This window comes from Physcomitrium patens, chromosome 10 (genome assembly GCF_059467195.1).
Source record: "Physcomitrium patens ecotype Gransden chromosome 10, ASM5946719v1, whole genome shotgun sequence".
NCBI classification, from domain to species: Eukaryota; Viridiplantae; Streptophyta; class Bryopsida; order Funariales; family Funariaceae; genus Physcomitrium; species Physcomitrium patens.
Window position 1 is genome coordinate 2358706 of NC_143419.1, and position 141577 is coordinate 2500282.

Genomic DNA, 141577 nt, shown 5'->3' on the forward strand with positions numbered 1-141577 from the left:
TCGACGTTTTGCGTGCAGGACTTGTTTAGGGTATATTTTGGAGAGGTTTTGGGGATGTTATTGGGGGAAGAGAGGGTCGCAGAGCTTCTGAAGGTGAGGTGGGGTTGCTGAGAAGAATTGATAGGATTGTTGTGGACGTCCATGGCCGGCCTCGGTGATGTCGACTTTGATAACCTGTTTAAGATCCTCCTGATTGGCAATTCTGGCGTGGGGAAGAGTAGTTTGCTCCTTCGATTCACAGCTGGCAAATTCGATGATCTCTCGCCGACAATTGGAGTGGATTTCAAGGTGAAGATGCTCAACCTCCAAGGGAAGCGTCTGAAGCTCACCATCTGGGACACGGCGGGCCAGGAGAGGTTCCGAACATTAACAAGTTCCTACTACAGAGGCGCTCAGGGTATAATCCTCGTCTACGACGTCACAAGACGGGCGACCTTCACGGATTTGTCGGACGTATGGTTGAAAGAAGTAGATCGCTACTCCACGAACAAAGATTGCATTATGATGTTGGTAGGCAGCAAAGTGGATCTGGAGGAGAGCGGGCGCGTGGTGACGAAGAAAGAAGGGATCGCGTTTGCGAGGCAGCATGGGTGCTTGTTTCTGGAGGCAAGTGCGAAGACGAGCATCAATGTCCAACGCTGCTTCGATGAACTCGTGCATAAGATTATAGACACTCCCAGTTTGACAGCCGACACCGGCAAATTGAAGCCGACCAATCTCTTGAGACCCGACAAGGCTTCGGATCAAGGCACTTCCACACCGGGCGGCATTTGCAGCTGTTGACAGAACTGGGGAGAGGTGGTTCCCGAGGGTGTGCTTCGACTGCCCTCTCCCCCAAATTAAATTTGCAGTTGTTCTTTGATTCTTGCGTAGCTCAAATGTTCATACTTTAGGTCACAACTTAGAGATAGTTCCTTAATCAACTAACTGCAGCATTAGCTTGATCCTTAACACCTCGTAGATTCATTCAACATCGAAAGCACTCTATCGAGATCTGTTGTTGAATCATGGCTTAGGGTTGTGGCCTCTCAAACTGAAAACAGAATGTAAAAAGAGGCAACAACGGCATCCTATTTTCGGAACTTAATTAATTCGATTGTACATATCTCGATTACCTTGCACTGAGCTTGCGTCTCCTCCATGTCACTCACTGTGGTTCACTGCAAATAGTAGGCCAAGTAATCTCTCTCTCTCCCACAATTGCTCAATCCCCTTGCATTGTTTCATGAACCAACAGGATCTCTTTGCAGTGTGAACGGGATTATGGAACCTTTCGATAGCAACGTGGCGGTCGTGGATCTGTTTGGTGGATTGTGTGTTAAAAGAAGCAAAGAAAGACACTTCAATTTAATTGAATAAATTGTTGTCAAAAAACTATTGGGTTGATGAGTGTACTTTGATGTTAATAGGTATGCAGAAATATATGTACATATATGAATGAATGAGATTTGTAGAATTATTGTTTACTTAACATGATTTGCACAAATGCAAAGTAAGTCCTTGAATTCTATTTTCAAAAGTTCAAAAATCTTAAGGTTACAAATTTTTTTATTAAAGGAATAAAAATTAGGGTAATATTTTTGAACTATATTTTAAAAATTTAAATAATGTTTAAAATGCAAGGGGATTGGCTGAAATTTTTAAAAGTAGATTTAAATTTTTAAAACCATTTTTTGAACTATATTTTTTAAAAAAATTAGCCAAACATATATAAGAGTTGCAAATATTTTTTTTTATAATTTTTGTTACTTAATTTCCTTATTAATATATATAATATATGATTTAAAATTAATAAATATATACGTATTATTAAAAACAACATTTTACTTATATACCAGTTGCACCATATATTTATGTTATTTTTTTCTAATATATTATCTTGCATATTGAAAACAATGGTGTTTGTTTGTTTAAGTGCAACCACTCCAAGGACATTACATCTCTTCATGCTTCCATCCATCTATAATTTCATCTAAAATTGATAGCTAATTTGTGCCTCATTTAAGTGTCTTAATAAATAAGAGAGGTAGGGAAAGGCTCAACATCCACGGTTGATACCAAGAGCCACACCTGATTGCTTTTAATTATATTGTAGGTTGTCCTTTTTTCAAGGAACATAAAATATTTTTGTTTTAATTTTCTTTTAATGTTGTAGTATAATTTTAAAGAACAAATTTCTATAAAAATTGATTCTTACCTTCTCTATAAGAATTTAGAATTCCATAGTTTTAACATGTTATTCTTAAAATAAAGCAAGGAGCTCAATTGCTAATTAAAAACTGTTGTTATAAGTCATCACAATTTATTTATTTATTTATGATTTAATTTGAATTAAGCCACTCTCAAATCAAACCAAATCTGTAACATATTGTCTGAACCAAAATCATACTAAACCACGAATTTTCAAATTCAATGATTCAAATTTAATTTTTATTATATAAATTGATAAATGCACTTTTAATTCCAACCCATGTTATGATTCATGTCAGTATTTGTCTTCTCATGTCAAACTAATGTGGAAAAAATGATAACATAGCTATTTACAATAGAAGAACATATGATACTCAAATGTCATCTTTAAATGATATTTAAATGTGTAGACTCATTATTATAAATGAATTTATTCAACAATTAATAGTCAACAAAGATACAAGTTCTTGATGAAGTTAATGGTTTGATTTATGTTGTTGTAAAGCCATTATTGTTGAAGATATCAATCAAATTATTGTACAAACTAAATGATTGTATTGGCTTTACTAAAATTGCATCTAAACATGCACTAATTCTAACACCAAATAGATGTCCTTATCACAATAGGATACTAAATAAGATGTTTATTAATAAGATTATGCTTAATAAAATACAAGAATAATCCTAATTTTTAAAATTAAACTTTTTATTTAATATTAAACTTCTTAATATGCTTAATATTATTGTTTAATTACAATAGATATAATCCATCTTGACATTGTTTGTTTGAGTCTACTATTTCATTTATTATTATTTTAATAAGTGCTACAAATACTAATACTTAAATTTTTATTACAAAAGCCATTATATTATATTAGAAAAAATTAAAAATAAATTTAATATATGTTAATATAAATTAGATAGCTAAAAAATATTATATATATATATATATATTTATATATATATATATATATATATATATATATTATTAATGCTACTATAATTTTTGCTATTACCACGGTAATTTTTTGTCCACTATATGCTACCACTATTTTTGCAATTATGATCAATTATTTTATAACTTTTTTATAAAATATCTTATTATTATTTCTAATATTTTTTTTAAATTATATAGATAGTAAAATTTATTTTAATAAAAATAATTATTAAAAATAAATTATAGACGTAGTAGCAAAAACTTTGGTGGCATTAGCAATATCAATTATATATATATATATATATAAATTTAAAATAATATATTATTATTATTATTTTAAAATAAATTTAAAATTTAAAATTCATATTATCAATAATATGATATCTTTCTTTTAATAATTTGAATATAGAACTTCTAATAAATTACTATAATAAATTAAAGAAAGTTTTAAAAATTTATAAATTATAATAGTATTTAATAAATTAATATAGAAATAAGTTTAGGCTTTTGATGCAAAGAAAATAGTCTAGATCAATTAGAATAAATTTAAAAAGTTGCTTAAAAAAATAAGAAAATTTTATCTAAAATAATTATTGTTATAAAAATAATTGAATTTTATAATTACTCAAATAAAAATAATTGAGATAAAAATAAGTAAAAGTAGGTAAATTAGATAATATCTAATGGACGAGCTTTTTAGAAGCTTCATAGATGCAAAATTGATCATATATGTATTTGCAAGTGATTTAGAGATTGAAAACTTGGCCAACAAAGTTGGCCATATGTTACATGTGTTGATATGTACTTCTTAGATTTTGGCACAGTATTTGTTAAGATTTTTTTTTTATTTTTTTTTTACTAGATGTGTAAGTTAAAAGGATTACAAAGCTATCTTGATACTAGAATATTGTTATAGATTAAAAAAATTGGTTAAATAAAAATTAAAAGTTGTGTTATTTATATTTAAATTTTTAGTTCAAATTATGTAATTAGGCTTAAACAATGTAATGTACTATTAAGAATTATCTTGATAAAAGTATTTGGTTATTTTTCAGAGAAGGATTTTAGTATTATTTTAGTTTGGTGTTTCAATTAGTTTAGATAGTAATTAGTAGAAAAGTAGACATTAGGAACCAAGCTAAAGATGTGAAGATGAAGAGAAGACAAGGCCATAGTTACAAACAAGTAAATACTAGTTTGTATTGATGCACAAATGTTTACAAATGAAGTAGAAGATTTTTTCATGGTGAATGTTAAGGAATCACAAGAAAATAATAGAGAAAAAAGATCTTTGGGCCAAATTCAAAAAATATCAATTTAAATACTGAGCAAAGAACATAGATATAATTTAAATAGATATGTTAGCATAATTATGTATTGAGCAAAGAACATATCTATTTAAAATGTCAATTTAAATACTGAGCAAAGAACAATCTATTAAAATTTGCTTGTTTATGATCAACTGTAAGTGTAAGCTTAAAACCATTTTTTAGTATTTTAAAAAAAAACCATGGAAACTTGAATGGATGTGTAGGAAAGGCCCTAAATTTGTATTTTTATTTGACCAAGAAGCCAATATGCTTGTGAAAGTTATTTTGGCATATTTGATAAAAAAATATACCATATAAATAAAAATAGATTGCCATGAGAAGTATTAGTGACATCTTAGTTAAAAGCATATTGAATTTCTATATTGAATCGAAAATTTGCTTGAATATGTACATGGTATATTTTTTGGTTGAAAAATACATCATTTTTTAATTATTTTTATTTAAAAAATTGTGTGGAAGTGAAGGATTCACTTTAATCTCTTAGGAAAAAAAGGTGAAGCTTAAGAAACCATTAAGAATTTTTTTATGTAGTTTGGAGCCTTTATTTTGATCTTAAGCATTTAAATGGAATTGTTTTGATGAAAATAAAGAATTTTCAACTTAGATTGTTTGTTGTCTTAGTACTTTTTGTTTAAAAATTGACAACTTGTGATATGAGTTGACTATGTGGCTTACATATAAGAATCTTATCTTATAAGTTATACATGTGTCTTGCAAGTTGAACATATGTTGAAGGTCTCATAGAACATCACCATATAGTTCCTATTTAGATAGTATATATGAAGGCAAGAAAGAGGTCTTTTTTATTATTAGTCTTGTTTTAAGAGTTTATTTATTTTATTTTATTTTATTTTATTTTTGATAATAGTCATTTTTACTTTAATATTATACTATTTTAAAAAATAGATATTCATTTCTAGTAATACAAGAATGTATTGATTTTTTGATTGCTTATGATTCATATCTTTAATAATTTGACAAGACTAATATTTTACTAATTTATTTTTTAAAAAAAATAGATAAATTATTTTATTTTTTTATTTTAATTTAAAGGTTGCATACTATCTACCTTTAAATTCACATTTTTTTTTTCTAACATTGTACTTTCTTTGAAGACAATTCACTATCTTTGTTGTAAAAATTTTAATTTAATACTAAAAGTTACAAATTATTTTCTTTTAATTTTACTTATAGATTTGTTAAATTTATTTGGTATAAAATTAGAATAAATAATTATTAATGCTACATTTAGCAAAAGTGAAATTAGAATTGTAACTATTGCAAATCTTTATAAGCTTATAAACACTTATAATCCTTTATAAAGCTTAAAAGCTTTATAAGGTTGCAATTTCATATATTAATAACATTGACCATAGATGTACTATTCATGCGCTTATAGAAGAAGTCAATAAAAGATTAAAGTTTAATCTTTATACTAAGAAATTGTGCAATTTAGAAAAACAAGTAAATCAAGTTCATAACTGAATTCAAGAATTTTTGCTATTATAAATATAAGGGATTTAAGGATTAATATGTTGGTAAAGTTTGATGGACCAAATCAAAATTTTGAAGATTTTTACATCAAGTCAAGTTCTATCTAAGCTTATATCTTTCATAATACTATGATGGATTTACTCAAGTTGGATGCCTTGGTACACTCTTAACTAAAAGTGCTTTCTTTTGGTTTATATCTTAGAAAAAAAAAAGATTCACGACTTACATATGATCTAGATATATTTAAAAAAGAATATATGGCTACATTTTAAGAAATAATTATAAAAGATGGAAAAGACAAAAATCTTATTTTTACAATAAAGATCACAATCAATTATTATCTATTTTGCTAAAATCTAAAATCTTGCTTGTGATGTGAATTGAAATGATAGAGCCTTTATCAATTAATTTTAATATGGATTTAAAGATAATATCAAAGAATTATTATTGGAAATATCAAAAATAGATTTATTCAAATAATTTATTATTTAAGCTATTACATGTAGTAATTGACTTTTTAAAAGATGCCACAAGCAAAGATTTGGTTATAGAAAAATTATTAAGTTATAACAAAAATTTCTAAGTCTATAAAAATTTACTCATTAAGGCATAAATCTATGCAAATTGATACAATATGTTTTAAATCACTTACTGAGAAAAAAAAGATTCAAAAAAGTCAATAAAAATTATGATTATATTTTGGAGGATCTAAACTTACTATTCAATATTATTCAAAGGATTAACACAATTACAAAATGATATACATAGTTGTTAAAAAAAGATAATATATCAAAAAATAAATTTGTGTAATTATAATATAGATTATGTAGTTGAAATTTTGTGTAATACCTAATAAAGGTCATATTATCTTTTTAGATCTATCATCTTATTTTATAATAGATATTTTTTTACTATCAACAAATTACAAAGCCTCTATTTTATTAAATTGAAGAACCTCAACTTGTTTTTAGAAAAAAAAAAAAAAAAAAAAAATTATTAAAAAAACATAAAATACTTTTATTTTAAGAAACTAAGTCTATGCATGAAAAGTCATAAATGATCATTTGATGAATTTTGGAGATAATACATGTGAAACTATTCCTTTAAATTATGCAATTATTGATCATAATAGTTTAGAAATAATTAATATTATTAAATCTTCTTTTAATCTAATTATTTTAGATTTATTGTGATTAGAGAAGTATAATATATAAATAGCTTTAATTTCTTGTAATTATAATTTTTTCTATAGTATAATCTAGATTTTTATTATTTAAATAAAAATTCATAAATCTAAACTAATCAAATTTTTATTAAAAAGTGTAGGAACTTTTATGCATGTTACAAAATAAATGCTATTTTTTTCTATTTATACTAAATTTATTTGTAATGGTGGAAAGACTTCAAATAATATTGTAAGCTATTATAAGAATTATAAAGATATTTTTGAGAAGAAAAAAAATTTTGCTATTTTTCTAAAGAATCTTTTTTATGATTATTCAATTTATCTTTAAGAAAGAATTCAACTATCATTTGGACCAGTTTATAGCTTATTACAAAATAAATTAGTTGTAATCAAAGATTATATTGATAAAAATTTAGCAAAGAACTTTATATATTATTCAAAATCTCTAGCAATAGTTCTTATCTTATTTGTAAAGAAAAAAGATGGATCACTATAGATGCACGTAGACTATCAAAGACTTAATAAGATTACTATCAAGAACATGAATCTTCTACCTTTAATATTAAAATTTCTTTATCAATTAAATCAAACAAAAATCTATATAAAAATAGATCTATAAAGAGCAAACAACCTAATATACTTTTAAAAAAATAAAAATAGAAGGCAACATTTTGAACTAAATATGGATATTTTAAATATAATATCATGCCTTTTGGACTTACAAATGCACCAATTTTTTTTCAACATCTAATAAATGATGTTTATTGAAATTTTTTAGATAATTTTATTTTTAATTATCTAAATAATTTTTTAATCTATTCTAAGAACATAAAAATACATATACTTCATATTTATTATGTATTACAAAAACTTGGAGATATAAGACTATATACTAAAATAAAAAAGTATGTATTTCACACAAATTAAGTTGATTTTTTGAGATATATTATTTCAAATAATGGCCTTATGATGGATTCTAAGAAAGTTCAAACTATCATAGATTGGAAGATTTCAATAATAATAACAGATGTCTAATATTTTTTGAAATTTATTAATTATTATTAAATATTTATCAAAAAAATTCTCAAGTTGCAAATTCATTTATACTTATAAAGGAAAATTTGAATAAAATAAAGAAACTAAAGAAACATTCAAAGCTTTAAAGATATCTTTTATAACAGCTCCAATTTTATATTATGTTGATTTTTTTAAATCATTTTTTATAGAAATAGATGCATCAAATTTTGATTTAAGCACAATTTTGTTTCTAATAGAAGCAAATGATAAACTTCACTTAGTAGCTTTTTATTTTAAAAAATTGCTACCAATCAAGATTAATTATAAGATTTATAATAAAGAAATCCGTACAATTGTGGATTCATTTCAAGAATAATATCATTATCAAGAAATTACATTTAGTCTAATAATTTTTCATACAAACAATAAGAACCTTAATTATTTTTATATCAACATGTATTTTAAATTATTGTCAAATTCTTTGGAGCTTGTATTTGTTAATATTTAAATTAAGATCACTTATAGAGTACAAAAATAATAAGATTGATTATACATTCTTTTAGGATGTTCTTATCTTATGCCAAAAGAAGGAGGTGACGTTTTTGATCAATAATAATCTATTTTTTTGAAGCTATAAAATTTTTATCTTTAAGTAATAAAATCAACATTAACTATTAATTCAATATTTTTTAATCAAATCCAATCAAATATATCTTCAGATCTTCTTATTCATGATATAAAGACTAATCTATCAAAATTTCATAATAATATTAAATTTGAATTCAAGATCAATCTTTTCTATTTAAAAAGATACTTATATATTTAAAAATATAAAGTATAATTATGTGCTCTTCTAGCTCATTACAATTTTTTTTAGGAGTGTGATGTTTTAGATATAACAAGATGTTGGAATTAATATTAAGAGATTTTTTGTAGCCTCAAATGTTAAAGATAATTAAAGACTCTGTACAATCATATGACATTTGTTGAAGATCAAAAACTCTTCATTATCAACCTTATGAAATTTTCAACCAATATATATATTAGAACAACCATAGTCTTTTATTTCTATAGATTTTACTATAGATCTTTGAATCTCAAATTTATATGAATCTATATTTTTAATAGTATAACAATTTATTAAAATAATATATTTTGTACCATGTACAAAAACTATCATAGGTGAAAAAACAACTTAACTTTTTTTTGACATTATTTATTGTTATTGTGGATTGACAAAAGACAGTATATCTAATATAAGGATTAAATTTATATCAAGGTTTTTGAAAAGTTCTTTTTAAAATATTAAAGATGGAGATAAAACTATCTATCATTAAATTAAAAGATAAATGAAATAAATAAATTAAATTTTAAAATAATATTTCAGATGTACCATCAAGTACATTAGTAGAGTTTATCTATATTAATATAATACATTCTTCTATGCAAAAAATGTCTTTTTATGTCAATTAAAGTTATCATCCATAACTTAATATTTTTAACTTTGCAAAAATTAATAATCTTATGACAAAAGATTTGAATTTTTTATTTATTTGAGCTACATGCAATAATATAAGCAAAATTAAAGAAAGTTAAAAAATAAAAAATAGTACAAATATCTATTATAATAAATAACCTCAATTCTATCTTTGCAATAAGGCATGATTACTTTGTTGTAATATCAAGACTATTTGCTTTTGTAATAAGTTGGATTATTTTAAATTGGAACCATTATGTACTTGTGAATTGATTAATCCAATTGCTTATAAATTACATCTATTGGCGTCTATAAAATTCCATCTGATATTCTATTATTATATTGCGTGAAGTCTACTTGAGAATGTAGTAGATACTTAGTTGTAGAAGGAAAAATAGAACTTGCAAAAAGATGACCTTAACAATTTTAATAAAATCTCAAATAAATTCCAATTAAATTATAACAATGCTAAACAATCTTTAATTAAACTCAAAAGAATTCTCAAGAACTTATATAAGAAATAAGAAAAAACTTTAAAAAATATAAAAAAATTGAAATCTTAATTAAATCTTAGAATAAATCCTAATCAAATTTGAGACAAATTTTAATAAAATCTTTAAAAAATTTCAATCAAATCCTAATCAAATTCTAAATCATAATCAAATCTTAATTAAATTCTAAATTCTAATTAAATCTTAAATCTAATCCTAATCAAATCTTAATAAAATCTTAAATCTAATCCTAATCAAACCTTAATAAAATCTTAAATCTAATCCAAATCAAACCTTAATAAAATCTTAAATCCTAATCCTAAACCAAACTTTAATAAAATATTATTCAGATTTGAGACAAATTTTAATCAAATCTTAGGCAAATCCTAATAAAATCTTAATCAAATCCTAGATAAATCCTAATCATATCTTAGATTCTAAATCAATTCTAATTAATTTTAAAATCAAATTCTAAATCTTAAATAAATTCTTAATGAATCCTATAATAAATTAATTATTCAACAATTAATTATTAAACTATTGATTTAGACTAAAACTTCATTTATATTGTAATCAACAAGTAACTAAAAAGCACACAAAAATTGAAAAGAATAAAACTTACCAATTGTAAGAAAAGCTTCCAAAACCTCTCGATCATTGGCCACCCTCTTTCTTAGACTTGAATGTTGATCTTTCAACAAAGATTTCTCCTTGCTAAACTATTAAATTACTCTAAAATTTGGATTATATATAAATATTTAAGTCTAAATTTCTTTCATTAATTTTTTTTTCAATCAAACTAGCAAATATTGAAAGATCTTAGAATCACTTATTGACCCTAAATCTCAAATTTTCAAGACCATAATCCACAAAAACTCTTGTATTGAGCAATCTAATCACTTGTTTGACTTCAAATTTTTCACATACATTTACACCAAGTATAACAATAAATTACCAAAATTTCATCTATAAATATACTACAAAACTTAAAAAATCCTTAAATTTATAAACTTATTTTCATTCCTCAAAATTTAAACCCATTAAATACATCACTAATTTTTAAAGTCCCTCAAACCTCAATATGAATTCAAATGACATGCAATTAACTTGCAAAATTTTTTTTTCAAGTTTTCTTTCAAATTTCTTTCTTTATTTGATAAAAGAACCTTAACGTTGCTACAAGTATATGGTTTTGTACCTTGAAATTTGATTTCAATCTTGATTGGCAACATGTTCTATTTGAATATCATTTATTATTTTTTCAAAGTAATTTTTGCTAAAATCAACTCCTAATTCTCTCCTATATATGTTGATATTTTTTATTTTTTTTAATCTACCTTTTTTTGCTTTATTGATAGATAAAGTAAGTAGAATCTATTTTTATAAAAATAAATTCTAATACAATAAGATTTTATTACTTGCCTATCTTTTATCAATATTCTTTTATTATATATTTTTAATTAGGATCTTCTATAATAAATACTTTATTTCTTCTTTCATCTAATGGCCATGTTATTACATGACACCTTGTATCTCTTCTTGAGCCATATAAGACAATGGATATAGCAAAAAAAAGTCAAATGTCACTTCTTTTATAGAAGTAGACAATAATAAAAAATTTGAGGTTGAAGAAGTCTTAAATTTAAGGCAACGCCAAAATAATTTAGTATGTCTTGTATTTTGGCATAGATAAGATATTAATAAATACACATGGAAGCTAGCTAATTTTTTTATAAATTTAACAAGTAGGTTGATATTTTTATTAATAATATCTATCAAAATCAAGATAAAGAGTCAAGTAATTTTTTGCTATAAAAAATAAGGTTTGGCAAAGATTGTATTCTATTTTTTATCCTTGTTTGTGATTGCTATGTATTTGTGATGTTAAAGAGATAGAGAATCAATAACTAGTAAATTTAAATTAAAAGCTATCATTTGTTGAATTATCAAATAAGGTATTATGATTATCACAATTTTCAAGATTATATAAAAAAGATATAGATCCTTAAGAATATGAAGTTTTATTTTAAATAGATGACAAGATACAATGTATTTATTATGGCAACATTAGATAAGATGTCTAATATTTGGTGATATTATTAGAGGTAGGAACCACCTCTAATGGTATTCTACATAATTTATTTGAAAGAAGTTATGAAGGCCTAAATAATGATCAAATAATAAGATAGTCTTCTTATCTAGATATAAAATACTATTAATAATTTTAAAAAAATCAATTATTTTTAAAGAAAAGAAAGATTAGAATATGTAATAAATATAATTTATTGCATCTTAGAAGTTCTATAAAGTAATATTTAGAACTTTTTTTTAAATAAAAAAAAGATAGTATCATAGATATAATCAACATTAAAAATTACTTTAATAAGAAGAATTAGGTAGAAGTAAGTAAAAGTAGATAAATTAGATAATCTCTTATAAACGAGCTTTTAAGAATAATTATAGATGCAAAATTAATCATATATGTATTTGTAGGTAATTAATAGGTTGAAAACTTGGCCAAAAAATTAGTCATATTTTGAATATGTTGGAAAATTATAGTATGAGTTGGCTATGTGGTGAAGATATAGGAAGCTTGTCTTACTAGGTATAAATGTGTCCTATAAATTGAATATATGTTCAAGGCCATGTAAAACATTGCTGTAGAATTTCTACTTAGATAGTATATGTAGAGGCAAGAATAATTCCTCTCCAGTCTTGTAAATGCCTTTTTTTATTCTTAATCTTGTTTTAAGAGAGTCTAATCTTTTTAAATTTAATAAAAACTATTCTAATTTTAATATTATACTATCTTTAAAATAATATCTACTCGTTTCTAATAATGCTAAAATATATTGATTTTTTGGTTACATATGATTCATATTCTTGATAATTACATAAGTAATGATTTTAAAAATAATATAAAATAAATAAAGAATCAACTATATAAAATATTATACAAAAAGAGATAATTTTAAGTCATATTGTAAGACTTGTACATAATGGCTCAATCTATAAGTTTGATATTTATAGATTGTTCCATAAAATTGTTCAACATTAATATTATACAAGTCTATTATCTTAGGACATTCCAAAAATAAATACGAGTAATAAAGTGAAGCTTTTAAATCATTATTTTTTGATAAGTTCTATTAATTATTTTTAAAAATATTATATAATTAAGGCGACTTTAGATAATTTGAATATGAATTTAGTCCTTCTATGTGTAATAATTATTTAAATTGTAATACATACTTTTATAAGCTTTATATTTCAAAAAAAAACTATTAATCATATTAAAAATTTATATATACTACATATATTTATTATTATTTATATATATTTTTAATAATATTTAATGCTTTAATTATTATTTATATTTTTAGTTTTTATATTTTATCTTATTTTTTAAATATTTTTTATAGTGTTATTTTTTATATATAATTAATAATTTTTATATACATTAAGATATCTATATCAATTTTAAGAATTTATGTGCTTTAACTTTAATTATTAAAATATTTTAAAAATAAAAATAAAAATAAAAAACTATATATATATACATACATACATACAAAGTTAGAATTTATAAAATAAAATAAAAAACTTTGAACTATTATATTAATATTTATAATTCAATAATTTATATTTTAAAAATAAAAATTTAAGAATGGCATATTAATATATACATATATTGATACATTTGTAGAAAAAATATATATATATTTTAATTATCATTTTCATTATCAATGTATTACTTCCAACAATATTGTGCCCTCATTTTATACCTATCTAATTTCTATCAAGTCAATAAAGAAATGTTCATTCTATTTTATAATTGACTTTATATACGAGACAAAAAAAATTTAAATACCAATAATCCACATTATTTTTATGAAAAGCTTCAATATAACATCCATTATTGTAGTTATTTTTTTTGCAGAAGAAAGAAAGAAAGAAAATATATATATATATATATATATATATATTATTCAAAGATCTTAGAATACTTGGCATAGCTTTTTTCTTGTTAGAAACTAATCAAGGTAATAATAGATTGCATATTTGTTTTAATGTATTTGCTTCTAAGATTTATTTTTTAACTTGCAATTATTCCTTTGTTTTTAACACATTAATAAAAATATGTTGAAAAATTATAAAAAGTACTTAGGCTCCAAAAAATATTGGAAAGAATTTTAAAATAATTGGTAGAACAATGACTACTCCTACACCATGAATGTATTTGAAATGTTATGGAATTAATTAAAGGTTAAGTACCAAATTATATTAGCATTTATTAATTATCTTAATAAGACTTTGGTTAAATGATAAGTTTGAATGATATGTTGTTGCATGGATAAATTAATACTCCTACTTTAGGAATGTAAAGTCATTGTGTGTAAAAAAAAAACTTACTCCATATTTAAAATATATATAAAAAGATTGATCCAAGATTTGCTTTAGATTTAGATCAATTTGTTGTAAGCATTTGTAAATTGATTTAATATAATTAGAACTTAAGTTATAAGAAAGTACATATGAGTTTATCTAATCATTGTAAATTCTTATATAAAAATATAATCTAAAAGGTCTTTATATTTTCTCTTTAATAAATTTATAATTAATTTCTTAAGATGTGCAAAATAGACAATATTTGTTGTAAGATTTTTACTTTAATAATAAGATTTCTTTGTGTATGCATGATCATAGAAAAGCTTTGAAAATACCTAATCTTAAAATGGATGATATTCATCTATTCTAGTATTTCACAAAAATCCCATAATCATTACTATATAAGGTTGTTCTAAAAAAACAAGATTATTAAGTTGAAAACCTTAGAGTAATAAACATGTCATAAAATTCTTAAGGTGTTTATGAAATGACACTACAAATACTTTAATCTCTTCTTCCCATTGTGAACAATACTTACCAAATATTCATGCTCTATTAATTAAAGGATGTCCAAAGTCATTTGGTTGAATTAATACATTTATCACTTAGGTTGAAAAAACCTCCATTATAAGAAAACTATGACCAACCAAGTAGAACTTTAGGAAGACAATGGCTAAATCAATCTTTTGATTGATTTGAAGAATAAACATGCTAAGAACCTTTGTGGTATAAAATAATAGAATCCTTATTGTTAATCCTCAGTAATATTGGAGCTTTCATCTTTAAAAAATATTGGATTTGTTGGTTGTGTTAGTATAATTTTTAGATACATTTTCAATGCTTAGAATATATTATGTGGAATTCTTATAGATAGAATTGCAATACAAGTCATGTGATGGATTGATTTCAGATTTATATAAATCAAATTAATATACTTTGAACTTTATTATATTAGCAAAAATCTTCTTATATCATTGTAAGAAAAATTCTTGTATATATTTATATCATACGATCATGTTTACTTTTAATAATTCATAATTTATAATTTTTATAAATACAATCTAAAATATATTTGTTATAATTTTATTTTGTATGTATAAATTTGTTCATATATAAAATAATTATTTTATCATCTTTAAATATTATTTCAACTAATTTAGTTCTTTTCTAATATAATATTTTATAAAATGCTAAAATTTGATATTTTGTACATTAAGTTCGACATTATCATGGTTTTCATCTTTTTTTGAATGATAAAATTTAATACTAGATAATTTGGAGGCTTTTTTGGCAGAGTTTTGATCTATGTATAGAAAATATAATGAAATTTGTATTATAATCAATAAGATTTGTATCTTATGACAAAGAAATCGATCAATGACATTATACGCTTTATAATTTTGACAACTAGCGATTGATGTCAAGTGGGATGATACTGCTTTTATCAACCAATTTTTCTACAAATTATAATATGAAGTAAAGAAAGTGATGCTCAACTTACTTGATCCTCAAACATTGAGTCAAGCAATTGACTTTGCTAAGATGTGTGATAATCGACTTTTTGAATTTCAATCTGAGAATCATATAAAAAAGCATCTATATTATTACAATTCAATGACAATACCAATGACTTGTCAATCTAAACATTTGAAATTAAAAGACATGCAAATTGATGCAATATGTTTTAAACCTCTTACTAAACAAGAAAAGACTTGTCATTGTCAGAAAGGATTGTGTTTATACTATGGAGAAACTAAGCACATTGCTCAAGATTATCAAAAGAAATAATGTAATTATAAAATGAAGAGTATAACTGTCAAAAATTAAAAAAAATGTCAAAATAAAAATTTATCTACTTATAATAGAAATTGTATGGCTAGAAGCTTATACAAATGAAAGTCTCATTATCACAAAGCCTCTACCTTGATAGATTCAAAAGTCTTAACTTGTTTCTTACATGAAGAGTTTGTTAAAAGCTATAGAATACCATTAGTATACAAAACTAAACTTGTACATGTAGAAGTCATAGATGACCATCTATTATCTTCTAGAGATATTATTTATAAAATACTTCCTATAGATGTAGAAATAAATGGTTATAATAGTTACATAATTTTTAATATTATTAGATCTCTTTCTAATCTGGTCATTTTAGGTTTATTGTGGCTAAAAAAATATAATCCTTTGAAAGATTGAATTTCTTGTGAATTTGACTTCCCTCAAAGTATTATTAAGAATTTTGTAGAAAGCCATGAATCTAATATAGCCAAATCCATACTTTTAGGTGCAAAAACTTTTTTGCATGTTATAAAAGAAAGATCATCTTTTGTTATTTATGTCACACCTATTTTTAATAATAGAAAGACTTCAAGTAGCATTCTAAGTCAATATGAAGATTTATAAGATATTTTTGAAAAGAAAAATGTAAATATTCTCTTAGAGCATCGTCCATATGATTGTTCAATTGACCTTAAAGAAAGAAGTCATCCATAATTTAGTCCAATCTATAATTTATTATAAAATGAGTTGGTTGAACTTAAAAAGTACATTAATAAGAACTTAGCCAAGAATTTCATACTTTATTCAAAATCTCCTATAGGAGCTCCTATTTTATTTGTAAAGAAAAAAGATAGGTCATTATGAATGTGCATAAATTATTGAAGATTCATCAAGATTACCATTAAGAATAGATACGCTTTATCTTTGATATTTGGACTTCTTGATCAATTAAATCAAGCTAAGATTTATACAAAAATAGATCTAAAAGGAGTGTATAACTTGATCGACATTAAAAATAAATAAAATGAATGGAAGACTATTTTTTGAAAAAGATATACATACTTTAAATATAATGTCATGCCTTTTGGACTCATGAATGCACCAACTACTTTTTGAAATCTTATGAATGATGTTTTTTGTGAATTTTTAGATGATTTTTTTGTTTATTATTTAGATGATATTTTAATCTTATTTAAGAATAGAGAAGAGCACGAACTTTATACTTGTCATATGTTACAAAAACTTAGACATGCAAGATTATATGCCAAGTTGAAAAAATATATATTCCATACTACTCAAATTGACTTTCTAGGCTATATCATTTCCAACAAAAGACTTATGATAGATCCAAAGAAGTTTCAAACTATTATAGATTGGAAGATTCTAAAAATAATAAGAAATGTGCAATACTTTTGGGCTTTGTCAATTACTATCAAATTTTCAATAAGAATTTTTTTCAAGTTTCAGTTGGTCTTACACGTGTTACATTCAAATTTAAACTTCATTGGAACAAAGAAATTGAAGCATCTTTTGAAGCCTTAAAGTCAACATTTATTTTTGTACCGATCTTGTACCGCATCGACTTTTTTAAGGTATTTTTTATGAAAAAAGATGCATCAAATTTTACTATGGATGTTATTTTGTTACAAATAGAAGAAGCTGATAAGTTCTATCCAATAGCTTTTGATTTGAGAAAATTCTTAGCAACCAAATTTTAATTTGCAGATCCACAATAAAGAACTTCTTGCAATTATAGATTCTTTTTAAGAATTACATTATTATCTAGAAGGCGCTTCCAATTTAGTCATCATATATACGGATCACAAGAACCTTGAGTATTTCATGTTAACAAGTATTTTGAATCATCACTAGGCTTGTTGGAATATGTCTTTGTCAAGATTCGAGTTTGATATCACTTATTGGCCAAGAAAATAAGAAGATTTGTTTGATTTCCTTTCTAGACATTTTTATCTTGTACTAAAAGAAGGAAATGTAGATTTTGATTAATAAACAATAATTTTATTGAAGCCAAAACAATTTCATCTTTGAGTAGTGAAATCAACATTGATTATTGATTCAACTTTTTTCAAGCAAATTCAATCAAGTATGTCATCTAATTCTCTTATTTATAGTATAAAGAATACTTCTTTTAAGTCTTGTCATACTTCCAAGTTTGAGTTTAAGAACAACCTATTATATTTTGAAGGATGCTTATATGTTCCAGAAGGAAAAGCACATTTATGTGTTCTTTAAGTATGTCACAACTTTCTAGCTATAGGACATTTTTAATACAACATGACTTTAAATCTAATATCTAAAGATTTTTGGTGGCTGCAAATGAAGAAGGTTATAAAAATACTTTGTTGAATCATGTGACATTTATTTAAGGTCAAAAACTCCTCATCATTAATCTTATAGACCTCTTCAGCCATTACCTATTTCAAAACAACATTGATCTTTTGTTTCTATAGATTTTAATATAAATCTTTTAATCTTAGCTTTGTGTGATTTTATATTTGTGATAGTAGATCATTTTACCAAAATGGCACTTTTTATACTAAGCACAAAGTCTATCATAGGTGAAGAAACTGCCAAGCTTTTCTTTGAAAATATCTATCAATATCATAGATTGTTGAAAGATATTATATCAAATATACAGACTTAATTTATATCAAGATTTTAAAAAACCTTTTTTAAGATTCTAAAAGTGGACATAAAGCTTTTTTTGACCTTTCATCCTCAAATTGATGGATAGACAAAATGCATAAACCAAGTTTTAGAATAATACTTAAAATATACCATCAATTATCAATAAGATAATTGAACAACCTTCTTGCCATTGGTAGAATTTGCTCATAATAATACAATGCATTCTTCTATGTAAAAAACACCTTTCTTTGCAAATTATGGTTATCATCCACAATTCGATACTTTTGACTTTTCAAAAGTTGATAATCCTACAGTGAAAGATTTGGCAAATTGTTTGTCAGAGCCACATGCAACAATGAAGGTGTAATTAAAGGAAGCTCAAGAACGACAAAAGATCAATATAGATGCCTCTTAAAAAGAACAACCACAATTCAAAATAGGTGACAAGTTATGGTTACTTTGTCATAATATGAAGACTACTTATCCTTATAATAAATTAGACTATCACAAACTTAGATCATTTTCTATTTGTGAAAAAATAAATCTAATTGCTTATCAATTACATCTATTGGAGTCAATGAAGATCCATCTTCTATTCCACATATCTCTTTTTGAATTATACAAGGTTGTGAACATATCAAAAAAAAAGACAAGTTCTACATTCTTTTATAGAAGCGGATAATAATGAAGAGTTTGAAGTGGAAGAAGTTCTAGACTCAAGGCGGCACCAAAATAAGTTGGAATATCTTGTCCATTTGTATGGATATGATATTAGTGAATGTACATGGAAGTCAACAAAAAATCTTGCAAATGCAGCAAAGAAGGTGGAGGCTTTTCATCAACAACATCCATCAAAAGCAAGATAAAGGATACAAATCTTTGATATAAAAGAAATATAATTTAAAAAAGATTGCATTCTATGTTCTATCTTTATTTGTAGTTTTTATATAATTATGGCATTAAAAAGATGGCCAATGAATTCAACTCAATAGCTATCATTTGTTTATTTATTGGACAAGACATTACAATTATCACAACCTTCAAAATGACGTAATATGAATAAAGACCTTCAAGAATAACATATTCTTCTTTGAATAGATGGCGAAATACAATGCATTTGGTATCATAACTTAAGAAAAGACTTTCAATATTTAGTGATTTTATTGGAAGTAGGCTTAACTCTTGATGGTGTTACAAATGTTTTGTTTAAATGAATTACGGAGGTTTCAAGAATGATCAAATCATAAAGTGGTCTTCCTACCTTGAAATAGAACATTACCGATGATTGAGAGGACCTATCAACTACCTTCAAAGGAAACAAAGATTAGAGTACATGGCAAATATAATTTGCCGCATCTTGAACTTCTTCAAAGTGTGATTATTGCTCCTCGTGGAACTCATTCCTAAAAGGGGGGGATAATGTCACAAATATATATATATATATATATATATATAATAATTGTTACTTTGATAATATGAATATATAGAAATATGTAAAAGTAGATTAATTTCATTTAAATTCAATAATTCAAGAGAATGGACAAGGTTGGAAAAAGAAACAACAAACAAGAGATGTAAAGAACTAAGAACATAGAGAATGAGTGCTAGAAATGTGAAAGAGGTTTGGATGGGAGATAGGGTTGAGAATGGGATTATAAAAGTTGGGAATGGGAATAGAGGATAAGGGGTGTAATGATGGTTTAGATAGGTGGATTGATTTAGTAAAAACCTAGGTCACTTTAACATTCTCTTATATATATATATATATATATATATTATTGAAATAAAAAAAATTAAAAAAATATCTTGAATGGGTAATGGATTTTAGTGGAGACATCAAAAAATTGTGGTGACATAAGCATCACCTTTTTCTTTCTTCTCTCTCTCTCTCTCTCTCTCTCTATATATATATATATATTTACATACATACATACATGTGTGTGCATGACCTAAGAACTGTGAAAATTACTGGCACTGGCCTTGTGCTCACAAGTTCCATGTGTGAAATTGAGGGCGGATTACCGCACACGATTGTTTCCAATCTGTTGCTAGATTCAGCCACTTTAAAAGAGTGCTAAGGCGACACACTATGATGCCTCAATGAGTAGCTCTCGAGAGTTGTCCAGCAAGTGTGCTCCGAGTGTGCAGAGCTGATGTTTTTCGGCTCTTTCGGCTCTTTCGGCAGCAGATAAGGCCATAACTTTTAATCCCTCTGGTGAGCTTAGCTTGCGCCAAGCATGCCAACTATCAAACAATAGTGAAGGCCGTCTCCTCCAACCACCGTCCCCTGCGCTTTTCTTCCGATTGTGGCAAAAGGAGGGGTCATCCTCAAACCTTAGCTTTAGCAACACGACAATTAATTGTTTTTTGCCACTAAAGTTGTGCTTCGCCGAGGCGTTCATGCTGTTGCTGTGGGTCCACGAACCTGCCCACCCGGTGTTGTAATTAGTAGTATAGTTTTATTAAATTAGTTGTCAAGCGCTGTACGATGCTTGTGGTGGTATGGATGATGCTGTAGAAGACACCGAGGAATGGTTCTGGTAGTTTTGAAATATTTCATTCATGATCATGTTATCAGGCTGCTGACTCGCATTAAAATAAAATCAATTAAGGAGATTATTGTATAATTAAAAATGAGATCCGTCTTGTTCTCTCTCACCGCCAACAGTGGATGACAATGCCACGACTACTGCACGATGTAAAGTCAATTTTGTGAGCTGCTCGTAATTTGCAATGGTGTGCTTATACCGCGTTGAGCATCGTCGAGCAGCCTCGCCTTGGCAAGAGAATCCTCGTGAGCCTTCGAAATTACAGTCTCCTATAAAACAGTGCGGAGATACTGTGTTATTCCACGTGCCATTCAGTTCCCTGCTGCAGTAGCTCTTAAGCCACTGGGATTTACCCATTTTCCGACTGTTCACAGAAAGCATGTCTTTTTATGGCACTAGACAGGATTAGAGTAGTTTATGGAACCCCCTTCTGAACATTCCTTTAGCAGGTCGATTCGTTTTCAAATCGAGCTTTCGTTTGAAAATAGTAGTGCCTATCAGACGATCACGTGTTACAGAGGAGACATCGCTATTCTTTGCCAACTATATTGACAGCTTCGAACCACATGTGCACACGGAATCGGGACAGCATTGTAACCATGAACCCAGACTCGGAAATCGTCGTTTCTGTCACAAGCCTGTGTGATAGCGAGTTTCGAAATCATTATCATAATGCTGTGTTCTTAGTGGCTGAGACCAGACTGGTAGCAAGCAACTTGCAGTCTGTCGATCTTTTTTTTAAAAAAAATCAATGAACGAAAATAAAAATGGAAATGAAGTCGACTGCGTTGAAAATGCCAGCAGCCGCCGTGAGCACAGGACATCATCGACGCACCTATGGCTCTGCAAGCAATGGCCCCTTATCCTCTCGAGACCGCAGAAGAAAATCAACGGACACTTTCTTATGCTTCAGGTCCAAAATGCTGCGACAATTAGCTCAGCGGATACGGACCAAAACTCCTGCGTCCTCGCTGATTCGATCAGACATTGTCTATTCCTGTGGTTTGAGTGGCGGGTGGAGTTTGCACGAGTGTGCGAAACTCGAAACGGGATGCCGCTAAGGCTTTAGTACATTCGTGTTCGACAGGGGGATGAGCCACTCTGCTATTGAACAGGAAGCAATAAAAACGTCCTGAAGTAGTGGACAAAGATACACTGCTCTTGTTCCTCCAACTCTCCAGTCCCGCGTCGCCGAAATAACCCAGGTAATGGGCAACGTGGAAGCTCGATGCTGTGGTTCTGAGATAAAACTTGAAGTGATCAGAGTGAAAAGTGTGCCTAAAGATTGATTGCCAGGTTGTGCCGGCTCTAGAGGTTAAATGTTCCAACTGGAGTTGGGGAGAGATGAGGACAGTAAAGGATGCCCCTGGAGGGGCTCGAAAATTCTGGGCAAGCCTGACTACGCTTCGGTAAAGTCGCATATCCTAGTATAACGTTTTGACATGTCATTCTTTCGCCAGGGAGGGGGAACTTGCAAGTTAAAAGCCATCGAAATCTTACGCATTCCATCATGAATGTGCAGCTCACTGCTTTGTCTCGATTACTGCCTTGTATTTTACCACGCATGAATGTTTGAAATGTGTGTTGTTCGTTTATTCGGCAATACATTCAATGTTGAATCGGTAATTTAGCTCCGCCGATTTCACAGTAACTTCCGGTTCTCCCCGTTCCAGCTGCAGAAAAGTGCGATAATCAACTGGATCGCCGACGTCGATCGCAAGGTTCACCAAACCCATCACCACGCGTACATTCTCTACTCATGGCTTTATCCGTCTGGATCGAATCAGCAGGCTAGTTACGCTTCATTATATGAGGTCTACAGGATAGTGGAATCATCAAGCGCCAGGCCTTCATGCTATTCTTGCACAAGGTTCTCCGTACACAACGTCTTTCATTTACTGGAATTCATCGACGCCCGGATCTTTTCGCTGACTCCGACTCCGCTTGCTTCACCAACCTTCGATAGCCTATTAGATTTTTATCGCGCTAAACTCTAAGGTGCTCGTTTCAGAGACCAAGGGAAAGTGAGCGATGAGTATTGAGAGACAGACTGATGGTCATCGATTACTCAATCCTGTAGCCTGCAAGTTCTTTCTCTGAATCCTAGGCTGCTCCAGGAAGTTGTCGAACACGAGTTGAATAGAAGAAGCTCCAAAAGTCTGAATTTTGGATGCACGTATCAGTTCGATATTGGAAATCTCGACGGTCGCATTGACGGGGCGACGGACATATGTGGTGGAGGCATTGTTTCTAGGATCCTTCGGGTATGATGGATCCGCCTCTAGTTGAAACGTGGAAGAGAGCAGTGGTAGAAGAGCAACACAAGTGTGCTGCACACTGTGGAACGGATGGGAAGCAGAGATGGTGAAGTTAGTGAGAACACCAGGACGGAGTTTCGACTAGGCGTTCTCTCGCGATGGGATTTTATTCTGGTTCGGTGTTGCTGCTGGTTTGGACGTCATGGGCATTGCTCGCAAACTCTATGACGATGGAGGAATTTTCCATCAAGGAGAAGAATGTGCGTCGTCTTGGCGACGATGCTCTTCACCTTGCAATGGATACCGAAGAATGTGGTAAGGTGCTCCACGTCTATAAACCTTCCTGGCATTTGTATAGAGCTAGTTGCCAATCGTTCTATGAACTTTAGAAGTCATATTGAGGGGAGAGAGCGAGAGGGATCACTGAAAAGAGCTAATCCCCCCGTGTGTTCTTTCAGGACTATCGCTGTGTGTGGATAATTGCGCCCGTCATGCCTGCTCCGCATCTCACAACGACAATTTCTTGTGCGCCAATACGTTTAGATCTGTGGCGGACTGCGAAGCGCTTAACCCTAATAAAACATGCCTGCAGTTGCAGCTCAACTTTGGCAAGAACGGCTTTGTGCGGTAAGTGGCCTGAATGAGGTTGTCGGTGTCGGAGACAATTTTACATTTTTTTTCTGGATGTGAAGCATCACGTTTTTCGACCCCTATGTGACCGATTTGAGATAATTGAATTTGCACCTAATGTAGGATACCGCCTCCATTTCGCAACTATTCAAACGCAAATTTGAGGCCAGAAATCAAACGAGCTATATGCTCTCATTCAAATCTTCAGTTTACGGCGAGCAGCAAAATAAACCTCACATTCTGGAACTACTTTGGTTCCGCAGAAGGTGTTTGGCGAAGCTATCCTGGACGTGTAATCTCTCACGACGATTTTTTCTGCAGAAATTCAAAATATTTATTCTTTATCTTCGTTTATTTTCCTTTCCCTCGTTTATGAATTCGAAGTCACACGAGGAGTGTGTTTGGTTTATGGAAAGAAAATTAAGATGTGTGGTTGCACCCGTGATTGGCAAACAACAGGTAGCCGAGCCTGACAAAGGCTGCATAAGCTATGATCCTCGTAAACGCCCTTGGTATATATTGGCAACGGCGGTGGTGAAGGACCTGATATTGCTTCTTGACATAGGGCAGGAAAGGGACACAACCCTCAAATTAGCGGTAAACGTCGTTTCGGAGCTTTTTGACACATTGAGAATCAACGATACCGTCAACATGGTTACATTTGATTCAGTGGCTGCAACTCCAATCAGTCCAAATTCGGTAAGCTTCTCTACCTTGAACTTACATCGAGTCGATAGTCATCTCTGCATCAAATCTCCATTCAGTCATAAAACGACAGTTGTGCAGCTAGTTGTATGAGTTTGTTTGACGATCCCATGCCTTCTTGTGACGCGTCGCCCCCGATTGGAACTATCTGCAGATACTTGTAAATGAGAAGAACAGTAAAGTGTTACGCACAGTTTTTAAGGTCTCCAAATTGAGTAAAAGCGGCAACCCGGCCGTCTCGAACCTCACTCTTGGATTTGACAAAGCAAGGGCAATGTTTAACCCAAAAAGCAAATTGAAGGTGATTTCATAACTTTTTGCCTCACAATAATGTGAGTTTGCTATCTTCGCTGTTCAGAAATGCTTTTTGACATAATTCATCGAGGCTTTCCTTGTGATGTTGCCAAGTACCTCTTGTCCTCAAAACCTGCCGTGTCTATGGTTCATAGATTATACTCGTCTTCACCGACGGCCACTTCTCCAAAAACCCCGTTTTCATCAACGAACCATCGCTCCAGCGTGCAGTTGCGAATCTGAATGCGGACAACGTGATCGTATTTTTTTTCAGTATTGGTCCGGGCGAATCTGACAATCCCCCTGACACTCTTCAAGAGCTTCGCACCCTGTCCTGCCAGATGAATAGCTCAGTAGTTTACGTTAGCGAAGCAGATGCGTTTTGGAATCCACTTTGGGCCATTCGGCCATACTTCGATTACCAAGCTAAAATGCGGTTCAGAGAGAATGTCACATTCTGGACCGACACGTACATTGACTTCGATGGCTTGGGAGAGGTCTCCACTGTTACGTATCCCGGTATACATAGTCGTCTCCTTGCCTCTTAACCCTGAATTTTAAGCCTTAATTAGCAACAATTGCATTGCACAAGTGGTAATGAAACTGACCAACATGGCTATCTTTCGTCTGCAGTATTCCAGGATGGCACCTTGTATGGAGTTGCAGGCATTGATGTATTTGTGAATGCAAGCGACAATGCTATCATCCAGCAGAAGGCTGTTAATCCGAATGTACCTGCCATCGAGCTGGAATGTGAAGAAGAAAACGTGAGTACTACATCACAGCTCTAGCTCAAGTGTTCGTCGGGGAAATTTGAATACTTGTTTTTCAAATATTCGTGTACAAGATGGTTGCGCTAAATTCGGCGATTGTTTTTTTTTCTGCAGGTCAATCTTAGCCATTGCACTAAAGCTGTTGACCCAGGGCTACAGCCGCTCTGTGAACAAGACGTCTATCTCAACGAGGACCCTAAGGAAGTCTATAAGAAGCTGCTGTGTTGTGATACTTGTGCTGTTCAAGATGTCCAGAAGCGAAACCTTCTGCCAGTGTATCTTGCTGTTGCTGGGACCAGTGTTTTTGCCATCATTCTGATGCTAATTATTGCAGTCCTGGGTTCTAAATATAGAATAGCTCGGAAGTTCGTTCGAGAGATTCAAGAAGGTCAGTCTATGCCTTTATTCTGTCCCATTAGCCCACGTCCTTCAACAAGGATGCTTGAATCGTCGAAGGAAGCAGTTATTCAGGTTGGATGATGTTTTCCTTTTTGCAGATTTTGCGAGAGCATCTATATCCACTAACTTATATACGTACAAAGAGTTGAAGAAAGCGACTCGAAATTTTCACAATGACAATAAGCTGGGCGAGGGTGGATTTGGGGAAGTTTTTCTGGTGAGCACTGCTTTTCTTAGATACATGCATACGATGCTAGCGGTGCCGCAATGTCTTGTGTGCATGCTCGATGAAATCCAGTATTTTATATGTTGACTTGTTGGTGTCTATACCGACCAGGGGAAAATTAGGGATGGCTCACAAGTTGCTGTGAAGAAGCTTGCTGATGACTCCAAGCAAGGGAAGCCCCAATTTTTGGCGGAAGTGATGATCATCAGCAAGGTGCAGCATAGGAACCTTGTGAAGCTGCGGGGTTGCTGCGTTGAAGGTCGTCACAGACTGCTTGTATACGAATATTTGGAGAACAAGAGTCTTCGTGAAACATTATTAGGTATTGCTTTTACACCGAAGCTCTGATGTGAAATCTCCGACTAAGCGGAGATTGACATAGAAAAGTAATGCTTGGAACCCAAACTGAACATGAGCAACATTGCGTCTTCAACTCACGTCGGTAGCTACTTAATTAGGTCTTGGTTTGCACTGCAGGAACCACTGAGGAGCTGATTCATATTGATTGGCCAACTCGCTTCAACATTGCAACTGGAACTGCTCGAGGTCTCGCGTATTTGCACGACGAAATCAATCCTCGCATCATACATAGGGACATAAAAGCTAGCAACATCCTTCTCGACGGCCACCTCGAAGCCAAGATTTCTGACTTCGGACTTGCCAAGCTCTGTCCAGATGAACGAACGCATTTGACAACGGCCATAGCAGGCACTCTGTAAGTTTCTTTGGCGATTAAGGATTTCATTTGTTGCAGACACCCAACCCCTGGGCAACGCTTAGAAGACAGGAACTAACCTTTGTCACTTGTTGAAATGGGTTTGAAGAGGTTACATGGCACCAGAGATTACACGCGGACAGCTCTCTGAGAAGGTGGATGTATTTAGCTATGGCGTTCTGCTGATGGAGATTGTGACCGGCAAAGTGACAATGAGTGTAACTAATTTTGGAACTCCGTTCTGTCTTGTCGATGAGGTAAGTCTATGATCGTGTGTGACTGAGTTCGGAAAGTCTACCTTGTCATACCGACATCATGTCTTGAAGTTGTGTTGAATTGCGACACTGATAAGTTACCGTCGCATCTGGATGCAGGTTAGGGACCTCTACAGAAAATCTCAGGAGACGGGAAGGGACGACTATCTGCTCCGTCTTGTGGATCGAAACCTTCACGGTGTCTTCAACAAAGAAGAAGTCATAAGGGTGTTGAAGATAGCTCTCATATGCGCGAATGATAATCCAGCTTCCCGACCTTCCATCACGCAAGTCATCTCTATGCTTTTAGGTACCCAGACCATTCCGGAGCACCACTTAAAGTACATCCTTCAGAGTTTCCAGTCGTCTCAATCGTTTCCGTCTTTAACCAATCCTTGTATGTGGCATGACTACAATTTCTCCAGTATTTCGCCTGCTAATGCTGGACAAACTTTATCTCATACATCGGGCGCCTCGAGCGTCAGTAGAGCAGAGAAGCGTACCATTACGCCTGCTGATCTAGAAGGAAGATAGGCTAGGGTTTGCTGCAAGGAATTTTCGTACATTGCCACAGGATCCAATAGTTCTGTAGAATTTTTTTCCAAAAAAACATGTACGTTTAGCTCAGAAGTGATGCTCTGCTGCGTTGCAAGAACAGGTCGCGAAGCTCCGGAGTACTGAACTACTGCCAGAGGTTCCACAATCAATTAAGTAGACGTCTCAAGCAAGACAGATCCAATGTCGTGCCTTGACACAGATCCAATGTACCATGTCCATGATTGCTGAGCTGCCAACGTTATTAAACTTGTTGCTAGTGCTGTGAAATTGTAACCACTCTTCCATTATGTTCGGAATTATTGCTTTATTAAAACATAGATTCGTGGTCAATTATGCGTTGATGTCGCCTCTCAGTACAGCTCGTGTCCTTGCGCAGAGCATCCCAATGATTTTTCGTCATAAGTCGTCATTTCTGTACTGAAGTATGTACAGCGGACAGCTTCACATTTGCAGCTCCACGACGTGGGTGTCTCTGTTGGAAAACTAAGGTGAAATCCAGGAAAAGAAAGAAAAAAAAAAGAAAAAAAAGAGAAAAAAGAATAAAAGAAAAAAAAGGCGCTGAGATTTCCACTATAATGAACTTAACTCCCTATCCTCCCGAGGGAGTGCTTTAAGCACTGCTTTCCTCGCAACCTGGCCCATTCTATCATTGGATGCGCACACATGCTGTTCCTGCGTTTAGCAGCTAATGTCATACGTTTAGTCCATTATTTTCTCTCTAAACGCTATTAATGGCCTCGGGATGGGCTCTAGAGTTGTTCAGTTATCTAAAAATTCTCTCACCAGAATCCGTCAAAGCAGCAGTACAACCGTATAATAATTGAGAGGCTGAGGCCGGTACAAGAAGCAGATTTTCTGAGCGGAAAGCATGCGCTTTCCATCACGAGACAACGAATCCACGGTTCCTGAAGTAAGTTCTTGGACTGCTCCGCATTCTCTGGATTTTAACGCCATGGTGCCATTCATGGAGGCCAATGGGTCATTTCAAGGTAAAGGTGTTAGATGACAAGCAAAGAGGACAGCTTCACCTCCTTGAATGAGTTGACTGTGGGTTTTCAGCTCATCCTGTGGAGATACAGAGCAACAAATTACACACATTTAGACAAATTCAGTCACATGGCGGGTATCCAAAAGATCTCCAACTCGAATTTACGGGTTCTTTTACGGGTTCTTTTACCCGTAAAAAAGGGAACTTGGATGAGTAGGGTGAAAGAGCAGTTCCGTGAATAACCTTTTGCGAGCAGGATCCTATCTTAAAGACCATTTTGCGACTACTTTTGGTGCGGTGACCTAAAAATTATCTGCGTAAAATGTATTGCTCGATTCAGGTACATCTTTTAGTGCATGTTTCTCTCATTCCACGGTATGTAGTTTGCCCTAAATATTCATTTGGTGGGATGATTTTTTTGTTTGTTAGTGGTTTTTCTTCCTTATTCCTTAGCCTTTGTTGACAAGGTGTCCATCCCACTGCGCGAGAGAGCGGCAGCAAATTGGTAAAGAAATGGTAGGCAAATTGAGTGCCTACAGCCCGGGAGGAAAAGCTGCCAACAGTGTCGGGGTCCAGCTAGATCGAGTCCTTCTCTTACGCAAGCCTCTTCCTCCGCGAGCCTCTATCTTTAGAATTAGATTTGTTTCTGAATAGTGTATGTGTTCGAGGCTGCTGCACCTGCAAGCGATTCTCAGGAGACGCATGCACTGTCGCGTGCTCGGTGTTGCCCCTCATTCACTTGACAGCCCCCGGTACTGTTTCTGATTATTCTGTCCAAGCTGGATCGGTCCGCGAAGTCGGTGGCGACAGACTGTGTTAAATATATTATTCTTCGTTTGATTGATTGGTAGATATGGAGCAGGCCGAATGCCGCGACTGCAGGAAGTGGAGGCAGTGAGGTCGAGCTTTGCACATGTTTAGGTTGCTCAGACACGATGTGCGATGATCGAGGTTATGGACAAGTTGTGGTTAGGCCTGGTGTTGCAATCTCTATTGCTACTGAGTGTCGCATGGAGAGGTCGCGCCGCTGTAGATTCGTCGTTGATAGAAGAACAGTATTTGATGCACAAGGAGGATGAAGTGCGGCTTCTGGCTACTGACGCCCTTCGGCTAGCTCTTGACAGACAAGATTGCGGTCGTGCTCCTCCTTCTACTCTCAGAAACAGATTTAAAAAAAAAAAAATTCCTTGTCCTCATTCTATTGCAGCTCAATGCCACAACTAGGCAAAAGTAAATCTTTTTTTAAAGATATTAACTGCGGATATGATGATCGGCTACGTGAAATGAATCTTTGTATCTCGCAAAGAAGCGGGTGCGTGTGCCTACGCTAATGCGCTTGGCTGATAATGGAGCAGTCCAAAACTCAAGTTCTGATTTAGTTTCTTATGTGTGCCATGATTCAGGTCTGTCGCAGTGTGCACGCAGATGCTCCAGACATGCGTGTTCCCCAGTCACAACTGATAATTTGACCTGTGTTTCTGCTGTAACACCAATTCCGGATTGCGGTAACTCATGCGACAGGTATAAGCTAGATTTTGGAAGAAGGGATGGATTTGTAAGGTATGTGTGGTTACCGTCCATGGTAGAGTGCTCTTATATTTTGTTTAGATTACTTTAGTTTTGTTTGTTTATGTTAAGTATTTTAATTTTCAGCTTAGTTTATTTTTGTTTTTTTTGTTTTGTTTTTCTTTTTTCACTTTCGTTGGGTACATGTCAACATTGTAGAAGTGTGCTCATTTCTCCATAAACGTGAGTGTCCATCATGAGAGGCCGCCACATTTCTGACTAGTCCTTTGGGTATAGACTCCCTCCATTTTTCAGAGACTTTTCAAATCCAAATTTGTCTCCAGAGATCAAGAGATCCATCTGTGCTCACTCAAGCCTCCAATTTCCTGTTAGCAATGATGCTGAACGTCTGTTGCGGTATGTCTTCGGATCTGCAGAAGGCGTATCTAGAGCTTATCCAGGCCGAGTAAGCTTCTTCTGTTCTTGCAACTACTTAATTCTGGTTACCTTATAGAAGCTAGCACATGCATACTAGCCTCAAATGCTGAAGTATGTCTTATCCTCCGTTGATTCTGAGAGTGCAGGCAGCGAATCCAGATAAGGACTGCATCAATTTTGATCCTCGAAAACAACCCGGGTGAGCGTCCGACCTTTTTTTTGATCGAGTAGGTCAACCAATTAGAATGTTATGCTTTTATTATATTGTATTGAATCGTGATATCTCTTCTTGCAGATACATTTTATCAACATCCGTTGTAAAAGACTTAGTGGTTCTGCTCGATATCGGTCAGCAAAATGGTACAACTTTCATGCCAGCGAAGAATATTATCACTGAGCTATTTGACACTTTCGGTATTGGAGATTCTGTCAATGTAGTCACATTTGACTCCACGAACGCGACTCTACTGCAACCGTCTTCGGTACCTTCTTCCTATCTAATCACTTCACTCAATTAATGCAAAGCCCTAAATCTACAGTTCTAATTTTTCGATTGTTAGCGATTTATTTGTCCAGTGCGAAAGAATAAATCGACGTCAGTGCTTTCGTTACCCTTCACCTGTCCGCATTCATGACGCCTTCAATTTGCAGGTTTCAGTGGGAAGCAATGCAAACGTACATTCCGCATTTGATGTAGCCTCTTTGGTAAATAATCCCAACGGCTTCTCGAATCTCAGTCGGGGATTTGAGAAAGCAATGAGTACTTTCAACTCAGCAAGTAAACTTAAGGTTCCTCTTCAAACTTTGAGAGCTCCTTCATCATAGTGTCCTGTCGAAAAGACACGTGTAGATTATCTGCTCGTGTTTACCTGATAAATTGCATGTTCGACACGACCCTAAACCCTAACCACTCCGGATGTTTTTCTTTGATAGATCATGGTGGTAGTAACCGACGGCTACTTCTCTCAGGCAGTAAATTTCCACAACACTCCACCTCTTGAGCAAGCGGTATCGCTTCTGAACGCAGGGGGCGTGGTTGTGTTCTTTTTCAGCTTAGGTCCAGGTGATGGGGATAGCCCCCCTAATCCATTGATGGATCTTCGAAGATTCTCGTGTCGTCTGAATAGCTCTGTTACATATGTAAGCATTGAGTATGCGGTTCGAAATCCACTTTGGGCCATCCGCCCCTACTTTGATTATCAGGCTAAGTTGCGATTCAAGAAAAACCTCACATTCTGGACGAATGTTTATGAGGATGTGAATGGCCAGGGAAATGTGTCCACCGTGAGTTATCCTGGTACGTGATTTACCCTAGAAATAAGATAAATATGCTTATCTCTTATTGCACAGTCACTCAGCGATTTGTAGCCTTGCAAATTTTCTCTACGTTGTGTCCGCTTCCGCTCACATCACCGAAATTTGAGCATCTTGACTGGTATTCGTGTGCAGTATTTGAGAACGGAACCTTGTTTGGTGTAGCATCCATTGATGTACCAGTGAGTTCCACTGACCTGGACATCATCAAGAAAAAATACGTTGATCCAAATGTTCTTCCCATGAGATTGGCTTGTCAAATGCAACAGGCAAGGTCATTTTCCTGCAACTCTACGTAAATGTGATCATACCTGTTGGTTTTGCGAGTCTTGTGATTTACCTTGACATACTGCACCCTTTGCGAGTGCAAAGCAGTTTCAATGAGCAGGAATCTGAATTCAAATCTGCTGAAGGGATGCCAATTATGTTTTGAACCTAAGATCTAAGATGTCTAAAAACCATAGTTAACCTCTCTAGTTTTGTCTTAAGCTATCCACAGGGGCATTTCACTTAGCAGTTTGTTCCCAGAGCATGGAATTTGAAACACAATACTTACAGGAGTTTGTCCATCAGGTCAAGCTCAACCAGTGCACCAAGCTTTTGGATCCAGCGACACGATCTCTTTGTGCACAGAGCTCGTACATTGGTGAGTCTCCTGCGTCAACGTATAAGAAGACATTATGCTGCGATTCTTGTGGTGCTTTCGCAAACAAGGATGGAAAGGCCAAACAGTTGCGGTTATATCTGGGCTTGGGAGCAGCGGGGACGTTTCTCATTGTTCTTGTCTACGTGGTGGCGATCCTTGTATGCAAATATGTGGTTGCCCAATCACCAGTGAAAAAGATGAAAGAAGGTCATTTGATGAACACCTTGATTTATATATGTTCCTCATCTATCTTTTTGATTAGTAGTTGCTGAATTATGTGAAATGTAATTGTTGTTATATTTATTGCCTCACGCTTATTAGTTTTAAGCTTTTTATAATACTACTTGGACAGATTTCGCGAAAGCATCCGTATCAACCTGTTTGTACACGTACAAAGAACTCAAACGCGCAACTCGCAATTTTCGTGAAGACAAAAAGCTTGGAGAGGGCGGGCTTGGAGAAGTTTATCTGGTAAGGGTTGTCAACAAAAAATCAAACCGAAGTTTGAGAAAAGCACATTTTTGAATGGAGCATGTTTAGACAATTCAGACGTGTTTATATTTTTGTTGATTGCACAGGGAAGACTCAAAGACGGTCTACAAGTTGCGGTGAAGAGACTTGCTCCTAATCATTCGAAAGAGGGGAAGCGTGAGTTCCTTGCAGACGTCATCAATATTAGTAAGGCACAGCACAGGAACCTTGTGAAGTTACGGGGCTTCTGTGTGGAGAGAAGCCATAGGCTCCTGGTCTACGAGTATCTGGAGAAGAGAAGCCTTCGTCAAACCCTGCTTGGTAATCTTCGATTGCGTAGGTTTGATCTTATGAAAGATTAAACGAATATGGTTTATCGTATAAGTTATTCGAAACTCTAATAGCTAAATATATTATTGTTGTCAATACGCAGGTAAACTATCTGATTCTGAACACATCGATTGGCCAACGCGCTTCAAAATTGCCACCGGTACTGCTCGAGGCTTGCAATATCTGCACAACGAATTCAAACCGCAGATTTTACACGGAGACATAAAAGCCAGCAACATTCTGCTAGATTCAAACCTTGATGCCAAGATAGCTGATTTTGGACTGGTCAAGCTGTGTCCTGATGATAAGACTAATTTCACGAAAAATCTTGCTGGCACTATGTAAGTACTGTACGATGCCTGAAAACAAAATTGCGATACGGATATGATATCTTCTTAGGCTTTGGCAGTTACGTGTCTTGTGTTGGAGAATTAATTTGCATTTGAGTTGTAATATCAATCATAAATTGCAGCTCAAGTTGTACTTTGGGACTCAAAGTCATGTGGTGTCTTGTTTTAAGGGGTTACATGGCGCCGGAATATATCATGCGTGGTCAGCTTACTGAAAAGGTGGACGTATTCAGCTTTGGTGTTCTTTTAATGGAAATTGTGACCGGCAAGCTTACCACAAGTCGCAGTCGCTCTGGAACTATGTTTTTCCTCTTGGACGAGGTAAGCATCCCCATTCAGCCTTATTTGAATATGTATAACTGCAATGTTGTTATCAGCACCATTGTTTCAATCTAGCCATTAGTCTATATTTTGAAAATATAATTGTAATTAAACTGCGACTTTGTCAGTTCACACCAATAGCTCGTATTACTTTCGCAGGTAAGGAATGCATACATTAAAGCTCTTGAGACAAGCAACGAAGAGCACCTGTTGCGCCTCGTGGATGCTAGACTGGTTGGCAAATATGACAGAGACGAGGTTCTCAGGGTATTGAAGGTTGCACTCTTGTCCACAATGGACAGCCCGACAACTAGGGCATCAATCTCAGAAGTGATTCTTATGCTCGTTGGGAGCCAGGAAATTCCTGAGCACATACAAGAAGTCGGAACGAGAGGTGACCATTCCCGAAGCACGTCAGTGCAATCCTCTCCAGATTTATCCTGTTTGCAGTGGTGGGAGGATGATTTGTCAGATCCCCCTCTTCTTGTAGAACGTCCACCTGAACGAGCAGGACCTGTATCAGCACCAGTGGTTTAAATCATCTGGGAACGTGAGCAGCTGTTGTCACTCTGCAGAGGTAGCCAATCTTAAGCAAGCTCTCAGAATTATACCATGCAGACAACATTGCTGTACTCTATTGCCCTTCAGGATTCATTGTAGTGATAGTATTCTGCAGGTTTAGATGCTTAGATAGGACTCCTATTCAAAACCCACTATTTGCCCTTAAAAACTGCATTCATAGGGTGGCTCAATAGATGGTAGGCACAATGCCTGTCTACAAATCTGTACAGTAAGTTTACAGAACGTTGTGAACATTTACCCTTTGAAGGTTAGTTTGTCAGTTCAGCAGTTGCCATTCTGTAAGTTTGGAGATAAAATCTCGTTGTAACAGCACTGTCTGAGAGTAATTTGTTGGTGCGTTGTCATGCTTGCATACAGGACGGATTTTATCAAAATTGTGCAAGTGATGCGATGATTGTTGGTACAAGTCTACAGGTCAAGACCACCATCTACGTACCATCTTACTAAAAGATGAGCAGAGGTTGTCATGTACCAATCTAATCACAACCAATCGTTATCAACGTATTCAAGCTCAGGAGGAATGTTTGTTTGCCGGACAACCAGGATTATGCCCCTCAGTTCTTGGTGTTCCTTTAAAATTCCTTAGACCTAGATTCCCCAGGGTCATCTAATCCCTGTCACTTTCCAGACATGTCATTCGATATTTCTCCAATATTCTGCGCGAGGGTAGCCAGCAACGGAAAATGTACTAGAGCCCACAAGTCTTCGAGTGGACCATCCTTTCATTGCTCTTATTAAACACAACCTCCCCCCCCTCTTAACCCGGTCTGTGCTCCGCCCAAAACAGGTCTTGTCTGTAATCGACGATGGCGAGTACCCAACTGATTCGTGGAGATACAACCACAACGAAATCACCATGGGGTCGTGGAGTACACTCTAGTATCAACTCCAACTTGAATCTCAGAACCAGGTTCAGCGCGAGTGGTATAGCTCGACAAGGGAACAATTCCTTGAGTGTTGCCGATTGGGAGAACGCTTGACAATATGGCTCTTGGAATTTATCTCATTGAAAGAGCTTCTGTCCAGCAGAGCGAAACGGAAGGAGCAGTCTCTTCTTCATTCGAGTGACTGTGGTTGCGTTACCCGAGTGTCAAGCACACTTCAATCACGGTCAGATAGCTGTAGTGACAGACAGAAATCTGTCGTCGGGTTTTCAAAGCCAGAATCATTCACTCAGAATTGAGGTCTAGCCTCCTTGCAGGCTTGGAGTAAGACTGGTGACGTTGTTCCAGTGTATCCGCCAATTGCTACGTCAACGAAGCGGGTGATTGATAGAGATGGAGCAGCAGAAAGGATTCAAGTCTCCGGCCAACGTGAACGGTTGGGGCTCTCGCCTCGTTGGACATGAATGACACCTTCAAATTACCAGCAGTGCTATTGAAAACTGGTGGTACAATCGTGCTCTAGTTACTGCAGGAAATAAATTGCGAGGTAACGATGGGTCCTTGTGGATGGTGTGGCTTGTGAGATAAAAGTTGGAGTTTTGGGTTGCAATTTGGCCTTCGGCAGGAACACAATCTCTACCCAGCCAACACAGACTGTGTGCAGGAAAGGAGAAATGGAAGAGTGTAGACTTGAGTGTTGGTGGCTGAAATTGCTTGAGCTGCAGAAACTGGGTAGCAAGGCAAACTCTGGCTATACTGTTTCTCAAGTGCCCAGCTTTTGCTGTCATGTGTAATTGGAGTGAAAAAAGTAGCACCACTAGTCACCATACTCCACGGTCATTAAGGTAGAAGAAGCCAAAAAATTAAAATGAACTGAAATAAAGCATTGCCTACCTGTTATTACACATTTTGCTACAGTAGCTAACATATGGTCATCCAAAAGTGGTGCACAATAGATTTTATCAAACTCACATATGTGCAAATTTAGTTTAAACAAATATTAGCATAGAAATTGATATATATATATATATATATATATATATATATATATTATTGTTTTTTTATTGACCTTTGTATTATATACACCTATACTTGAAGTTTGTTAAGTCAATATTATGGTCATATGTTTACATAGAGGTTATTTGTAAGAAATATAAATTATTTCCAAACATTTGTTTGGATATTTAAAAGTAGAAATCTATAAATTAATATAATTTTAAAAAGAAATAAATATATCATTTGTAAGTGTATTGGAAAATTAAGTAATAATTCTAGAAGCATACTTAGATTCATATAAAATTTAAAAATCTAGGAATAATAATAATTTAAAGTATAATATAAGGTAAATAAAAAATGATTAAAATGCTATAAAACTATAAAGTTGAGAAAAAAAATTACATAAAATATTAGAAATTACAAAATCAAAAAATAAATACTAGCCATTTTATTTCAAATAATAAATAAAATAAAAAATAAGTTGTTATTATGTGGCTAGCTAAAAATATTATCTCTATTTTAACAATTATTTTTTATATTTTAGTTTTCCTTAGAATAATCTATAATAAAAAAATATTATATAATCACATGTATAACTAATAAGCAAGTTCTTTCTTACATGTGCCTTGGTTGGATGAAGATGGTCAAAAAATTGTTGGAAGATAAGTATCTTTGTGAAAAAAACATTATTCTAAAGCTTTTAATATTTGAAAGCAAAATATATTTTTTTGCAATTTTTTTCAACTTCTTGCTAATGAGTTTTAATTTTCTAATAAGTTTATTTTTATTCTTCTATTTGTTCATAAATATTAAATTTGGCATTAATATAAAAAATTATAAAAAAAGAAATAAATTCTAATAAAATATTATAGGCTTATATTTATTTCTTATATTGATGCCCAATTAGTATTATGATAATTCTTCTTCTTCATCCATCAATGGATTTCAAAAAATTTAAACAAATATTCAATGTATATGCTTATGCCTTCTTTCTAAGATTGGAACTTAGGACCAAAGAAAGCATAGGCTAAAGAAGGTGTTGCCGAAGGAATGTCATGAACATATATAATTACTTAAATAAGAAATATTAAGTAAAAGATTAGCTTCTTAGAAGCTTTATAGATACGGATTTGAATTTATACATGTTTGTAGTTGATTGATAGGTTCATAATTTGACCATGTATTGCACATATTGGTAATTTGTGATGCAAGTTCGCTATGTGGCACACATACAAGAAATTTGTCTTTTAAATTAGAGATATGTTGTTTAAGTTGAATAGGTATTGAAGGTCTTATAGAATGTTTCCATATAGCTTCTATTTAGATAGTATAAATAGATGCAAGAATGAAGCCTTATTTATTCTTGGTAATATCTCTCTTGTTTTTAGTCTTGTTTCAAGAGTCTTTAGTCTTGTTTCAAGAGTCTTTAGTCTTTTTGTCTTTAGCAATAGCCATTCTAGTATAAATATAAAATTATGTTCAAATGAATATCTTTTTTTTTATTATTATTCATACAAAATATATTGATTATTTTATTTTTTATGATTTATGTATCATAAACATACATATTTCCTCATATAATTATCTAAATAATAATAATAAGTAAAGGTAAATATAAATAAATAAATTTAATAATATCTGATAAAAAAAAGCTTTTTATAAGCTTCATAGATGCAACTTTTCCTTTATATGTGTTTATAGGTGATTGGTAGATTAAAAATTAGTTACTTATAATATAAGTTGGATATAAGAAGCTTATGCTGTAAATTTGACATGTGTTGTGAGTTAGATATGTAGTGGAGGTTCTATAGAATATTCTCAAGTAACTTCTAGTTAGATAGTATATATAGAAGCAAGAGTAAGACCTTTTTTTGATGTTGTCAACTTATTTTTTCTTCTAATTTAATTTCAAGAGTCTTTAGTCATTTTAATCTTTAAAAATAGCAATTCTAATTTATTCTTGAATATATATTTTTTATTTCTATTTTTATCTTCTTTTAATATACATCTTACTTATTTATATATCTCCTTTAAAGTTCTTATCTTCAAGTATTGGCTAACATATACTTATATTATTAAAACTTTGTCTTTTTTCATTAAAAGCAAATTATCTCTTTTTCTTGATAAGACATATGCATATTAGAAGTTGTGGATTATCCACTTTTAAATTGATATTTCTCTTAGAATTTCTTTTGTTCTTAAGTCCTTTCTTCTAATTATCTAAAGTGATATTAGACTTTCTTTTTTTTTGTGTTATTATGGCCAAGCTTATTAAAATAAAGACTACAATGGTACAAAAGTAAGATCAAATGAAAGAGTTAATGCTTGTGATGCATCAACTCAATTTACCACCACAAAGAGCTATAAGATTGGCAAAAAATGAAGATATTGAAATAATTAGAGTTACTTCAATATCTATATCAAATCATATTAGTTCTCGTATGGAGAAACATTTTTTAAGTATTAGAGAACCAAGAGTTGTCTAACTTGAGAAATTTGATGTCAAAAGATTAAAATTTCAAAGATTTATCAATCAAGTTCAAATGGTGATTGAACTTTAATTTCAAAGCTATCCAATTTAAGGATCACAAATCAAATCTATTGTAATACTATTTTCATATTTTGTTCTATCAAGGTTTTTATCTTTTTATTGAATGATGTGATCCAATATTAGATATTTTTGAGGTTTTTTCTAATAAAGTTTCAATCCATGTATCAGGAATATAATGTAATTTGTATTGCAACCTATAAGATTTATATTTTGCAACAAAAAAATTAATCAATAATATTATATGCTTTATAATTTTGACAACTCATAACTAATATCAAGTAAAATGATGCTACTTTCATTAGCCAATTTTTCTATGGATTATAATGTGAGATAAAACAATTGATGATGAACTTACTTGATCCTCAAACATTCAGTTAAGTAATTCAATTTATTATGAAATGTGACAATTGGCTTTTTGAATTTTAATTTGAAAATTATAGAAGTAAGCTTCTATATTTTTATAATTTAATAAAAATTCAAACATCTTATTAATACATTCAATCAAAAGTAAATTACATGAAAATTGATAGAATATATTTTAAATTTCTTTTTAATCAAAAAAAACTTATTATTATCAATGAAGATTGTGCTTATATTATAAAAAATCTAAGCACACTACTCAACATTTTCCAAAGAAGCAATACAATTATAGAAGAATGATTATGGCTATCAAAAAAGACTATATTTTAAAAAATAAATTTGTTCAAGTATAATAAGAATATATATCTAAAATCTTATATAATATTCCATAAAAATCTTATTTTCTCTTCAAAACATTCTTTACATTTTATAATAGATACTTATTTAGGATCTAAAAATTACAAAGCCTCTACCTTGCTAAATTTAAGAGCCTTAGCTAATTTCTTAAATAAAGTATTTATGAAAAGATATAACATACTCCCAGTAAAGAAAGTTAAAAACTTGTACATGTAGAACTTATAGGTGGTTGTCTATTATCTTCTAAAGATGTTATTCATAAAATCCTTCTTATAGAAGTAATATCAAATAGTCATAATAGCTTTATGATATTCAATATAATTAGATCTTTTTTAAATCTAATCATCTTAGGTTTATTGTAGCTAAAAAATAATATCACTTAAATCGAATAAATTTCTTATAGTCTTGACTTTATTTAAAGTAGAAACAAGAATTTAATTAATTAAGTCAAAAGTTATAAGTCAAATGCAATCAAATCCTTATTTGTAGGTACAAAAGCTTTTATATATGTTGCAAAAAAAATAGCTATCTTTAATTATTTATGCCACATCTATTTTTAATGATAAAAAAACTTCAAATAACATTCTAAACTAATATTTAGTTTTATGAAGATATTTTTTAGAAGAAGAATGCAAATATTCTTCTAGAGCATTATACATGTAATTGCTTAATTAACCTCCAAAAAAGATATTAATTAGCATTTGGACCAATCTATAGTTTATCACAAAATGAGTTAACTGAACTCCAAAAATATATTGATGAGAATTTGGCCAAGAATTTTATATGCCATTTAAAATCTTTAACAAGAGATTTTTTTTTTCTTTTTGAAAAAAAAAGACAGATTATTATAGATGTATATGGATTATTAAAGGCTCAATAAGATTGTTATAAAAAATATTTATCTTTTATATTTAATTTTAAGAATTTTTAATCAAATGAATTAAGCCAAGATTTATATTTTAAAAATAGAAAAATAAAAAAATAAAAAAATAAAATTTAGAAGAGAATATAATTTAGTATACATCAAAATAAAAGATGAATAAAAGACCATATTTTAATTAGGTATGGATATTTTGAAAATAATATCATGCCTTTTGAACTTATAAATGTACTAGTTACTTTTTAATATCTAATAAATAATATCTTTGAAGAATTTTTGGATGATTTTTTTGTTTATTATTTTAGATAATATTTTAATCTATTCTAAAAACATTGAACAGCATGAATTTCATATTTATCATGTATTAAAAAAACTTAGAGATGCAAGATTCTATGTCAAGATAAAAAATAAAAAATAAATATATATTTTACGCTATTCAAGTTGATTTTTTATAAAACATCATTTCAAATTATTATCTTATAATAGATCCTTCAAAAATTCAAAATTTCATAAATTAAAAGATTTCAAAAATAATAAGAAATATAAAATATTTTTTGTGATTTATCAATTATTATTAGATCTTCATAAATAATTCTTTTAATGTTGTAGCTCTATTTATATGTTAGACTTGTAAAGACAAGTTTAAATAGAGTAAAGAAGTAAAAGCATCATTTGAAGTCTTAAAGACAACTTTTATTTCTACACCAATCTTATATTATGTTAACTTTTGTAAGGCATTAATTATTGAATCAAATGCATCAAAATTTTCTTTAAATGTAATATTGTCAAAAATCAAAGCAAAAACTTTACCATATTATTATTTATTCAAGTAAATTTACAACAATAAAGATTTTTTATATTTATGTATTTACAATAATAAAAACTTTTAGACTTTCTTACCTTACACCAAAAGTATGAGATGTAGATTTTTATCAACAACAAATAACTCTTTTAATGTCAAAAAAAATTAATCTTTGAATAATCAAATTAACATTGACTATTGATTCAATCTTTTTTAAATAAGTTCAATTAAGTATGTCCTTTAATCTTTTTGTTCATGACATTAAAAATAATCTATTAAAACTTCATGATACTTATAAGTTTAAATTCAAGGATAATCTACCCTTTTTAAAGAGATACTTGTATATTTTAAAAGCTGAAGCACAATTACAAGCTCTTCACGTTGTTAAAATTTTTGAGCTATTGGATATTTTTTACACAGCAAAATATTGTAATTAATTTAAAAAGATTTTGGTCGCTTCAAATATGATTTATACAATCATGTGATATTTTTTTAAGATCATAAATTTTTCATTATTTATCTTATAGACTTTTATAACCACTATCTGTATCAAAATAACCTTGGTCTTTTGTTTCTATGGATTTTATTACAAATCTTCCAACCTCAAGTTCATAAGACTTCATATTTGTCATAGTAAATTGTTTCACAAAAATAACACATTTTGTTTCATATACAAAATCTATTATAGATAAAAAAAAAAAATAACTAAATTTTTTCTTTATAATATTTATTACAATCATGGATTATAAAAAGATATTATATTTAATAAAAGAATCTAATTTATATTAAGATTTTTGAGATATTTTTTAAAGTTTTTAAAGATATATATATATATAATTATCTTTGGCTTTTTATTCTCAAATTGATAAATAAAAAAATAGATAAATCAAATTTTGGAGCAATATTTGAAATATACCATTATGATGATTGGTCAACTTTTCTTCCATTGACAAAGTTTTTTTTATAATAATACAATATATATTTCTATTCAATAAATATTTTTTCATATTAATTATAATTATCATCCACAACTTGATATATTTGACTTTTCAAAAGTTAATAATCTTATATCAAAAGATTTAACAAATCATTTATTAAAGTTACATCTAATAATAAAAATATAATTTAAAAATATTAATAAATATTAATAAATATCAATAAATAGATAAATAAATAAATAAATAAAAATTAATGCTAATATTAATGCTAATGCTTATTATAAAGAACAACTTTAATTTCACATTAACAACAAAATATAGTCACTTTGATGTAATTTCAAAACTAGATGCCTTTTTGATAAGTTGGATTATTATAGACTTGAACCATTTCTTATTTGTGAACATATTAATTTACTTTCAAATCAATTATTATAAAGTTTATTTATATAAATTTTATAATATTATTTATATAAACTAGAATCTATGAAGATCCTTTCTATATTCTACACGTCTCTTTTTAAATCATATAAGATACTAAATATTCTAAGAAGAAGATAAATGCCACATCTCTTTATAAAAGTAGATAATATTCAAGAATTTGAAGTTGAAGAAGTCTTAGACTCCATGTAGAGCCAATTTAGGTTGAAATATCTTACTTATTGGCCCAGATATATTATTAGTGAACACTTATAGAAGCTAACTAAGAATATTATAAATACAATAATTAAAATAATAAAATTCTATCAATATTATTTATCAAAATAAAGATAAAGAGTCAAATAATTCATTGCTATAAAAAAAAATGAAAATCAATGAAGATTGCATTTCATATTCTATTATTGATTTTTTATATTTGTGGTGCTATGAAAATAGAGAATCAACAACAAATATATTCAACTAAAGAGCTATTGTTTGTTGAGTTACTAGATGAAATATTCTAATTATTGCAGCCTTCAAGACAATCTAATAGAGATGAAGACGTTCAAAAACAACATGTTCTTCTTAGAATAGTTAGTAAAATATAACGCATTTGGTATCACAATCTTAAAAGAGACTCCTAATGTTTAGTAATATTATTAGAGATAGAAATTAGTCATGATAGATGTACAAATATTTTATTAAAAATAAAATAAAAATTTCAATAATGATCATATATTTGGGTGGTGTTTATGCTTTAATATAGGATACTATCAATAGTTAAGAGAACCTATCAACTACCTTTGAAGGAAAAAAAAATCTTAGCATGTGGAAAATCCAATTTATTGCATCTTAGACTTTTTTAACATGTGATCATTGCTTCTTATGCAACTTGTCTCAAAAAAGACAAATAATGTTATGGACATACATATTTATTCATATAAATATCTAAATATTATTAATAAATAGAAATAAATATAAACAAATAAATTTAATAATATCTTATAGAAAATCTTTTAAAAGCTTCATAGATGCAACTTGGATTTTATATGTATCTATAAGTCATTGGTAGGTTAAAAACTCGGCCAATAAGTTGGCCACATGTCACATATGTTGGCTATTTGTAATATAAGTTGATTGTGTGGCATACATATAAAAAGCTTATATTGCAAGTTAGACATATGTTGCAAGTTGGACATGCATTGGAGGTCCTATAGAATGTTGCCACATAGCTTTTAATTAGATAGTATATATAGAAGTAAGAGTTAGACCTTTTTTATTATTATCACCTTGTTTTTTGCTTTTAATCTAATTTCAATAGTCTCTAGTTTTTCTAATCTTTGAAAATAGATATTCCAATTTTTTCTTGAATATACATATTTTCTTATTTCTATTTTTTCATCTTTCTTTAATATACATCTTACTTCTTTATGTATCTTCTTTAAATTTTTTGTCCTTGATATCATGTCATTAAGAAGGAGGACTAACGTAAGGCCTAGGGAGAAACAAAGTACAAAGAAGAACAAACTTGGTTCACAAAAAATAAATCCTTTTTTAATCAATCAAATTTAATTCCTCCAACCATTGAATTCTTGATGTCATTGATTGCTTCCCTAACCTACTATTAGTAGTACAAGTTCTTTAAGCCAATGACTTTGAAAAAAAAAAACAAATTTTTAAAATGAATCTATATATTTTTTTACTCGCTTGCTCTTAATGAATAGCAAGCAAGGCAACAAAAAATTGATATCTCTCATCTTGCAACTTGTATTAGATAGTCTTATTTACTCTCAAAGCTTTTATGCAACAATTTAAGTAATAGCTAAGTAAAACCAATAAGATTACATAAGTATACATATAAACATTATAAATTTTGTATTAAATATATTTTTATTAAAAAATTTAATAAGAATAAATATAATATAAATTTTAATTATTTCATCTTATTTCATAATATATTATCTATGTATTTCTATCCTAATTTTTTAAATTTATCTTATTAAATATAAAATCTAAACATGAATATGATAAGATAGTTATTTGTATATCAATTTCAAAAATAAATAAAATCATGATAAAAATTTATAAATGTTATCTCATAAGTAGTAGTCATTATTAAAGAAGTTTTAGGATTTGATACTAATAATAATATTTTATTAAATCTAAATTTTTCATGCCATTAAATATAAAAAAAATTAAGAAATAAAAATAATTTAAATTATACATAAATATATAAAATATAATATAATATATAATTATATATTTATTATTTTTTAGCTATTGATTATAAAATAAATATATTTTTTACTTTATTAATATATAAATAAAATAAATTAAAAAAATTATATAATATTAATTGAAATAAGTATAGGATAAGATTATTTATTATAGGAATTGTTATTGCAAACAGTTTTATTAACATTTTCTAAAAACAATGTACCTATATAGAATAATGAGCAATCAAAACTAAAGAAAGACTATAAAGAGTGGAGATGTGGATAACCATAATATCTCATTATTAGAGATTCTAAACTTTTGAAGTCTTACAATATTAAAAAAAAAAAAAAAAAAAAAAAAAAAAAAATCTTATTAGATCCTAAATCTTCATATACAAGTTCAAAGTCTTTGCTAAAAAGGAGATAAATAAAATTAATTAAAAAAATGTAGAATAAAAATCATAAATTAATTAAAATAAAATAAATATATTACTCTAATAAGTATTAAATTTAAAATAGAAGTTGTTAGCCTCATAACTAATAAAAAAAAAGAATATAGAAAGTTTCTTGTAAATTTAATAAAAACAATTTTTTAGTAGAAATAAAAATTAAAAACCACAAAAACAAAAAAAAACAAAAATATGAACAAAAAAAACTTAGAAGTAAATGAAATTTATAAAGAAGTATATGTAACACCCAAGAATATTATAATGAGTTTTTTAGCCAATTTGTATTGCTTTGCATACCTATTAGATATCAAAAAAAAAATAAAAAAATAAAAAAATAAAAATAGTCTAGATATAGTTTTTAAATAGAAATTATATCAAAATACTTCTAGAAGGCTTTGCATAGGCATGTGGTCTATAGCCAACATCATGTACAACTTAGTATAAAAAAAAAAAAAATTTATGTAAATAAGATATGTAATTATATAAGGGTTGGATTAGATTTAACTAGCTATAATAGTAGCTAGTATTATATATAGTATATAATAGTTATTATATAGCTAATCTAGTATTATTTAGTATTATATATAGTATATAATAGCTAATCTAGTATTTTAAAAAAAAACTTTATTTCTAAAAATATACTATTTAATAATTCCTCTAAATTATTAAAAAAATACATAAAAATATTTTTTAAATATCCATTATTTATGTTAAAGTTTGTAAATAAATTTATTTACAATAGATTCTAAATATACTATTAGAATACATAGAATTATTATAAAATTCTTCAAATGGAACTTAAAGACTTTTTATAATGATAAATTAATGATTGTATCTTCAATATTAAAACAATAGAATTTTTTAAATTATTATTAGAAAAAACATCATTCTACTACAAAGATACGGTAATAAAATAGCCAAGGAGAATCAAAGATAAATCACTTTATTAAATTTTCTTTATAAAAGCTATGCTAAAGAACTTTAATTTACTATCAAAAATATATTTTTGGAGGCAATTCTATAAGAAACACTTTTTTTTCTTCAAATTTATTTTAAAATATATTTTAGTGTTTTATAAATTTTTATATTTGGCCAAAAAAATAGAATAATTATAGATTTTAAAAGCATGGAAAGCATTTTACTACTTTTATTTTTATTTTTTTGATAATAGACAAGTTGAAATTCCATCATATATTAAGAGAAATAATAAAGCGACCCAAAGATTTATTGAAGTGATCCACTCTAACTTAACTATCATTACACCCTTGAAGCTTCTACCCTTGTTCTTATCTATTTTTTATTCTCAGCTATTCCTTGTTCTCAACTATTGCTAAAGACAAGGGCATGGGACTAGGAATAGAGAAACACCTAGGTATGGGGATAGGATGGAAAGGATACAATAATGGTTTAAACATGTGGATTGATTTAGTAAGAATTTGGATTGCTTTATCATTTTCCTATATTAATGTATATAATCAAAATATTATTAATTAAATTAGAAGTAACTTTTAACACTATTAAAAACTTAATAAGTAAGTTTTTTTAAAATAAAGTATTGAACAAGGATACTTTTTTGCTACTTATCTATTTTATCATATTAAGAGAAATTTTAAACTTGATACTTTCAAAAAAAACACAAAGTGAAAGAATAAAAGACATTAAACTTTTCCTAATGAAATTTAATAGACTATTAATCAATACATCAATAATCCTATATTTATTATTGGAAGTAATAAATAATATATAATCTAAATAATATGTATCCTAAATTAATTCTAAATAATTTTTTGGTTAGAAACAAATTAGATTAGATCTAAAAAATATTAATAAGACAATGAAGTTCTTAAACTCCTCTAGAAAAATTGATTTATATTAAGAGAAGATAAATAAGAAGATGTAAGTTGATTCTTTGATAAACTACTTGATCTATCTATAAAAATACATAATAGAGATGACTTTTCTATAATTTAATAAGATATCTATAAAGATTAAAGATCATTATAAGAAACTTTTATTAAGATTGTTGTCAATCCAATGTCCTAACCAAAGTAACTTAGAATGTATATCCAATATCTAAAAAGAGTAAAGATTCAAAAAAATTGCTATCTAAGAATCAACAACCAAAAATAACAAAAATATAATTTTAGTTTTATTTATTTTTTGAGCTTTATAGAACAATTAGAGTTCAATCCTTTCACATGTACATACAAATCAAGACTAAAGCTAATAAACAATGTAGAACCATGCAAAATACTATTTTATTTAGTAAAACTAGATTAGGATTTGGCTCAATTACATGATTAGGTATATTTTTTCTATAACAATATTTTATTTAATACAATTTTCGGTTTGAATACACACAATTAAAAATTTATATAAACCTAGTATATTTGGTATTAGAGCATACTAATAAACAAGTAGAAGCTTGAAGTTCAAGTCATTTAGAATTGTCAAATACATCACCAATCAACATCAAAAAGAATGTTATATAGTTGCTAAGAAATTAATTTATGCAAAAAGAATTTGGAATTAGATTTATTTTTTTATTTTTTTATTTTTTTTATATATAATAAGTTTGTCTTATGCATTAAGAATTGGAAACTATAAAACCTACCAAGTAAGCTCAAGGAATTTTAATTGGAAAACATCTTTCCATATATATATATGGTTTAATATTATTTGGTTTTTGATTTGCAACACCTATTTGTAAATTATATAAGCTCAACACAATCCAAAATCTTTTGATGATAAGATATGTTGGAACAATATGATGCAAAAACTCCTATGAACTTAATTTATTAGCCATAAAAAAATTATGTCAAAAAAATTATCAACAAAAAATAAAAATATATAACAATATATTAAAATTCTATACATAGATTTTCACACAAAGAAATAATTAATAAATGACTAATAAAACTATATAGTACACAAAACATATTTTAAAGAGATAAAACACCAACATCTTTTTTAATAATCTAATAATTCATGCACTACCTAAGCTATAATAACATAATTGAATAAGTAAGACCATAATGCAGTTGTTTCTTCTCTCTCTCTTTATCTTCTAATTCATTCATGTCTAAATAATTATGATTCCCTTGGATTAGAAGCAAACCATGGCACTCATCCACAATGTCATAACATCCATTACATACTTTCATCCCATATTTTCATCCCATACTTTCATCCCATGTTTTCATCCCATACTTTCATCCGAAGAGTCACAACATCCATCCTGTATTTTCATCTATAAGTCATACCATCCATTCCATACTTACATCCCCCAAGCAAATGTACGCAACAAAAGTGGACGAGAAAACGACAAAGGAGCGGGACCTGAAGACGAAGGGAAACAGTTCTTCGGCGAGTTCAACATGAATGAATGAATGAATGAATGAATGCGCCGTTTCTTTCTTCGAGGCCCTGCGGCGATCGTCAGAAGGGAGCCCTCGGAGATGTCCACAATGGCGGCTGCTGCTGCTGTTGCTGCTGTGTCGAGCTTTTGCATGTTGTCCATGTGCATGTGCGCTTGCGGCAGCCTAAAAGCTCACCCTGAATTCGTAGTTGGAGTCGTCATGCCAAGGCCAGTTGCGATCATGGGACGTGCTGAATGCGCCGTCGTGATGAGCGTGCGAAACTCCCTTACCACAGCGATTGAAGTGGAATCGCCCGAGTGTGCGTCGATTTGTCAGAGCCAGGAGACATGGCAGGGGGAATCCAAACAGAGGAGCGTATCTGGAGCATCAGAGAGGTGAGCTACCGAGGAATCGTGGGTTCGAGACTAGGACGTGACCCTCTGAGTGTGGAATTTTAGAGAATGTTTGGGGACGACGACGAAAAATTAGTTGGCCGAAGCACGCAGCTCACAAAAGTCGCCTCCCGCACATGCGGCTTTCTCCGTCGGCACGAACACCGACAACCGAGTTACTGTTGTTGTGAAGTAATGGCTCACAGAACACCATTTATTGATTACAGAGTGGGGCGGTCGCAGCGAAGAAGGCGCTCATGCTTACAATGTGTCATGCGAACCCTCAACATCATCACCATCCACTTCCACAACCAAAAGTACTCGCCAATTCAATCATCACACATTCCTGATAGCTTGCATTAATCTAACAAGTAGATAGCACAAATAAGAGCTATCGGCACACCATACAGGCAAGAAGCAGGTGGCATTTGAATGCAGTTCACATCAATCCATGGAGTCTTTATTCATTTTCATCATCGGAAGAAACAATCTAATTGCCGCGAGGATTTTGCAGAGTCCCCGGAGATCTTCGCAATAAACCTCTGCAATGCACTGTGCTGCAGCTCTCCGACAAACAGTGCGTATTGTGGCGATTCCGCACACAGTAGGATGTTCACACTAGAACATAGATTCAGATACATTAGTTGCATTGCCCACTCCCGATGTCACAAAGTCTCAAGAATCTGAAGGCGTAGCCAAACACGAAATGCTACTTGGAACATGCTGCAGGTTTCCGTGGCAGCCAAAGCGATTTATTCGCCGCTCACAGCTGAGCAACTGGTGGCCATGGACGGGGAGAACTGCCAGATTGTGCAAAATGAGCGGAACAAAATATCCAAGTGACCAATTCAGTACTGATGACCACGTCGTCAGTTGAAGCAGTTTTTAGCGGCAGGTCGACGCCCTTACACGCATTCTACTAAGCTTTACCTGCAATCACATTGTCTATTCATTGTGGAATTTGTCCAGAATTGTGAGCAGTTGGAGTGCGCTGGGTCGATTAAGTGAGAGTGACGGGCAGATCAATGCAGCTCTAGGACAAGATCTTCAACATTTCCAATCGTCTATGCACGATTTGGGGGTGAGGCTGAGGAATTTGTTGACAATAAGAGAAGCCTTACTCAAAACTTTGTCTGGAGAGACGTGATGCTTTGCGCACGTTGGTTAAGAAATCAAACTCTTCCGCCGAAGCGCTCAACAAGGGGGGCGGTCACGCAGCCCAAGAAATATCCCCACAGCAACCATTCACAACTGAGTTTAATAATCAAACAGTTACACTCATGCCATCAATTCTCTCAAGCTTGTGTAGATACTCGTCTTGTTGAATACTAGAAAAGATCTGTAAGGGAGTAGTACTTGGACTGTATCAGGACAACGTAGATCAAGGTCCTAGGCTCATAACATTCGATCCAGCTTTTTCTACACATCAATTTGAGAGGATAGTTCCTACATGTCATGTGAGTCATGCTCTGAAAAATTCACGTCAGGGCTAGGGTTTCGACACGTATAATGATTCTGGTTATTATTTGGACTAAAACCTCGGCATACATCCTATATTAGATTATAATATAATAGATCGTTTGGTAAACTTACAAAACATTATCAAGACTTAAGCTGGCTATCCACCCTGACAAATGACTAGACATCCACATACAGTAAATCAACATGATTACAATAGAATCTGGCTGCTGAATCACAAATTTAGCTCTAAAAGTCTTCCTAGAATTAAATGTTTCTAGATTATTTCTACTAGAAATCCATAAACAATGTCATATCTTGTTTTAAACTGGCTCATTTCGCTCTTGAAATACCGTGCAGCTTACAGCTCATGCAGTACAAGCACTTTTGAGTACAAGTGCATTGAATCAAGAAGACCTAAAGGTATTTTGAGATCAACAAAACAAATCGTACATCGGACTTTAGCGACAAAACCAACAAGATCCATGCCTACAAACGGGATAAAGCTAGAAAGTTTAGATACGTGTTCTTCTATGAAAGATCGAAAGCCTCTCAGCGAATAACTTCCAGTACATTGTACGAAACTACAGAAATCTATAATGGGAATGCATCTTAATTAAACTACGCACATGTTAAAATGCCAAATTAGTCAGTAGTAAAAGATCATCAACCAACAGCAGATGCCTTGCCAGATCTAAAGAAACTGGAAAGGCTGTAACCCGCCTAAGGATCAGAAGTTTCGCAGTAAAAAAAACCTGCACTAAAATAGATGATTCTTCAACAGATGCACAAGATACCCCGCTCCTCCTACAATTCCATTGCCAGGGAGCGCTCGCCAGGTACCACGCAGAAATCAAGGAAATCGAGGGGAGCAACGAAACGTTCTTCAGCCTGTGCATCCTTCTCCAATAAGATTCTGCATGCTTTCTTATGAAAACACTTAAATTCCGCATGTTTTCTAATACAAAGGCCTTCAGCTGAAACCCACCCACTTCCACCTTATTGTTATTATCTAGGGGTTGGGGCAGAACTGAAAATTTCACCATTTGACTAACCGAACGACAAAACTGCCTCTCCATGAGGACCAGATTTAGACCCTCTTGGCCATTGAGCATACGGAGCTATTGATGAATTTGTCTGTGAGTTTTCTTGTTCTGCCAGCTCCAGGCTGTGACGATGAACTTCGCTTTTACCCGACTCACTCAGATGGGACAGCCCAACCAGAACTTTCTAACTCCTGAACTAACTCATTTTTAAGGAAGAAATCATCAAGGCAGGGATTAAGGAACCTACACCGGGACTTGATGCTGAACGTACTGGAAAACGATGTCATTGAGAAGGCCCAAAGCCAAACCCTGTGGAAACTTTGCACTTCACCATAAAGTTCGAGTCCAGTATTCTGATTTCGCTGTTTCTTTAGTATTTTGCCCTATTCTGTTGTGTTCTATTAAACAGAATAATTCAGAGGGCTTATGTCGTGCGAACGGAAGCCAGGCACTTGGATTATAAAACAGAATGAACAAGAGAGCCGAAATGTTTTGAATCAGCAAATCGAAATGGTACCTATGATACACTCAATGTCGTAAGGATTTCAAGACTGCAGCACCCAGGCAGCTAAATGAATGTACATCTGCCAGGGTGTAATATGAAAGCTTTCAACATACGTCTTGTGGGCTGCACATACACTTGCTGCGCATGCACCACTTGCAGCTCGCATGGACTGTTGCGAACTGGGCTCTGCGATGCTACCTACTTACTAAGATTTAGTTTCTAGAAAAGTAGACTCGTGCATTCAAACCCTCTATAGGTAATTTGTATGTGTGTATCCATTCTGATGGTTCAGACTCGGACCTTGCGAGTGGAAATTCCGGCCCCCAAAAGGATCTGAGGTATGGCTATCAAAACCCTTGGCTTGATAGTTTTTGACACCAATTAAAGCTTCACCATCATACTCCACCACATTCTCCCAGTTTTCGTATGCTACTTTTACCAATTTGTCAACATAAACCTGCAAATCCGAAGTAAGAAACAAACATTAGGACTCAAATCAAAGCAACTCTACATTTAATTTTAAAACTAGCAGAGAAACATCGCATACAGCAGTCTTGGGCATCAAAATCAGTGCAAGGATATTCTCAAGCCCACCGATAACATGCAAATTTGAACACAATTTGAGTGCGACAGTTTACCTTCTCACTGTCAGAAAGAGAATCAACGGACATGTAAGAACCATCAGCAATAAGCCCCATTAGCTGAAAAATGTTGTTGAATATGACGCCGATATTCTGCTTCTCATCAGCGTAATACACATGCAACTTTCCGCTCAACACACACGTTTTGGCATGCTCCACGGTGCCCTCCCACATTTTATTTGACATTCCGTTTCCTAAAATCTGAATTCATAAACCACCACACTTAATAAGGTTCCAGAAATAGAAGTACAAAAACTGCAAGATATTTAGTATAGATAACTGCAGTTACACCGAAGAATACAAGATATAAATTGAAGTCAAAGCACGATGAGTGATGTTGACAAAAACGTCTATAATTGATTTCAACACAATATAGAAGAAAAAATAAATATCAGCTTTCGAAAAAGAAAAAAGAAAAAAGAAAAAAGAAAAAAAAAAAAAAAAAAAAAAAAAAAAAACCTTACTCCTCACAAGTTTACAATAACCAATTGCTTACATTCCGTAGCCTCTGAGGGTCCATGACTACTAGACGTAGAAAATCCTCCACTGTCACGACATTGGCTTGATTAAGACGCTTGTGGAAAGCACCATCTTTCCCAATCTTGTCCAAGCGCCACACCTCGTCATTCAAGGCAGGTGGGTAGTGCTTTTTGTACACTGCACGAAAGTTTCAGCACAAAGAAAACTGTAAGTGGTTGCATCCAATCAAGTACCATGCTGCCTGATTCTTTTTTTCAAAAACTTTGGCACCGAACAAATCATACACAAACCGAAAGAGCACAGCTACGGAAAATAAATAAATAAATAATAAAAATAAAAGGAATTGTAGCAACTCCTAGAGATATCACATGGGAGAACCATTAAAACAAAGAACGTACGTTCTCCACGATGATCTTTGACGGTGAAGGCTTCAGTCTTGGCTTCTCGAATTCTCATGCCTTCACATTGACCAGACGCAAGTCTCACACCTAACCGGAACTTGCGACTGCGAATCCAACTGGAATTATCGGTAAATGTTAATTCTCCTAGGGTCCCGACTCCATCCTTCAGGGTGACACTCAGCTCCCCTGTAAGAAGGGGTCTCTTCCCATCTCGCTCCCTAACCATATAATTCTCAAATTCTTCCTGAGTCCAATTCTCTTCATCGTCAGCAGTGAAGTCACCTTCCAGCACAACTATGTCCAGCTTGGCTGATGCTTCGGGACCAGATGTAACAACATGCCCGGTATTGGTATTCTGTAAAACCACATGGATCGCAGAGCCTTGCTCTCCCTCCACTTTACTTCCAGTGAAAAGGGGAAGAGCCAATTTGTTTCTGAATTGTAAACGTAGATTCTGCTGATCAGGGCCCTGAATCTTTCTTGGTGAAGACCTGCATACGACAAAATTCATCGCCAATAATTTAGAATACAAACATGCAACCATCACTGTCGACGACGACACTCTATCGCACATGTAAACCATTCTATCTTCGAAAACATGTCTGAACTTCACATGTGTGAGCAATCATGGAAAGTTCATGAGGACTGAAATAATAGCAGCCTATATGTATTCTGTAGAAATTGGTTCAGGTAATTCGGTCTAATTGATTAAGAAGACTATTGTTAATCTTTTAACTAACTCGTGCTCTCCATGCGAAAGAACCGTAACAATTAGTGACTGAAAAAAAAAAAAAAAAAAAAAAAAAAAAAAAAAAAAAAACTTAGACGGTTTAACGACATCATACCGTATTCCACCAACTTTCGGAGGAGCAAATTTGGTAAGCGCACGCTCCACCTCCTCTCCTACCTGCCACCAAGTGCATTCAACAAATCAAATTCCACTATGAAAACATATTATCCTGATGCTCTCAAAAAGAAAAGTACCAACAGCTACACAGCACATCCCTTGAGATCCCAAAGGAGGAGTGGTAATATGAACGATCCAGGTTTGTGAGATTAAAACCGCCAATCCTAGTCTATCTACGGTATTCATAAGCGACGTAGTACGTGCAACCTACTGCTTACAAACAGTGATCAACAAAAGGCACCGACCATTTTCCGAAGAAGCGGCTCTAGAGTTGAACACAATTTCTGCATACAGTCCATTTTCACAGCTTCAACAATGACACTGCACATAGAAAGGTCAATCATGAGACAGAAGCCTGTGGCAATGTGGAATCTTACTTCGCTAACAAGAACAAGAAATACAAGAAGCTTCTAAAATTTTGAGAAAAGCCTGCCGGCACGATAGTAAACCATCTTTCTACGACTTGACGGCGACGATAGGTTCAAGAACAAGCACCCAAAGAACAGAAAAAAACCTTGGAACAGGATTCGGCTCTCCTTTAGTTCTATTAAAAGACTAGGAGGAAGAAGCCTGGGACATGAAAGAGGGTGTCCAAACCTGGCAAGCTGTGGGCGCGGCCGCTTTTCTTCCGGCATACCATCCTTGGAGCCATCTCTTTCACGCTTCTCTCTCGACATTCCGACACCAATACTTGAGCTGTGTGCCGAGTAAGCCAGATTGACGACAGAAATACTATGAATTCTCGCTTCTCTTCCGACGATACCTGGAATAAGTCAAATCCGTCTCTTTCCTCTTGGATCCGATTTCTTCTAAGAAACCTCCACAAATCTATAACACCACATTCAGACACACATCCAACTAAAACGGAAAGCACTCGAAAAGGCAGCTTGTGCGTAAGAAACCTTTTCCGGTAAAACCAACAAGAAAATTCTATAATAGTTCCCTCTTCGCCACCACACTACCGCACAATCTATACTGCTCTATACCGTACCACAATCTAACGACAACGAAGTCGGCCCACTATCAGAAGTAAGAAGACCGTCCAGAAATAACATCTTCAACCCCAAGACCAAACCAAAATCAGCCGGAAATTTCCGACCGCCAACCCAGCAGCCCCCGCTCTCCTTCCTTTCCCTGCACTCTCGCACATAAAACTACCTGGTACGAAACTAGCACGAACCCACAGAGCCAAAGCAAAGCCCGGAAAGATGCCAGACCACGAAACCCCACGGCAGCTTCTCTGCCACCAAGTTCCTCCTGGAAACACCCCAGTCAGTGTGCCCAAGGGGATGTGAGTAAGATCCGTATGGGCAAGACAGGTCAATACAAGGACAAGTAAACTTATGGGGGCTCGAGTACGCTTAGCGCTTCATCATTCTCGCAACGACGTAGCGGACGACTAAACGGACATCGCACGCAACCTTCGGTTCTCGATTCTTCTTCCTCTCCTCCTCTCATGTAAAGGAATAAGAGCAGGCTGTCGACACTAGTGTGAGCGTATGTGTCTCTGGCGATGCAGCGAAGGAATGCTAACAAGCGGCAAAAGATGGTGGGAACGAATAAGGGCAACACCTTGGAACGTTTGGAACCTCTAGAACTCTGCAACGCATCATTCGTCAACATACGGCAAGGCTGGCCACTCTGGTTGTGGCGAGACGGGTCACCGCTACGGCTATGGCCAGGCCTCCGCAGACGAAAGATGGGTGTGCGAGAAAAGATAAAGAAAAGTGAGATAGATACTAAAAAGAGGCCCCGCGCGCGCAGGCGGCTATGGATTGTTCTCATCCGTTGGCGTCGTCACTTGCCTTAAGATTCTGGAAGACGAGGAGGGCAGCCTGGCGACCACGCGGGTTCATCCGTGGCCGCCGTGAAGGTGCCCATGGGCGTGGGCACCCATCTGTCGGGAAATCTCTCTCATGAGTGCTTCGCTCGCTGCAAATGTGGGAGCTCCTCTTGCCCTTCGACGCGGATTCTCTGCGCTCCATGCCTCCGCTTGCCCCCCCCCCCCCCCCCCCCATTGGTGCCGTTCCGGCCACGGTAATCCCAAGTCACTCCTTTCTTTCTTTTCTTTTTTTTTGTTGCTGTAATTGCGCTGTTGATGATTTGGTAAATATCTTTTGGTGCATGCCGCTCCCAGGCCGGAAAGCTGAACAGCTCTCGTCGTCCTGAGCCTTCCTCCGTAAATGTTTTACTTCGCAAATAGTCTTTCTGTTGGCTGACAAAAGTGCGTTGCTGTTGTCATGCCAGGAGCCCTAAACTTATATATGCATATAATATATATATACACAAGCTGATTCTTGTAAAATCCTGGTGGGTAGGTTGTCAGGAGCAGTCATTGAGCGCAGTGTCAGGGTGACACTATTCGCACGCTCTTTTCATCGTTTGATTAATCGCAGACTTTTTCCCTACAACCTAATTTAAATTAAGACGCAGGCTCAGGTAAGGGTGGAGGGTGAATTAAACTACATATTCTTCTTGCAAAAACAATCGAATACAAAGCTCTAACCACATGGAAAAGCTATGAAAACCTAGTCACTTCAGTGGAGAAACACGTCTGTAGTCGTGTATACTGATTGGATTCTTTGAGTTTTGGGCTCCAGGTTGATTCCGGATTACGTAACAATCTGGAAACAACGTAAGTCCCAGTCGTTGTTTGGACATTTGTAGGGAAAAAACAATATTCATTCATAAACTATTGTGAGAAACGTCAAAAATAAAAATAAAATTTTCCGGACTGAAAGATAGTATGCGTGTGTTTCAAAGTTTTGACCAGAAGAGAATGACCAACAACATGCGCCAACGACAAACACCAGTTTCCAATCTCTGTAGACTAGTGCTACGGAGATTGGCCTGGATCTGGAGTTATTGGGCTCCAAAGAGTTTACTTTGTATTGTGCTGATGTCAGGTCAACCTTGTACATCTGCTGACAGTCAGGTTATGTCATTTGGTGGACGCAATTGCAAGCTGCGTCATTGCCTCATCAGATTGTCGGGTTTATATAGAAAGCAGCGGTGGCATCAAGACGTAATGTACTGCTGGTCAGGTTGCGTGGGAAGGGTAAGCGTGGCAAATCTTTGTCATAATCACATGAAATAACACACTTCAGTATTGAGAAATGGCTGAGGAACTATCCAAACAGGTAGAACTACTGGTGCTAATCTACATGGAGGTCAGGCGATCGCACAGGGTGTTATCAGCAGGGGAAGAGGTTCATGCAACAAATTTATGTGACAACGCCACTAGTAGTTGATTAAAAGCTGGAGGCAATGTTGAAAGAAATGTCAGGTTGAGCATCTTTGCAGAAAATGCGAGGCTGGTTCTTAATATGTTCCACGCAATTGCAGGAATTGCTTTGCGGCCTATTTTGGGTCTTTCTGAGGTCAAAGGGCCTTCACAGTCCAAAGGACGATAATTTCTGAACATCTTAACTTCATTCAGACAGCTCTCAGAGACTGGGCCAGCGCTAGTGATCAGGTATGACGTTTTGCTCCATTGAAAAAAAAAGAGTTTAGTAGAACGGAACATGAGAAACAGACCAAGACGTTCCTTAGCATAGACGTCGACCCGGCAGATACTTCTCACTTCGAAGTCCTAATTCATGCTCAAGTATTAAACTGCAGCTAAATTGCAAAGAATGCACCTATAGAACGCATTACATTGAAAAGCAGATCTAAACACGAATGATACATTATTTGTTGTATTATAAAGGTTTAATAGGCACCTCAATAAAGTACACCATCAATGCTCCATATACAGATAGTAGAACAGCTTGTTACAGTCAACATCTTCCCATTACATTGTTGAATGTGATGCCATAAATCAAAAGAAAGAAGACATGGATATGTATATGTATATATATTGTCTCTAGAATCTTACTGCATGTAGCTTACATACTTGGCACTTAACAAAATTTTCTGCACGCATAGAAGAGCTTGTTTTGCAAGCTCTGGATCGGGGTGCGACATGTGTTTCATGACTCTCTCCTTGGCCTTCAAATCAACTACAATTCCTCGACCAGCTGGATGAAATTGTATAAATTGAGATATATCGTGACAAGCCACTGCAAGAGTTTTAGAATCCCGAGAGATGTCCAACAACGTAATCAGGATACGTAGAACCTGCACACAATGAAAATCAACTTACATGTCTATAATGCAGTCCATTACACGAAATTTAACGGGCGTCAACGGAATACACTTAAACACATCAACATGTCTCTAAGGTGCGGAATTTGTTAATTCAAGAGAACTAACAGAATAGTATAGCATCAAAAAGGTCAATAATAACCTGGAAGTCATTTTCTTCAAACTTGGTGATGTTCTCGCGCCAAAACACGGGATCTTTATGCATTGAAGTCCAGTCCAGATTTCCAGAAAACACTTGGCCTTTGAACTTGTCGAAGGAGCTCAATTTGCGAATGCTGTCCTTCAAGGCGGCATCTAATACTTCCAATGCTTGTAACAGGTCCTGTATCGACAAACACCCATGCTCAAAAGTTAGGCTGACCTTAAGATATATTCAATTTTGAATTGGTGAAATCTTTTCTTGACGTCATCAAAAAACCCTTTGTGGTGGTTACGTCTGCACATCAAAGAACTGGCAAGTTATCTACCAGTGAAGTTTACCTCCACAAAATCATCTTCCTAAGTTTAGCTTAAGTCTGCAAAATCGGGGCAAAGGTCGACAAAATCTCACCTCGTCACTCCAGGCGTACAACTGCAAGCTCTGAACAATCTTGGGCAAACCCAAATCTACCATCTCTGAAGCAGAGTTTCCCTTGCTTGAAAGATTGCGAAATGTCATCACAGCAACTCTAACGACCTGTCATACCCAATTACTTGCAACTCAATAAAAATCCTTGCAATACTGGAAAATATTGGACAAGATAGTAACACATATTGGACAAACTCAAGTCAGGTTCTTTTCTGATCGCACTCTACAATTCAAACCTTGACCAAAAGATATGATGAAATGTAATAAACCAAACCAAATCTAAGGTCATCAGCTGCACCCATTAGTACCTTTTCCTTGGTGGAACTCTTCACAACTTCCACTAAGCGAGGAAGCACTTTTGCCGAGGAAAACGCTTCAACAGCACTGTCGACAAAGGACAGAAGCCATATACAAAGGGTTACCTCGTACAGCAGCTGCAAGAATAACAGGCTTTAAGGTTTTTACAGTGTGCAAATATTTGTGGCTCACAAAACGAAGATTCATTAACTTTACCCCAAAACTAAATCAAGCAGAAAATTGCCACAGAAAAATAGAAATAAAGGATTAACCGATTGTGAAGAAGATTAAAAAAACTGCGGCAGAATGTGGCAGAAATTAACCTGAATAGATTGCTGATTGGTGAGGGGCGTAATTAAGGGAGCCAGAAGCTTGGTGCCTTCCGCCTTAATAAACATAATTCGCACTCTAGGAATACGCAAAAGAGTTGCTAAAGAGCTCACGGCCATTGGAACACCCCGAGTAGGATGAGCCGGACTTCTTAGCTGTGCATATTCAATGCTGATCAGTTTACGTAGCGGAAAATTCACAACATTTTTGTGACAGAATTTAACTTCAGACAGTACGACCATTCCTTCATCAACAAGTAGAAACGTTTAAGATAGACCTATTCCTTGAATGCCTCGCAGATCTACCTAAAAATTCCATGAATTAAACCTTACTGAACAACAAATATGCGAGCTCTACCTGACTAATGAGCCAATCCACGAGACTTCGCAGAACCTCGTTAAATGTATCAGGCTTCTTCTGTGAAGCTAAAGAGTCCTCAATCTCTGCCTCGTACTGTCGAGCACTGCAACACCCTAGCCACAAGCCTTCTCAGTCAAGAACCTTGCAAACTGTATTTCAATACAGATGAATGAACAAAAACATGTTAATATTTACATATTTCTTACAACATCCTTGAATTACGTCTGATATCAACTGATAGACAGAGTAGGAGGAAGGAATATAATCAGATGAGTAGAAATAAATATATACAGAGTGGGGTACTAGGTCTATGACGATTCCTGTTTATGCAAGGCCAGCCAATCTATATTCGACTATAAAACATTCTAAAACAAATGAGAAGGACAGTGTGTAAATCCTCTGAATAAGTGGGAGGCAGAGAAAGAAACTACTTCCCGAGTATTACACGAAGTTTAAGCTTCGTATTCAACAGCAATCAAGCAAGAGATTTGAACAGCTAATGCCAAATATGTCAAATATGCAAATTTAAGCTCGTCAAATATAAGTTAAAAGACTTCTCAAAACCTACCTAATAATCAGGGTCAGAATCTTGCAGCTTTTCTCTTGAATAAACCAGTTCTTCTTTGACAGCAACCTGCAGCATATCCATTAGATCATAAGAACACACTCACGCGTAACTTGCTGTGCGTTATGAAATTCAACCAATAACAAAACGTATGTTAGAAACGTGAAGGATTAAAAATAGGAAATAATCAAATGAAGACCTTATGAAAGGTCGATAAACATCAATATCTTTGTCTTGAAAAGATTTGTCAAGGAATAATCGAGCACGTTTAGGATTGGCTGCCAAAATATGCACAAAAATTAGTCAAAAGCCAGTAATTAACGCTGTGAATACTGAATCCAGACAACCAAAAACCTAGTTAACACAAGCAAGGTACAAGCAGTTTATGATTATTACTGAATCATCTGCCGAAAAAGATATGAGATGACATGTATACAAGCAATGTACCCGTGAGCATCTCGTCCACCATAGCAAGCACATACTCAATAGTTTCTTGCTTGGAGATGTCCGCTAGAATGCCCACAAACACTCTGACGTAGGCTACTCCATTCTGCACTTCCAGTGAACGCGCTCATTTATTTGAAGTTGAAGCTTTAATAAATAAAAATAAATTAAAACGCTTGGAACTTTAATAAACAGGGTATTTGAGATCTCGAAAACCATCATATGAGTAAATCATCGCACGATTGACCATCAAAACTTTGTTGCAGTTTCAGACGGATCCTAGATTGGATACTCTCTTGTACAATCCAAGGAGATCATGCCACTTAGATGCATACTATCTCGGCAAGCCATCGTTAAAACCCCCACAAAAACTAACAGCTGGGTTGAGTCAGGTTCAGCTGCATGCGCCTACGGCAATACGGATCCTCTTCAACAACAAAAGAGAGTACCAAAATTCCATCCATTGACCTTTGCTAGCTGCTACGCTCGTACACCCAGTCCACCCTTCATCGCCAAAAAAAAAATTCACCACCCATAACCCAAGTACCTCTTCCAACAATGCAGCTTGGACACTTTCGGGACGGTGGTCATATCGCCTCAGCAGTTGCAACCCAGTGCTATTGATCAGCTTGGCTGTCATGTACATCTCCCATGGAATATCCCTTTTCAACACCTACAAAATAAAAACATTCAAATTCTACACATCAATCCCACTCTGCCCAAAACTCCCCTCGAGGAATCTTTCAGCCCACACAAACACACGTACACACACACACACACACACACACATATACACACAACCCCTCGCCACCATCCACCCCCTCAAATCCAAATCCCATCCCTCCAACACCCATCACACCCCACCCTACAATCCCAAACACCAACCCAGCTGAAGAAACAAAAACAAATTCTCCACAATTCACACGCAACCACCACAACATCAATCCCTCAATCCCCAAATACGCCAAAAGCTCACACTCCACGAACTTCACCACCACCCTACCTCCTCTCTAGTGAGCTCAGTGTCCGTCGTCATGGCTTCCAATCCCCCTCTCCTCTTCCGGTCGAAACGCAATCAGCAGTACCAAATCTGCCCCTCCTGCAGCAGATCTCGCACCATGAACACAACAAGGATTGGCCAGTAAAGTGGGGTTTTGGTGAGGGGTGAAGCAGCATGGGGGAAGACGCTTAGGGCGAAGGAGAAAAAGCCATGGAGACTGGTCGAGAGCTATGGAGCTCTCAGCTGTCCTCCAGCTCTGCCAAAGGCCCCACCTGTACAAGTCCCTTTGCACACAAGCTCCTCGGCAATCCAGCATGGTCCTTCTTTGCGCCTGTGTGAACGGAAACGACATACCGAGGTTGATACCCTGTACGCAAGATCAGTTCCTATTTGATACCTGGGTCTCGGCTGGTATTAAAGGCGTCTGTGAAGCTTTCATCCGTTTCTACGACATTCATCGACGTGGTTGATGACGATCATTCATCTAGTTGCTGAGGACGTTTCCCTTTTGGAGTTACTAAATCAATAAAAGTAATAATACTTCGTGGGGAAAAAGTGTTAATTGGTGATCAATCTAATGGGGTGGAATTAATTGAGGTGAAAAGTTATTAATGTTAATTTTCCAATAATTTTACATGATGGATAGGTCTCTATCGATTTTACATAATATGCATAGATAAATATATTTTAGTTTTTAATTTTTATTTTTATTATTTTTTATGGAGAGAATTGGAATATAAAGTAAACGTGGAATTTAATAGATTAATATTCAATAGTAATATAAAAACACTTTTGACGTAAAAAAAAATAATAATAATTGTATTCAAATTATTAAAAGATGGCAAGTTGGTGTTTTGAGGTTGGGGGTTTAAATTCCAACTGTAGAATTTACAACTCTTCTTTATAGACTCTATCATATAGATAATGACTCTCTAGTATTTTAATAATATAGGCATTTTAAAAAAATCAAAAATCAAAATCACATGTATTAACTTTAAAATTAATAAATAGCATACACTGACATACAATATCATCTTTAAAATAATATATATAATATAAAATATAAATATGTTAAAAATATTTTATTTTTATTAAATGAAAATCCAGTAATGTTAAATAGACGTGCAAAGGTATTTGATTTCAGAAAGAAATTACTATTTACTATAATTTATTACAAACTTTCAATACAAAATAGATATTTAATTTACTAGATGAAGATTATTAATATAAAAATATACAAAACTACTTATTAATTATAAATAAAAATCAAAAAGAATCTAGATGTATGAGTATATATATTTATATTTATATATATAGATACTTATATTCGAAATTTTGACTTATAAAAATACATTATGGGATTATTTTCATATATTATAAAATAATTTATAATATTAAAAATAAATAAAATATTATAATTTCCAATACTAGAAATTTTCATTTTAAAAATACATAACATACATACATACATACATACATATATATACATATATATATATATATATATATATATAAGAATATTAAATCAATCTGCCTCAATCTTGAATTGATCCACTTTTAATAAAATATAAATAGTTAATCATTTGCATTATTTGGCATCTTTAAAAACCACTCTATTTGCCATATTTCTTTAGCCAATCCTTCTTCACAATTCATCTCCAATGCCTCCCGAACTTCACCTTGATGTAAAATAGTCCTCGTGATGTTTGTTTCTACCTTAGTAGTTGACCTCTCACATTCAAAAATCATACTCTTCCTTTGAGTGGGTCAATTATAGTCCTTCCTAAGGGTTCCATTCTCTACCCTTCCCACTCCTTTCCAAAATCAACACATCACCAAATGCAATACTAAAAAAATTGGTGAAGGAGTGCAAAGTTCTATGCATTGCAAGAGCAAAGTAGGGTGAAGATGGGTGAGTTGATTTAAATTTTAAGTGGATCAATTTAATTTCCTTCCTTATGGAATTTTTTTTTTTGTAATTTAAATAATAATCTTGTTTCAAGTTTTGACATTGACATTCAAATCTCATGTTCAGAATGACAAACAGTGATTCTCTTTCTTCAGTATACACCTCTGGGAATCTACATCTTAATCAGCTTCAGAGTGTGTCTAACTCCATCAATTAAGAATGAATGCTTATTATCTGCCCAAGTAAGCTCAAAATTGAAGCCACATGATGTTCATGTGCATTCCAGTCAACATGGGTGAGGTTATTGGTCACCTTTAAAATCTGCCTTTTCAATTGCAAAATAATTTAATCTTTGTGTCACATTCAATCCATGGATCCATCTGCACTCACATGAATAAAATGCAAGTTTTAATTTAGAGGTAGTGAAAGAATTTTGGCCTCTTTGTTACACAACTTGGAAAATGTAGTTATTATTATTTTAACTATCATAACTACCTTGTTTCTTTATTTTTTTAATATTCATATTGAAATGTAATGTTTTGAGTTCTTCAGTGCTCGCTTTGCAAATAGTTTCTGGGAGATTTTATTCTGTTTGGAAAGCTGATCCGCTCAACTAAACCTTGAGGTTGTCAATTTCAAGACCATTGGAAATTTATTTCTACGTGAGTGGAGTTGCCTACATTTTGTAGATCCAAGCTTGATGGTCATGAAATTACAAGTCCTGTCAGTGTTCTGAAAAAATAAGAGCTTGCAATAAGTTCAATAAATAATGTATGCATGAAATGTGATTGTAAACATTCATGTTGTGGCCTAGATAGAAATTTTAAATTGCTTATAGATACTAAGTTTATTGTTTACATTTAGGTACAAATTATAATTGTAAGGTCTTCAACACTGTATATGTCTCTTCCAATCAGAAGATGTATCAAGAGTGTATCAACACTCTAAATACATACAAATGTAGCATCATAGCAGATGACAAAGTAGTACTCACCATCCCTGTTCCTATTGGTTGTTGTTACAAACCTTCAGAAGAAGCATCAGCTATAAGAAGATCATTTATTATAGAAGGAAGAAAGAAGGTCCTCATCTGCCAAGAAAGAAACTGCACCTTTAGATATCTAGCACGAAAAGAAAAGTATGAACTACAACTATCAAAATGTCATTGTGAAATCTATATGATTGATGGAGTATTAAAGGTTTTTCTTTCACATAAAAATCTTGTGAACATCTTTGCTATAATGAAAGTCCTTCAAAAGACTATTGCTAGTGGAAAACAAGAGATACTGTCATGGACAAAGCATCGAAAGGAAGTATTAGGACTGTTCTTAGAATCACAACTAGATGCTACTATGCTTGACAATAGTATCATATATTCAAGAGAAAGAATCTTGGCAACTCTTGATGATGACAAGAAGGTAAAGATGTTATCGTTGATGATATGCAGGTTTATAGAGACTATGCTATCTCTCAAACAAGAAAATGATAGAGGCTGCTTGAGCTTCAAATGTGTGCATACTCTAGTGGACATTGTACGGAGGTGCATAGAGAAGAGGATTAGCAAGCTTAATCAGCAAAAGATAAGAAGCAACAATAGGTAGAAAGCAGTAATAGTAAGTGCACTAAATCGAATATCAAAGGATATCTAGAACAACTTTAAGATAGGTATATGGGAAGGCTTCATTCAAGGTGACAATAAAAGAACTATATCTCAAGCATTGTCTTCAAAGTCTACTCTTGATTCATTGGCTCATGTTAGAAGAGTTGAAATTAGCTCCAAAGAAAGAGCAAGTGCTATAATGAGATGCTACCGCTTCTTTACAATGTAAAGCAAAAACTTAGAATTGATTCCAAATTCTACTATTGAACATTTTTTTTTGTTAATTCAAGCATGTTTAATTTAGAGTGGGCAAAAGAGGTTGAAAGATTAGACCTTGCCTATCCTAATCCAAAATCTATAAATTGCTTCCTAATAATGTCTACTATCACAAAAAGATCCAACTCAAAAGAACATAATATTGATTATATAGTGGATTTTTTTAAAATTACTAATGCTAACTTAAAAGGCATATGTGAATATTATGCAACAAATCCAAGAGCAAAATATTGAATAAGAAAGAAATAAATAACACAAATTTAACAAAAAGAGTTGAAATGAAGAAGATTGGTGGATAGAAAAGAGAAGAAGATTTTAAAAGGTGCTCACTATTGCAATGTAGCAAAAGATCATGCTTGTAAGGTTGTTAGCAAGAAGTTGCATGCAAAGGTGTAGATGAAGATACAAAATCAAGCCCTACATGTATAGCAATAAGCATTGCTTACTACGAGGAGGTCGTGGAGAGCATTGTAGTGACTCAATGCCTTGATTCCAACATAAAAGTGCAAAGAAGAGATATAATTTGAGGCTTTCTTTTCAACTTGTAATCTTGCCTAATTTGGATCCAATACAACATGTGCGCTAGCCTTGTATTGATCAACAACATGTACCCTCACCATTACCATGCACTAACCTAAAATATACCTTGTAACTAAGCATTTCAGTGCAACCTCAAGCATACAACTTGCAATAGTGCATTTTGTTGCAACCTCTAGCATATGGCTCACAATTTATGAGCGGCACTCATTTTTTGTTTGGTAGTCTATTACAAAATTATATCACCCTTATACAATCCATAAAGCAAATGTAGTAGTCACCTATTTATACAAATCTCACATAATTGCAACATATTTTGATGCCATACTCATGGCCTATGCAACTCAATATTGGAGAGAAATCATAAATGAGATGTTCAAATAAGGCTAAAAGATGAAGGATGTGTGAGCTAGTATTTGGAGATGAGCCAAAATAAGGAAAGTTAATTGCAAAAATCACACTAAAAAATGGTGGCTTACTTACAACTAGATTTTTTAATTCTAGTTGTCTTTTCTATACATTATCATCCATAAATAGCATAGAATTAGGTGTAGCTTGATAGTATAATTAAGTGCCACCCCTCTCAATTACAAGAAAAGAAGATTATGAATTTTGTAACCAACCATAGGTTAGAATTAAGCTATGGTTGGCTTATACATCAAGTTTGCATCAAACAAAATCTTTTGCTAAATCATTAATATAAATTCTATTTTTGAGCAAAATTGTAAGAAAATACTTGCAAATTTTCTTGATTTTTATTCCTCTACAACCAGATTTCTTTTTATTTTTTCATACACATACTGCAGATATGCTAAAATACTTAAGTTTTTGGAATTGGGTTGGCTCCCTTAGAATGAATACATTACAACATTACAAAAACAACAAAGTCACAAATTGGCATGACAAGGTGAAAGGAAGTACAGACAAGGACAGTTCACAGGTTTTTCAGGCAGTAATTGGGGGATTAATGAAATCACACCATATGTGCTCTGCTTGGTGAATACAGTAGTCTGAGAGGGAAGAGAATGTGTCAATCAGCAAGGAAACCCAGCATGCACCGCGCCAAACCTCTCTCCCGTCGTTTTTCTATTGCTATACATGGTGAAAACTCTTAGAAATGCATGACCAAGATAACAATAGAATTGATTTCAAAGACATCATTCTTTCTATACTGTTTACTCTACTCATTCCTCTTACTCCCCCAATGCCCAATAGAGTCTCTGCTCTCAGACTCACGGCACTATTCATATCATTAGCTCCGAACAAGTATGTTTGAAACTGGAAGGGCGCGAGATTTGTACTGAAGAATGTTGAGGTGTAACAACTGACGAATCAGGAACAAGTAGATGGCGTAGAAAATGTATAAGTAGCTTCCAGACTACTGATGTGAATTGAAATTAAGATTAACTGTCAGATCTTTCAGTTGAGAACTCTGATTAGTCAATCAACGACACAAGCCCTTGCACGGTTACAGTAATACCAGATGTTTAAATCAGGTGCTGATATACATATTTGACAACATACAAATCTCGTTTGCGCCAATTAAATCACCGAACACAATCCATGACATTGTGAAACGCGGTTGGCTGCGACAACCTTAATAGCAAACCATACACGAAAGAGTAAGCAGATCGTACATAGATACAACAAAGCACACTAACTTTCATGATTTCACGAGAATTTCTCACATGTCAGGATCGTTCCACAAAGTGTTCAAAGTATGCGCTATCTCAGGTCCAATTATCCCATCAAACGAGCACTACAATCCAAGACTCAGTCAACCAATACCACATAATTCGAAAAGGAGAGATGGAATTTCAAGTCATTGTTCTCAAGCTGTTGCTGCCAAAACAAGGATCGTGATTAACAAATGGTAACATATCCATACATTGTGATCCCACAAGCTGTGGCCACAGTTGGAGGATTTCAACGACAACGAGTACAGAAAGGTCTATTCCTCTTAAATGTACTAGATCAATACAGTCGATTCGTTGCACTCAGTCAAACAAGCTGAAGCCCATGTCCTGCACAGAGCAACGTAGTGATATGTAAGATGAATAAAAGGATTTTAAGGAAGAAAACCCTAAACCTAAATATTAATGCATTTGTCAAAAACCTCTGGTCCAACAAAAAGTGGAGACGCAGGGGTGTAGGATATGGACGCGGAGGTTAAAACCCTAAATGGACCCAGAAGTTCCCCTCACTGGAACTTGAGCAGTAAGGTCCCTAGAAGGAAGAGCGAAATATTAGAACGTAACAAGTGTGTACGGGAAATGAACATATCATCAGAAAACACTTACATCATCAGACTCTTCCTTCTCCTCCTCCTTCTTGGCCTCTTCCTTCTTCTCCTCAGCAGGAGCAGCAGCAGCGGAGCTACCACCTCCAGAAGCTACGACGACACCACCACCTCCGCCTGAGGGTACGGATGCAAACTTCTCCTTTCCAGCGGCAATCACTTCCAAGATGTCCTTGCCTTCCAACTCCTTCAACAGTAGGCTAACCCTGCTGGCGTCGGCCTCAGCTCCAACTGCAAGTAATCTCGTCATTCAGAACCTCAGGTTTCAGAGGTGATTACTTAACCTCAAAGGACATTCACATAACTTCAAAAAAATCGCAGCAAGAAATTTCCAGAATCGTCACAATCCCTGTAACCGTTTCACAGAAGCAACATAAAAATAGGGCTACATTAGAAACTATCACGATCTGGATTACCTGCGCCGAGGATGGCCTCTATATCCTTTGCACTGGGGGAAGGATTGCCCCCCAGAAGAGCCAGAAGGTATGCAGCGACAACTTTCATTTTGACGGATGGTAAATAGCACAAAGATCGAAGGGATATGGACCAGCGCAAGAGCAAACACAACCTTGCAAGCGGGAACAAAGAGACATTGCAAGGAGCACCCAAAAGCTTCTTCAACGAAACCCTAATATCTTCGACGGCTCAGATGTCGCGAGAGAAATTCCCATCCAGCGGCTGGAAAGTCCCCTGGATTGACCGCTACAGAATCGACGAATTCCTGTTTTTCGTCACCGACGATGATGACGACCTTGGGATATATGGCGAAGTTTTCTTCAATGAGCCTCAATTGACTGTTTTATTTTCCCGTCACAGACCACTATTCTGTTAGTTCTGTTTCGAATTGAGGTCCGTTGATTCATTTGTATGCTCTCTTTCCTTACTTTCATAACGAGTCACGACATGAAGACAGTGCGCGATCACGATTCAATCCACGTGTGTTAATTTACACTAGAGTATTCTGAAATCCAATCAATAATATTGTGTTCACATGTAATGGCCGACAGCACTAATTTATGCACTTCAGGAGTCTACATTATGTGTGAGGCATGGCTCCAGAAGCGGCCTGGGGGGCAATTTTTACAATACAGGCTATAATATTGCTAGGTTGCGAGCTTAGGCTGTCATTGCCGTACAGGTCCTTGATCATAGCCTCAGTGTTTCAATGGTACTTAATTCTAACATTGATGCTTGATAAGGTGATGAGACCGTGGAGTCAGCTGTCTTCCAAGGTTCGGCCCATACAGTCTCGTTTGAGACAACCACCTTCACGGTGATGACGACGGTGAGACATGTCCTTCGCTTAAAGCAGACCATTCGCAACTCTCTTCAGACTTGAATGCCTTCGGGAACATTCGCGGTGTGTTGCAGACACATTTCAACAGCCGCCTGTAGAAAAATTCTATACTTTCTTGATCACCAATGCTTCTACGTAAGCTTATTTGATAGTTGGAACATGTGTGGTCACAAAGTAGCGTAGAAGCTCACTATAATTGAATGAGCATCCAGTGTATATCTCCGGGAGTTTTTATCAGGGGAATTATGGGACGAGAAGCTGATGCAGGGTCATTCCCGCTTCTGCTAATTTCATAGACATCGTCGTGTGCAAGTCTTTGTTCATACAAATCCCGCAGTACACGGATGTTATCCATGGAACGGGTTGGCGGGATTCAGGGATGTAAATTGCAATCCTTCACTTTACTCCATGTCTAAATTTGTCCGAAGTGATAAAGCTTGGCAAAAAATGACAAAGAGAGCTACAGGAACTCAAGGATAAGCATCCAAAGGAAGACCGCCTCCACGGATGACGATAGCTCACCTCGTGACCTCGAGGAGGCTCCCTTCCCAAGTTCTGTGCACCAATTTCAAAATGAGCACACACGACATTTAGACCATCACACAATGCCATTAGCAAAAGGGAAAACATGTCTCTTAGGCTCGGGATCTTACCAATGGATCCAGAACCAAGTTCATCAACACAGAGAGCCAAGCAGAGTCTTGAAGTTTTCATTTAAGTATCCAAAGGCTTTTAGAGAACAGATTGAAAATAGTATACAGTTTCAGACGCCACAACCAGAGCCCGAACAATCAGGCCAAGAAACATTGACAAACCATGTTCAAGGAACTTGCCTGTCAATCAAAGACCAAACTACTGAATGCTCTAAGCTGCTTTATCATCAAGGAGATCCCCAAGCAATCACACATCTGTGAGTCCTTCACGTGCAAAGCCCATTGCTCACCAGTCTACATCGACCCCAGTCTACATCGATCCGTACTTTCACAACCCTAGAATACAATCCAACCGCGCCGCTCACCTGCAAACGCCACAATCAAATTCGTCAACTATTTGGCGGCATCCCAGCTTGCTGATTAGGTGGCATTTGAGTTGGTTGCTGTTGCCACATCTGCTGCATCGGAGCTTGCTGCTGCATGTACTGCATTGGGGGTCGCTGCGGCTGCGACTGCGGCTGCGGTTGGTACATAGCCGTCGGGTCCATAGCCATGGCTGGCCTCACGCCCATCATCGAGTTGCCCATCATGGCAGGAGAGCCTATTGCGGCTTGCGGAACTGGGCCTTGCGGTGTCTGTACGTAATACACTCCTTCGTAACTCACAGGGCTACCAACCGGCATGGCACCTCGAGGGACGCCAAGACCGTCTTCCTTGTTGAGCTCGTCACGCGGGACGATATCCACCAAGAAGTCGAAGATGTCTGTGCGAGTGATAGCAGCTGCAATGTCGTTCTTCTGCAAAGTGCGCCGCTTGTTCTCTTCGGTGTGTATCCATGAACGGAGCGTGAGTTCCAAGATGAACATCTCGCAAGCTTTTGCAAAAAGGACTGGTGCTTCTGCAGAGATCATTCGGACGTCTTCGTCTGCCTTCATAATCTTCTTGATGCGCGCAAGAGGCAGTTGATGGTTCTTGAAATCGTTGACCTGTTCACCAAATATACTCAAAAAAATATGTTCGAAATGACCAAAACAAAAACTCTAACAGCCTAGACCAATATTGCTCCAATATGTTGCAAGTTGCAAGCAATAGAATCCACAGTTTAAGATGAAAACTGCATTAAAATGCTTGCAACTACACTGAATTCCCAATAGAATCCACTGTCAACAACGTAGAACAGTCGGCCACAGATTTTGTGATAATTAATGAATAACAGACCTGTTCGATCTCACTCATTTGGTTAGCCCAGAACATCTGCAGCTGCTGTTGGTGCTGCTGCTGGAGGTGCTGATAACTAAGCTGTGCCTGCTGCTGTTGAGCTAAGGCCGTCGGATAAGCCCCTGGAGACTGTCCTTGAATCTGTCCCCCTTGGGATGGCGAGGTTTCCGGGCCTCCCCCTAACGACTGAGGGCCTTGGTATGATTGTTGCATACCCATGTTCTGTGAGTACTGCATCTGAGGTTGCTGCTGGGCCATCATATTGTTCATGGTCTGCTGCTGGTGTTGTTGTTGCTGCTGCTGCTGCTGCACATCTTGCTGCTGTTGTTGTTGTGCTTGCTGCTGAGCAAGCTGTTGATGATTCTCCATGATCGAGTAAGCAGTGTCGAACTATTACTGCTGGTATGTCGTTTACAAGAAATATACTACGCGCAATGGGACTGTCAAGATCCTTCGAGATACTATTACTGTATGTAGTGAGATTCCAGTTTTTTTTAATTTTATAACAAGAGGAACACCTCAACGGAGATCAGTCAGTGTATTACACTACCTGTCTACAACTATATTCCAGGTATTGTACTCTTCACACTACCAGATAGAAGTGATTCAGAGCGCTGATTCTATGACAGGTTTGAATCACTCGGCCACTTTCTGACGTTTAATTACACTTATATAATCTAAGGTTCAGTGTTACTGGAGCAGAACTATGCTATATTTCAAAACACATGTTCAATAGTGTCGACGGATTGGGTGGTTTTCGCAGCAGTTGGTACTGCAGTGAAGGATCGAGAATCGAGCTGAAAGCACAAAAACTACTTCCCGAACTAGGTGAGGTTCTAATAGCTCCCTAAGATGAACTACCCGAAGAAAGTGAAACGTCCTAGCGATATATTCTACGATAATACTAAAATGGTTTAAGCTACTTAGAGTATACTCTAATGCAGCTCTCAAGGCTGCTTGTATTCTCGACAAATTGATTTATTCAGTTATGCGTGCACTTAAGTTCTTTCTTTTTAAGTAGGTGCTTTCTAAGACTCGAAAAATTCCAGAACACCCTTCGCACGCTCCTCAACCTGTTCGAAGCCAACCGTAAACAACAACACCAGGTCCAGATTATTACGAGAGTTTCCACTTCCCAATTGCAGCGACTTCGAGGCACAGAGGGTGAGCAGTTTAGCCTGCAAAGTCGGTATCGAAAGCCGTCACATAAAACCTGGCAGAAGGAGACTTTTCCAGACAATCGGTACACAGTTTTCGACTACCGCTCTCCCCGCCCGTCTCTTGCCTCCTTCACACTCTCCATCACATCTGCCCCGCACCAACGAGTGGACACTCTACAGCAACGACCCACTCAAAACCAGCCAGTCCAACCGGTCCGCGTCCGAAGTAGGAAATCCTCACCACGAACTCGCCGACACTCCCGCCAACCGCAATCACGCTCCAATCGGGCAGCAACCGCGACCAACCCTCCCTTCCTCACCGCACTTCACAAGCTCCAATCCCAACCGCGGCAGCGTGATTATTGCACTAGTCTTTGCGCACATGGCAAGAGATTTCGACCTGGAATCCCCGCATGGTGCACTTACCGCTGCTAATGCTTCCCATCGGATTGCGCGATGGATAGCGCGGCGATAGGGACGGCGCGAGGAGGTGGAAGGAGGGAGGTCTGGCGTGGGCGGGGCCCCTTAACCGAGACTCAAGCCCCAGAGCTCACAGTAACTGGCGAAAGGAGAGGGGGGAGCTGCAACCAAGGCTGCCATGGTCTGCAGACGCCCGGATAAGAGCCTTATCCCCGCCCCGCCCGCCCAAACGTTCTATCCCCTATTTGTTCCCGTCCAACCATTGGCCTATCAGATCTCACCACCCACGTTCCCTTCCTTGTTCTACTCGCCGTTCCCGAACTCGTTCCCACTCGCCATGTGGGGGGTGATGGCTCATGGAAACCCTCGGATGTGTCCTTCCGTGCTTTTTCGCTTTTCATCGCCACAACTTAGCATTATCAATCGCGATCGAGGCGATCGACGAGTTTGTGGGTTGCGTGAGACTGGCGGGCGATCGCCCTGGGGAGTGCAATCTTTGTAGGACTGAAATCAAGCTTCTGTCGAGGCGGTTTCGGTGTGAATTTAGGATTGCGTCAGAAGGAAGCCATTTCGGAATGGAGCTTTCTGTCTCTTTTCATTCCTCGCTGACTGACTGTTCCTCGATTCCCGATTCTTGCTTCGATATTTCGAGACATAGGGATGAAGGCTTGGAGAGTAGGAGGAATGCGATGAATGCTGCACATTCCCGTAAGCCGTGGTCTTATGAATATATGTATTTATCTCTCTTTCTGGCTGGCTGTCCATGCACGCACATACAAATCAGGTGTGTGGGTCCTCTGCTGTACTGGAACGAGAAACAACAATCGCAGTGTGAACTTGTGTGAAGCGAACGACGTACTGTACTTCTTCTGAAGAGCCTCGGCAGTGAGGAGACGTGCTGCATTAACTTGTGAATTCTTGAGTATTGGTTTTTGTGAACTCAAAGTGAATTGACAGTTGCCATTCTGAGAGTGATGGGAGTTGAAGCCTGCTTCAGGGGTCTTCAGCTCGTTGGATTCCTCTAGGAAGAACCACTGCAAGACCTAAAGATGACTATTGGGCTGACTTCTTTTTCTAGAATGCATCTATGTGTCTATATATATATATATATATATATATAGATATATACATATATGTATGTGAGTAAGATAATGGCCCAATGTATTTGACAGCTAAGGCAAAGCGCACACATGTCTGGATATCATTATGATTCCAGATCAAAGGTGGATCAGATTTAGTGCGTTAAAATTCACATTGCTGAAATTGTTCTCCATCTCTCTGTAAAGCAGACGACATTTCAGCTCAGTGTGTACAAAGTAATGTTAACCCCCGCATATATCTGACATCACGTGTGAAGATCTGGTATAGGTGCCGTGATTGCACTGCATGCGAATTTCGGAACGTGAAACTTTAAGCCAGTCTAAGAATTAATCCCCGTGGTGGAATCTGCCACTCACAAAAATGTTGCTGAAAATAATTTTCGTTTACATCAATTGCTGTGAAAAGTCTGCAGAAAAAACTGTACAGGCAGATGGTGATCTCGACTGCAGGCTCTACATGCACAACCACTGAGCAGGTCAAGTCGTTCTGTTACCCGTCGATGTCTCGTGGCAGTGTAGACCCAATGGGACGAACCGCTTGTGGAATGACATAAGCGTCTTCCTAATGTTATATTGTGTGTGCACAAACTGATGCGCAGAAAATGACAATAATTGGGAAGGGCATGAGAAGTATGTGTGGCCCCACGCTCAAGCTTCTTGTGAAGCCTAGTTGTAATTTGGATGCTGTAACGGGTGTCAGAGCAATGGTCGTGCAAGTGTTAGAGTTTTCGACAACAAGATTTCACACATCCGACGAATAATCGCCAACTGTGACTTCGACAACCTTTACACAATAACATACTAGCCATTACCGTCAATAACTAGAATATACGGGTGATATATTCATCCGATGTTCCCACTTCTATTTGAGGCATTGCCATTTCCTTGACGAAACATGTTTGAAAGGTGAAGAGGGCTACTGGCCATTCTATCCCAAATGAACTCATGCAACGTTCCATCCAAAGTATTTGAAGGTAATTTATGCTTCTTCAGGGAACCATTCTCAAATTCTATCAGTTACCAGAAGCGGACTGTCATGCTCTTCCTCGACAAGCTGGTCTGACTCGGATGCGGACATGAACAAATTACCAAGCGAATAGCGTAGCATGTCACACTGGAAGCATCGAAGACAGGGACTAGTAGGTGATAAAAAGTTCCATTTCACCAAGATACACAGAGCACACGGATTGTGCGCGCATCTCCATGCAAAACTTTGAACCAGTGAGTATTGTGCACGTTCAAGCGCAAGATTCATCAATACCATTGTAAAGACAGGAACGATGAAACAAGAAGCGACTATTTCAGATCTTTGTAGCATTTCTAGGAAACCACTGTCGGAATACCTGTTAATAAGCCGCACTGTCAATTTGGTGATATTCAGAACTCCTCATAAAACGAGCCGATTTATCACCTCTCCGGTGACATAAAATTGTCGCCAACTCTAAGCTTTCCAAACTACTTTGGGTTGCATATCTCAACATATCTAAGAAGCGAATCCAAAGACCTCGTTAAACTTGTCTACGACCAACGTTCCGGAGTCAATAGATTCAAGAGGGTCCTTCCTCAACCGATGCCTCAGGCAGTTGGGCATGACAGCCCTGATGTCTTCAGCAGTCACTTCAGTTCTTCCTTGGAAGGCAGCGAAGGCCTTGGCAGCCCTGTTGCTAACAATGTCACCCCTCAGTCCGTCAACATCGAGCTCTGAGCAGACTTGCGAAATCTTTACTCTCAAATCATGTGGCACCTTCACGCCAGACAAAATAGCGCGAGCATTGTCAATTCGGTCGCGGAGCTCCTTCTGGGTTATGTCATAATTTACACGGAAAGACTTGGGGTTCGCATCAAACATCCCTCGCTCTTCCACAATCTTAACACGCAGCTCGGCATCCTTCACTGTTCCAACCTGCATCCAGCCATTCAGAAACCTTTTAAAAGAGCACTTAAGCCAGAAAATACAGGACTTCGCATACAGCAAGACGGCCTCATTCATGATCTCGATCTGGAATTTAGTATACAGCATTGGCCTACAGTACGTTTGATAAATTAGAGCATTATAGTATGTTAATGTTACCTGGGCGTGCATGCCGAATCTATCCAACAGCTGAGGTCGGAGCTCTCCCTCTTCCGGGTTACCAGACCCAATTAGGATGAATCGGGCAGGGTGCGAGATTGAAATACCCTCTCTCTCAACAGTGTTCCATCCAGATGCTGCAGAATCCAACAATACATCTACCAAATGGTCGTCAAGCAGGTTAACCTCGTCGACGTACAAAATTCCACGGTTAGCCTTCGCCAATAGACCCGGCTCGAAGGCCTTCACACCCTCTGTGAGAGCCTTCTCAATGTCGATTGTCCCGCAGACACGATCCTCGGTGGCTCCAAGGGGCAAATCCACCATGTTAATTCGTGAAGTAGTGACTGGCAGGCTCTCGTTCGCCTGCACCCTCTTCCTGACCTCCTCGCTCATCAACTCGGGGTCTTCTGGGGAAGAGTTGAAAGGGTCTCCAGCAACGACCTGAATTTCGGGCAGCAAGTCTACAAGAGCACGAACAGTGGTCGACTTACCAGTTCCACGATCCCCCATGATCATGACACCTCCAATCTTAGGGTCGATAACATTCAAAATCAGGCACATCTTCATCTCTTCTTGCCCGACAATGGCAGTGAAGGGGAACACGGGACGAGCGTCACCTTTAGAGGAACTCTGTGTCCAAAAATCCCATCCCATCATGCTGATAAGCTCAACGCACCACAAACTAAACCACCCACACAACCAGAGGAAATTCAAAATCAATCCTAATACGAGGAATGAGAAGCACACAAACCACACCTCGGCGGATGTCTCCTGCTCCAAGGTCGCCACATTGGTGACCCTCAAAGGTCCAGCACCTCGCTTCACCCGCACTTGGCATCCAACGGAAGAGGTCCTAGCCGCCACTGCCCGGCAGAACGCATTCCCTCGGAATGCCAACACTCCGTTGCTTCCACCATTCTGGTGACCCTGCTTGCTAGTGGTGTTGCTAAACCCAACTGCAGCAACAGCTGCAACAGCTCCGCGCGCCAATAACGCCATCGCTACCCTCGGGAAAAAAACAACACCCTGCTCAAACAAAATTTCAAATCGAATCAGCAAACTAGCGATGGAGTTGCTCAACAAGAGCAGAGGCTGAGGAATTCGCGAAGAGGAACGTGAGGGGATTGCAAATTTTGCAATGGGGATGAAGACAAGTGATGGGTGAGGAGAATCCTGTGGTGGGCGTTGGCTGGGCTGGGCCCTCCACTGGATATGGCTCCTGGTTCTCGCCACTCCCCGCTGCCGCTACCCTCGACTCGTTCACACCACAGCCATCCTTCAATCCTGTGACGTGGACTTCCACGTCGGCGCATCGAGATACCCGCTTGATATCCGGATGAGATCATGTCCGACCCGGATGTGTTGCCCCTCCTGTAAAAAAGGGATTGTAGATTATCCTTGAACTAAGATGGAGTACCACCATTTTTGTTGTTTGGAACTCTCATGTAATAATTACAGTAACAATTTTTTTTTCTGTGGTGATAAAATTATTAAGATATAAGCTTTATATTTATTTTAATTTTAATTTTCAATGTGTTTTTATCATTCATATTTGTATTACGCCTGTAAACGTACCAATTTTATCATTGATATATTTCAAAATTTAACGTTCAATTTTTTTTATTAAATCCTTAAAAAAATAATATATATATATATATATATATATATATAAAAGAAAAGATGAATTAAATATATTTTTTAAAAATCCATGTACGTTTCTTTCCATTAAAAATAATATTATAAATTATAAGAACGAAATAAAATAAAAATATGTAGATATTATAGCATTGGAAATACTATCAACTCCTATATGTGTAATTATTCTATAAACTAATCATTATATTTTGACAAAATCCTATCTAGGTATTGAAAAGAAGTTGTTTGATGCAGTACTAATTATAATATATATAATTAAATTTTTCATTTTTAATTTTTTTTTGTATTGAGTGTTGTATTTTCTAAAATCTATCTTAATACCTTGCATGATGTATTCTAAAAAATTATATAATATGGAATAATTACAAGATATATTGATTTTATTGATAAATGCTTATTAAATCAAAGTGTATATTTTTAGATAAAATGATTTGTGTGTGTGAATTGAGATTTTGACTTAAATGTCAAAGTTACTTAATAAGTATTCTAAAAAAACACAAGTTGTTTAATTATTGATTCTTCCTAAGAAAACCATCAAATTGATAGATTTAAAGAATTTTTAAATTTTACAACTATATGTTTATTGAGGGATTGCAATAGTGTTTGCACAAATTTGTATGCTTGGAAATGATTTGCCATCATTGTATACTTGGTAAAAATAATTTATTAAAAAGAAAGACTTTTATGCATTTAGAATTAAGATTAGATAGATAGATAGAGTATGTGACTCTAGTTTTGTAATACATTACATCATTTACTCTATAATGTTAAACATCTTTTTGAAAATTCAAAAGAAGTTTTTCTAACTGTGATCACTTTAAAACTATCTTGTTATCTTTTATTTAACAATCATTTGAATACATGATTTTTATATTTAAACCTCTTTACTTCTTATAGGACTTTGTATATCTATTTAAAAAACAAATATTAGACTAAGACATTTAAAAATTAGTCTATCCTTTTAGTTGTCATTAGTGCTTATAAATATCTACAATATAACTTCTGAATTTCTATTTAAGACCCAAGTAAAAACCAATTTGTATGCAAACTTAGGCCTTTCAATAAAATGTGTCTAACAAACTAATATGTTTTTGTGCTTCCCTACAAATTTAATGTATGTCAATCTCATAAAATATGGTTTACATTTTAAATATACTGCATACAACACCATACAGTTAGATTGTTGAATCTACAAATTTAGCTCTTTGCACTTTCATAAAATGATTGCATCAGGACCACTAAGTTGTATAGTCAGGCCATTCTACTCATCTCCATTTTGATCCTTTCTAATTTTTTATTTTATTGGTTGGTTGAGTAATGAGCAATTTCAATGGCGCACTGGGACCCTTCACAGGTTACACACTGTTTAGAAAAAAAGTGATCAAAGAGCACCTTAGTTATCAATGCTAAAGAACGTAATTTGGTCTTCATGCTATTCACAATAAACTTGCAAATGAGTATTCTGATCACATGAATGTGACACACTTTCACAAACGTAAGTGTATATATGAGTTAAAAGTGGTCAGAAACAGTTTTAAATTTGAAAGTTGATATTCTTTCTGTTCCTAAAGCTTCTGTTGTTTTCAATACCAGCGAGGTCTGAGATTTGTAGCACTCCAGTAGAATGTGAGCGCATCAAGCAGCACCTAAGACATCTTTGACCCTCAGCCAGATATACTAAATGGGACAATGAACAAAGCCGTCCTTACGGAACTTACAATCGTAACAAATACGTTTTACAGAGCTGCTCATACACTCCAAAAGGTGCCATAAGCAAAGAGTTTTTAGGCTCTTCAACCTGAAAGAAAACCACTTCAATAGACATGAATTACGGAATTGGGAGAAAGATTGCTGCGATGCAGCACAATTAGCCCCGTTCCACAATAAACGCGAAGTGGAATCTCAACACAAAAGAATGTTTTCTTTGAATGCCTAGCATAGAACAATCCAATTTCTTCTACCCATCACTCGTGCCTTGCCTGATAAGGGAATTGCTGTCCCGACCTTAGGGCTGTAACAAAATCCTACTGAAACTCAGGTGGGCGCTAAACACTGTACTAGGATGGCAGAAATTGTGCAGGACGGACGAACATGGAGCCAGCTCCAAGAACGAACATGCGTCTCCGAGCCTGAACTCATGCAGCACAGGGAATCTTACATGTTGCATTGTATTGAACGCATTTTTGTAAGAAAGATTACCACTCAAAGCCATAAACAAAAAGGAAATAAAAGTAATCTTTAAGAGCGATTCGTATCAACAATATTACCTGAACAGATATGCAACTGCATAGAAGCACTAGGTCACTGCCCCTGTAAAATTGCATATTTTCACACAACATTGCACCAAACTCTGCTTCATACTCCTCGGACAATCACTGGAATATAGAGTTCGCATCCCTATTTAATTACAGATAGAAACATTGGGGACTACAGCTTTAGTGCTGCTCATTCAATAACGAAGCTTTGTCCCCACTGCCGTTTTCGCTGTCAAACGCAAGTCGACCACTTTTCAAGATAAGAATCTTCTCCAACTCAATGAAATCGGGAGGGTACCAATGCTTCCTCGTGCTCCTCATCAGTATCAATTTTTTATAATAAGCCATACGTGCGCAGACCTCCCCAAAGGTAGGCCTGTCTTCAGGTACCGGAACCCAGCATTGTTGGATACATTCTGCTAGGTAGTCGGGGCAATATGATGGCAGCTCCGGCCTCTCGCCTGAGATGACTTTCTCAGACAATGATCCAAGCGTTATATCCCCATATGGCAACTTCGCAGTGAGAATTTCGTAACAAATTAAGCCAAAACTGTAAACATCGGCGGACGCTGTTAACCTTTCTCCATCACCAACCTGGTCCCCAATGATCTCTGGTGCTCTCCAAAGAATTCTTTCGTCGAATTTAACACCACGTTTCCCTGCACAATGAGCACTCTTTGACCTGCCCTCCAACTTGTACTTCGTTTGTCCAAAATTTGAAACCTTTACTTGAAATTTCTCACGCCCGGGGAAGTTACTAGGCTTGATTAGCAGATTAGCAGTCCTCAGATCCCCATGGATTATCTGAAAATCATGGAGATGTTCCATTGCCCTCGCTACCTGGAGCATAATGTCGATGGCAACAACCAAGTTGAAAGGAGCCTCCATCGAGGAACGAGAATTCAAGAGTGATCGAAGATCCTGATCCATGAGCTCTAAGACCAACATTCCTGTTCGATCCTCTTCTCTGTATGCACACCCAATCAACTGCACCACAAGCGGATGTTTTACCATGGCCAACATTGCCGCCTTCTTAGCTACAAAATCCTTGTCAATACCTGAGATGACCTTGACAGCAACATTACGTCCAAACCACTCATATTCATCTGTTACACTGTGGTCTCCATGCCCAAGATGCCGAATGCACGCCAAATCTTTGTGATCCAGCCAATAGGTTTCCGGAAGAGAGTCGATGTGAGGACAAGGTCCACTTAGCTTCTTCAGAAGGAACTCTGCAATAGCCTGATGCTGGGTGAACTCGAAATCGTGGCGAAAAGAGTCGTCCACTATGTCCTCAAGTTTTCTCATCATGTTTCTTCGGTCGCTTAATTCGAGGAAGTGAAGAGCATTGCTAACCAAAGTGTTGATTATGTTCAGATCCATGGCCTTGTTTCCCATCAAAAGATCGGTCAGGCTTTCAAGTGTAAGGCCATTGTTGCTATTGCTACCTTTGTCAACAAAGTAGAGGTTCAAACGCTCACGATATCTGAAGTTGGGATTTCTTGTCAGTACCATAAAGGCATTCTCAACAACATCCAGGCTCCACAAAAATCTCCGAAGACAAATGGCAAACGGGGACCTGAAGAACTGCTTGTGTCCAGAATCCTGCGCATCAAAGGGATTTGACATAATGATAGCTGACCGACACCAGTGCTCTAAAGTGCAAGCTGTGACAAGCTCCTGGCCATCATGAATGGCATGATTCAATTCTAGAAAAGAGTCCCTACAAAGTGAAAGACAATGATCGAAGTCCGCGCACTGCCGGACGGACTTTCGTTGCAACTCGATGGCCTTCTGGTGGATATTTGAATATTCCTTCTGTATAGACCAGGACAACTCGTCAAGCACAACTGAGAAGCTGTCACATAGATAGGTGCATTGGCCTTGATTGAACTGTACAGTTCGCTTCAGATCCCGGAATCTCTCTGACAACTGCTTGCATGCCTTCGGGATCTGGTTGAGCACCTTCACTCGCTCCCGTATGAGACGGATCTCTTCACTCAAGGACCATTCAGTAGCCATGGTTTACTACTCGCTAGGACATTCACGTTATCGTCGTCAACTAGGTGTCATTTCTCTGCAAGTCAACACTTTCTTGGGCATTTCGGAGACTTTTCCTTCCATTCGATCTCCACCTTTCCAAGGTCCGTCGATAACTCCTCATTTCTGATAAGCAGAGATGGCATGCGTAGACTTCTCTTGGAAAGACAAAATTGAATCGTCTAGCCACCCTGTACTGAATCTCATCTTGAAAGAAATAGCAGTAGAGCTCATGTGAGCTATTGATTATATCGTGATTGCAGTCAGAAGTTTGAGAGACTAGAGGTAATTAGACTAAAAATGTTGAGTTGTTTGCCACAGCCCCTCCAAATAAAAGGCTTCCCTAGCCCGCGGGATTCCATATGCTCTTTCTACATCCCACCTAGGGACAACAAAGCATCAAGTTAACCTTGTGTCAAGCAGCACCTGGACCACACCACCGCACGCTAACAATCAATCATCATGTCCATGGAACTAGAGCAAAAAAGATAAATCGAATGCAAATGTTCTTATGATTCTCAAATCAACTGAAACTTGCTTGTCAAGATCGTTGAAGAAACTACTAGTAATCCTTGGCCACGTAAAAACTTGAAAAGAATCTTTGTACACGACTCTGCCACCTTGAAAGAGGATTTGCGAATGACTACAAATAACTCTGCGTTACATCTTGCACATAAATGAAACGTATGATTATCAAGTCCAAATTGCAGATAATATTCGTTCAGAGTCTGTTCTTCTCTGTCTAAGCGTCCACTTCAAGTTTACAGAAAACACCGTAATTCGCGCCCTAGCTTGGTCATCAACATTATGTCCAACATTTACAATTGCATTAATCTCTCACTCTCACGCTTGACCTCTAAAACTGAGAATACTTTTGGTACAAAGCCAGACGTCACTGAGCTCACGGCAAAACGTAACAACAGTAATCCTCGCAATGTTTTCTGGAAGACCATTATGACCTAAAACAGCATGGCATGGAAAATACTGCAGTGGTGAGTAATAACTGTAAGAACTATATTAGGAACGCAAAGGCAACCTCTCTTAGATTTGCATCATCATCATTCGACTCGGATGCACAGTAGAATCGCATTAGTTACTTCACACCAAAAAATAATAATAATAAATAAATAAATAAATAAAAGGCATTACCAATGAATTTCGTTTAATCGAACTCACCGTAGGGCAGATATGCAAACATCACTAAGTCCTGAAAACGGAGTGAAGCAGCAGATGGAACTCAATAAACGCATTCAACTCACGCAAGTAAACCAGACGGGGCATGTGAAACTCACAATCACGCGGAACTGTTCCACTATCCTCAGAAAATTTGATGGCTTAAGAACCGCCACTATTGCCTCCAATAACCGCTACCAACACCGATGTTTCAATCGCGTCAGCTTCAATGAAAAACACATCTGCATCAATACTCTGCTTCATTATCGCATCCAACCTCCTAACCCCAATACCTCCTAACAGTCACCCACAAAAAGTCACGCCGACAGAAACCCACAAAGCCCACTCTGATACAACTCATAATCACTAAACGATCATCCCAAAAAATCTAACCCACATACGTAACAACCCCTCTCATCACACCAACCACATGTACGCTGAACCCAGTTCACAAAACCCATTAAAAAACGGTACCCAACTCATACCGACCAACAAACAATCATCAAGGCAGTCAAAACTAAGGACGGGAACCCGGATTCTCTCGCTTTCTCTTCTTCCCTCCTCCCCGACAGACCTGCATGCGTATCCCGTGAGTGGTAAAGGCGCGGTTGACACAACTAAGAGTCCTCCAGCATCCTCCCAGCTGTAAAGGCTGATTGCTGGGAATGATGAGTTCCGGTAGCCTTCGATCTTTCGGGCCGATGATCTCAGGAAAGACAGGTTGCTATTACTTGCGACTCAGTCCACCCATGCCTCCTCCATCTCCCACTTTCGATGCATGAAACTGCGCCACCAGGACCGGGAAGCTTTGAAGCTCCGAAGCTCATCAGGCACCTCGCAAACTGATCGCGCTTTCCCGCTGGCAGATGCGTACTACAGCCAACACAAACTAGTCACCTATTTAGTAAGCTAATTAGTAATAATTGTGGTATTAGTGAGTTTGTTAGGTGAACTAGCGACCCCACAAGCGCGTCCGACCTACCCCCGTGGCCGCCCCCGAGACGACTCTTGGCCCCGCTTCGTTCTCAATCCGTTCTCGTCTCGTTCCCCAAGCTCCCACAGTAAAAAAGTCGTCGTGCCCAGCGGCATGTTGCTGCTGCTGCACGCTGTTCCCTGCCAGTTGGCGATTTCGAGGTGCCCTAATATAGAGTGCCTTTGAAAGGGTTTGAAGGCCACGGTACCCTCTCGAGATAGACTTCGCCCATCTTGTGCCGCTAACTTGGTGACCATGAGATTTGGCTCGGATCCTTCAACAACATTTTTCATGTTACAACTTCACCACTTGTGCTCTTCACCAAGTTGGTGTATACAAAATCTATAGATTTTATTCTCACTATTCTTTATTTATTTTTAATATTACTCTTTTTGTTTCTAAGATATTCCCAATTCGTCACAATTTGTTAGAATTTGTTAGAATTTATGCAAAACCAATAAAATAAAATAAAAATCACACACATACACACATTAATTATTCACATATACCCAATGCTAAATATGGCAATAAATGTCATGAAAATTTCGATAATGATGATGGATATTGTTATTATTAGAATATTTTTGCCTTGAGACAACATCTTTGCATGCTAACTTTGCTTTGACATCAACTCCACTTGGCTAACAATTAAAACAAAACAAAGTGTCGTTGTTAGTTTATTTTTATAATCACTTATTAAAACCCATATGTAATGCAGCAAAGGTCTACAAGAACCTGCAGACATGCCATAAGTCATGGAACTTTTTGTAGGAATCATTAGAAAAAGGAATAAAGCAAAATTAATGAACCTTTCTTACATGAGACAAGTCTCGTCATTAATGAATAATTAATTTTAAAGGAATTTTTCAAGTTTGGTCAATTGTTATATTTAAGGGGCTTTCAGACTTTGTGTTATAGCTACTTCATATCCACACTTGGAGTTGAATAAACTCAAAGATGATGCACGAATTTGTATAAGCTGCATGAAAGTATCACTTTGGTAAAATTGTGGTGTATTGTGATTGTTTTTGGTGCATAAATAAATAGATGTGGTGTGTTTGTATGAATTTAACCACTAATGTATTTTATATTTTCATTGTAACTTAATGTTATTGATTCACTGCTTTAAATTCACGTAGACCCTTGTATTTTTTACAATCAAATACATATGGAGTGGCAAAGTATTCTTAACCTTCAAAATTACATAATCACCTGTTCGATAGATTTATAAATTCTTCTACAAGATAATCCACTGTAATAAGGGGAGGGGGAGTGGGGAACAAAACAAAACAAAACAAAACAGACAGTAGTTTTATTTTAATGTACACAGTATTATTCTTTCTGGAAATTTGCAGATAAAACTTATTTTTCAAATTAATGAAATTTTACTATTAGAAAAACTTATGAAGAATCTGAAGTTACATTCGAATATATATGTTTCAACTATTTCGAGATAAAAGTTTTAAATTCAACTACGGAGTTTGATCAAATAATTTTTGCATTCAGAATATGACCCTACGCATGATAAGATATTTTATTCACAAATACAACTTGTCATAAAGATAGCTCTTAAAAAGATAATATAATTTTTTTGAAACATTTTATATTTACTACAATACTAATAAACAATAATCATGCTCACTACACATAAATACATAAGTCTGTTCTATAATTCGTGCCTTCATATAAACAATTCTTAGTTATATATTTCAAGTTGTGTTTGCTGTAATAGTTTTGTTAAAGGATACGTGCACTTGATATATTTTAAGGTTTAAGACTTCAAATTTTTTCCGGTTTCATGCACACAGAATCCTACCTTTACAAATTCCAGTTAAAATCTTGTGTGTGATGTTCTTATAAAAAAAAAAACAGATTTTTTAGAAGTGATAGATGTGCTTTCATTACCAGAGTATTAAATCACAAACATAGGAATAAATATAAATGCATCTGAAATCTAATATTGTTATTTTTGTATTACAAAAAAATTTGTGTAATAATAATTTATCAAAATAACTGAATTTGATTGTATTTTTTCTAGAATTGATTTTTAAATACCTTTATTGCTTAAAATCAATAAATGTCACTAAGGTGCTTAATTCTATATATGAAAATCATGCTTTAATGTATACAAGGATATTTAGCATTATCATCAAATTATAAAATATACTCAAGTATATCATTGTATTTTCTTTTGCATAATGTTCATTTTCTCTAGCATTATCTACTAGATATGAAAATAATGCAGGGTTTTTTTTATTTTTTTTTATTTTTAATATATATAAGGGAATCTTTTTAACATGTTTAATATAAGTTTTGAGTTGCAGAATGGTTAAATAGAAGGTTGTTGCCTCGAACTTAATTTTTAACAAAGTTGATGAATAATTTTGGCTTGCTTGATTCTTATTACAAACATACACATGATAAAATAAATTCGATTATTTCATATTGAAATCTGATGTTACAAAATTTTAAATGTCTATTAAATGTAGTTTTTTCTATTAAATTCAAGATTCCATCCATTACTTTACAAAATATATATTGTATTTTTAAGAAATTTAGGCTTAGATTTTTCATTTATTTAGTGGTCAAAGAACTGTAAGATGTTTTTATTTATTTTTATTTACGTTATTCATATAATATGTGAATTTTTAGAATGTATGTATGTATGTATGTATACATATTTTTAACAAAATGTTTAAATAAATTATTATCTTATATCCTATTCCATAAAAAATAGTTGTGTAGTGTATTAGAAGATGCAACAAGTTTTAACATATATTATTGTAATAATGAAAGATATACCTCTTATAGTTACATTTATCTATTTCATGCACTTCAAATATATGTAAATATAAATATAAATATATATTAGATTACTTATTTTATTAAAAAACTATTTAATTATTTAGAATAAATACTTATAATAATTCAATGTAATAAGAAGTGTTTATTCAATTATCTTAGTTTTTACATTTATTAATTAAAATATTTAATACATGCATAAGTATATATTTTGTAGCACCCATAAATTTTCAAATTTTACACCAACATTTTTGTATTGAACTTATTAAATAAACACACTCAAAAGAATTTAAAAATTTGTGCCAATATTTTATACCAAATAGATTACATGATATTCAACTATATGTTACATTAGAATGTCTTATCAAATACTATATATACGTTTTTTTCTTTATATTTTAGTTTTATGTTTATTTTAGTGCTTATACATAACATCTAGTATTATTCTATTCATAAATGTCCAAATTCATTGTTTAATAAAAGGACCAACTTCTATAGGCTCATTAAAGATTGAGCTCACAAAAATAAGAATTTAACTTAGAAAGACCTTGACATCTTTGTACACAAATATATTCTTAAGTTAACTGAAAAGAATTCAAAAAAAATATTTGACAAGTGTTATACATACTTTTAAAACAAAATTGGCAATGATATTTATTTTATAATTGTTTAAAGTTAACTAGATAATTTTGCATGCCTAGACCAATGTTTTTGTTAACCTTTCTTGTTCCTACACAATACTACAATTTACAGCTTTAACATTTCCAAAATAAATCTTTGTTGAAATTTTATTTTCTCTATATCCACTTATCTATGATGTGATCTATGATCTTCGAGTATGACGATTGTCATTTGTAGCTCCATGTGCTTTTTGTTGTACAATACTTATTCATATATTTTATTAAACAACCCATGTGATTTGGTGTAGAAAGTAACAATATTGTAACCATTTCCTGGCAATGCCAAGATACTACAAACATAATAATGATGAAAGTGATGCACAATTATTTGGAAAATACTCAACCCCATGCTACCAAAGCATCACATAACAATGCCATCAACATGCTCAACAATCACCTGAATCCAAATTTGCTTGCTCTGAAACACACAACATCCAACTATTGGAGACGTTTCCTAACAATCCCAAACCCATGAAATGTGAAACAACTCATTAAATTATTCACACAAACACACACACACACACTTACACACAGTCAGGAAACTCAATTCAGTGAGTGGGCCACTTGGACCCAACAAACACTTGCAGCGACATCTAAAGACCGAGCCTCACACACACACGAACAGCATGGAAAAACGCACTTTTCTACAAGAAAAAGTCCAAGTTGAGCAGTGAAACTACAGTACAGGGCCAGTGCTCGGATTGGGTGGAGGTTTTATTGTGACTTGGGTCCCACGGAGCCTCCGAGAATCCGTGTTTTCTTCGCTTACAACGGTGAGTAAGCAACTCAAAACCTGCACTGACTGCTCAAGTGTTGCATGATTCTGTCTTGTGCCAAGTAAGCTATGGACACAAGCTCAAGCCCTTTTTAAGGTTCTCACTCTCCATTGCATGCTCCAGCACAGATCTTCCTCGAAACGGTTTTGAGATTGATATGAGAGACGGGGTGTAGTGGAATCATTTGTCTGGTTTTAGTTGGAGCGGAGATTGTTTTGTGGGTGTGAGGTTTTGGACAGTTTTGTAGAGTTGTGAGTGTTGGAGCTGATCGTTTGCGTTGAAGAGGATGGGGAGTTTGTTGGCCAAAGAGCGTGGATGCACGACCGAGGAGGAGGAGGAGGATAACATAATTGAAGGGCAAACTGAGCTCGGGGACGAGTCGATTCCCAATGGTGAAGCTGACTTGTTTCCTCCTCGTGAGCTTGATGCTGATGAGCAAGCGGCTATGGAGGAATGGGAACAACCCAGCATAGGAATCGGCTTTCTGCTCAATGCGTATTGGGAATGCTAGGGACCCACGTGCAGTTCCGCACTTCCGATGTATAAATCTCGTGCAGAAGTGTGTGAGCTCTCGCTAAAATTCGCCGAAATGGTATATTACTTTGTAGGTAGGGATTACTCTCAAAGCTGACGCTGATTACTTCAACTGCTGTTCATGCGTAGATGATGTGAGGAGCAGAATTTGCGAGCAACGCCGAATTTTTGTTGTCTGGAAGGGAAGGTAGCTGCCACACGACAGTGGCAGTTTACCCAAATCTTCCCATTCTTTAATGAGCTATTGTATCATATTTGCAAACAGAGTTGCTCATATTGCACCTTTGCCACCATCGTCTATCTAATTTGGTTACATTACTTGCAGCTATCTTCTTGCCATGACTCCGCCTGCTGCTGTATGTATGAAGTAGGGTTTAACACGGCGAAGAGTTGTGAACTTCTGGTTCATATGCATGCTTTTGGGAGAGCTTGAATCTCATGTGTTCGTTAAATAAGACACTTCCTGAGTAAAGCCACTCTCAACTGAGCAACTCAACAGCAAATTGTAAGCGCCGACCGTAATTCAATATGCTTCCAAAACACAAACGAACTCATGAACAACACGAATATGAACTGTTCCTGTCCGTGATTCTTAAACTCTTCCCCGCTACACATCGTCACTTCACACCCAATCGTTGTGCCCTTCCTCCATCCAAGTCTTCAGAAATTCTTACGTCGCGCAGGATTGCTTTTGCATAGAACGGATTTGCTAGACCATGTGTTTTTTCTTAACACATTCATGTTGATCATAAACTGTAATGGGTCAGAAACTCTCTACGAACCAACGAATCTCGAAATGGGTGATTTGAAGAGCATCGTTGCAGTGATTTCCGCCAGATCGGTCGAGAATTCTCTTCAATTCAGTTCATGCAAAAACTGGGTTCATGTCACACTGAGCAGCGCAATCACCGACAGAGGACCCTCTGCCCACAAGACTGTTCCAAGGCAAGTGAGTCTTGTGCTTCCAAGGGATTTCTCTTGTTCCTTTCAGGTGAAGGAAAGCTTTGCGGGAATGAGGTTGTGAGAATCAGTGATACAGTATCACTTTGGTGTGAGTCTGGGTTGGTTCAGAGGCTTCATTGTTGAAGGAATCCTTCATCAGCTGCGTGGAGATTAGCTGCAAAACTGTATTAAGAAATGAACAAAATAAATGGAATAGGAATGAAATGTGTCAGATTTGAAGAGTGTAAATGTACAAGGTTTTGGTGGGCAAGAAAAGATCATGTTTTTATTATACGGTGATTGTGGATTGTATGAAAAATATGTTATTCCACCATTTTACATTCCTCTCATTTTCATTTTAATATTGATTTTATTAAAGTGTTGCATCAGCACCAAATACTTTGAAGATGCCCCGTTATGAATTTGCCCATCTACGGAACAATACATTCATAAAAAATAGTACAATAAAGAATTATTTTATAAGTATTTATTTATAAAATAAACTTTCAGCATTTAGTTTTTGCTTTTTATCTTCTTGTTTGTTTGTTTGTTTGTTTTGTTTTGTTTTTTTTTTTTTTTGTTTAATTTTCTGTTATCTTATTTAAAATTTGGTGTGGTAACACTGGAACATGTTTGTGTGATTCTTGATTACATAGTTTGTATTCAGGTTCATTGTTCTATTGTAAATTATTACAGATTAATAGTTCCCTTGAACATAATCTTGAAGCAATCAAATGGTCTTTACTGCTTGATGCTGTAATGACTAATTGTTCAACGGATACAATAAAAATATATTAAAAAAAAAATCTAAAACATTTCGTTCCCAACTAAATAAGTTTTAACTTCATTTTAAGGCTGATAAACACAAGAGTCAAGGTGAATACAACTATTGTTCATTCTACATAACAATATTTTTATTTTATCTTATTTGCAATGATGTAAAAACTTATATCAACAAAAATGACAAATACACAAGTAATAGAGATTTCTATTAGAAATCAATGTTTTTGATGCTTTGGTGATGGTTTGGATGTTGAACTGCTTTCATTGGTGAAATGCATTAGTACCCACTTGGCATTTGGGAGAAAATAATAAACCAATTTAATAGATCTGAAGAACATGTTTGAACAAATATTAAATTTAATAGTATTGTTCTTGTTATAATCAAAGAATAACCAACTTGGAGTTAAGTGTATATAATATAACATGCCAATTATGGCAATCAAAATTTTTTAAAAAAGTATACACTTTGTTCATGTTTAAAACTCTCTTTGTGATTTTTGGCTCGTGAAAGTGTGATTTTGAAACAAGTTGTTACAATGTAGAATTGTGAATAATGAGTACAAAAATGAATTCAAAATGGAGATATGGAGCTTTCTTTAATGTTTATTACTTTTTTTGTATTACAACTTTTTACTTCATTATCAACAAATAATTGTATCTTTGAAAGTTGCTCTAAGTAGTACATGTATTAGATAACAACTCTCTAAGAAATATGAAAAAAAAAAAAAAAAAAAAAAAAACTAATAAATATATTAGGTTTGAGAAGAAGAGCACAAAAAAGCTTTATTTGGCCCATTCATTTGGATTGAATCTCTAATTGGAGCATAATAATTATTATTATTTTTTATAAAAAAGAATTATCTAAATGTAGTGTATAATCATTTCGAGTGTGTTATTTTTCAAGCCAATTCTTTGATTCTTAAAAGTCATTAATATGTATGAATCTACTTGAAAGGTCTATACACCATAATAATAATAATAATAATAATAATAATAAAAACAAACACCCATTAAACAAGATGAGGGCTATTGCACCAGCTCCTTATTGCAAGAAAAAATAATAATGATAATAATAATAATCTAATGTTAAATAGATAAATAAGTTAATGAGGCTTTCTACTATTGAGATCATTAAATGTAGCCGACACTCTCCATAATATTTACTATAGACTACATTAAATACCACAGCTACAATATTTAGAGTCTAGTAGAGAAGTATTGTTTATCCTCTCCCCTTTTCTCTTCTTCTATACGAGACACAACCAGATCAATAGAATTTTATGTATGAAGCTCTTTCTTCTTAGAAACCCTCTTGTGTCTATGACTTGCTACTATTTTTGTGTGTATATATGACTTACCATTACTCTTGTGTCTTTCTAAACATTCTCAACACTTTATCAGCACGATTCTCTTCTACACACTATTACAGTTTTTTTTGCTCTAGTCTTCACTCTTCTTGCTACTTTTACTCAGTGTTTGCCTCATGATCTTGATGCTCTTCTTGCTAGCCCCTCACACATTAGCTGCTTGCTTAGAGCACTTGTTCCATTCTCTGCCCTACTTACTTAAAATACTTGATCCAATCCAACTTCACCTTGTTCTTTGCTGCACTCTGTGCTTGCTGTCGAAGTGCCGCCAAATCCGCCACTACCGCTGCCACCACCCTATCGCTATTAACGCTGTCGTTGCAATCTACCTTGCTGCTGTTGCCCGTCGCTATGCTTTGCCACCTTATCGTTGTTCTACTGCTGTTTATGCTGCCTTAATCTACAATCTCTTCTTTAAAAAAAATATAATAATAATAATATTTTTATTTTTTAAGTTCAAGTTTATCATTTTATTTGACTTTATATTTTAAGGTATATTTTACTCAACTTTTCTACTTGATTATATATTTTCTTTACAGATTTATTTATAATGAGTGCTTCAACATCTTCAACTGCTTCTACTATGATTCCAACTATTACCAGTGCATCCCAACATTTTCAAGCTCTTTTATTTCGACCATTGACTGTAGATAGAAACAATTATCTATTATGTGCAAAAATGGCAAAAGCAAATTTATTTGCAGAACAACTCTTAGATGCAATTATGTTTAAAGAATCTCCTATAATAAGTATTTTTATTCTTCTTGCTATTTGTTGGAAAGCACTTCTTCTCCTTCGTCGTCATCTTGTACTTGTGTTACAACATCAATACTTGGAAATGGAAGCTCTTTCAAAACTTTGGAAGAAACTTAAATCCAGGTTTGATCACCAAAAGACTATTTTTCTTCCATACAGACATCATAATTGGATACATATATGTATCTTAGATTTTCCAAATTTAAATGCTTTCAATAGTGAAATGTATAATATTGTCTCACAATTACGATTATGTAGACAAAGCATCTTTGAAGAAGAAATGATTGAAAAAAATCTCTCTACATTTCCTTATGTATATGCTATGCTTGCACAGCAATATAAGAACATGAAATTTCAAAGTCATTCTCATTTCATGTCCTATCTACTTCTGGCAGAGAAGTAAAATGAGCTACTCTTGGGCAATACAGAAGCTCGTCCTATTGGAACTACAATTCCAAAATCTCATGCACTTAATATTTTAAAATCTAGGAAAAAATTATACAAACATGGGAAACATACTTATAAGTATCAGGGTAGTTGTAGTCATGACCATTTCTACCCATATGGAAAGAAAAAATATTCTACTATTAATTATAGTACAAAAAAAAAATCAAAGATATATTCTTGCCATAAGTGTGAATGATTGGACATTTTGTACATGCATGCTGTACTTCAAAATATTTTATTAAAATGTTCCAAATAAATAAGAAACTATGAGCTCAAGCTCGTGAAGTTCATACCATAGATGCGTCAATGGATTCAATTGATGTTGATGACTTCGAGGCTTACATGAATGACAAAACCTCTAACAATGAATCAAATGATGCGCTGTCACGGCCATAATCATGTAAGCTAATAATTACATATAGAAATAGGTAGAAGTAAGTAAAAGTAGATAAAAGTAAGTTAATTCTATAATATTTAATATAGAAGCTTCCTAGAAACTTCCTAGACGCTGCTTTGACTTCATAGGTGTCTTTAATTGACTTTTTGGATTAGAAACGTGGCCAACAAGTTGGCCATGTGCCACACATGTTGTTAGCTTGAAGATCAAGCTAACTTTGTGGCCCACACGTAGAAAAACTTGCCTTGTAAGTCAAGGCATGTGTCCTACAAAGTCAACACATATTGGAGGTCCTATAGAATGTCGCCACTAATTAGATAGTATATATAGAGACAAGAGTGAAGGCTTCTTCACTCTTGTCAACTCCTTTCTTGCTTCTAGTCCAGGTTCAAGAGTCTTTAGTTTCTTGTCTTGTGGCAATAGCCATTCTAGTTTCCTGTTTAATATACCTACTTGTTTATATTTTAACTTATTATATCGAGATAGCCTTTTTGTGTATATTTTCTCTCATCGAGTCTTTGTCCTTGACAGATTGACAAGAGTACACTTACAATATCAGAGCTTTGTTTTTCTTGAGTGAGAGTTGATTACCCCTTTCTCTTGACAAGACATCAGCATATTAGAAGTTTGCGGATTATCCACTTCTAAACTGATATTGTTCTTAGTATCTTCTTTGTTATTAAGTCTTTTTTTTCTTTTGTCTTGATCAATATCAAACAAATTTTTCTTCTTAGTATCATCATGGCAAAGCTTGTTGAAATGAAGAGTGCAATGGTACAAATGCAAGAGCAAATGAGGGTGTTAATGCTTGCGATGCATCAACTCAATTCACCAACACATGAAAGAACAAGAATAGCAGAAAGTGGGGATATAGAGATAATCGGAGCTGCTTCAACATCTACAACAAATCACGTTCCTTCTCCAATTGTACAACATCCTATAAGCACTAGAGAACCAAGAATTGCCTGACCCGAGAAATTTGATGGTACGAGATCTAAGTTTCAAGGGTTCATCAACCAAGTACAATTGGCAATTGAACTTCAACCGCAAAGCTATCCAACTCCAAGATCACAAGTCAGGTTTATTGGCACTCTACTTTCTGGTTCTGCATTATCGTGGTTTTCGTCTTTTCTTGAACAACAAAATCCAATATTGGACAATTTGGAAGTTTTTTTGGCGGAGTTTCGATCTATGTATGGTGAACACGATGCAACTCGTGTTGCAACAAATAAGATCCAAATTCTGCGACAAGGAAATCGCTCAGTAACAGTGTATGCTTTACAATTTCGACAACTTGCAATTGACATCAAGTAGGATGATGCTGCACTTATCAGTCAATTTCTTTATGGATTGCAATACGAAGTAAAGAAATTGATGCTCAACTTACCTGATCCTCAAACTTTGAGTCAAGCAATCGATTTTGCGATAAAATGTGATAATCGACTTTTCGAATTTCGATCCGAGAATCATTCACGGGAACCTCAACGTTATTACTCAATGGCAACATCAACATCTTTGCCAAACGTACATTTGGAAGTAGAAGACATGCAAATTGACGCGGTACGTTTTAAATCCCTAACTGAGCAAGAAAAGATTCGTCGTCGTCAAGAAGGATTATGTTTATATTGCGGAGAACCTAAGCACACTGCTCAACATTGTCCAAAGAAACGACGCAACTATAAAATGAGGGGTACAATGGTCCAAGAAAATAACATGTCGGAAAACAGATTCGTACAGCTACAATAGGGACCATGTAGTTGGAACCTTGTACAATTCCTAATGAAGGTCCTATCCTCTCCTCAGAACCCTCTCCTTGTTTTATAATAGACTTATATTTAGGACCTAAGAATTACAAAGCCTCTGCTTTATTAGATTCGGGAGCCTCAGCATGTTTTTTAGATTAATAATTTGTTAAAAGTCGTAAAATACCTTTTGTACAGAAACCTAAACTAGTACATGTAGAAGTCATAGATGGTCGTCCCTTGTTTTCTCGAGATGTCACTCATGAAACTCATCCTATAAAAGTAACAATAGACGGTCATGATAGCTATATAGCTTTTAACATAATTAAATCCCCGTCTAATCCAGTTATTTTAGGTTTATCCTAGCTAGAAAAATATAACCTTCGAATAGATTGGAATTCACGTAAACTTGACTTTTCCCAGAGTGTTATTAATAGTTCTACCAACCAAGTAAAAAATTATAAGTCTAGTATAATAAAACCTGTACTGATAGGTACAAAAGCATTTATACACGCAGCAAAGGAAGGATCAACTTTTGCTATTTATGCTGCACCTATTTCTGAAAACGTAAAGACTTCAAGTGGCATTTCAAGTCAATATCAGGAGTATCAAGACGTTTTTGAGAAAAAGAATGCAGATATTCTTTCTAAGCATCGCCCATATGATTGTTCAATCGACTTCAAGGAAGGAACTCAGCCACCATTTGGACCAATTTACAGTTTATCGCAAGATGAGATGGCTGAACTCAAGACATATATTGACGAGAATTTAGCGAAGAATTTCATACGCCATTCAAAATCTCCAGCAGGCGCTCCAATTCTATTCGTAAAGAAAAAAGATGGATCTTTACGAATATGTGTTGATTATCGAGGACTCAACAAGATCACAATCAAGAACATGTATCCATTACCTTTGATATCAGGACTCCTTGACCAGTTGAATCAAGCTAAGATCTATACAAAAATAGATCTAAGGGAAGCATATAATCTAGTACGGATCAAAAAAGGAGATGAATGGAAGACTGCATTTCGAACCAGGTATGGACATTTCGAATATAATGTCATGCCCTTTGGACTCACGAATGTACCAGCTACTTTTCAACATCTCATGAATGATGTATTTCGTGAATTCTTAGACAATTTTATCGTCTGCTATCTAGATGATATCCTGATCTATTCTAAGAACGTCGAAGAACATGAAATACATGTTCGTCAAGTATTACAAAAATTTAGAGATGTAGGATTGTACGCCAAGATGGAAAAGTGTGTATTTCACACTACTCAAGTTGACTTTTTAGGATACATCATTTCAAATGATGGTCTCATGATGGATTCTAAGAAAGTCCAAACAATTGTGGATTGGAAGATTCCAAGGACGGTAAGAGATGTCCAATGTTTCTGGGAATTTGCCAATTACTATCGGATCTTCATCAAAGATTTCTCACGAGTTGCAGCTCCCCTTACATGCTTGACTAGTAAAGATAAATTCCAATGGAATCAAGAAGCGGAAGCAGCATTTGAAGCCTTGAAGACATCGTTTGTCTCTGCACGAGTCTTATATTGTGTTAACTTTTCCAAGGCATTTTTTATGGAAACAGATGCATCAGATTTTGCCTTGGGTGCAGTTTTATCACAAATGGGAACAGATGACAAACTTCATCCGATAGCTTTTCATTCAAGAAAATTCTCAACAGCCGAGATCAATTATGAGATTCACGATAAAGAACTTCTTGCGATCGTCGATTCTTTTCAAGAATGGCATCATTATCTAGAAGGCGCTTCTAGTCCAGTCACTGTGTATACAAATCACAAGAACCTCGAGTATTTCATGTGAGCACGCGTATTGAATCGTCGTCAAGCTTGTTGGAGTATGTCTTTGTCAAGATTCGAGTTCATTATCACTTATCGGCCAGGAAAACAACAAGGTTTGTCCGATGCCCTATCTAGACGTTCTTATTTTGCACCAAAAGAAGGAGATGCAGCTTTTGAACAACAAAGAACGGTCCTCTTGAAACCGGAGCAATTTCATCTCCGAGCAATGAAATCAATATTGACTATTGATTCAACTTTTTTCAAGCAAATCCAGTCCAGTATGTCCTCAGACCCTCTTGTTCATGATATTGAGAATAATTCTTCCAAGTCTCATGATCCTTCTAAGTTCGAGTTTAAGAATAATCTATTATATTTTGAAGGACGCCTATATGTTCCAAAAGGAGAAGCACGTTTACGTGTTCTTCAAGCACGTCATGACTTTCCAGCAGTAAGGCATTTTGGATATAATAAGACTTTGGAACTCATATCAAGAGATTTTTGGTGGCCACAAATGTAGAAGTCAGTCAAAGACTTTGTACAATCATGTGATATTTGTTCAAGATCAAAAATTCCTCGTCATCGACATTACGGACTTCTTCAGCCATTACCTATACCAGAGCAACCATGGTCTTCTGTTTCTATGGATTTCATCACAGATCTTCCAAGCTCAAGATCTTATGATTCTATATTTGTGATAGTAGATCGTTTCACCAAGATGGCACATTTTGTGCCATGTACAAAATCTATCACAGGTGAAGAAACAGCTAAGCTTTTCATTGATAATATCTATCGCTACCATGGATTACCTAAAGATATCATATCGGATAGGGGAACTCAATTTGTGTCAAGATTTTGGAGGACCCTTTTCAAGATTTTAAAAGTGGACATAAAGCTATCTTCGGCTTTCCATCCTCAAACTGATGGACAAACAGAGCGCGTAAACCAAGTCTTGGAGCAATATTTAAGGTGTACTATCAACTACCAAGAAGATGATTGGACAACCCTTCTGCCATTGGCAGAGTTTGCTTATAATAATACGGTACATTCTTCCACGCAAAAAACACCTTTCTTTGCCAATTATGGCTATCATCCACGACTTGATACTTTTGATTTTTCAAAAGTTGATAATCTTGCAGCAGAAGATATGGCAAATCGGTTGTCAAAGTTACATGCAATAATGAAGACGCAATTGAAGGAAGCTCAAGAACGACAAAAGATAAACGCAGATCTATATCGTAAGGAGCAACCACAAATCAACGTGGGTGATAAGGTATGGCTACTTCGTCGCAATATCAAGACTACTCGACCTTGTGACAAGTTGGACTATCGTAGGCTTGGCCCCTTTTCTGTTCCTGAACAGATCAACCCAGTTGCATATCGGTTACATCTACTGAAGTCAATGAAGATCCATCTTGTATTCCACGTGTCTCTTCTTGAACCATATAAGATAGTGGATATACAAGAAAGAAGACAAATGCCACCGCCTCCTATAGAAGTAGATAATAATGAAGAATTTGAGGTGGAAGATATATTAGACTCAAGGCAGCGCCGAAATAAGCTGGAATATCTTGTTCATTGGCGCGGATATGATATTAGTGAACGCACATGGGAGCCATCCAGGAATCTAGCAAATGCATCAACTAAAGTCAAAGATTTTCATCAACGACATCCATCAAAACGAAGATGAAAATCTCTCTTATAAAAGAGACAAGATTGAGGGAAGATAACATTCAATTTCCTATCCTTGTTTGTAACTTCTTTGCATTTGTGACACTAATTAGATGGAGAGCCAACAACCAGCGGATTCAACTCAAGAACCTTCGTTTGCTGACCTTCCGGATGAGACATTATGATTGTCACAACCTTCAAGACGACGCAATCGAGATGAAGATCTTCAAGAACGACATGTTCTTCCTCGAATAGATGGTGAGATACAACGCGTTTGGTATTAGATTTAGGAAGGGACTCCCGATGTTTGGTGATTTTGCTAGAGGTAGGAACAACTCCTGATGGTGTTCCGAATATTCTATTCCAAGGAAGTTACGAAGGCCTCAACAATGATCAAATAACTGGGTGGTCTTTCCGCCCTGGTATGGGACACTATTGATGGTTGAGAGGCCCTATCAATCATCTTCGAAGAGAACAGAGATCAAAGTATGTGGCGAATACAATTCGTCGCATCATAGATTTCCTCAACATATGATGACTGCTCTTCGTGGAACTCGTCTCTAGAAGGGGGGGTAATGTCACGGCCATAATCATGTAAGCTAATAATTACATATAGAAATAGGTAGAAGTAAGTAAAAGTAGATAAAAGTAAGTTAATTCTATAATATTTAATATAGAAGCTTCCTAGAAACTTCCTAGACGCTGCTTTGACTTCATAGGTGTCTTTAATTGACTTTTTGGATTAGAAACGTGGCCAACAAGTTGGCCATGTGCCACACATGTTGTTAGCTTGAAGATCAAGCTAACTTTGTGGCCCACACGTAGAAAAACTTACCTTGTAAGTCAAGGCATGTGTCCTACAAAGTCAACACATATTGGAGGTCCTATAGAACGTCGCCACTAATTAGATAGTATATATAGAGACAAGAGTGAAGGCTTCTTCACTCTTGTCAACTCCTTTCTTGCTTCTAGTCCAGGTTCAAGAGTCTTTAGTTTCTTGTCTTGTGGCAATAGCCATTCTAGTTTCCTGTTTAATATACCTACTTGTTTATATTTTGACTTATTATATCGAGATAGCCTTTTGTGTATATTTTCCCTCATCGAGTCTTTGTCCTTGACATGCGCTCATTGATTCTGCAACAACACATACTATCTTGTGAGATAGATGATTTTTATTGAAAAATCTTCAACTTCATAAACTAAAAATATGATGACCATGGCTGAAGGAAATGTATTTTGTTTCAAAGAGGGCTGAATGATGGTAAAAATACCTGTGAATTCCATCATAAAATATAAACATGCGATGTTTGCACCCTTAATACTTTGAAGTTTGATCAGATACTAAGATCTTTATATTAATAGTTATCATCTCTCGACTGCCATTTTAAATACAAAAGAGGTTTTGGTTCTTGCAAAGAACCATTAAGTTGTTGAAAAAGCTTTTTCTATAGAAAATGGTTTATACCAAATTGTGATTTGGCCTTCTATTATAGTTAAATTTGCATCATCTATTACAGAGAGTAGTGTTTTTCTCTGGCATGGACGATTGGGACATCCAAGATCCATATTATTTAAAAAGATCATTCTATGTATAATTGGACACAATTTAAAGCCTGCAAATGTAGACTCTATGGAATTATGTCGTACATATGTGCAAGGTAACATAATTATTTGGGCTTCGATTTGGAAACTTCAACAAGAAATACCATCAATGCTTGAAAGATTGCATGTTGATATTTTTAGTCCTATAAATCCAATATAAGGACCATTTCATTATTTTTTGGTCATTCTTGATGTATCAAGTAAAAAATCACATGTTTCATAATTATCAACTCAAAACATGGTATTTGCCAATCTTATATCTATGCTTATTTGTTTTCAAAATTTTTTTCTTGATTGTCCTGTAAAAACATTTCATATGGATAATGTAAAAGAATTCGCATCAAAGTCTTTTGAAAACTATTGTATTGCAACAAGAATTGAATTGACATATTGTGTTCTATATGAACATGCTCAAAATAGACTTGCAGAGTCATTTATAAAGCGTATACATCTCATTACCTGACCACTCTTCCTTCACATAAATTTACCTACATCTATGTGGGGTCATGCAGTTTTAAATGTTGCAGCATTAATATGCCTTCGCCCTTCTTCTCTTGAAATTGTTTCACTACATGAGGTCATTTTGGGTCATGTTTCAAATGTATTTCACTTATGAGTATTTGGTTGCCGTGCTTGGATTTCGATACAAAAATCCCAATGGCGTACCATTGGAGCTCAATGACAAAAAGGCATATATGTTGGTTTTGATTCACCAAGCATTATTTATATTGTTGATCCATCAACTAGTATATTATTACATGCACATTTGTAAAATTGTCATTTTGACGAAAATGTATTCTCATCTCTTCAAGGAGGAATATTTAATCAACAAAGGCATAAAGTATTCATATTTGAAGTACCAGAAACATTTACAATGAATCCCGATCCTAGGACATCTTTAGCAAAAACTGAAGTTGTTAAGATTTTGCATCTAAAATAGATCGCAAATGAAACACTTAATGGCTTCAATGATGTACCTAGAATTACAAGAGTTCCTATTAATGAGGCTTAGAATGCACTTGCTCAGATTGCAGTGCTATTGATTACTATACCTCAAGTTATAACAACAACAACTAAAAGAATTCATAGACCAGATAAACAACCACGTAAGAAGAAAGCTATAAAATTGACTAATTCTAGAATTATTTTTCAAGAAATTGCCACTCATCTTGTGGGACTACCAATTCATGATGATATATCCATGCATAATGTATCTTCAATTCCTATGAAAAACAATCTTGCAATTGGAAGGAATAAAAACAAGTTGAGTAAAGAATTATCTATTCTGTATTGTGCTACAAATGATATTTAGGACAGACCATCTATTACGATAGATGAATCATTTCCATATATGATTATAGAAGCCCTTTCTTACGAGGAAGATGATCTTGAACCTCAAACCATCGAAGAAGTGATGCGTCGCTCTGATTGATCAAGTTAGAAAACTGTTATTGAAGAGGAGTATGTCTCTTTGTGTAAGAGGAAAGTCTTTGGTCTAATTGTAGATACTCTTACATCTCACCCTATGGGATATAAGATGGTATTAATACGCAAGCGAGATTCTCAAGGTCAAATAACCCGCTATAAAGCTTCTCTTGTTACTCAAGGATTTACTCAACGATTTGGCATTGATTATAAATCCTCATATTCTCCAATCATGGATTCTATCACATTTCGATGTATTAATGGAATGACAATTCATGCTACCCTTGAGATGCATCTGATGGATATAGTAACTGCATATGTATATGGTTCTCTTGATGCAAATACTTATATGAAAGTTCTACCTCGCTTAGAAATAGGAACTCCAAATAGACCTGCTCCAGGACAATATCATGGTATTAAATTATGTAAGGCCTTGTATATTTTAAAACAATCCAGTTGCATTTGGTATCAATGTCTTCAAGATTATTTAATAATAAATAATTTTATAAGTGTTCCACTAATTCCTATTTTATTTATTAAACGAGATAAAACTGGTTTTGTGATCATCGTTGTATATGTTGATGATTTTAACTTAGTGGGTACTACATCTGCATGTGTTACTGCTACTAACCTACTTATACGTGAATTTGAGATGAAAATGCTAAGAAAAATAACTTTTTGCATTGATCTTTAGATTATGCATCTAACAGATGGTAGTATTTTTCTCTACCAACTAATGTATTGTAGATGAATCTTGCAAAGATTTAATATGATTGATGCTTATCCATTGTCCACACCAATGGTTGGAAGTAGTCATGATGGTCATGATCCATATCATCCATGCGAGGAGGAGGAAGAAATATTGGGAGATCAATATCTATACCTCGCAACGGTTGGAGCACTTTTATATTAAGCTACATCTACAAGACCAGATATTGCATTTGTAATTAGTATTCTTGCAAGACATAATGCACGTCCAAGACTACAACATTGGAATGGCATCAAACATTTATTACGTTATTTAAAAGGTTCTGAAGACCTCGGATTATACTACACACAATCCGTAGATCCAAAATTAGTTGGATATTGTGATGTAGGATATAAATCTCATACTGCAACAGCTAAATCTCAAACAGGATATGTATTTTTAAGACATGGAGGTGCAATATCATGGAAATCAGTGAAACAAACGATAACTGCAACTTCATGCAACCATGTAGAAATTATTGCCTTACATGAAGCATCTCGAGAATGTATTTGGTTGCAATCAATTGATAAATTTATTCAAATAATCTATAGATTTTCATATGATGATTCTCCAACTATCTTGTATGAAGATAATAGTGCTTGTATTGCACAGATGCAAGTTGGTTTCATTAAAGGCGACATGACAAAGCATATTGATCCTAAGTATTTTAGTTATATCCAGGACTTGATTATTGATCAAGCACTTATAATTAAGAAAATTGAATCTACAAATAACCTTGCTGATCTCTTCACCAAAGTTCTCCCATTGTACAACCATCATCAACTTACTTATGGCATTGGTATGCGGTAACCTACTTTTCTTGAATAAAAAAGTTAATGAGCTCTTTAAATAATTAAAGAAAATGAAGTTTTACTCTTTTTCCTTCATCTATGGTTTTGTCCTTAAATACAATAAGATTTTCGTAGATAAGATTTTAATGAGGCAACAATAGTTGATCTTACAAGATCACAGAAAAGTATAGATCATAATTCTATACAAATTTTATATTATGAAAATATTATGATGAGCGAGGAGGAGTGTTGAGATCATTAAATGTAGCCGACGCTCTCTATAATATTTATTGTAGACTATAATAAATACCATAGCTACAGTATTTAGAGTCTAGTGGAAAAGTATTATTTATCCTCTCCCCTTTTCTCTTCTTATATACAAGACACAACAAGATCAATAGATTTTTATGTGTGAAGCTCTCTCTCTTTAGAAACCCTCTTGTGTGTATGACTTACTACTACTCTTGTGTGTGTGTATGACTTACTATTACTATTGTGTCTTTCTAAACATTCTCAACATCTACAAAACGAACTAAGAAGTTTCCCATGCAACCCAAAGGGGTTATTTTACAATCGGATGGATGAAGATGACGATGCTCCAATCAGCCGGAAACAGTTCATCCATCCAAATGAAGCGCAACCCTCAGCCACGATTAGTGTAACCCGTCGAAATGATTGCACGTGACCCCCACGAATGACGACGTGGCACTCCGCAAGTCCAAATTAGTCCCCCACGTCGCCAACGTGCCAACTCGGATGGCATCTCACGCGAAACTCCTGATCCGATATCCCACGGTCCCGATGGCACGGTGGGGTCATCGGACGGTGAGCTGCAGTCCATCGGAAGACGGCAGTCGTGTTGCGACCGGCATTGTTCATAAATGGCCGATTCCATCGGACGGGCTCACTGAATCGGAGAACGATCCGACGGCGGCGAGGGCTGTGGCGCCTCCCCAGTCCAGTTTGAAAAGCTGGCGACGGGGTCGACCGAGGAATCGGCGGGGCCGGGTCGGGTCTGATGTCGGGAGAGGGTCCGTTGGGTTAGGTGTACAAATCTTGAATGCTGAGCTGGACAAATCTAATTTGGTGAACTTGGCAAAGTACACGTGGACGGGGTCGTGTTCACACTCTATGTGGATGCCCATCGTTGGACCCACAATTGTCTCCTCGTTCTGTTAACTTTCACAAATGCTTTTTGGCACAAGGTTGAGTTTTCTCTTCCATAATGTACACAAACATTCATCAAATTAAGAACAATAATACATGTTTGAAATAATACAGAAAATTTTATTTCACGGTTGTGTTAACAACCCTAAACCCTAAACCTAACGTATTTTCTGAAATTGATTCTCGGTCTAGATTTGTATGATACGTGTACATGTATACATGTACATTTATTTAACTTGTAGAATGATTACATATATTATTACTTTCTACAGTGTATAGTGAATTGATGTGCCATTTGCTGTTGATACAATTAATACTCCTAGATGTTGTAGTTTGTCAGAAAACAAATAAAAATATACTGTAAATATTTCCAATAAATGTGCTGTTGTATGGAGTTCAAATACTACATGCTTTTTAGAATACATATATATCTTTAAAACGTGTAGTGTTTTTTTATGAAACATTTTATTGCACAACACTTATAATGTTTTTGGATGATCCTGTATCATTTACAATAATAATAATAATCATAATAATAGTGTTAATTTTAATAAATATAAGTCATGGGGATAGGATTTTGTTACAATCCAACAAAGTAATAACCAGACGATAAAAAATCTTTAGTTGTCGTTCTTGGATTTCATGGTTTGCTTTTAATTGTTATTTTCTATTCAATTATAATTTACTAAATGTCATTCATGTTTTCAATATGTTCATCTTCATCAAACATGCAATAGTATCATAATCACTATCCTTGCTTTTTTGCAATGAAATTACTTCTATTTGTATTATGACTGCAATAATAAGTATTATCAGACATTCATCACCAAAAAGTTCAATTATCACATGAAAAACTAAACACAATGAAAAAACTAAATAAGATTGTATCTTGTTGTTTGGATATTATCTTATCATATCACATTTGTAGATCCTAAAATCCACAAAAAAATGAATATTTGATACTAGATTGCTGCTTTAGTAATTTTTCAATTAAATACTCACTTTTATATTAAATGTTCAAATAAAATTTCTGCAATTTTTTGATTTTCTTAAGGTTCAACGATTCCTTTTATGTCTCAACGATTTTCTAAATGGCTCAATGATTCCTTCTATGCTTAAATGCATTGAATTGAACAATCATAAATGCCTTTTCAAAGATAAAGGCACATACAAAAGAAACTGATGAAAACATTTGTTTCATATGGATGTCTTCAGCAAACATTACAACAACTTGCAATGCAAAAATTAGGACGAAAATCACTAACATTGTTAATTTGATAGTTGTAAATTTTTATTAATGATCCTTACAATTTGAAATTGTGTATCTATAATAGTTATAGTACTAATGAGGAATTAATTATGTACATTTTTTTCCTCCTTTCAATAATCACATTTCAAAACACAAAAGAATTCCAAAAACCAAATCAAGTCTATCAAAATGGCAAATAAATTTTAAAGTCATAGTTGTTCTTCATTGAAAGTTTTCATGTGCCACATGTAATTTTGACTTATAAATTACATCCAAGTTAGTTAAGATATTAATTTAGAAATTTCATAGTATTATTTCAAGTCTAGGCGTGATAATTGTGTAAAAACTCGACATGTATTTACAAACATGACAGTTATAACAAATGTCCTTATAAACAACAAATGAATGAAAATGGATGAAATTAGGGTGTATATACCATACCAATCTTATTTAGCTTTGATTCTTGAAATTTCATTTAACCTATAAAGATACAATATAAAAGTTGGTATTAAGTAATAATCGTTTGTTTTCTCTTTTATTTTTATTTTTTTGTATCTAACAGCAAATATTTGATTATGTTATACGTGTATTGAAAAATCATGTTGGGTGTTTTTTTATGAAACGTTTTTTTTTTTTTTTTTTTTTTTTTTTTCTTTTGCAGAAATTGAATGAAACAATAAACTACCTTGTTTGTCAGTCCTATTTTTGAACGATCCACAAAACGTCTTTTGCTATGACACATACAATTGAAGAATTTGAAAAATTTGAAGTATCATTACATGATAAGATGGCAAGCTGCTTATTTAATAATAAAACCATCTTTTTAATGGGCGCTAATCTTGAAGTATAAACACTGAAACTACAAAAAGCACATGTAAATATTTTAAAAAGTAACTTGCAAAAAAAACCATTAAAATATACACGTGTAAGCTTTGAAAAACTAGTCTATTGCTATATATATATATATATATATATATATGTCAATACTTACTTGCTCTTCGATTTTTCTCCTTTTACATAGTTAAAATGAAATAAAAATAAAAAAACTAAAATAGATACATACATGAATGTTTTCTTACATACATCAAAGCACAAGAATACAATATTTTTATTTTCCCTCGATGCTCACAATTAATTAATAAAAAAAATTACGAACTGAAGATTGAAAATGACAACTTTTTAGGGCCATGGACTTGATGGGGCATAGCTCCAGCTTCTCGACCAATGGGAGAGGTGGGTTGTGGGCACTTTGAATCCAGCATTCCACTCACGAATGTATTCATTCATCCTTGTATAAATATTTCATCCGCCCACCCATTCACTAACTTCGTTTTCCACGTCGAGCATGAAAAAAGAAGAGCAGCCAAAGGCAAGCAAAGTTGCGCTTGTGAAGCATCGGGTGAGACAGGACACCCCATCTGAAAAGAGGTGATGCATTGGGGAGGGGGAATGGATGCACGAAATGTGTAATTAATTTCATTCATCCAAAAGTCACCAAACTCGTCGCCCTCCATGCCCCCCTGCCCGCCTGCCCGACCGAGGTGCCCACGGATGGGGGCAGCCCGTCGGTGAGCTGCGGGTGGTGTCACGAGTCGATGAAATTAGAGCCTAAGTGAAGCAGTAGTAATGACCAGACAGGCAGCTTCTATCAAAAACTGTACCCAAGAAAGGAGTCGGATCTTAACAGGCCTAATGTTAGATTTCCTTGAAGACGACCTCTTATTTTATATTAATTAGGATATATAAAACAAAGAAAATGTCCCTCAACTCTTAGACCTAATCTCCATAATCCCAACTTCCCACACACTAGACGTGGTTTTAATGTAGAACACCTCATCTGGAAGTTACTGAGTCGATAATTATTGAAATTTAACCCACGGTGGAATTCATTACCCTGAATCCTCCATTTGTTATTGGTTCTTGATGTCGCCCGGTCTCGATCTGTAGCCGAAGTTTGAGGGGTAGCGTGGAATTGTAGCCCGAGAGGGCTTCGAACCGCTGTCTACAGTTGAAGACTTACGTCGATTAGTTACGTTTAAAGATGAATTGCGGTTTTACAAAGCTCGCTGGCCGGGCGTCCTGCGTCGCTGATCGTTCAGGAGGTGCATTCATCGACAGGACATCCCCGGTACGAGGGTACTGAGTGTACTGTCTCGAGGGTAAGAAACATCCCACCAGCCATAATACTGGGGAGTGCATTCACTCCCTTCATTCATTAGGCTGTGGTTGCCTTCCACCCACAAATCCTTTTTAAAAAAGCCAGCGTAAAAGTAGAAGGGAGAATGTTGGGCTTTGAAGTACTCCCTTTCACTCTTTTGCAGCGCCTGATGTGAAGAGTGTGTACTCCCCAGTCTCTTGAATTGACCTATTTCGGAACGAAACGAGCTTTGTCTGTCACTCCCTCTCAATTATCTACCTGATATTTCGATTGTGCGGTGATACGTATTCTGTTTCGCTTTGAAGACTCCACGCATTTCTTCGTTTCTGTTTAAAATTAACCTCTTGAGAGAATACTATTCATATTTAAATTACTAGATGAGAACTGGATAAGGTGATTTTTTGAGTGTGTATGTGTATGTGTATGTGTGTGTTTTCACGAGGCATCAATTTTGTTCAGTTGCTGGAAGATATTCTCTTTCGACAGCCACCGTTCACCGCTGGAGTCACAAGCAAATCAGTTTTTTTTTGGGTGCTCTTTTCATTTTCTTGTGAATGATTTCAATGCATATATTTGAGAGCATTCATGAAAAAAATTACAAGTAGAACTATAAAAAAAATGTTGCTTGTTGATTTTTGATGTGTCAACTCTTCATATGGTCTCATTTGTGCAAGCAATTATCCAATGCAATGTTTTTGTTTTGTTTTGTTTTTTCCTTCCATCAATGAACTCAATTCAGTTCCACCCTTCACGGTCAATCTTCACACTGTCGTGTATGTTCATTCCCCAATGACCCATCCCAGTAGGGCGGGTAAAATGGGTTCTTGTTCATTCAAGGACATGAAGGAAAAAATAAAAAATAAAAAACTACACATGGAGAACGAGTCTAAGCAAACGACACGTGCATCCAGGGTTAAATTTTGCACGACGTGGAGTGAGAATATGCTCCATGTTTGGAGGAGGGAGAAGGGGGAATCTATTAATTTATTTAATGGGGATGCCACGTCAGACTTCAGAGGCAGCGCCCGAGTGAGCAGCAGGGCCATCATCCTCGTTATCTTGCCCGACTCAAAAACCGAGCCATTTGGTTAATTAACCGTGAAAAGGAGAGTTAAGGGCTCATGATGGGCAGCCCCAACTCTCAACACATTTATGACCAGCGGAAAAGGACCACAAAGACGGGGGGTTCTTCATTACCACCCCATAGTTATGTGGATGGACCCCGTTCAACGTTATTGTAAGGTGAAATGCTACCTAGTATTAACTGAAAAGATTCTCTATTCTGAAGCCACCCTGATTACCTTTTTCTACACCCACTTTCTCAATAGACCACCCCATAAAAACTACATATTCAATTTAGGATTTTCAGCTCAAGTTCGAACTCCAGAGGGCTGTCTCACTCATGCGCAGGAATCACGGTTGTATTAGGAAGCTTTCATGATGCTAAAGTAGTTCAACACAAATGGGCGGGTATGGGAGAGGGAGTGGGAATAGGGGGAGGACCGTGGGGATGGGGGAAGAGGGTCCTTCATCCCTAAGAAGAAACCATCAAGTGGGGGTGAAGTGACCCTGAAAGGGAGTGCCATCGGATTTTATTACGAGAGTCCACATGGTAGTATAGACCACAATAAAGAGGGGACACAGGGAGCAGTCCATGGGTTGAGAACCGGACCCGGCGGTGAGGGGGCACACACTCCAACCGCTGGGCCCTGTTTGAACCAACCCTCTCACGCCGGAAACGAAAAATCGTCCTCGTGCCGTGCGTCCGTCCGTTAATACGCCCCGTTATCCGTCGCCACAGTGCCGTTTCGCGCGTTCTCCCGTCGCGTTCCCCTCCCATCGTCTCTCCCCCCTTGAATCAAGAGGCCGCTTCCTGACTCCGGCGTGGGTCAGTATTACTCTCCCGTGGAGGCACCACTCAGCCGGTGAGTTTGCTTTTGCTGCTGTTGTTGAGCGTTGTGGCAAAGCCTCGGCTATGGCGTTCGGCCCCGCCCGGCTGTGATGCTCTCTGCTGCGGTCGTGCTCCGACGGCAGTTACCGGGGCCGGGGGCTGGCTCGCGGCGTCGTGGATTTGGGCGCTTAGCGTTCTTAGCGGGTTTTTGGGTTTTGTCGGGGCCAGCGTTTGGGCGCGGAGGAGTGAGATTGAATGAGAGAGAGGGAGTGTGTCTGCATAAACCACGACGTTGTCTGCTCCACTTCTCCTAGTTCTGTCTGCTTCTCTCTCTACCCGTGAGTGGCTCGATTGCATTTCGTTTGACTTCCGTGGTCGTGGTGGAGGTCTAGCGCGGAGTTGACTATTTGGTGTTGTCGGTTGTCGATGGCTGATGACCATGTAGGCTGGTCCAGTGTAGTGTATGATATTCATTTTTTTTTTTTTTTTTTTTTTTTTTTTTTTTAATGTGTGAAATTTTAGGGTGAAGGCTTGTGCTGTGGTTGTGGTATATAGCATCCTGGTGGGGCAATTGAGATTGTTTGGTAGCCTTTTCCGGTGCTGAGGTCTGAGGAAGAGGGTATGCAGGTTCTACAGCAGTCTTTGGATAAATTCTCAGCTTCTGGACAGTAGCTGTAGTTGAGCTGGTAGAAGTGCTGGATTTAATTGTGCTGTGTTAATGCACAAGTTGTCTGAGCTCTGAGTCGTGTCAGCTGAAGCTTCAAGAGGATATCACGTCTTTACACGTTCTTGAGTATGCACACGATCACCTGCTTCAGGATAAGTAGTGACTTGGGAGACGTTGGGGATGTCCTTACCCTTAACATATCTGTGTAATGGTTGAATGGTGGCTGTTCATTCAACTTGTTGTCACTGTTTTTCACAAGAAGAACTGAAGTTAGGTTCTTCGCAAAGAAGTCGGTGTCTTGTAGAGTGACACGCTATAACTGCATGTGTGTAGTTTGGTCTGGCAAGTAGGTAGGGCATGAAGGCATGCCTGTCAGGCACAGGACGAGTACAGTACCTGCTGCTGGCGTGCTGCCTTTTTCACCTCGTTCCTCTTTCGCATTGCGGTAAGTTCCAGGCCTCGTGGTTGAGCCTTCCTCTATTGACTCTTCCAGGTGACCGTTGCCATTATTGATGGGTTCTAAGTTTTTTTCTGCTTGCAGTAGCTCAAACCAGCTGGCGTGATAGTTGCTATTTGATGATTACGTCGAGGGCTGGTTATCTTGTGGACTTGGTTTGTTGAGATGATGCGTTTAATGCACCTCTTGATTGTCTCATCACACATCTGCCTGTTTTTCTGAATCATTTGCGATGGTCTTTCTGACAGGAACTTGTCCCTCAGGGTGGCAGAAAGGATACAATGAGGATGTTTGTCTTTCTTTGATGATCAATCTTAGTACATGGTCAGATTCAGAGACTGCTTGCAAAGCTAAAGGAGGTCATCTTGCGTCATTGAATACGCTGGACGAGTTTTATTTTGTTCAGGCGATTTGTGGTGCCGGGGCTCTGGATGGGTGTTGGGTTGGGGGCCAAGAGGTGAACCACTGTTTTGCCTCTGTTACCTTATGGTTTGTGTGAAGTATTGTTGTGTGGTGCTTAGATTCTACGAATGGGTTGCTCGTGACCAGTGATGGAGAAATGTGCATTTAACCCATTCTTCATGCTCAAATGACAATTGCATTATCTGGTTGCTGCGTTTAGTACCTGATCTTACGCTCAGGTCAGCTGGGTTTGCTCAGTAATACGCTGTGGAGGGATGTCCTAACTATGACCGGAAATCTGGATCAGCAGATTCTTCAGGCTGAAAATGGCGTCAGACAGTGGAAATGGAGCTACTGTGAAACCACTCACGATATTGATTTACTCTGGGTACCGCCACTACCAAATGGAAGTTGCACAGGCACGACCTGTTCTAATCCAGCATCACCCCTTTTGTGTACAGTTGTCACAAGGGCGGGGGTTAAGTGGGATTTTTGTTCTTCCTCTCATTCGTTTCTTTGTGCCATTGGACCAGGTCAGTTAATCACTTTTGCCACCCACCTTGTTAGCTTGGACTGGTCTAGTTTCTATGGCTATGTCTTTCAATGTCACTAGTGCTTTTAGACATTCTGCTGTGCGCAGTTAGTAAACTTCATTCGATGTATGGTTGATATCCTATTACGATTCTTTTGAGACGCTTCTAAACTGCATTATTGTTCTTTCTTCTCAGAGTCAGAATGCACGTCTCCCAATCAATCTCACAGGGAGTATCCTATCATTCTGATCTCAGTATGCACAATTCTTGCCGTTACCACAACAGCTATTGTGGCTTTTCTTTTGGCGTACAGACGCAGCAAAAGGCGGCGGAGGTCTCGTCGTTGCAAGCTTGCAGAACTATCTAGTGCGAGCGGGCTACTGCAACCCGCATTTAGGTTGTACACAATCAGAGAGTTAGAGGCAATGACAGGAAACTTTTCTGAAGCAAATTTGCTCGGTAGTAGTCAGGATGCGAACAGGGGAACTTACAGGGGTGTGCTTTCAGACGGCACCTTGGTTGCAGTCAAGAGGTTTCAACGGACACCACTTCAATCGCAGAAGGAATTTGTGTATGATGTGCTGCGTATAGCCCGGCTGAAACAGCCCAATTTGGTGGCCGTTAGAGGCTGTGCATATGAGAATCGTCAAGGTTATATTGTGTATGAGTACCTGCCAAATGGGTCTCTCGACCAACGGTTACATTACAGATCTCCGGTAGTTCCAGCGCTGGACTGGGATCAGCGAATGCGTATTGCCACAACCCTTGCTCAGGGCCTTGCGTAAGTTGTTTCCTCCTCTGTCTCTCTGACTTTACGTACTCTGGAATTGAAAACAACAGAAGTATTGCACTTACAGACGTTCTAACTTACAGCATGTGTGGCATTGCAGATATCTACATGACATACTTAAGCCACATGTGGTCCACAGGGATGTGCGAGCTAGCAATGTACTTCTGGACGAACATTTTGATGCTCACATTCTGGGGGTGGGTCTGAGCAGGCTGGTATTGCGTGAGGCAACTGTAGGTCGCACAGTGATTGCCGGGACGTATGGCTATCTGGCCCCCGAATTCGTGTACAGAAATGAACTCACTACTAGGAGTGATGTGTACAGCTATGGAGTCTTACTGCTGGAGCTCATCACAGGGCGCAAACCAACAGTGGATGGAGCGGAGCCCTCCGAGTGGCAAAGCACATTCGAGTGGGCCACTCCACTTGTCCAAGCCCAGCGATTTCTCGAGCTTTTGGATCCAACCATCCAGACTATTCCCGATATAGCTCAAATTCAGTGTTGTGTGGACTTGGTTTACGCTTGCACTCAGCATGTCCCTGCAAGTCGGCCACGCATGTCGTATGTCGTGCACCAGCTAATGCAGCTGAGACAAGGGCTTGTGCCTCTCCTACTGAACCGTGCACAGAATCCAACACCTCGACCTCTAGTAAATAGCTCTGAGCACATTAACGTCGCCAATCTTGGCGATAATACATCCTCTGTTGAAATTGAAATTACAGAGGTCCTTTCATAGATACTTGCTTTCTGTATATCCTCAATGTGCCTACCGTGTATCAGCACTATGCTTGTGTATATTTTGTGATGCTGTACATAATTTCCCCTTGTCCGGAATAACTCGTTACTGTCTTTCACATCGTTAGGACTCGATATACTGTTTGTTCTAAAATGCTTTCAGTGTACTAGTGGCTGTTATACCCATTCAACTCGATATCAAGACGAGGAAAATCTGTGCACCTGATAATCAAAGGAAAAGTAGCCCGTCCTCTTCATTTGTACATACAATCGAATCGTTTCATATTTCAACATTCACAGGTCTTAAACTTTACCAACAGAAAGAGTTTAATACCGGAGGTCAATTCTAGTCTATGTACATTTCGGTCGATTATACCTTGGTTGAAGAAGATGAATTTACTGCATCACTCCCTTCCTGGTGGGATTATTTAAAGACTGTTACTGGATAATGTACGAATAGTACATGGTATGGGAATGCTTGTAAATCTGAAGCCCTTGATAGGCTGGCTGAGCATAATTAAACAATGACCCCACAAGTTGTGAATTTGACCCATCCATCATGAGAATCATGGATTAATAAATTATTACTTGAATATACCAGTACTCAAATGTATCTGGAATTGAAAAATACATTGTTAAGATGCAATGTGGCATTATAAACATCATTAGAAGAGTAATTGGATTATTCATGGGCACTTATCCATGGATGTTTTATTAAGGATGTTTTTATCAATGCCTTCTGCAATATTCGCCACAGCATTGTTGGCAATAGCAACAATCCAATATTTGAATCTTCTATTTGAGTTGTAGCAAAATTGCCAAGTTCATCCAATGTAGCATCAAGACATGCAAATTTGAAAAGGAGAAAAAAATTGTGGTACTAAAAACAAGCTTTTTAAACCACAATAAAGACAATGACAAGAGTTTGTATATTTCAGATGCATTGTAATTTCCCAATAGAAACCTTGGATAGATGAATCACACAAGAAACCAATAGATGATGTATTAACTTATAATTTTACCATGTTGCATTATCTTCATACTTGTCTCTGCTTTTAGACCATAGTATTGTGCAACATGACCATTTTCTTGCATCTAAGGGAGTTTCAAAAATAATCCAATACTTTTTTTAGATTCAAGAGAAATAAAAAGAACTAAATATTGCATACCATACAATGTATTACAATTTAAATGAGACAATGGTACCTTCCAAAGACTTCAAACATGGCTATGTAAAGACAACTAAATGGTGATTTTTTTTGCATTAGATCTTGTAAGCAAGGAAAAGAATGAAAGTGAGTATGTACTTGAGTTTCCTTCACTAAAAAACACTCTAATAAAGTCTTCTTCTATTTGCAAGCCAATACCTCATGTTTACTCAACTAACTAGCTTTCCACTATCAATTGCTTTGAACTTGCAATTCTCCTCTTCAATCTCTTACATAAAGCCCTAAATTCACATGATTATCATTATTACTAAGCCTTGTTGCAAAATTGGTTGCAAAAGCTGCTAATAATCAAATTTTTAGAGGCAATGATGCTATTGTGAATACTTCCAAATTAAATCAAGTTTTTTAAATTAGTGTTGAACAAAGAGCACATAACATTAGTCGAATATTGTAAATCAAAATTACATACAAAGTTTAGAGTGAATTTGAATGGCGCTATATCATTGAATCAAATATTGGTGCCTATGACTCAGCTAAAGTGACTTAATTAAGATATCTCCAACTTAGCTAATATCATTGATATCTATGACTCAATCTAATTGAGCTCTCTTTGATGTTCACTTATCAACCAATATCCATAATGTTCACAATTTAGTCAATTCAACAAGACTTAAAGGTTTGAAGTTTAGATGGATGAGAAGATGGAATGGTAGGAGATTGGTGGTTCTAATCTTCTTTTTGTTTTTCTAGCCCTTTTCATCCTAAATCTTAATTTTAAGAATGAAAAAAAGCAGAAGAACCATTTTTAATATCTTCAAGTGGATATGGTGCAATTGACGTAGGAAGTAAGATTTTGATATCCTCTCTAAGACTCTAGATGCTGCTCTTGCTATCTATTATGCAATTCTAACTATCTCTTGCTATCTATTATCAATTGACTTGGATTCACAATCTTCAAAACTTTAATGGCCAAATAGTGGTAAAACCTTGGTCTTGAGTATTACAATGGTAGGTGACATAATTCAATGTTAGTATAGTGAACATGTTTAAAGATGGAATTTAATAATGTGCCTAAGCGAAAAGGTCTATGCCAACTCAGCAAAATTGAAACATTATCTTTTGCATAGATGCATGGAATAATGTTGCATAAGATCCTGCTAATAAAAAAATATGTTTGGATTAGCCAAGTCGAATTTTTGTGAGCACATGCACTTGTGTGGGTGGAATCAAGTATGGACATGTGTTGTGTAGTCTATATGATGCTCTAAGTAAAAACAACCCTTTTCTATGTAACAAATTCATGTGTAAGGATCATATTTGTAAATTTGAAGGATTATATCAATTATTATTATTATTATTATTATTATTATTATTTATAGTTGTTAGATTTATTTTTGTTACTGATATAAAATTATTTCTTGTAAAATACTTATATTATGCACCTCAAGCTATTTAAATTAGATAACTTGTGGGAATTAATCTACAAAATTAAGGTTGAAAATATGAGTGTAGAAGTTATTTTGAAGATTGGAACATTTGAAGAAGTTTTTTCTTTGCTAAGCCAAAGTGAAAAAAAAGACAATAATATATTTTCTATAAGTTATCTTATTGTCTTTTTGTAAATCTACCTATCTAATGTTTTACGTTGAAGAAAGCTTTTGGATGCCAATACTATATGTATATGTTTTATTTTATAGGACTATGTATTGTTTAAAAGAAAGTTCATAATTTTTTTGAAATGATTTTTTTAAAAATACTATGTAGTATATAGCCAACTATTGTAGACAATGTTAGTAGGTATTGTATTGATTTTTTTTGCTTGTTATAAAAAAAAATTGCCACATCTTACAAATAGCAAAACATGTGCAAATGTGGCAAATGTAATTATTGGAGGCATAGTCACGGATATGAAGCAATAGTTACAAATATCAAGCAATGGTTATATATAGCAACAATAGTCAATGATATTAAGCAATCGATAGAGATATTAAATAATTGTCATAGATATTGAATAAAAAAATATCAAGATGAGAGAATTAAGATGGTTTTTTAAGTACAAATTTAAATTATGCGCATTCAAGTACAAATAATATTTATTTTTATAAATAAACATGCTTCCATTAACACAAAAGTACAAAGCAAAGTATATTAGCTTATTAAAATAAAATTCTATTTTAAACTTCTATACAAACTACATAATCAATAGATAACTTCAAAACCAAAATATATTCAAATGAGATTGCAATACTTCTACTATTAATTGAAGTCAATTGGCAATAAATTAAAATTAATTGATAATTAATTTGAGTTGATTGTAAATAAATCAAACTCAATCAGCCATGTAGCAGCAAAAGGTTGTGAAGCTTGAATATTGTGAAAAGAGAAAGAATGGATGTTATGTCTAATGCTTTTGCAATATTGGCAAAGGTACACATTTGTACTAGTGCCTTTGACATGTATAGAGTGTAGATTTGTCTTATTTTTTGAATTATGTACACAACCTTTCAGATAGTTTATTGAATGGTTCTCTAAATCCATAGTCATTGTTCCTAAGTCCAAAAGCTTTATGCATATCTTTTGCTCTTCATATAGTGCAACAAGCTTGCATATCTGACCAACCTCTTGAAAGACAAGATTTCATTTAATAGCAACAACAATTCTCTTTAGAGTGAATTTAGCCATAAAAAGTGGCAAATTCATCAAATAATATTGGCTAAAGAGACCACCAACTATTAAGACTTTTTTTATGATGCAATACCTTCTTAATTCAATGTTAGTAAAGAAGTTTAAGTGTAGTTATAGATGCACCTCAATATGAATTACTATTGATATCTAAGGATGTTATAACAAAGTAATACTACTCAAACACAAGATTGAGAGCGTGCATCAACACCTTCATAAGAACACTCTTGAAAAAAATAATGTTATGATGGTGATGTATATACAAATGCTCAAAGTTGTCTTATATTTTAATTGCTCTATTTGTATTATAAAAAAGAAGACATAGAAAAATTTGCACATTATGGAGATCTTTTGTAGAGACTTTGATGTACAACTTTAAGGCAAAGTGTTGTGCTCTTGCATGCAATGTGGTCACATAGCCATGGTAGAAAGTATTATTTGTCCAAAATTTAACAAATTATTCTTTATAAAAAATCCAAATTTTTTAAAGATATATATATATATATATATATATATATATATATATATATTTAAGGAGTGGAAGCAAACATAATACAAGAGTTTATCCATTGTATATCAAATACTTCCTTCAAAGAAGAATTTATTACCTTCGTCTATTTTGTAAGTAAGATAGACCAACCATCAGCTTTTTCAAATAGAAAATATTTCTTACAATTGGCCAATATGGTTTCTTTGAATATATTAAACATAAAGCAAAATCTTGGATGTGGAAAAGAAATCTTCAATAGTATTTATGAGTGCTAAGTCCTTATTAGCCCCAATGCTAACAATCCACAATACTTTGTACATAAAAAAAATTGCATCAATGCCCAATGTAAGAATGGTTGTATTTTTTCTTGGAAATATGCAATCACAATTGTGAAGGATATATTAAAATTTGTGACACCAATAACTTATAATATAACAGTTTTGAATTTTTTTGTTTTGTATATGCAATCTATAATTATATTGTATAGATATTTTTTTGCAAGTTATATACATCTAAAATGAACAACAAATAAATAATTAATCTTATTTTTTCATTATATTTATATATGTGTTGATAGTATATGCAATTATTGTAGATAGTGAATACAACTACTAAACTTGTAGAATTCTATTTCTATGATATAGTGACAAAATTCCTTAGAGCTATTCTTGCAATATGTATTTGAGTAGTTAAATCTTTTTGTAAAAGTTGGAGGCAACAAGCAATTAAATGTCCTACCAGAGATGCAAATGGACCATGATTGTGACTGTTATTTTAAACTAATAAGTGCAAGTGTTTGTTTATTTACAAATAATAAGCATATAAGTGAAATAAGCACCTTGTTAGCTACATGGCTAAATTACATTAACAAAAATCTGCTTCAAATCTACTAAAGTATGATCTCACTCACACTTGAAGATGACTTTATTGTATTACATAAAGTCTTGCTTGAAAATATATTGGATATTTGGTTGTTAAAAGCAAATTAGAAATTACAACAACAAGATCTTAACAACTTTAATAAAATCCTAAACAAGTTTTATTTAGATTTTAACAATCATAATAAAATCTTATTCAAATCTAAAAGAAGCCTTAAAGAAATTATAAAAGAAACATGAAGAAATTATAAAGTAATAGTAAAGAAATACTAAAAATAAAAAATCTCAAAAAATAAAACTAAAAATACTAAAGAAATTCTAAATAAATCCTAAATAAATCTTAACAAAATTCTAATAGTATTTAAAATAATTTTTAAAAAATCTCTAAGTAAATTCTAACCAAAATCTAATAAAGTCCTAATAAAATCTAAAATTCTAAGTCAAATTCTACAATAGATTAAGACCTTAATAACTAATATTTTAGCTATAGATTTTCTCTCAAAATTTGCAAACCTCTCAATTACTTACTTGAGTTAAAAAAAAAAAATTTAAAGACAATTGAAATTACCACATAAAAGATGCAATTCATAATATATATATGGATATTAGTTGGCTTTCTTTTCTAATTTTAATGCCAATCTCTTTGCACCAATATCTCTTGATTTTACTATCTAAATGCTTTTAAATTTTATAAAATTATTAAACATTAAATCTACTAATAGTGTAAAAAATTTGATCTTAATCTTATAAGAATATTAATGAAAATCTTAGAAATTCTCACTAATCCTCTAAATTCTAGTTTTTGAAATTCTAATACATTTGAATGTTTAATAATTAATAAATAAATACTTTGATTAAGCTCAAACTCATAAAAAATATACAAAAGAACTACAATTTTATACATGAAAAATTTCATCCTTAGATCATGTACCAATCTTACAAAATTCTTCAAAGTATACATCTTATATATTTCTCAAAACTCAAAGTCACTTCAAAAATATCCTACCTTTGCAAATCCTTTACAAATTTATCATAAATTCAAATCATTCAAAACTAATGCCCAAAAAAAATTTATATTATGATTTTTCTAAAAAATCACTCTCTAATCAATCAAAGAACTCTAGATTTGCCATAAGTGTGTCTGATTTCAACATTGCTTCACAATTTGTCTTCTTAGGATATTAATTTTTTGTTTCTCAAGGTACTTTTTACTTCAATCTACTCTCAATTTTCTTCTTAAGATGCTTATAATAATTTATTTTCAAATCTACTTTGTTTTGCCTTATTTATGGCCATACAAAATAAGTAGAAGTATTTTTTTTTTTTTTTTTTTTTTTTTTTTTAAATATAAAAGGTAACAATCACAATAAAAGCTTTTACTATCTATCAATTTTTTATCCATAATTTTCTTCTATATCTTTCTATTAGATTCTTTAATATTAGAATTTATATTTTTATCTTTTATCACATAGCAATATTATAATACAACAATGTGATCCTTATTAAAATAATACCTACCAACTGCATAATCTAAGGTATGCATAAATCAATCTTAACATCTTTTCATGTCTTTCTACATATTAAATGACTCTTTTGGAAGAGGGTCCATACTAAGAACATTTTCCATTTTTGTATGAAATAATTCCAAAGTATCAAATCCCTCCAAAGTATTACTAAATTAAGATTCAAAGTATAATGAAGTCAAAGTAAAGTATATAAATTTAGAATAAAAAATCAAAGGTAACATGAATACTATTAATAAATAATACTCTAATGCTACTCTTTATTATGGCTATCAAATTTGAAGAGTTTTTCTTTTTTTTAATTATGTCTCTACGTATGTATTGTCTTTACATACATATTAACCATGAATAATTCAATTGCTCTTTCAAAAATATTTATAATGACTATATATATATATATATATATATATATATATATATATTATAGTTTCAATGTATGGTACTCTTTAAGGATGTTAAAATTATGTAAGCTAAAATAATCCATTCTTAAGATATTTTTTATTATTGAATTAGATTTAATGTTAATCATGTTTTTTTAATCTTCTACGTTTTATACCATTTTTTGATATCAAATTTGTCATCATCATGTCTCTAAGAGTAATGCTTTGCTATCTTCTTTACTATAATATTGTTGTCTTCATATATATATATATTTTTATATTTTTTTATATATATATATATATAGGTTTGTATTGATGACCATGTCTCTAATATTGCAATCACAATAGTTATAAATCTAACAAAGAGTTCTACTAAAACTATCATTTGAAGACCATCATAAAGCTGTATAAGCTTTTTTTAATAGTGATAGAATAGCCTTGGTATTGCTTTTAATACTAACTACCAAAAATGTCTTGTGGAAGCTTTTTAAATACCATCAGGCTTGTGGCTTAAGCATCAAGATGTAAATTGCTTCCAATATAACATTCTAAAGGTATAAATAATTTCAATAGCCATATGGTACATTTATAGAATTTTAAATATATAATCTATGACTAAAAAATCTCTTTATAGCTTCTTAAAGAAAAAACTATATACCATATATGATTCTATTAAGTTTTTTTTATCTAATTAATATAAACATCTTATGAACTTACATAATCTTATTTAAAATTATAAGAAAAAAATTGAAATATATCTTTTGATTCTATTATTATTTTTTAAAAATTTATGATTATAATATCAAACACTCAAAGCAAATAAAATCCTAAATTCTAGCTGCATACAATTATAATATTTAGATTTAATTGCATAATATGATATATAATTAAAAAATTAAATTAAATTTGGAAGTACAACTTATAATTTGGTTTCAATCTATATAAGATTAAATGATGTATTTGCATAAAGTTTTAGATTAAATTTATAATAAGGAATACAAAAAAAATGAATCAAAATTCAATAATAAAAATTCAAAAAATAAACAAACATTATTAGATAGTTCAATGACCTACTTCAAAGTTTAAATGCATTACAATGAAGATCGAACTTACATATTGGAATAAATAAGATAAGAAATAAATCATTCAAACTTGATATATGTAAAATTTTCCAATATTAATTTCTTTGCCAAAATTACAAATATCAAAAGGTATCATATCTTCAGAATGATGAACATCACTTATGCAAAACAGACATTCTGATTAGAAGCCTTCCTTCTGAAAGTTCTTTCCTATAGTTCAAAATGAACATGATTCATAATATAATAATCTTAGAACAAAGTGGATATCACTTAGATTTTAGCTACTGCTATTCTTAACAATTCTGGTTTGTAAATAAATTTTACATTTTTTTTATTCTCTTCAATGTCTCAAAAAATATAATTTTGACATTCATATCATGTACTATTCAGTTATACAATTTTTCATATTTTCTTCATATATACTATTCCACAGTTATGGCAATCACAATATCAATTTTGTAATCATTTTTACAGCACAATAAATAGAAAGGTACATGAAAATTATTGATTGTGTGAATATGTTTCTGAACCATGTTAAATTTTAATTATTTTTTCTTTTTTCATTGTATTTCCAAAATCAGATTAGCTTAATTATTATTATTATATGCTATATTTTTTATTATTTTTTTATTATTTTTTTTATAGATGTGTTATAAGGAAAAAAAAAATGTAATTAAAATAAAATTTATAAAATAAATTGATGTTGATTTTTTTGTTAATTTTTAATTTTAAGATAAATCATTTTAATTACAATAGGTGATTGACTTAAAATTTAAGGAAAAAATCAAGTATGTGTTTTCAACTGTATTATGTAGTAATATCAAAGGATACAATGTTAGAAATAAAATTAAAATCATTACACATTTTTATAAAGAATTATATATACATATATGATAATTTTTAAATTTCTAGCCACATATTATATTTTTTAAAGTTATTTTAAGTCATATTTTAAATTAATATAAAATCACTATTATAAATTTTTTTATTATAATATTAAAATAATTAGTTCCATGTTGATTAATTGATCGCTTTGTATTTTGTCCATATTTGTGAAGCTTGCATTTGCTACACCATGACTTGATTTCTCATTTATCTAAATATTTTAAATATAAATTTTCTATTTTCATTTATTTTTTCTATTCACAATAACAATGACATTCAATAGAACATTATGAAAAAAGTTGGATATAAGTAGCTTTGTTGTAAATTTGCAAAACAAATCATAACATTATATACATATATATATACATTTTCAGATGTGCATGTATATTTAGGTAACAAAGGTACTTTCTAATAAAGGTGGGATTTGCAGTGACTATTAACAAATCTCAAAGATAGTCATTAAAGAAAGTAGGAATATATTATAGAAACACAATGTTTGTACATGAACAATTGTATGTTGTCTTTTCACAATGTGTTTCTCCAAATATGATGAAGTTCTTACATCTTGAAAATAATAAAGACAAAAATACCACTATAGATGTAGTTTATCTAGAAATTATTTTAACTTAGTTATTTTATATTTGTAATAAAAAAGTATGTATATGTTTGCCAATTACATTAAAGAAATATAAATGGTTCTATTGTTATGCATATACTCATATATATATTTTTTTCTTGATTAATATTTCTTTAGAAGTGGTCAATTTTTGACTTAGCAACCAAAAATTAATCTATTATACTTTTTTTATGGCCAATGGCACAAGTTTCTACTAATTATATATATATATATATATATATATATATATATATATATATATATTTATTATTGAAGAAAGAGAAGTTAGAAGCCACAATACTTAGCATTAGCAAGGTTGCTCATAAAATGAAGTATGGAGTAAGATGACTCTCACTTCCAACATTCTTTACTTATAGCTAGAGTTTACATTAATTATAGATGAACTTAATAACTTTCATCATTTTTTCTTACATCCAATTAAATCTTAGATTTTTCTTATCCTAACTGCCACCTAAAAATTCTAGCCGCAACCATAGTAATAACTTTTAACTCTTTTTTATCTTTTGACTATTAACAACTTACTATGGTTTAACTCTATGTGGTGGCAACTATACAAGATCTTGCTGATCTTCAACACTTCCACTTTGCTAATTGTTAAAAGGCTTTTAAGCCTAATGCCTCTATCAACTTGAGGTATCTATCCTTCACCAATGCTATTGTAAGCACATCAACAAGCATGTCTTTTGTAGTATAATACTTCATACCTATTATTCCATCTTTAATTTTTTCTCATATGAAATGATGTTGAACATCAATGTGTTTGGTTCTTGAATGGTGCTTTAGATTCTTATCAAATGCAAGACATCTTTGATTGTCACACATTATTGGAGTTGCTTCCAATTGCACTATTCCAATGTATTCTAAGAGTTGTCTTATTCAATATGCTTTCATTGTACAATGACTTGTTATCATGTACTCAGTCTCTATGGTTGATCTTGGAATGGTAGGTTGTTTCTTGCAACTCCATGAAATGTCTCCCACTCCAATAAAAGATACATATCTCATTGTAGATCTTCTATCATTTATATCTTCAACTGAATCCGTATCACAATATCCTTGCAAATCAATATTATTACCACCAAGGCACAATTTGAAGTTCTTTGTACCTTTTAAGTACATCAATATATTTTTTACCATTGCCCAATACAAAGGTCTTGCCTTAGACATGTGTTGCCTCTTAACACTCATATTAAATGCAAGATCCACTTTTATGGCCACCATTACATACATAAGTGAGCCTATTGCTGTCTTGTATAGAATACTTTGCATCTCACCTTCAACTTTTGCATACTCTTCATCCATAAGCTTCATCAACTTCAACTTGGCCTCTAAAGTAGTTTCAATGGGCTTGCACTCCTCTATATTAAATTCTTTCAACACTTCTTTAATATACTTGGTTTGATTCATTGTAATGGTCTTGTTGTCACAATTTCTTATAAATTCCATTCCTAAGTAATAGTGGAGCTCTCCCAAATCACTCATATCATACTCTTTTTCTAATATGGCCTTCATTCAATCCATCTTTTCCATATTATTAGCCAAGATGGTCAAATCATCAATATAGAGGATTACAATCAATAAGAACTCTTTAGATTACATCACATATAATGAATGATCAGTTTCATTACTTACAAATCACTCATTGACAAAAAAATATATTCATACGTTGGTACAATGCTCTTGGTAATTGTTTCAATTCATATAAGGATTTCTTCAACTTGCATACAAGGTGTTCTTTGCCTTATTGTGCAAATCCTTGAGGTTGATCTATGTAGATGTCTTCCTATAATTCTCCATTCAAAAAGATTGTCTTCACATCCATTTGATGCATTTCAAGATCTATTGCTGCTCCAATTGCCACAATGGTCTTAATGGTGGTGAATTTGGCAACAAGTGCATAAGTCTCATTGAAGTCAATTCTAGTAACTTATGAATATCTTTTGGCAACTAATCTTGCCTTGTGCCTCACCACCATATCCATTACATCTCTTTTAGTCCTAAATACCCACTTAGAACCAACACTAGATTAATTAGGTAGAAAAAGTACCAATTCCCATATATCATTGTTCTTAAGAGATTGGTATTTTTCTTCCATAGCCTTCTCTCACTTAATTTCATCTTGGAACTTTATAGCATCACACAAAGACAACGGATCAGCAAAGAAAGCAACATTTGCATATTTTTCACTTATTTGAGAAAAAATATGGTTCTTCTATCATTTGCCACAAGGTTTTTTTTTTTTTTTTTTTTTTTTTTTTTTGATTTGAAGAAAATTCAGCTTGTTGTACTCTAAGTTCTCTTCTAAGCTTTTTCTCTCTTAAAGCTTGTCTTTTTTCACTTAAAAATTAATACTCTTCATTATCATCATCATCATCATAATCTTCAACATCTTCATTGTTGGTCCTTAGAATTTGTAAGGCCTTCTTTTTCATCTTCTTTGCCTCTTCATCTTCATTCACACCTTTATCATCTTTATTTTCTTCAACTTCTTCTTTTGTTGCTGAAATTAGAGATGTGTCCACAAATACATCATTACTCCCACTTGGACACATTTCCAAGTACTTACAAGTACTTTTATATTCTAAAAACTCAACATGACGACTTTTGATGATCTTTTTGGTGTCCAAATACATTAGCCTATATGCCTTCGTACCTTCACAATATCCTAAGAAAACACACTTTGTATCTTTTGCATCAAATTTGGACCTCATACAATCTGGTGTCTTTGCATATGTAATGCATCCAAAGGTCCTCATATGTAAAATGCAAGGTTGTCTTCTACTCCAAGCTTCTTATTCTGTCATTGATGTAAGAACACTTGTTGAATACCTATTCCTTGTATATACTACATTCACCACAACTTTCATCCTAAATTCATACTTCAAAATTTTGAACATGAAGCATGTTTCTTGCCATCTCCACAATTGTTCAGTTTGTGCTTTCAGCAATACCATTTTTTTGTGGAATATATGGAGTTGTTGTTTGTCTAGCAATTCCTTCATTCTTCAAATAAACATCAAATTGCTTAGATATGTACTCACCTCCATTGTTTGTATGTAGCACTTTGATCTTGCACTTACTTTGTTTTTCAACAAATACTTTAAACTCCTTAAACTTCCAAAACCAATCACTCTTTGCTTTAAGAATATAAATCCAATTTTTTTTTTAGAAATCATGAATAGAAATGAGTAAATACCTTACCCTTCCAATACTTATATTCTTTATAGGTCCATATACATCAGAATAGATAATTTTTAATAACTTTGTAGGACATATTGCTACACCACTTAGAAATGAGGCATTTTTTGTGTTTGCCTTGTATGCATCCTTCACATGTAAGTTGTATTACATTTTGGCTTGTTTTTCCAAGATTTAAATCACTTACCATAGACTTAAGCTTTTTCATGCTCTTCACGTTCAAATCGTCAAGACAACCATGCCATATATTCAATTAATCTTGCTTTGATGTAAACTCAGCAAATGCAGCTACTTCTACTCTATTAACCTTCTTACACTTGAGATAGTACAAATTTCCCTCTCTAGAGCCTTTGGCAACTATGTTTCCATACAATGTTTTTACAAAATATCCATTCTTGTTGAATTGAACCATAAAACCTTATATTACAAGTTTACTCACTGAAAGTAAGTTTTACTTCATCTTAGGTACATGGAGCACATTTTTTAATCTGATTCTATTGGTTTGTCTATTCACAACATCCTCTACCATAATAGAATCAATTCCAATGGCTTTACATGTGCTACTATCTGCCAAAATCACATTTGATTTTGAAATAGCTTCATAAGTATCAAATGAATACTTATAAGGTGTCATATGCTTGAAACAGCCTAAATCTACAATCCATCTTGACATGGCAGCCATAAAGGTCCTGTTTGTTGCCATGAATGCATAATCTTGTCCTCCAAATGTATCTTGTACATTATTTATATTCTCTTATTCCATTTTTTTTTTATCTTTGTAGTAATTTCAAGAAAAATATTTTATTTTGCCACAAATGAAGCAATTTTTGACATTACCTCGTTGGCTTGAATAGTTGTCCTTATCTTGTTGTGAGTAGAGTGCTTAATCTTTACTTTGAGACTCTTTTTCTTTCTTCTTGGTTACTTCATGGCTAAGTCTTGCTATCACGTAGTCCATTGTAAGTTCTTTCAACTTGATGGATTCCAAAACTACAATGAGATAGTTGTAGGATTTTGGCAAGCTCATAAATAGAGTCATGACAACATTTGCTTCTTCTAAGGGCTTGTCAACAATTACAAGCTAATTTACAAGTGTCGTCATCTTGTTGATGTGTGTCATGGTGTCTTCACCTCCTTCTATCTTACATGTAAAGAACTTCTTCCCTATATAGATGATGTTAGATAAGTTCTTGCTCTCATAGATGTTGCAAAGAGTCTTCTATGCTTCCGCTGGTCCTTTGCAAGAGATAATGTGGTAGAAGTTGGCTTCATCTGCATTGCATGCAATCAATCCAAAGGCCTTCTTTTCACAACGTTTGTAGTCCTTCTTTTCCTTTATATCAGCATGCATGCTTGGAGGCTCTTCACTTTCATCTACAATATTCCATAGGTCCAAAGAAGCCAACAAAAGTTCTAATTTGATCTTCCAATGGTAGAAATTTTCACCTCTAAACTTTTCAATTACTCTCAGGCCTTCACTTTCACTTAAAGCCATGTTTTAGGAAGAGATGTATCAAAAAAGATCAAGAGAAATAGTTCTAAACCTCTCAAAATAAGCAAGAAAGAGTTGCTGCTTTAAAATCTCAAAATGCCCTCTTTGTGAATAAACTATTGTTTTCACTTTCAAAATACTTTCAACTTCACTTCTAAGACCTCTTACAAGTTCAATGATGAATATAAACATATCAAACTAGATTTGTCACTCTTCTATTACTTTTATGCTTACAAATCACCTCTAGATACTATAAGAGGACTTTTAAGCACCTTAAGTTCTTTTAACACATGAAACTACAAAGTTAATCAACTAAGAATCTTAATCAATAAGAAAACACAACAGTAGTATTCTATAACATCACCATAAGGTGCAAATCAAACCCTGAATCCAAGATGTATTTAACAAGTAAGAGCAAACAAAGATCTAGATCTAGATCTGAATCTAAAAGTTAGAAGTTTTAAAATCCTAATATCAGCAATAATAATGTGATCTATTCCACACAACAACAAAGACTTCATAAAACTTCAAAAAAACTCACAAAGGAATGTGAGTGAGTCCATAACCTATTGAAGAAAGAAAAGTCAGAAGCTACAACACTCAATACTAGCAAGATTACATACAAAATGAAGTGTGGAGTAAGATGACTCTTACTTCCAACACTCTTTACTTATAGCTAGAGTTTACATCAATTATAAATGAACTTAATCATTTTCATCCTTCTTTCTTACATCCAACTAAACCTTAGATTCTTCTTATCCTAGATGCCACCTAAAATCCTAGCCGCTACCATAGTAACATCTTTTAAGCTTTTGTTATCTTTTGATTATTAGCAACTTACTATGGTTTAACTCTATGTGGTGGCAACTATGTAAGATCTTGCTAATCTTCAATATATATATATATATATAGCTCAATACAGTTCAATATGTAGCTCAATATATATATATGTATATATTGAGCTACAACAATTTTTATTCTAATATGGGTTGTTACAGAGATTTGAGGTTGTAACAATCATGATTTATTGAGTTTGATTGCTTTCTAATGTAATTCTGAAAATTCGGATTTTTCTTTAAAAATGCAATAGTTGTGGTTCAGAAATGACATGTCTCTAAAAGTGATCATTTGTTACACAAATTATTGATAACAACTTCTACATGTACATGGATTAAAATTATTGGTGCCATTTGGTTATATTCCCTGTCTATGAAAATGTTGATCAACATCCATTTTGCAGACGCAAAAGTTAAAGCATATTATTCAGCCTGTACTACGGTATATACATCCTCGGCATATTCAATTGCCTTCTTTCAATTTTGTCATTAGGGGTGAAAGGTATATCAATAGGTTATATATGCAACATATATCATAGCAATTAGCTAAGTGGACATAGGCATTTGGATAGAAAATGGTGAATTAATGTAGAGATATAGAACCGTAATTGTTTACACTGAATTGAGTTGACAACACATATTACAGAGGCTACTGTAGGCTACAATCACAGATTATAGATAACTAAGCTTCACTTGCCAATTGATATATCTTTCACCCCATATGTCGCAGAAACAGGGGTAATACATATTTGCTCCCATTGAGCTTGCAGCAATACACATTGGTGCAAGATCATTCACACAGTCTATTTAGCGCTGACAGTAAGTGAAAGACGTAAGAGTTACTGAAGATATTAACGATACATCCATGACAAAGCAATTTGGGAATTGCGCCATACAACTTCAATAACACAGCAAACCATCGGACACAGATCGTCGTGGCTTACCAAACACCACTCCAGGTCTCACAAACGGAAGGTTCTTCGAATTCGCATTACTTAGAATACATTGGGGGCGACCCAAAACACAGAAAATATCGTAACCATCTCAATGTCCTACTCTCAAGTGATTTCGACGGATGCACTATCTAGTTCCCGGGGGTGAAGTTGGTGGCGTACGCCCATGCGTTGTTGGCCACCGGGTCCGCCAAGTGGTCGTTCAAGTTCTCCAATGGGCCCTTTCCGGTCACGATCGCCTGCACGAAGAACCCGAACATCGAAAACATCGCCAATCGCCCGTTTTTGATCTCCTTCACCTTCAACTCTGCGAACGTGTCCGGGTCGTCAGCCAAACCCAGGGGGTCGAATGAGCCTCCAGGGTAGATGGGGTCCGTCACCTCGCCCAACGGTCCTCCCGCAACACGGTACCCCTCCACGGCTCCCATCAGCACCACCTGGCATGCCCAGATCGCCAAAATGCTCTGAGCGTGCACCAGGCTGGGGTTGCCCAGGTAGTCCAACCCCCCCTCGCTGAAGATCTGAGCTCCGGCCTTGAACCACACCGCCTCGCCGAACTTCACACCGCTCTTCGCCAACAGCTCAGGGGTCAGGCACCCCAAAGCCCCCAACATCGCCCAACGGGCGTGGATGACCTCCAGCTCCCTGTTCCGGGCGAACGTCTCCGGGTCTGACGACAGTCCAGCGGTGTCCCATCCGTAGTCGCCGGCGAACTCGCCATTCAGATATGACGGGGTCTCGCCGGAGAATGGGCCCAAGAACTTTGGCCTGTCAGCTCCGTACCTGACCACCAGTACCAATTTCCACTTAGACATCGGTTCGCCCTATCCCGGATTCCACATTCACAATGCACTCTCTCGGAATGGGGCTCCCTTGCAACCCCAACATTGGTCAGAGTTTCACTGCCGGCCTCCACCTCCCAGTTCTGCGCCTCATCAGAGAGGGGATAACTCAATCCACCGCAACCCCTAGACGAGTGCCATTCCCGGCACTCGGTTCTAACCACAAATTGGACGCGTCGGGCGTGAGCCTCCAGTTGCCAACAAACCCAATTCCATCCACCACATCACAGCCAACTCAATCCCAACACAACCATCAAGCACCCAAGACTGTCAACTACGAGTTTCTGAGGTAGAGCCAGTACCAGATGCTATCGCTGCCAGCGGACTTGCTCACGGTTCGCCGCATTGTGACGCGGGCCTCGACATTGCCAACCTTGCGGGACAGCTCGTTCACGGGCTTCACCAGACTCTGCCCAGCCAAGGCTGTCGAGTGCATTGCGGTAGCTGCTGCCATGTTTACACCCACGTTCCTCAACGGGAGATGTCTTACAAGTATCAAATGCACAGATGAAGCGGACTCGCTTGACTGCCTCGATGCCGTCATTCAGCCCCGGGCCAGGGCTTTATAAGGACTTCGTCCAGCGCAAATCATGTTCGGGGCAGTTGTATCGCGAGCGGATTGGAGAAGGCGAGCTCCACCAGGATAGCGAGACAATCTGGATGAAATTCCCATCAGGTTGGTCGTCTTGGACGCTGCTGGCAGCCACGGAAACGGGTTCCGCTTCCATCAAAACCAGATGAATGTGGCATTCCTTTCCCAGCATCGTCACCAACATGGCCCTTCTGTGGAGTTTGTTCCGCTGGTGGTCCGCCAGCCTCACAAACCGCGAAGTTCAGGATCTTTCGCACTCGGAGCTCAGATAAAAGCAAATGTCGATGTCTTCGTCCTGACACAAGTCTCATTCTACTCTTGGTCGGAAAACTTGATATCCTTCTTGTTTGTCTAAGGCACCTTAAGAAACATCATCATGGAGGCCTAGTAGCTGGCTTTATGAGGCTCATCGCACAGGAAGTTCACGTTTGGCAAACAGAGAAATACATTTTATCTTTTGATAGTGTATGCTTCCTGTTCACTTTGTAGTTCCGTAATTTCTAGTCATCGTTTCCTTCGCATTCTGTTCACAAGGTGACGTGTTTATTGTAAGGAATTTGAACTATTGGTTCGAGGTAGATAACTCAGGCCTGATTGCTACTTCATGAGTACCACACTGCTCATGCGGAGACATTTGAAGAGCATGTTCACATGCATCCTGTACAGGATGGTCGTAGATTAATGGCAGTTTCCGATTTCCACCTATTTCTCGTTCTTGGCTGCGTACGTTGTAAAATACGCCAACTTGATGAATACTAAAGGTTTGAAGCGAACAAGTCACTATCTCTCGTGTTAGGTGCTAGACACTCTAGACGCGTAGATGATTATGCTGTGTAAAACCATCCTACAACCTGTCTGGAGATAGGAGTCTTCAAGTGGCACTACAGCGATTTTTTTTCAAGATCATGGGGATAGTACAGGGTTATTTTGCATTTGGTCTCGGTTCACCACGTAGTTTCGTAAATTCGAGTCCTGATTTCCTTCGCATTTTGTCCTCAAGATGACGTGTTAGTTGTACGGAAATTTGAAAAATTGATTCGAGGTAGAAACGCAGGCCTGATTGCTAATTATTGTGTATCATACTGCTCATGCGGAGGGATTTGTAGAGCATGTTCACGCGAATTGTGTACAGGATTGTCGTAGGTTCATGGCACTTTTCAATTTCCTCCTATTTCTCGTTGGAGGTTGCACACGTTGAATAGTACACCAACTGAATGAATACTAAGTGTGTAAAGCGAACAAGTCACTTTCTCTCGTGGTTTTTCATAGTCGCCCCAGACGAGTAGATGATTGTGCTGAGTAATACCTTTCTTCCACTTGTCTGGAGCTTGGAGACTTCAAATGGCACTGCAGCGATTGTTTTTCAAGGTCGTGGAGATAGCGATTATTTTTCAAGGTCGTGGAGATAGCACAGGGTTAGTTTGCATTGAGTTGGAGAGCATTTAAGTCGTCCAAGACAAAGTAGCTGAGTTATTCATGGAAGCTTTTTCAGTTATTTAAGAGACTGTGTTGTTTGTTGAAATCCCTCTTTAATACGGATAGCTATTGTCAATTTGAATAGAAATTGTAGTTAAGTTAAAAATTGAACACAATTGAAGAAGAGAACCATCACGACAAGCTAAAATATGCCTAGTCTTGTATCCCCAGAATAAGTCTTCAGGTATGGGCAAAAACATCCTGTGATAATTAATCCAAGTGGTTCTGCACGTTCCATAAGTGAGTGAGACAGAAATCCCAACCAGCACCCACTCGTGCATGAAAGACGCCTAATAATTTAAACAGCTGTAAACACCTTCTTGTTTCCTCCGTCTGAAGCGCCCATGGGAATCACCTTCAGAACGTTAAATCTCACGGTCTTCGACAGAGGCCTGAGAAAAACAAATGCGGGTTGGCTTTCAGAAAGTCACTCAAAAAATGCTCTCATTGTAATTTTTAGGTGGCAACCATTTAGTTCAGTATAAAGAACTGATATTCATTTAAGGTAGAGGCAAAGAACTAACCTGCATTGGCCAATGATGACCTTGTCACCCTCCTTAACACGGAAAGCAGGGGAGACGTGGGCGGCCAAGTTTGAGTGCCTCTTCTCGTACCTGCAAGAGGAATTCAAGTCATGATGGGAAAATAGTCAATGCACGTGTCGCACAATTGATCTCAAGTTCATTCAAAACAGTAATCCTGCAGATATTATGGAGTCAAGCAATTAAACAATGCGAATTGAAAGGGGCAAGGAAAACCCACCTCTGATACTTTCTAACGAAGTGAAGGTAGTCCCGTCGGATGGTAATCGTACGGGTCATTTTAGTGCAGTTGACAGTTCCGGTAAGGATGCGCCCTCGGATAGAAACATCTCCAGTGAAGGGGCACTTCTTGTCGATGTATGTACCTAATAGCAGGGGTGCCCTTCCTCAAATTAGGGAGTGAGGAAACTAGACATCCGTTTCAAAGAAATCCAAACCCTAGGTCACGAAACTCGATGGCTACTAAAACTCGTATCTACTGTTCTGGACATACTGATTCATGGAGAGAATACCAATTAAAGAAGCAGGAAAGCATTTCAAGACTTTTGCTTCTTTACATAAAAGTGTGAACCACCTTAATGTACAGTGAGGTCCACAAATGAAAATCGGACATGTTAATAAACCCTCATAAGTCACCAGGAATGTCATAAAAGGCACTCGTTATTCATGACTGACGTGACAATAGTACAACGACCTCTTCGGCGACGGAGACACGATTAGATCTTATTGAGTTTCCAAACTATGCTACTGCAGCATTAAAGATGATCGGTGCAAACCATCTTACCACAAATTTCCACCAGATTCTTCAGTCCGCAATAAAATTCAGAAGATAAGTAAGATTTAGGCCAGTAGGATTAAGTTGATAATTATAATAAGGAATACCTTCGATAGCTTCCCGGGGAGTCTTAAAGCCAAGACCTACATTCTTCCAGAATCGAGTTCCAGCCTTCCCTGCTGCCTTTCCCTTCGACGAAGCCTTCGTGCTGTAATTTATTTTTTTAAAACAGAGCAGTTTGTAACCTAAGGTACCCAACTACATTATTTATACCAAAAATGTCGCTAAACTGACAAACCAAATCTATCACAACACACACTAGGAAGTGCAAGACAGTTACAAGACCATACCTGAGAAAGACCTTGGGCTGCTTCAGAAACGACTTCTCGGTCTGGAAACAATTAAATAAACAAATATTTGAAAACGAAGCCCACAAACCATCGGCAAAACCTTCGGAATCCAAACCCCTAAACCTACAATTTGAACCGCACTCCACAACCTCTAGTGCAAAGATTACCAAAGGAAGAAAACTACTTCAGACGATCAACTATGTGACATCCAACAGCACCTGCTCCGCCATGGTGCTTGAGCTGGTTGATCGAGGGACGAAGCGGAGGATGCACGACGAAGGCGAAGGTGCAAAATTGCGAAAGAGAATGATAGATGAGCTTGCGCGGCTCTTATGGCAGTTGAAGCTGGACGAGATTTAGGGCACGACCATTCTGTCACAGAACATGACCACTTCCACGATCATTCTGTACACGAATTACTGCTGTGTTTACCAAATACTTCTTATTAAAATCCATAGGTATATTGTTACGTATACTGAGTTTATTAATAGCATCAATAAACTCGTATATATGTTATTTTTAGAGTTTTAAAAATTAAATAAATACTAATAATATAACATAGAAAATACATCATACATCCATTGAATATACAATTTACATATAATCTTACTTGATTTTTATATTAACACACAAACATTATAAAATTTAAGATATATTTTTTTTTAGAACAATACTATAATGTTTAATTAAAACTTGATTTGTTGTAAAAGAATTAATGATTGCAAAAAACTTAATCTTTGAAAGTCTATAGATACTTAGAAAATCTAATTGTATTCCACAATAATTTAAAAAATGTTATTAGTTGGAAAATACTTATTATTTGTAAATAATCAGCTATTGTGTTATAATTTCAAAAAAACAGCATATATGAATAATATTTTAGAAAAGTAATAAAATAAAATGACATAAATTATCAATAAAATAATATTTCTGTCCATAACAATTATTACTAACTTGTATGAATTTATAAGCCAATACAATTTATATATTGTCAACAATATCAACAATCCAAAAAAAGAACCTATTCTATTACTTATGTAACTTCCAATATTAATTTCCTTTATTAGAATTTATTATTTGGTTAGTTTTTTCTAAAAATAAATTTAAAATTATACTTTAATTTATGAATAAGTTATAATTTATTTTCTAAAATTGGAAATTTTAAATTTGATAATTGAATTTTTTTTTTTTAGAATATTTAAATCTATAAAATATTATAAAATTTTAGATATATTTTTTTAATAGTATTTCTATAAACTAATAAATAACTTTAAAAATTTAAATAGAAGTTTAATTAACATGGTTTTCATGGACTATATCATACTTGTGATATAAATAGATAAAGATAGATTATTTTTCTATAGATTTTTTTTTTTATATTTAATGTTGATAACTTTTATAAAATTATCTTTATTATTAAATATATCTATGTTGTAATTAACAAAAAATTAAGATTATTACTTATATTCAAAAAAAAATCTAAAATATTAAAGATGTTATATTAAATATAAATATTATAAATAATAAATGTAATCTACAACAAAAGTATTCTTATCAAAAACATACATATTCACTAAACTTAAAAGAATTATATTAAGGTAGGTAGAAGTTAATAAATTTGATAATTATTTATAAAGAATCTTTTTAGAAGCTTTATAGACATACTATTGTATTGTAACATAATTACTAGGAAAAAAATAAAAAAGAATAATCATATTATAGAAGTATTGCGTCAAAAAATATTATAGCAAATTATCTTAGAAATATAAATAATAGTCAAAGAGGTAGAAAAATTAATGAATGCTAATACTACTTTCTGCAAAATAGGCTTCTCTATACTTTGTATGGCCATAAATAAGGTAAAAAAAAAATAGATTATAAAATTAAATAATAAAAATATTTTTAGAAGAAATTTAAGAATATTTTATAGCAAAAAATATCTTAAAAAACAAAGAATTGATACCCAAAGAAGACTTATTTAAACTAAGATCAAAAGCAGATCATGAGCTGCAAAACTGATCACTTATGGTATTTTTGGGATTTTTCTTGCAAATCAAAAAGCAAGGTTAGAAGGACAACTTTAAAAAGGTTTTTTTAGCTTTGGTTTGAAGTTATATAAAGAAATATTGAATTTTGAGAGCTTTTCAAAGTGAGAGATGTTTTTAGTGATTTTGGATTTCAAGAAATAAAAAAAAGCTTATATATTTGAGGATTTTATAAGTATTATAGTAGATGTATAAGAATTTTTTTTCTGGATATGTCAATGTGCTTGTGTCAAAAACATGAACTGGAAGAAGATGCATAAACTTAAGAAATTTGTATCAAAAGAAAAATAACAAAATAAAAATAAAATAGTATATATATTAAAAGAAAACTGGAATGGCTATTGCCAAAAGACAAGGAAACTAAAGACTCTTGAATCTAGACTAGAAGCAATAAAGAGTTGGTAAGAGCAAAGAGGTCTTCATTCTTGCCTCTATATATACTATCTAACTAAGAGCTACATGACAATGTTCTATAGGACCTCTAATATGTGTTGATTTTGCAAGACACATGCCTTAGCTTAGAAGACAAGTTTTCTATGTATGCGCCACATAGTTAGCTTGTTCTTCAAGCTATTAACATGTATGGCACATGGCTAACTTGTTGACGACGTTTTTAATCTAGAAAGTCAATTACACATACCTATAAAGTCAGATCAACATCTATAAAGCTTTTAAGAAGCTTCTATAGAAGATATTATGGAATTAACCTATTTTACGTACTTCTATCTAATCATATAGGTAATTATTGGTTTATATGTATATGTTCATGACATTACTCCCCTTCTAGAGACAAGTTCCATAAGGAGTAGTCATCATATGTTGAAGAAATCTAAGATGCAACAAATTGTATTTGCTACATACTCTAATCTTTGTTCTCTTTGAAGATGGTTGATAGGGCCTCTCAACCATCGATAGTGTCCCATACCAAGGCAAAAAGACCACTTAATTATTTGATCTTTATTGAAGCCTTCATAACTTCCTTCAAATAAAACATTTGAAATACCATCATGAGTTGTTCCTATCATTAGTAAATCACCAAACAACAAGAGTCCTTTCTAAGGTTGTGATATCAAATGCATTATATCTCACCATCTATATGGAGAAGAGTACATTGTTCTTAAGGATCTTCATCTTGATTGCATCACCTTAAAGGTTGTGATAATTACAATGCTTTATGTGGTAGATCAGCAAATGAAGGCTTTTGAGTCAAATCCGCTAGTTATTGGTTCTTCATTTCTTAAGTATCACAAATACAAAGAAGCTACAGCAATGATAGAAAGTAAAATGTTATCTTACTTAGATCTTGTTTCTTTTATAAGAAAGGTCTTCAACTTGGTTTTGATGGATATTATTGATAAAAAAAACCTTTAACTTCTTTGTTGCATTTGTAAAAAATTTTGGTAGCTTCCATGTGCATTTATTAATATCATATTCGTGCTAATAGATGAGATATTCCAATTTATTTTGGCGCCGCCTTGAGTCCAAAACCTCTTCCATTTTAAACTCTTCATTATTGTCCACTTCTATAGAAGGAGGTGGAGCTTGTCTTCTTCTTGGTATATTCATAGTCTTGTATGGTTTAAGAAGAGAAATGTGGAAGACAAGATAGATCTTCATTGAATTTGATAGATGTAATCGATAAGCAACTAGATTGATTTATCCACAAATAAAAAAATATCGAAGCCTGTAGTAGTCCAACTTATCATAAGCACAAGTAATCTTGATATTACAACAAAATAACTATACCTTGTTATCTACATTAAATTATGGTTTTTTCTTTCGATAAGTATTAGTGTTCAACTTTTGTTATTCTTGAGCTCTCTTTAATTACACCTTCATTGTTGTATGTAGCTCAAACAAATCATTTACAAAATCTTCCACCATAGGATTATTATTTTTTTAAAAATCAAAAGTATCAAGTCGTGGATGGTAACTATAATTAGCAAAGAAAGGTATTTGATGCATAGAAGAATGCATCGTATTATTATAAGCAAAATTTGCTAATAGCAAAAGAGTTTTCTAATCATCTTATTGATAATTAATTATACATCTTAAATATTGCTCCAAAACTTGGTTTATATGCTCTGTATATCCATCAGTTTGATGATGAAAGGTCGAAAATAACTTTATATCTATTTTTAAAATCTTAAAAAAAGTTCTTCAAAATCTTAATACAAATTGAGTCTCCCTATCTAATATAATATCCTTTGATAATCCATGATATTGATAGATATTGTTAAAAAAAAACTTGGTTATTTTTTCACTTGTGATAGATTTTGTATATGGTACAAAATGTGCTATCTTCGTAAAATAATCTTTTATCACAAATATAGAATTATACAAACCTGAGACTAAAAGATCTGTGATAAAATCCATAGAAACAGAAGACCATGGTTGTTTTGGAATAGGTAATGGCTAAGGAAGTCTAAAAGGTCAATGATGGGGAGTTTTTGATCTTGAGTAAACATCACATAATTGAACAAAATCTTTGAGTGCCTTCTACATTTACAACCACCAAAAATCTTTAGATATCAACTCTAAAGTCTTGTTGTATCTAAAATGTCAAGTTGTTAGAAAATCGTGGTATACTTAAAGAACACGTAAATGTGCCTCTTCTTTTGGAACATGTAAGCATTCTTCAAAATAGAGTAGGTTGTTTTTGAATTCAAATTTGGAAGCATCATAAGACTTAGAAAAAAGATTCTTGATATCATCAATGAGAGGATCAAAAGACATATTTGATTGAATTTATTTGACAAAGGTTAAATCAATAATTAATGTTGATTTCATTACTTGAAGATGAAAATACTTGGATTTCAAGAGAATCATTCTTTAGTTGATCAAAAGATACATCTCTTTCTTTTGGTAGAAAATAAGAATATCTAGAAAAGGCATTTGACAAACCTTGTTGTTTTCTAGGTCAATATGTGATCTTGAAATCAAATCTTGATAAAGACATGTTCCAATGGACTTGGCCACAATTCAAAATACATATTCATATGAAGTATTCGAGATTCTTATGATCTGTATACACGATGATTGGATTAAAAGCATCTTCTAAATAATGATGTTATTCTTGATAAGAATCCATAATTGTAAAAAAAAATTTATCGTGGATCTCATAGTTAACCTTAGCTACTGAAAATTTCTTGGAATAAAAAGCTACTGGGTGAAATTTATCATTTAATCTCATTTTTGATAATATAGTATCTAAAGCAAAGTCTGATGCATTTGTTTCCATAAAAAATGCCTTATAGAAGTCAATGTTGTTGTATTGTGTGGTTTTCTATTTGAGAATACACTGCATGCCTAGTTGTAGAGAGTTTAGTTTTAATTTATTGACCAAGCTCCAATAAATTATTTAATCTTTAAAGTACAAGACAAATAAATATTACAATATCAAAAAGATATTATATTAGTAAAACCTTTTATATTTAAGAAGGTTTGTATATAAGACTTTTTAAAGTATCCAAAAATTTGCTAACATTCTAGGCTATACTAAATCATAATGAACCATTTGCTAGTAAGTTATATTTTCAATAATTCCAAAGAAAATCCATAATCTCCTATCAAAAGCTCACCTTTATATCAAAATTTAACCATAGCTTCATATATCCATCTTCAATATAAATATAAAGTCTTGACTTCCAAAAATCTCTTTATTTTGTATAAAATGTTCAAATTTAAATAAAATCCCTTCAAAATATAATATTCTTGTAAATGATTTCTTCTTCTTGAACTTCAAAAATTCATATCTCTTGATCCAACTATTTAATTTTTGTAAAATTTACAT

General features: G+C 34.6%; 15 protein-coding genes and 5 long non-coding RNA genes across 37 annotated transcripts in view; 11 read left to right on the forward strand and 9 right to left on the reverse strand.

The window, feature by feature from the left end:
• The window catches only part of LOC112287763 (ras-related protein RABC1), a 1808-nt gene extending 705 nt beyond the window's left edge, over positions 1-1103 (forward strand). Inside the window, exon 1 of the mRNA XM_024531132.3 lies at positions 1-1103. This exon is cut by the window's left edge and continues 705 nt beyond it. Coding sequence (XP_024386900.1) covers positions 142-783 — 642 coding nt within the window. The 5' untranslated portion in view covers positions 1-141 and the 3' untranslated portion in view covers positions 784-1103.
• A 21564-nt stretch (positions 1104-22667) lies between these two features.
• LOC149988193 (uncharacterized) lies at positions 22668-23505 on the forward strand. Its single transcript, XM_090253410.1, has 2 exons — positions 22668-22898; positions 23163-23505. The coding sequence occupies exons 1-2, from the start codon at positions 22809-22811 to the stop codon at positions 23484-23486; spliced, it is 414 nt and encodes a 137-aa protein (XP_090109536.1). The 5' UTR covers positions 22668-22808; the 3' UTR covers positions 23487-23505.
• On the forward strand, positions 23498-29019 carry LOC112287630 (uncharacterized). 4 transcript variants are annotated; one of them, XM_090253409.1, is made up of 14 exons: positions 23498-24062; positions 24206-24374; positions 24501-24669; positions 24837-25076; positions 25237-25383; positions 25532-25895; positions 26010-26143; positions 26264-26537; positions 26647-26765; positions 26886-27096; positions 27252-27489; positions 27599-27746; positions 27864-28053; positions 28678-29019. In XM_090253409.1, the coding sequence occupies exons 1-14, from the start codon at positions 23906-23908 to the stop codon at positions 28701-28703; spliced, it is 2586 nt and encodes an 861-aa protein (XP_090109535.1). In that variant the 5' UTR covers positions 23498-23905; the 3' UTR covers positions 28704-29019. The 4 variants fall into 4 exon arrangements, with proteins under 4 accessions (XP_090109535.1, XP_073392845.1, XP_024386593.1 ...); XM_073536744.2 differs by lacking the exon at positions 28678-29019 and adding an exon at positions 28169-28631; XM_024530825.3 differs by lacking the exon at positions 28678-29019 and adding an exon at positions 28402-28631.
• Positions 29020-29888: 869 nt separating this feature from the next.
• On the forward strand, positions 29889-37036 carry LOC112287631 (cysteine-rich receptor-like protein kinase 13). 4 transcript variants are annotated; one of them, XM_024530828.3, is made up of 15 exons: positions 29926-30424; positions 30693-30849; positions 31093-31261; positions 31380-31432; positions 31529-31715; positions 31885-32022; positions 32167-32530; positions 32683-32816; positions 33121-33400; positions 33546-33664; positions 33772-33985; positions 34098-34335; positions 34515-34665; positions 34825-35242; positions 35605-37036. In XM_024530828.3, exons 1-14 carry the CDS (start codon positions 30232-30234, stop codon positions 35200-35202), a joined length of 2775 nt encoding a protein of 924 aa, XP_024386596.1. In that variant the 5' UTR covers positions 29926-30231; the 3' UTR covers positions 35203-35242; positions 35605-37036. The 4 variants fall into 4 exon arrangements, with proteins under 4 accessions (XP_024386597.1, XP_024386596.1, XP_024386595.1 ...); XM_024530829.3 differs by lacking the exon at positions 35605-37036 and having other exon boundaries at positions 29889-30041; positions 34825-35573; XM_024530827.3 differs by lacking the exon at positions 35605-37036 and having other exon boundaries at positions 30028-30424; positions 34825-35573.
• Positions 37037-49451: 12415 nt separating this feature from the next.
• LOC149988194 (uncharacterized) lies at positions 49452-50549 on the forward strand. Its single transcript, XM_090253412.1, has 2 exons — positions 49452-50165; positions 50363-50549. Exon 1 carries the CDS (start codon positions 49499-49501, stop codon positions 49853-49855), a length of 357 nt encoding a protein of 118 aa, XP_090109538.1. The 5' UTR covers positions 49452-49498; the 3' UTR covers positions 49856-50165; positions 50363-50549.
• Positions 50550-52776: 2227 nt separating this feature from the next.
• On the reverse strand, positions 52777-56991 carry LOC112287415 (calmodulin-binding protein 60 B). Its single transcript, XM_024530360.3, has 7 exons — positions 55884-56991; positions 55532-55607; positions 55225-55286; positions 54377-54870; positions 53995-54155; positions 53496-53699; positions 52777-53314 (listed from the first exon to the last, which is right to left on the reverse strand). Exons 1-7 carry the CDS (start codon positions 55961-55963, stop codon positions 53108-53110), a joined length of 1284 nt encoding a protein of 427 aa, XP_024386128.1. The 5' UTR covers positions 55964-56991; the 3' UTR covers positions 52777-53107.
• A 211-nt stretch (positions 56992-57202) lies between these two features.
• Positions 57203-58030, forward strand: LOC149988195 (uncharacterized). The gene is made up of 2 exons (XR_016504944.1): positions 57203-57323; positions 57534-58030. It is a non-coding gene; the product is annotated as an uncharacterized LOC149988195 (long non-coding RNA).
• Positions 58031-58219: 189 nt separating this feature from the next.
• Positions 58220-58822, forward strand: LOC149988196 (uncharacterized). Its single transcript, XR_016504945.1, has 2 exons — positions 58220-58344; positions 58632-58822. It is a non-coding gene; the product is annotated as an uncharacterized LOC149988196 (long non-coding RNA).
• Positions 58823-59038: 216 nt separating this feature from the next.
• Positions 59039-63284, reverse strand: LOC112287414 (putative V-type proton ATPase subunit H). The gene is made up of 11 exons (XM_024530359.3): positions 63000-63284; positions 62544-62669; positions 62000-62102; positions 61752-61830; positions 61556-61621; positions 60985-61090; positions 60621-60782; positions 60309-60434; positions 59983-60108; positions 59575-59754; positions 59039-59405 (listed from the first exon to the last, which is right to left on the reverse strand). The coding sequence occupies exons 1-11, from the start codon at positions 63030-63032 to the stop codon at positions 59160-59162; spliced, it is 1353 nt and encodes a 450-aa protein (XP_024386127.1). The 5' UTR covers positions 63033-63284; the 3' UTR covers positions 59039-59159.
• A 1492-nt stretch (positions 63285-64776) lies between these two features.
• LOC141045886 (uncharacterized) lies at positions 64777-68011 on the forward strand. Of its 2 annotated transcripts, XR_016504942.1 has the most exons (5): positions 64777-64908; positions 65032-65200; positions 65458-65567; positions 65938-66043; positions 66353-68011. It is a non-coding gene; the product is annotated as an uncharacterized LOC141045886 (long non-coding RNA). The 2 variants fall into 2 exon arrangements; XR_012218420.2 differs by lacking the exons at positions 64777-64908; positions 65032-65200 and having other exon boundaries at positions 65284-65567.
• A 1146-nt stretch (positions 68012-69157) lies between these two features.
• LOC112287733 (large ribosomal subunit protein P2w) lies at positions 69158-70194 on the reverse strand. Its single transcript, XM_024531068.3, has 3 exons — positions 70034-70194; positions 69619-69848; positions 69158-69342 (listed from the first exon to the last, which is right to left on the reverse strand). The coding sequence occupies exons 1-3, from the start codon at positions 70119-70121 to the stop codon at positions 69316-69318; spliced, it is 345 nt and encodes a 114-aa protein (XP_024386836.1). The 5' UTR covers positions 70122-70194; the 3' UTR covers positions 69158-69315.
• Positions 70195-70574: 380 nt separating this feature from the next.
• Positions 70575-74534, reverse strand: LOC112287732 (nuclear transcription factor Y subunit C-4). Of its 2 annotated transcripts, XM_024531067.3 has the most exons (3): positions 72786-74534; positions 71933-72553; positions 70575-71469 (listed from the first exon to the last, which is right to left on the reverse strand). In XM_024531067.3, the coding sequence occupies exons 1-2, from the start codon at positions 73152-73154 to the stop codon at positions 71957-71959; spliced, it is 966 nt and encodes a 321-aa protein (XP_024386835.1). In that variant the 5' UTR covers positions 73155-74534; the 3' UTR covers positions 70575-71469; positions 71933-71956. The 2 variants fall into 2 exon arrangements, with proteins under 2 accessions (XP_024386835.1, XP_024386834.1); XM_024531066.3 differs by lacking the exon at positions 70575-71469 and having other exon boundaries at positions 71622-72553; positions 72786-74393.
• An 85-nt stretch (positions 74535-74619) lies between these two features.
• Positions 74620-76214, forward strand: LOC149988197 (uncharacterized). The gene is made up of 2 exons (XM_090253414.1): positions 74620-75073; positions 76065-76214. Exons 1-2 carry the CDS (start codon positions 74722-74724, stop codon positions 76133-76135), a joined length of 423 nt encoding a protein of 140 aa, XP_090109540.1. The 5' UTR covers positions 74620-74721; the 3' UTR covers positions 76136-76214.
• Positions 76215-76691: 477 nt separating this feature from the next.
• Positions 76692-78652, reverse strand: LOC112287731 (magnesium-chelatase subunit ChlI). Its single transcript, XM_024531065.3, has 3 exons — positions 78296-78652; positions 77537-78169; positions 76692-77368 (listed from the first exon to the last, which is right to left on the reverse strand). The coding sequence occupies exons 1-3, from the start codon at positions 78536-78538 to the stop codon at positions 76949-76951; spliced, it is 1296 nt and encodes a 431-aa protein (XP_024386833.1). The 5' UTR covers positions 78539-78652; the 3' UTR covers positions 76692-76948.
• Positions 78653-80879: 2227 nt separating this feature from the next.
• On the reverse strand, positions 80880-85507 carry LOC112287730 (uncharacterized). Of its 6 annotated transcripts, none has more exons than XR_002971396.2 (4): positions 85238-85507; positions 84783-84887; positions 81463-83916; positions 80880-81324 (listed from the first exon to the last, which is right to left on the reverse strand). XR_002971396.2 is itself a non-coding variant. In XM_090253413.1 (3 exons), the coding sequence occupies exon 3, from the start codon at positions 83470-83472 to the stop codon at positions 81631-81633; it is 1842 nt and encodes a 613-aa protein (XP_090109539.1). In that variant the 5' UTR covers positions 83473-83916; positions 84783-84887; positions 85238-85507; the 3' UTR covers positions 80880-81630. The 6 variants fall into 6 exon arrangements, 2 of the variants coding, with proteins under 2 accessions (XP_090109539.1, XP_073392821.1); XR_002971395.2 differs by having other exon boundaries at positions 84783-84905; positions 85238-85502; XR_016504947.1 differs by having other exon boundaries at positions 81463-83872; positions 85238-85445.
• Positions 85508-89637: 4130 nt separating this feature from the next.
• LOC149988198 (uncharacterized) lies at positions 89638-90690 on the forward strand. The gene is made up of 2 exons (XR_016504943.1): positions 89638-89891; positions 90023-90690. It is a non-coding gene; the product is annotated as an uncharacterized LOC149988198 (long non-coding RNA).
• A 16282-nt stretch (positions 90691-106972) lies between these two features.
• On the reverse strand, positions 106973-108749 carry LOC141045896 (uncharacterized). 2 transcript variants are annotated; one of them, XR_016505278.1, is made up of 3 exons: positions 108315-108749; positions 108009-108176; positions 106973-107803 (listed from the first exon to the last, which is right to left on the reverse strand). It is a non-coding gene; the product is annotated as an uncharacterized LOC141045896 (long non-coding RNA). The 2 variants fall into 2 exon arrangements; XR_016505279.1 differs by having other exon boundaries at positions 108103-108176; positions 108315-108737.
• A 2561-nt stretch (positions 108750-111310) lies between these two features.
• On the forward strand, positions 111311-114974 carry LOC112287862 (C-type lectin receptor-like tyrosine-protein kinase At1g52310). Of its 4 annotated transcripts, none has more exons than XM_024531417.3 (6): positions 111311-111406; positions 112373-112484; positions 112745-112953; positions 113206-113431; positions 113627-114212; positions 114322-114974. In XM_024531417.3, the coding sequence occupies exons 2-6, from the start codon at positions 112397-112399 to the stop codon at positions 114956-114958; spliced, it is 1746 nt and encodes a 581-aa protein (XP_024387185.1). In that variant the 5' UTR covers positions 111311-111406; positions 112373-112396; the 3' UTR covers positions 114959-114974. The 4 variants fall into 4 exon arrangements, with proteins under 4 accessions (XP_024387185.1, XP_024387186.1, XP_090109537.1 ...); XM_024531418.3 differs by having other exon boundaries at positions 111313-111406; positions 113209-113431; XM_090253411.1 differs by lacking the exon at positions 111311-111406 and having other exon boundaries at positions 111745-112484.
• A 16196-nt stretch (positions 114975-131170) lies between these two features.
• Positions 131171-132543, reverse strand: LOC112287893 (chlorophyll a-b binding protein, chloroplastic). Its single transcript, NM_001426584.1, has 2 exons — positions 132307-132543; positions 131171-131945 (listed from the first exon to the last, which is right to left on the reverse strand). Exons 1-2 carry the CDS (start codon positions 132456-132458, stop codon positions 131294-131296), a joined length of 804 nt encoding a protein of 267 aa, NP_001413513.1. The 5' UTR covers positions 132459-132543; the 3' UTR covers positions 131171-131293.
• A 1596-nt stretch (positions 132544-134139) lies between these two features.
• On the reverse strand, positions 134140-136032 carry LOC112278576 (small ribosomal subunit protein uS17). The gene is made up of 6 exons (XM_024512180.3): positions 135958-136032; positions 135740-135780; positions 135497-135597; positions 134835-134979; positions 134597-134686; positions 134140-134464 (listed from the first exon to the last, which is right to left on the reverse strand). Exons 1-6 carry the CDS (start codon positions 135967-135969, stop codon positions 134371-134373), a joined length of 483 nt encoding a protein of 160 aa, XP_024367948.1. The 5' UTR covers positions 135970-136032; the 3' UTR covers positions 134140-134370.
• Positions 136033-141577: the final 5545 nt, after the last annotated feature.

What these genes read in the sequence shown, in the direction of transcription:
- LOC149988193 (XM_090253410.1), top strand. Translation starts at nt 22,809, where the DNA reads ATGTTCCAACTGGAGTTGGGGAGAGATGAGGACAGTAAAGGATGCCCC. An exon ending in GCAAGCCTGACTACGCTTCG is followed by an intron (nt 22,899 to 23,162) that starts GTAAAGTCGCAT and finishes TCCCCGTTCCAG; the next exon opens with CTGCAGAAAAGTGCGATAAT.
- LOC112287630 (XM_024530823.3), top strand. Translation starts at nt 23,906, where the DNA reads ATGGGATTTTATTCTGGTTCGGTGTTGCTGCTGGTTTGGACGTCATGG. An exon ending in AATGGATACCGAAGAATGTG is followed by an intron (nt 24,063 to 24,205) that starts GTAAGGTGCTCC and finishes GTGTTCTTTCAG; the next exon opens with GACTATCGCTGTGTGTGGAT. An exon ending in CTCCACTGTTACGTATCCCG is followed by an intron (nt 25,896 to 26,009) that starts GTATACATAGTC and finishes TTTCGTCTGCAG; the next exon opens with TATTCCAGGATGGCACCTTG.
- LOC112287631 (XM_024530828.3), top strand. Translation starts at nt 30,232, where the DNA reads ATGATCGAGGTTATGGACAAGTTGTGGTTAGGCCTGGTGTTGCAATCT. An exon ending in AGAAGGGATGGATTTGTAAG is followed by an intron (nt 30,850 to 31,092) that starts GTATGTGTGGTT and finishes CTTTGGGTATAG; the next exon opens with ACTCCCTCCATTTTTCAGAG. An exon ending in AAAAATCTTGCTGGCACTAT is followed by an intron (nt 34,336 to 34,514) that starts GTAAGTACTGTA and finishes TCTTGTTTTAAG; the next exon opens with GGGTTACATGGCGCCGGAAT.
- LOC149988194 (XM_090253412.1), top strand. Translation starts at nt 49,499, where the DNA reads ATGCGCCGTTTCTTTCTTCGAGGCCCTGCGGCGATCGTCAGAAGGGAG.
- LOC112287415 (XM_024530360.3), bottom strand. Translation starts at nt 55,963, where the DNA reads ATGTCGAGAGAGAAGCGTGAAAGAGATGGCTCCAAGGATGGTATGCCG. An exon ending in CAAAGATCATCGTGGAGAAC is followed by an intron (nt 54,156 to 54,376) that starts GTACGTTCTTTG and finishes ACTTTCGTGCAG; the next exon opens with TGTACAAAAAGCACTACCCA. An exon ending in CTCTTTCTGACAGTGAGAAG is followed by an intron (nt 53,315 to 53,495) that starts GTAAACTGTCGC and finishes TCGGATTTGCAG; the next exon opens with GTTTATGTTGACAAATTGGT.
- LOC112287414 (XM_024530359.3), bottom strand. Translation starts at nt 63,032, where the DNA reads ATGACGACGGACACTGAGCTCACTAGAGAGGAG. An exon ending in CTGAGCTCACTAGAGAGGAG is followed by an intron (nt 62,670 to 62,999) that starts GTAGGGTGGTGG and finishes TTTATTTTGTAG; the next exon opens with GTGTTGAAAAGGGATATTCC. An exon ending in TTGAAGAAAATGACTTCCAG is followed by an intron (nt 59,406 to 59,574) that starts GTTATTATTGAC and finishes CATTGTGTGCAG; the next exon opens with GTTCTACGTATCCTGATTAC.
- LOC112287733 (XM_024531068.3), bottom strand. Translation starts at nt 70,121, where the DNA reads ATGAAAGTTGTCGCTGCATACCTTCTGGCTCTTCTGGGGGGCAATCCT. An exon ending in AGAGGCCATCCTCGGCGCAG is followed by an intron (nt 69,849 to 70,033) that starts GTAATCCAGATC and finishes GATTACTTGCAG; the next exon opens with TTGGAGCTGAGGCCGACGCC. An exon ending in AGAAGGAAGAGTCTGATGAT is followed by an intron (nt 69,343 to 69,618) that starts GTAAGTGTTTTC and finishes TGCTCTGTGCAG; the next exon opens with GACATGGGCTTCAGCTTGTT.
- LOC112287732 (XM_024531067.3), bottom strand. Translation starts at nt 73,154, where the DNA reads ATGGAGAATCATCAACAGCTTGCTCAGCAGCAAGCACAACAACAACAG. An exon ending in AAATGAGTGAGATCGAACAG is followed by an intron (nt 72,554 to 72,785) that starts GTCTGTTATTCA and finishes TTTGGTGAACAG; the next exon opens with GTCAACGATTTCAAGAACCA.
- LOC149988197 (XM_090253414.1), top strand. Translation starts at nt 74,722, where the DNA reads ATGGAAACCCTCGGATGTGTCCTTCCGTGCTTTTTCGCTTTTCATCGC. An exon ending in GATGAATGCTGCACATTCCC is followed by an intron (nt 75,074 to 76,064) that starts GTAAGCCGTGGT and finishes ACTGATGCGCAG; the next exon opens with AAAATGACAATAATTGGGAA.
- LOC112287731 (XM_024531065.3), bottom strand. Translation starts at nt 78,538, where the DNA reads ATGGCGTTATTGGCGCGCGGAGCTGTTGCAGCTGTTGCTGCAGTTGGG. An exon ending in AGCAGGAGACATCCGCCGAG is followed by an intron (nt 78,170 to 78,295) that starts GTGTGGTTTGTG and finishes TTTTGGACACAG; the next exon opens with AGTTCCTCTAAAGGTGACGC. An exon ending in GATTCGGCATGCACGCCCAG is followed by an intron (nt 77,369 to 77,536) that starts GTAACATTAACA and finishes GGCTGGATGCAG; the next exon opens with GTTGGAACAGTGAAGGATGC.
- LOC112287730 (XM_090253413.1), bottom strand. Translation starts at nt 83,472, where the DNA reads ATGGCTACTGAATGGTCCTTGAGTGAAGAGATCCGTCTCATACGGGAG.
- LOC112287862 (XM_024531417.3), top strand. Translation starts at nt 112,397, where the DNA reads ATGAAGGCATGCCTGTCAGGCACAGGACGAGTACAGTACCTGCTGCTG. An exon ending in CGTTCCTCTTTCGCATTGCG is followed by an intron (nt 112,485 to 112,744) that starts GTAAGTTCCAGG and finishes TCTTTCTGACAG; the next exon opens with GAACTTGTCCCTCAGGGTGG. An exon ending in GTTGGGTTGGGGGCCAAGAG is followed by an intron (nt 112,954 to 113,205) that starts GTGAACCACTGT and finishes AATCTGGATCAG; the next exon opens with CAGATTCTTCAGGCTGAAAA.
- LOC112287893 (NM_001426584.1), bottom strand. Translation starts at nt 132,458, where the DNA reads ATGGCAGCAGCTACCGCAATGCACTCGACAGCCTTGGCTGGGCAGAGT. An exon ending in GCTGGCAGCGATAGCATCTG is followed by an intron (nt 131,946 to 132,306) that starts GTACTGGCTCTA and finishes ACTGGTGGTCAG; the next exon opens with GTACGGAGCTGACAGGCCAA.
- LOC112278576 (XM_024512180.3), bottom strand. An exon ending in TTCGTTAGAAAGTATCAGAG is followed by an intron (nt 134,687 to 134,834) that starts GTGGGTTTTCCT and finishes TTCCTCTTGCAG; the next exon opens with GTACGAGAAGAGGCACTCAA. An exon ending in GTCATCATTGGCCAATGCAG is followed by an intron (nt 134,465 to 134,596) that starts GTTAGTTCTTTG and finishes TGTTTTTCTCAG; the next exon opens with GCCTCTGTCGAAGACCGTGA.